Source organism: Lingula anatina, chromosome 7 (genome assembly GCF_051362555.1).
Source record: "Lingula anatina isolate TDL-2025a chromosome 7, LinAna3.0, whole genome shotgun sequence".
Lineage (NCBI taxonomy): Eukaryota > Metazoa > Brachiopoda > Lingulata > Lingulida > Lingulidae > Lingula > Lingula anatina.
In genome coordinates this window covers 1,830,369-1,931,816 of record NC_141773.1, presented here as the reverse complement: position 1 = coordinate 1,931,816, position 101,448 = coordinate 1,830,369, and the positions used below count along the sequence as shown (strand labels likewise).

The 101,448-nt window shown below is 36.9% G+C and overlaps 6 protein-coding genes and 1 long non-coding RNA gene across 11 annotated transcripts; 3 read left to right on the top strand and 4 right to left on the bottom strand.

Moving 5' to 3' along the window:
* Positions 1-11,862: 11,862 nt before the first annotated feature.
* LOC147760594 (uncharacterized) lies at positions 11,863-12,666 on the top strand. The gene is made up of 2 exons (XR_015335336.1): positions 11,863-11,963; positions 12,407-12,666. It is a non-coding gene; the product is annotated as an uncharacterized LOC147760594 (long non-coding RNA).
* Positions 12,667-14,293: 1,627 nt separating this feature from the next.
* Positions 14,294-19,087, bottom strand: LOC106177849 (uncharacterized). The gene is made up of 5 exons (XM_013560755.3): positions 18,870-19,087; positions 17,838-17,960; positions 15,442-15,536; positions 15,101-15,202; positions 14,294-14,546 (listed from the first exon to the last, which is right to left on the bottom strand). The coding sequence occupies exons 2-5, from the start codon at positions 17,955-17,957 to the stop codon at positions 14,525-14,527; spliced, it is 339 nt and encodes a 112-aa protein (XP_013416209.2). The 5' UTR covers positions 17,958-17,960; positions 18,870-19,087; the 3' UTR covers positions 14,294-14,524.
* A 17,924-nt stretch (positions 19,088-37,011) lies between these two features.
* On the bottom strand, positions 37,012-42,306 carry LOC106177848 (uncharacterized). The gene is made up of 5 exons (XM_013560754.2): positions 42,221-42,306; positions 40,749-40,871; positions 38,024-38,118; positions 37,538-37,651; positions 37,012-37,252 (listed from the first exon to the last, which is right to left on the bottom strand). The coding sequence occupies exons 2-5, from the start codon at positions 40,866-40,868 to the stop codon at positions 37,231-37,233; spliced, it is 351 nt and encodes a 116-aa protein (XP_013416208.2). The 5' UTR covers positions 40,869-40,871; positions 42,221-42,306; the 3' UTR covers positions 37,012-37,230.
* Positions 42,307-44,775: 2,469 nt separating this feature from the next.
* On the bottom strand, positions 44,776-50,636 carry LOC147760593 (monocarboxylate transporter 13-like). Its single transcript, XM_087018128.1, has 7 exons — positions 49,915-50,636; positions 48,571-48,882; positions 47,914-48,088; positions 47,008-47,125; positions 46,265-46,490; positions 45,850-45,993; positions 44,776-45,518 (listed from the first exon to the last, which is right to left on the bottom strand). Exons 1-7 carry the CDS (start codon positions 50,066-50,068, stop codon positions 45,358-45,360), a joined length of 1,290 nt encoding a protein of 429 aa, XP_086874254.1. The 5' UTR covers positions 50,069-50,636; the 3' UTR covers positions 44,776-45,357.
* A 3,300-nt stretch (positions 50,637-53,936) lies between these two features.
* Positions 53,937-59,716, bottom strand: LOC106173455 (monocarboxylate transporter 13-like). Its single transcript, XM_087018472.1, has 6 exons — positions 59,187-59,716; positions 58,514-58,691; positions 57,632-57,749; positions 56,868-57,093; positions 56,438-56,581; positions 53,937-56,091 (listed from the first exon to the last, which is right to left on the bottom strand). The coding sequence occupies exons 1-6, from the start codon at positions 59,440-59,442 to the stop codon at positions 55,931-55,933; spliced, it is 1,083 nt and encodes a 360-aa protein (XP_086874598.1). The 5' UTR covers positions 59,443-59,716; the 3' UTR covers positions 53,937-55,930.
* Positions 59,717-64,496: 4,780 nt separating this feature from the next.
* On the top strand, positions 64,497-81,234 carry LOC106173456 (YEATS domain-containing protein 2). Of its 5 annotated transcripts, none has more exons than XM_013554594.2 (20): positions 64,497-64,585; positions 65,585-65,703; positions 65,968-66,065; positions 66,688-66,771; positions 67,335-67,532; positions 67,908-67,999; positions 68,335-68,496; positions 68,961-69,072; positions 69,524-69,568; positions 69,999-72,018; positions 72,307-72,561; positions 72,761-72,929; positions 73,216-73,292; positions 73,566-73,678; positions 73,975-74,113; positions 74,479-74,631; positions 79,084-79,205; positions 79,516-79,590; positions 79,804-79,868; positions 80,162-81,234. In XM_013554594.2, the coding sequence occupies exons 2-20, from the start codon at positions 65,592-65,594 to the stop codon at positions 80,304-80,306; spliced, it is 4,236 nt and encodes a 1,411-aa protein (XP_013410048.2). In that variant the 5' UTR covers positions 64,497-64,585; positions 65,585-65,591; the 3' UTR covers positions 80,307-81,234. The 5 variants fall into 5 exon arrangements, with proteins under 5 accessions (XP_013410048.2, XP_013410047.2, XP_086873909.1 ...); XM_013554593.2 differs by having other exon boundaries at positions 73,563-73,678; XM_087017782.1 differs by lacking the exon at positions 64,497-64,585 and adding an exon at positions 64,602-65,262 and having other exon boundaries at positions 73,563-73,678.
* A 13,540-nt stretch (positions 81,235-94,774) lies between these two features.
* LOC106173457 (hemerythrin) lies at positions 94,775-97,973 on the top strand. Its single transcript, XM_013554595.2, has 4 exons — positions 94,775-94,948; positions 95,371-95,499; positions 96,335-96,465; positions 97,110-97,973. Exons 1-4 carry the CDS (start codon positions 94,895-94,897, stop codon positions 97,159-97,161), a joined length of 366 nt encoding a protein of 121 aa, XP_013410049.1. The 5' UTR covers positions 94,775-94,894; the 3' UTR covers positions 97,162-97,973.
* The last annotated feature ends 3,475 nt before the right edge of the window (positions 97,974-101,448 follow it).

Genomic DNA, 101,448 nt, shown 5'->3' with positions numbered 1-101,448 from the left:
CTGATTAAAAAATTTCATGGCAATTGAAGATTTTTTACCACTGTACAATGGAGTCCAAAAAGAGCACTTGGCACAAATGTAAAACTGCCCAGTGCAAGGCCAAGAATTCAATCAGTATTTTCAATCATATTATCAGATTCTACATAAATTGACTGACAATATCACTACTCAGTATTTAACTAATCTCTTAATCCAAAATTCCTATCATCATTTAATAATTATGCAAAATTCTTCTTTCAGATTGCTATTTATTAAAATTTTTATTGCTGCAACTGTTCCAAAATAATCTTGTAGTAAAGGAAAAATGCAAATAAGAAGTGGAAGACCAATTTTACACACAGTATTCAATTATTTCAATATAAAAAGAATAAGATCACGATTTAACAAATTAAAATAGTCTTTCATGAACTCTTTCATGAATAACATATTCAACAAAAATGAAAGTTATAAATCAGTGGTAATGGCTTATTCTGGAATATATGACCTCTGTACATCATCAGTACCTGACTTGGTACATTATAGTTACTACTTGGATACAGAGTTAGATTTAATAATGTAACAATAAGAACAATATATATTATAATAATAAACTTCTCTGCACATATCAGACGCTTGTTACCATGAACTAACACTACTTGGCAATGGGCTGATGCTGCACATTTCTGGCCATGATCCAGTCTTTTGTCCACTTTCACAGTGCTTTTCCATGTTTCGCTAGCATAAAGTACAGTTGGTAGTACTACTGCTTTATAAAGGCGTATCTTCAGCTGTGTGCTTATTGATGTCGATTTCCAGATATTGTTCATTCTTCTAAACACTGTGGCTCCTTTACCGACCCTGCTTTTGACATCCATTTCAGCATCACCATTCCTGTTTATCAGGCTTCGTAAGTATGTGAATTGCGTTACTTCCTCAACAGGTTTAGTCCCAACATTTATTGGTGTAATGTTTCTAGCTCCCACTTACATCATTTTGGTCTTTTCACTGCTAATTCTCAATCTAAATTTTCGAGCTGCTCTTTCCAGATTGGACGTTAGTTGTTGTAGGCCATTTTCATCCTTTGCCAGCAAGGCGATGTCGTCTGCGAAGTCTAGATCATTCAGTTCACTTCTGTTTACCCAATTAACACCGGTTCCATCTTCTTCTGTAGCCTTTCTCATCACAAAATCTACCACCATCAGGAATAAAAAAGGCGATAAAATGCACCCATGTCTGACACCCGTCATGATATTGAAGAACTCTGTTGTTCCCGTCTTTTTTCTAACATTCCTATTGCGGATTTTTAAAATCTTTAAATCACCATTACATTAAAATCATTATCAATTTCTTTAGAATTGAATATCACACTTAATCAATTGATTTTTATAACGTATATATAGTTAAATAGTGTTAACAATAACAAAATAAGTGTTATCAAAAGCAGATTGAAATAAATCAATGAATGGAAACCCATGGACTTGTACTTGTCATTGAAATTCGCTGCTTGACAGGTCAAAGCACGTTGTCGCCATGCATCGCTTTTCGAGTTCCTTTGTCTACTCAAAATTTATGTCCAATAATTTATTAAGATTGCCGTATAAGATAAGATAAGATAAGAGTTTATTTAGCCAATTATAAAAATCGGAAATCATTTTCCATTGGAGCAATATACAGAGTAAAATAATAAAATAATAAATAAATAAATTAAGAATTTAGCTTTGAGATCAAATTAAAATGCGTCACTGCACTTGGATAAAAGCTGTTTAAAAAGCGTTTACTGCCTTTAAAAGTTAAAAGTCTACTGTTGCTTGGTAAAAAAGTAAAAAGAGAGGATGCAGGATGGAAAGCGTCTTTCATGGTGTTGACAATTCTTTTCTCCATCCTGTCCTTAAAAATATCATCCAGCTTGGGGAGATCTTGTCCGATAATCCTGCTTGCAGTTTTTACAACGTTTGCTAATTTCTTCCTTTCCTCCCCAGCTGTTCCGCTATACCATATTATAATTCCGTACGCTAGAATGCTTTCAATTACACACCTATAAAAATTGACTAAAATAGGCACACTATCAGTAAAAGTTCTCAATGATCTTAAAAAATACAGTCTTTGCCGTGCCTTCTTTACACTCTTTACGGTGTTATCTTTCCAATTCAATTTACTGTTAAGGTGTATACCAAGTAGTTTAAATTCCTCTACCCTACTAACTTCATCATTACCAATGGTGAGTGGTACCTTTACATTCTGATTCCTTCTAAAATCCACTATCATTTCTTTGGTTTTAGCTACGTTCAAGATAAGGTCATAACTCTCGCACCAGCTTAACAACGACTCAACAGATTCTCTATATGTACTCTCGTCATTATCAGTGACTAGCCCCACCAGCGTAGTATCGTCCGCAAATTTCATGAGAAAAGTCCCATCGCTTACACTAGTGCAATCGTAAGTAAAAAGGGAGTAAAGACAAGGTGAAAGGACGCATCCCTGTGGTGCACCGGTATTTAAGACTGTTATTTTTGAGCTAAATGAGCCGACTTTAACAGATTGTCTTCTATCTAAAAGAAAGTCTAAAATCCAGTCACAAATAAAAACAGGTAGCTTAAGATGGTTTAAAAGTTTCAAATATAGTTTTTTTGGCACAATTGTGTTAAAAGCTGAACTGTAGTCAATAAATAAAATCCTTGCATAAGAGTTTTTGTTATCTAAGTGTTGTAGTACAGTGTGTAGGCACAGATTAACTGCATCTTCAACATTTCTGTTAGATCGATAAGCGAATTGCAGTGGGTCCAAGGTTTTTGGCACAATTTCTTTAATAAAATTTAAAACTAATTTTTCTAAAATTTTCATGGGCACCGGAGTCAGAGCCACGGGTCTGAGATCGTTTAAGCTGGTAACTCGGTTGGATTTTGGTACCGGGATGATAGACGCCGTCTTCCAGAGCAATGGTACTTTGATCATACCATAATCTGTTCTCTAAACCTTTGACTATGACATTATTTTTCGTTTTAAATTTCAGAAGATGGTAGGGACTTTGGCTGGATTTCTGGTGGCAATATTTTTAACATCCACTCTGATTGAAGAAACTGAATCTGTTTGTTGTAAAAAAGTGACCCATAAGTTCTGCGCAGACTGCGCCGAGGTAGGTATTTTAGTCTGACTTTATGTATTATTTTGTTTTTTTTAATCATTTGAATGAAAAAATTCTTGATTCATAATACAAGGTACACTATCTGTTATGAATGAATAGGGCTTTTACATGTGTAGAAGCGACCTGGTGGAATTTTTCACTTTAAATAAAGTAACAGTGTGCGTTTTAAAACCAGCTGTAACGATACTTCTTATCGAGCATAACGTGTCATATTAATTGGCAATTAAACCATAAACATTTGAGAAACCGTACATTAAATTTCTTAGTTAACTTTTGTAGTTTTTTCCGACAGAATGTGAAACTCAACTTTGCAACATTTTCTCCTTATTGTCAACATACAAGTACACAAGGCTTAAATACAACCCTACATTACTGACGTAGCCAAAAATTAAAAAAAAAATTAAAAAGGCCCTTACTTGCCAAAACGTCGATTTTTGGTTGCCCTCTACATGAGAAATAAAACGAATGCACTGCATTTTGCGCTGTATTGTTTAACATGTATATTGATGTGTGATTTTTGCCCTTAGGGGGACTCCATATTGCGGATACGGCGGATGTAATATTTTCGGCTGTGCCTGTGATGGAGGGTGCCGACGTGACTGCGGCAGACAATTAAGTGATTTTATGTACGTATTCTATGGACTTATGCTGTTTTATGCTGTTTTACACATTTTATGCTGCTCTCTCCCATCACTATTCTTTTCAATCGACAATCCAACTTCCACGTAAACATTGATTTTGCTTTTACATTTCAATGTTTTAACATTTTGAGCGCAACTCAATGGATATAAGCGCTGATTGACAACGGGGTAGCCCAGCGGGACCACGCCCTTCAATAGTTCCTTACTTCTTTTCTTTCTCCAAAACAACAAAGATTGAGACAAATCATTTATCCAAACCTGCGCCCCACAGATAATAGTAAATTGTCCTCAAATATGGTTTTGTTTTCCTGGCTTCACTCGACATTTTTGTCGTCCACTTAAATAAAACCCTGAAAGGGTAACTTACACATATAAATTTACATATTTCAGATATTGGTTTTTGTCAAATGCAAAGATAGCAAGAAAGTGCACGTGTACAAACACACGGTCAGTGAGGGACGCTGATCCAGAGATATAATCCAGAGATCTGGAGACAGGTAAGGAGGGACTGCAAGAATAATACGTGTCTCACCTTTGACATACTGAATTCTGCATTTCCTCATTTAACATTTGTATTTCGTATTACATCATATTTGTTAAATTCCCTGAATGAAACTCACAGCTTTATGGGAAATTGAAAAAAGGCAAACGGAATTTAGTAGGACATTGACAATTTGCGCTCTTGATCAAGACAAAAAGCAATGTTCTGTCTTAATTGTTAACTCCTAACATTATACATGTACGTCTTTTTAGCTTCCGTCCAATTGAACTACAATCAAATCATGGTAAACTGCAATTTCAGGTAAATTCAAAGTATCTTCCCCAGAGCCATGATTGTCAACCATTGCAAATTAAAATCAAAAATATCTAAGTATATTTTCGTCTATGATACCAATTCATTCCTGTTCATTTTCTAAACCAACTCTTTTTTTTCAGACACTAGAGCAATGCCCAAAGTAAGACGTATACGGGCATGGACGCAAATGCTTAAATTGATCTGGAATTGCTGACAACTAGATGTATCTAAGTAAAATCGTCATTATTTTGCTTGCAATGCATGATATTCAGAAACATTTACCTATTTTATTGTCACGAGTCTGTATTTCCCATATAGCTTCTCTCTAAGTGCTCTCCTGCCTTATTCTTTGAAACCATTTCTGTATGCAATAAAGATCTTGTCCGGAATTAAATTTTGCATAAGCGTCCTCACTATAAGATACAGGGCTAGTACCATCGGCATTCTGACTATTGAAAAGAAAAAATTGGAACTTTGCTGCAAAAATCCTTAAACTTTTTTGCCTAATGCAGAATTGTTATCATCGGTCTTACATGAAATATGGAAAAATGGAATTTCTCGAACTAATACTACTAGTTGACAGTACATTTATTTACCAAAAGCCAAAATAAAAGAAAGCATGATGCAAAAGGGCATTACTTTTTAAAAACGTACGAATGATTGAATGTTTTTTGCAACCACTATAATAATTAAGCGTCAAAGTTATCCCAAACAAAAGTCACTGAAACTTTCTAAAAACTGACAGCCATTAATTATTTGAAAAAAAAAAACTTTGTTTTTCTCCACATAATTAGAATATATGCATCACCAACACGTGTACCTGGATAAGCGCCTAACTTAAAAACATCACTGCACAAAACACTCGGTTTATTGGACGATAATGATCTCTCACTTCTTGAATGTTGCAGTTATATTAATCCACGCGCGTTTTCTATCAGTGTTTGAAACCGTTTTTGGCCCATTTGTTGTGCGTGTGCCTTACTGTTCTTGCGGTAAACTCCTTTTATTATTAAGTCCTGGCTCGGTTCGACTTTTCACAAAGCAAAGAGGTATATAACGAATCCTGATGACGGGTGCAAGATGAAAGTCACCAAGATGTCCACCAATCACTGAAGGCAAATAAATCTGCATGTACATTTGTTTTTATTTTACCAATACAAACATTCACACCGCCTTCTAAGAATAACAAGAGTGAAGCCAGCAATGGAACAATTTTCATGCTACACACAAAAGATCCAAAAAAAAAGATCTTCTACCTACAATAGGATGGACTCCTTAATACCTTTAAAACATCCTGAACAAATACTGCACTCCAAAGAGGAAAAGAACATTATCTAATGGAAAGACAGCCGCGTTTTATACCAAAGCATCTGTATTCAAGATAATGCTTTCAGCCACAGTGATAATTCAACAAACACACGCAAACACACACACACACACACACACACACACACAATCAGGTGAATGAATAAATGAATACATAAATATGAAATTAAACTTTCAGTCTAGAAACTGCAAGCTCCAGGAGTTTATGCTGGGTCGGCAGAGAAGAGACTTTCCTCCTCCTCCTACTTCTACTACTACTAATAGTAATGTGACTGAGATGAGATACATGTAACTTCAACGGATAATAATAATAATAATAATGTGACTGAGATGAGATACGTGTAACTTCAACGGATAATAATGATAATAATAATAATGTGACTGAGATGAGATACGTGTAACTTCAACGGATAATAATGATAATAATAATAATGTGACTGAGATGAGATGCGTGTAACTTCAACAGATAATAATAATAATTATTATAATATTAATAATAATAACACTTTGAAACTTATCAAGAAACGTGTCAATATATGCGGTTTGTTAACTCTGTATCTTTAAGGATTGAGAATGCTTTGAGAAAAAAATAATGATGTAAAGCCACCTAACTGTTCAAAGCTTCTAAATGATTGAATTGGTTTTTGCAACCGCTATAATAATTATGCATCAAAACTGACTCAAACAAAGAGCACTACCATCCTAAAAGCTGACTGTCATGGTTTGAAAGATACGTGGGTTTGTCTACCACAGAATGCGCGATCTGACAAAGCAATAATGCTCGTTAACCTACAGATCGCTTAAAAAGTATCATCATTTCCGGATGCTTGCAAAAACACTTAGTTTGTTGGGTAGAAGTGAATTTCATGTTAAATACTAGTAACTGCTTGCTTCATTCATTACAAGACTGAGACTGAAGACCGTAAACTACACTGTAAAAACAGTGTTTAGCATTTAAATACATACAACACACGTTAGGCACCTATACGCATTTACAAATCTGTGTAAATGCTTAACGCGTATAGCTTTTCAAACGTTTCACAGAAGAAAAAGCTAGACACGTTGGCATTGTTACACGTTTAGCTATGTGTTTAGCTTCACCGGCATATGATTCTATAACAAGTCTATCACAAGCTAAGCACATTGGCTAAGCACTTCCACTGCTAAGCGCGTAAGGCTGCTAAACATATGGAGCTGCTATAGGTGTGGAATTCCTTAACGCGTGGAGCTTCTAAACAACATGTTTAGCTTTTCAAGCTGGTCACAGAAAAAAAATGCTTCACAATCTTATATATACGATCCCATAACAAGTTTATTACAAGACTCAACATTTTTGCTTAACACTTCCCCTTGTAAACATATGGGGCTGTTGGAGGCGAGAAGCAGCCTGCTCGAAAGCGTTGTGTCCTTCCTTGCAGTAACGTGTGATTATTTAAAATAGGCCTATTAAGTAATAATCCAAATAACAAATAACGTTTTCACGACGTTATCAGCTGGTTACATGATGGTGATGGTATAGAATAACGTCATGGTAACGTTATGGGTGTTTTTAACTCCATGCAAAATGATGCCCTTGCAGTTTTATAAGTGTTTTATAACATTCTGGAAAAACATTATTTAATGTTTTGAAAACATTTTTTTATTAATCACCAAAACACGTCTTATGCTGTATGAACTACAGTTAGCGGTTAATTCCAAAATGGGCTTGGGTTAGTTGGCGACTAGAGCGGTGCGATTTGAAAAATATTCGGACTATCGTTACCAAAATAACCAGCATGTGATGAAAGCTTAAATAAACCATTATAATGAATACCCACCATCATCTTGATGTTCTATTGTTCATTGCTTCCGGAAAAAATAAATGAACATCAATACCTTAACGCATTTTATCAAAATATGAAAAAAATGTTTTAAAGTAAAAGTGGTAGTTGTTTCGTGTCTTTAGTAAACTAGGGAATTTTCCTAACTTGTTTTTCAGAAATATATTCCAATTAACTTCCTCGCAAGGTCAGCTAACACAAGGATGAATAAGTCCCGCTGTAAAGATGATGGTGTGAATCAACCATGTTGACAGTTCACGGTACCCTGTTATAGACAGAGATAGCTATAGCAGTTAAAGGTTACCGTGACTTCGCGCGCGCGCGCGTGTGTGTGAGAGAGAGAGTGACTGAAACAGTTGAAAACGTTATAACCTTAAAGTTAAACAAATACACCCTACATTTATTAGGCGTGAAGCGCGTCAAAGTGTGTAACATGTTTAATAGGCTAAACGTGCTTAGGTGCTAAACGCGTGGAAAAAATGAGACAAAACAGGCGCTTAGAAATGTGTCTCAGAGCTAAACACTGTTTTTACAGTGTACTGGTTATCCATTTCTATTATATCTACCAACTGTAAGTAGGCCTATCATTAATTATGTATGGACAGCGTAAACTACTATACAGCACCTATCAGATTTATTTCAACTTACGATAGAATTGTTACTGGAAATTTCTTGTTCATTTTAACAATTTGGTATTCAGAAATAGGCTTGCATAACGTAGGCGATAGTCTTTCGAAGTTGGTGCATGTTTTTTTTATTAGAGAGTTTTGGCAAGGCCTTCCGTACGACGTATAACGTGCGACGTCATCACTTTGTGCGTAGTTTTTCTCAAGGACAAGTTATAAGTCATACGGCACTACGTATGAATCGGTGATTACACGTAGGTAAGAAACGTATCGAATTTAATAGATTTACGCTTATTTCTTTCAAGTTTAACATACTGCAGAGGAATATATAGGGTGTTAAGATTCCACTGAATCACTTTTAGACGCTGTCGGTAGAAATGCTCTGTGAAAACAGCTGGAAAAATTGGCAAGGCCTTCCGTATGACGTGTAACGTATAGTTCAATACGTAATACGTTTTACGTACGCGAGAAAGCTAGCAGTGGTTTTGGCAGGTCTGACTCCGTATGCGGACATGGGGCTGCTTGTGGATTCTTTTTAGATAGATGAATAATTAAGATGATGAATGGAATGTGTTATTTACGTCAATTGATGCCGCAGATCCTGTTGTTTATGAAAAAAAATCAACTTAAATTGAATTTGATACTACTACGGACGACTGATTGACTGGCTATTTTTCCAGCTGTTTTCACAGAGTATTTCTACCGACAGCGTCTAAAAGTGATTCAGTGGAATCTTAACACCCTATATATTCCTCTGCAATATGTTAAACTTGAAAGAAATAAGCGTAAATCTATTAAATTCGATACGTTTCTTACCTACGTGTAATCACCGATTCATACGTAGTGCCGTATGACTTATGACTTGTCCTTGAGAAAAACTACGCACAAAGTGATGACGTCGCACGTTATACGTCGTACGGAAGGCCTTGCCAAAACTCTCTAGTATCAAATTCAATTTAAGTTGATTTTTTTTTCAGGATCTGCAGCATCAATTGACGTAAATAACACATTCCATTCAACATCTTCCATTATTCATCTATCTAAAAAGAATCCACAAGCAGCCCCATGTTCGTGTAATCCATATATATAGGCCTATAAAAAACCACATACGGAGTGAGACCTGCCAAAACCACTGCTAGCTTTCTCGCGTACGTAAAACGTATTACGTATTGAACTATACGTTACACGTCATACGGAAGGACTTACCAAAACTCTCTATTATTTTCTATACATCACTGGAGCACAATAGTAAGTAAATATCGCTTAAAACGTATTTCAATTATTATTTCACGAACCATAGGGTGGCTACGTGCCCGTTATTTTATTTTAGACGTTGAAATCAGAGTAGTAAGGTCAAAGGCTGCGTATAGAGTTAAAAGACATTATCTCAAAGTTGGAGAAGTACAGGTATCTGGGGAAAATTTTGTATCGTATATGGCAGGGAACTTGGATTGATCCTTATAAAATCTCAAACATAATTTTGCTGTCGGGCCAATTAATTTTCTTCCAGGATTTGTTTCACAAGGAATCTGTATTCAACTGTTTGTTCACAATAAAACTAATCAGAGGTTGATATGGTGGGGTCAACAGATTTCAGTCAGACATGATTTCATACCAATTTGGCATCGAAGACATATTAAAAGTTGATATTAGCATTGAAGGGGTTTAAGAAAAAAAAATTGATCTTTTAGGTGTTTGTGGTTTGATTTTCAATGTGGTTCAGTGAGTCTTCTTTATCACCAAATCTTATTTAGCTTAAGTTATCCTATTTCAAACCTATCCGGATAATTGTCTCCTAATTCAATCTATAACTTTTTGAGTTAGGCTTCTCAAAACAACAACAACAACAGTAGTTATAACAACAGTTATTCAGTGTTTTCGGCATATTTGGAAACACTTCTTGTATGTTTGCAGTGGATTTGCAGGAATAGTTCTTGTGAGTTTGCAGCAAATTCACTAGAACTCTTTTTGCAAACTGGATCAAATTCACATGATCGTAGATTTTTCAAACTGAAAGAATTAGCATTATTCAGAACTGTATCCATGATCCGGATTTATAAATCATCTAAATCATTATCAACATTTTATATATTGAATAACAAAGGGAATTTTTTTAAACACAGTTAAATTATATGGTGTTACCAATACCAATAACTAAATAAGTGTTACCAAAAGCAGATTGTAATCGATCAGTAAATAGAAATCCATGCACTTGTACTTGTCATTGAAACTTGCTGCTTTACAGATCAAAGCACGGTGTCGCCCTGCATCGCTTCTCGAGTTCCTTTGTCTACTCAATCTTTATGTACAATACAATATTTAAGATTACCGTATTGATCATACCAAAATCTTAGCTCTAAAGCTGTAACTATGACATTATTTTTCGTTTGAAATTTCAGAAGATGATAGGAACTTTGGCTGGCTTTCTGGTGGCAATATTTTTAACATCCACTCTGATTGAAGAAACTAAATCTGCTTGTTGCCACAAGAAGGCCCATCAATACTGCGCAGATTGCACCGTGGTGGGTATTTGCATCTATCTTAATGTGTTATTTTGTTTTCTTTTTATTATTTGAGTGAAAAAAATATACTCATAATGCAAGGTATACAATCTGTTGTGAATGTATAGGGCTATTACATGTATTGAAGCGACCAGTTGTATTTTTTTACTCCAAATATGGAGTGCATTTTAAAACCAGCCGTAACAATGCTTCCTTTCGAGCATATCGTGTCATATTAATTAGCAATTAAACCATAAACTTTTCAGAAATCGTACATTAAGAATTTTTAGTAAACTTCGGTATTTCTTTTCTGACAGAATATGAAACTCAACTTTGCAACAATCAATATTATTTTCACCTTACTGTCAACATACGCAAGGCTTGAGTTCAACATACGTTACCGAATTAGCCAAAAAATGAAAAGGCCCTTATACTTGCCAAAACATCGATGTTTGGTTGCCCTCTACAAAATAAATAAAACTAATGGACTGTATTGTGCACTGCATTGTTTAACATATAAATTGATGTGTCTTTTGCATTTAGGGGACTCCATATTGCGGATACGGCGGATGTAACATTTTCGGCTGTGCCTGTGATGGAGGGTGTCGACGTGACTGCGGTGGAACATATAGTGATTATACGTACGACTTATACTGTACACTTTATGCTGCTCTCTCCCATCACTATTTTTTTTCAAAATCCAACTTGCACGTAAACATTGATTTTCAATCTGTTGCATTCAATGTTTTGACATTTTGAGCGCAATCCAATGGATTGGGGTGGGCTCAGTGAGACCATGCCCCTCCAATAGATCCTCATTTTCTTTTCTTTCTCCAAAACACCAAAGATTAAAACAAGCATTTATCCAAACCTATGCCCCACATATAATAATTAAATTGTCTGCGAATATGGTTTTGTTTTCCTGTCTTCACTCGCCTTTTTCTTTCGCCCACTTTAATAAAACACTGAAAAAGTAACTTTTACATAGCATATAAATTTGCATATTTTAGGGATCATGGGTTTGTCAATTTAAGCGTACCAACCAAGTGTACATGTACAAATAAACGGTCAGTGAGGGACGCTGAAGACGCCGGAACTGATCCAGAGATATAATCCAGAGATCTGGAGACAGGTAAGGAGGGACTGCAAGAATAAAGCGTGTCTCAATTTTGACATACCGTATTTGGCATTTCCACTACTAAAATGTGTATTTCATATTACATCATATTTGTTTAATTCCCTGAATGAAACTTGTAGCTGTCATCAGCTTCATAGAAAATTGAAAAAAAAATGCAAACGCTACTTAATGGGACATTGACGATTTTCGCCTTTACTGTCTGAATTCTGTCTGAATTGTTAACTCCTAACATTATACATGTACGTCTTTTTAGCTTCCGTCCAATTTAATTATAATCAAATCACGCTAAACCGCAATTTCAGGTTAATTCAAATTTATCTTCCTCAGGGCCATTATTGTAAACCATTGCAAATTAAAAATTTATAGAATATCTAGGTATATGTTCGTATATGATACCCATTCTTTCCCGTCTATTTCATAAACCAACTCTGTTTCAGACACTAGAGCAATGCCAAAAGAAAGACGTGATATGGACATGGACGCAGATGCTTAAATTGGTCTGGAATTGCTGAGAACCAGATGTATTTAAGTACAATCGTCATTATTTTGCTTTTAAGGCATTATATTCAGATCTTCCGTAAAACCTTTTTCTATTTTATTGTAACGAGTCTGTATTTCCCATAGCTTCTCTCTATACGTGCTCTCCTGCCTCATGCTGTGAAACCATTTCTGTATGCAATAAAGATCTTGTCCGGAATTAAATATTGTATAAGCATTCTCACTTTAAGATTCAGGGCTAGTACCATAGTCAGTCGGACTACTGAAAAAATAGAACTTTGATGTGAAAGTGCTTAACCTTTTTTGCCTAATGCAGAATCGTTATCATAGATCTTACATGGAATATGGAAAAACGGTTCGTTGGATTTCTCGACACAAACTATTATTTGACAGAATATTTATTTACCAAAAGCCAAAATAAAAGAAAGCGTGATGCAAAACGGCATAGTTTTTTAAAACGTATGAATGACTGAATGGGTTTTTGCAACCACTATAATAATTAAGCGCCAAAGTTATCCTAAACAAAAGTCACAGAAGCTTTCTAAAAACTGACAGCCAGTAATTATTTGAAAAAAAGCTCTTTTTTTATTCTCCACATTATAAGGGCATATGCATTACCAACACGTGTACCTGGTTAACAGTTAACTTTAAAACATTACTTCACAAAACACTCGGTTTATTGGACGATAATGATCTGTCACTTCTTGAGGAACTATATCTATAAACTAAAGAAAGTACTATGAAAAGAGATCACGACTCTGTTTTGAAAGCTTCAGTTTCACGGGTCGAACACGATTTATAGGAAATAAATAGCTTTCATTGACGATTATGATTGCGTTGGCAAATTGCTTCGACAGAAATGTCAAACAAAAATATAGTTCAACAGTCGCAATAATATCAGTTGAGAAGTATACAGTGGTCCTACTGTGGCAGATAGAAGCATAATGCATTAGTGGTGTGTTGTCACTGCCATCTTGATTGTGTTCGTCTTGTCTTCGCCCGAAAATCTTTTCATTCGAAAGCATTACTGAATGCGTTAGTGGTGTGTAGATCTTGATTGTGTTCGCCCTGCAACTGTGTTTCGCTCTGATACCGAAATCCCTTTTCTCTCGTGCTCTCACCTATCCCTGAGATGAGTTGTACGCGTGTCACGCTTGTGAAAGGACGGATTTCTCAATGATGTCTTAAAATAATGTATTGAATTTTCCAGGTAGGCTTAGTTTCTTGTAGATGACAAATTCTATTCCTTTATAGGTTTGTTTACTCAACTGTTTCAATTATTATTTTCTTTAAACTTTTGGTATTTATTTCATTGTTTGCCCCCTTGTAATTGGCCCCGAGATATGCCGTGTTTGTGGCAGGGTGTGTCTGACGTATATTGTATATCTATTTTTCAGGTAGGCAAAGTTTCTTCTAGATTTTCATTTCAATTTCTTTGCAAGTTTTCTGTTTCTCTCTTAATATTTTTTCTTTGCCTTCCCCATGTATTTCACCGTTGTGATTTATTTCCGTTATATTTAGTTCTTATCAATTGAGGAAAGTCATTATTGGTTATTAACCGGTAGTAGTACAATGGCAGTCTGGCTTATGGAAGTACTTAGACTTTTTCTATGAAGTTCTCTAGATTTTTTTTTTAGGAAAAGTCGAATAGAAGTGCAGGATGCAAACGAAAAAAGCCCTGCCCTTTTGACCGGGTATCGCGGTGTATGGCTGCTCATTTCTTTTCTCCACAACCCAGTGGTATTAACATAACTTACCCGATTGATCTTCATATTCTTTTTTAACTTGCACTATACCTAAAGACCATCCCAAAATTTTGAATTTGAACTAGCGCTTTATTGCATAAAGAAAAAGTTTTACAGAAATAAGCAAAAGTAAACGAAAAGCAGCTATTCAACAATCGAAATTCAGTGACAAGATTAACCAATTACGTATTTTTTTTATTTAAAGCTGAAAATAAGATGTGTCGAACGAGAAAGCAATGCCCAGATTTCATCTAAAGGCTGTGACTACTGTCATTCAATTACTTTTTCAGACCCATGTCAACTCCTCCAAAATTAATTACGAATGTAATCATCTCTGAAAAAGAAGATATATACATATTCATCTTGGTAAATACGTAAATCACAGGATAAGAACATGTTCATATTCATGAAATCCATCCATGACGACAGAAACTAAATCTTTTACAAAACCTTAAGTCGATGTGAATAAAGTACGTTTTATCGACCAAGCACATGTATATTGATGTGTTCTTCTGATGTGGTTATAGACTACAACAACAACAACAGCGACAACAACAATAATAATTATAAATAAATAAGTAAATAAATAAATAACAAAGTGTCCATCGTGTTTTATACACACACTGGACAATAGAAGTGTCACCCCTACTGAACCAATACTTTTGGGGAGATAAATGACTGTGGAATGATATGCTCCTGGTATCATTTTATTAACATCAAATTTCACAAAAAGACCAACAATACAATCCCATGGTACAGCGGTTTTATACTCATTAGTTACATTATAAGTAGACCAGGCTTTATAACCTTGATTACTCTGATTCAGGGGGTGACACTTCTATTGTCCAGTGTGTGTAAATACACGTATTTGCAGTTACTACTCCATACCTGCCTGTGTCATGGTCACTGGCCACGTCCATAAGAACAGCCCCGTCTGACAATGAGCGTTTATTCGAACACCCGCACGCGAGCGGATAACCGAACATCATACTGAAAAAAATTTAAATGTATGTGTAAATGATTTGCTCCATGGCATGCTCCGTATCTTTTAAGATTACACATACCTTAAAATTATTAAAATAATTTTACCTCTAGACATCCATATGTTGCTGTTACCATCGCTGTTTTTATTTAGTCAAAATCCATTAAGAGGTGACTATTTTCTGACAAAAAAATCAATCGAGGAAGGAAAACAATATGACATGGGTTTTAATATCTTGAATACATACTCATAGTTGAATTTGGGATCGCAGCTCTTGCGACAACCGTTTTCGCAAGCGCAGCCAAAGATATTGCAGCCCCCATATCCGCAATACGGAGTCCCCTGGAAGAAAAGTTACAATATGCAGTCCGCCAACTACAGACTGTATTTGATATACATGTAGTGTTTAATTTAACATAAGCCTACTTTAAGGCTGTAAACCAATGAGGTGATGGCTGCAAAGTAGAATAGTTCTAATTGCAAACAAATTGGAACATGTATTACAAAGGATAGGCTGCAGGGGGGGTCAGGGGAATCATGGCACCGTTCGCCCTCTAAAATCCCAATTTTTGGGGGCCCTTCACTGGGCCCCGAACTCCACGCCAAGGGGGGGGGGGGGGAGGGTCTGCTTTGCATCCGTGGACCCCCTTTAAATAATACGGGATCCGCCCCTGGGCTGTAAATTGATACCAGTATAAGCTGAATCACGTTAGATAACAATGAAGTCCAAACAAAGCACTGCAATCAAGTGGGTTAATTTTACGAAGGTGGAATAAGTACTACGACAGTTCTTACGGTATTATGAAACATAAAAAATCTCAACCTTTGGTGAATTTATGTCTTTTTTAACATTAATTTTTTTTTTTGATTACTTTCAAACCTATCTTTGTAGTTTGCATTTTTGTATGAGGTGTGTGAGGTGTTTAAGAAATGAATAATTATCATTTTATTATATGTTATATAAACATAAAGATAAAAATTTACAATAGCTTTGGATATATATTCCTCTACCAAAGACGTATCACCTCGTACTAAAGTGTAAAATGACAAGACAAACAAAGTCTTTGACAAAAGATTTCATTCTACTTCTAAAATGATTTTTCACAAAAACTTAACTTTTTAACAACTAAGTTAAGTATTTGCACAGCAGCCCCTGGATTTAAGAAAGCAGTTAACGTGACATGGCATCGGATTAGAAAGTTCTGTCTGGTTTAAGTAGAGATGGCGAGAAATGTCAAATGGCTTGGAAAGAGGGCTCTTAAATCCTGCTAAGTCCGTGTTTGATTGAAAGAGTATCTTTTTTTTTTTTAGAATTCACATATTGGCCCGTATTCCAAGATGTTCCTTAAAATAGGCCTAAGGTCAAATTTTATAAAGGCTTCCTTTGATGAGGTGTTCCTTGGTAAAGGAAGGCCTAACGAAATGGTATTCTAAGACCACACTTTAGCCTCTCCTTTGATAAGGAATTACTTTGACAAAAGTCAGCCTTTAGGTAAGGGACACTGACATAAAGGAGCTCCTCGTTGGTTAGAGAAGGCCTTTGTGACACCCTCCTCGTTAAAAACGCCTCAGTAATGTTGTATAATTGGGGTCAACTGATCAACTTCAGTCATGCAACAGCGCATATGGACATTATCATTGCATGTGGATGTTTTGATCTAAGCCAAATTTAGCGAATAAAGCAAGTATGCCAAGAAGAGAAAAGAATGGAGGATGAGAAAACCAAAGTCGTAGACCCTTTTCTGATATAGAAAAGCTGCTACTAATGCAACTAGTCAACAGAGAAAAGCCTATCCTCGATCAAATGTATTACTTCTGCCAAAAAGGTTGTTTTCACCCCTGTTTGTTTGTCTATCTGTCTGTTTGTTTGTTTGTCATCATTATAACTCAAAAAGTTACGAGCCTATTTTGATGAAATTTTCAGGGTATGTCAGAAATGGGTTAACTTAGAAGTGGTTAGTTTTTGGCGGTCATCAAGATCAATAATCAATCAATAATCAAAAATCAAAAATAACTCAAAAAGTTATGGGCCGATTGTAATGAAATTTTCAGGAACTGTCACAAGTGGGCCAAGGAACAGAAGATTAGTTTTTGGTAGTGATCCAGATCAATGATCAATCAATAATCAAAAATCAAAAAACTAAATCATTATGGAATGAAAATTGGGTGGAGACTTTGCTGTCTTCGCAGAGGTCCCCGCTCTCGGAGTGCTTTTCTAGTTGAATTTAATGATTTTGAAATTAGGTAGGCATGCTGGTTTACATAGTACTCCATGGAGCTGATTTTCACAAGAGAACTGTACACGATGGCTGCTTAAGGAAGACTAAAAGTTACTCCAGACGAACCTTGCATTTTAAGGAATCCTCAGCCGAAAATACAGGAAATCTTTAAGCAAAGGCAGATTCTAGAAATGACCGATTCCTTTGCTAAGGATGATTGTTAAGTGATTCCTTTCAAGTGAGATAAAGAAAGGTCTTGGAATACAAATTTCGTATAAGGTCGACTTTATGTCTCCCTTAACGCTAAAGGGAGATTCTGGAATACGGGCCCTAGTCTTTCCACAGCTAGCAGCACTATCGAAGCAGCTGGCTACTAGTTCAACGGCGTTTGCAATTAACAGTGATCAAAAGTTGTTATGCCTACCTTTGTGCAGTCTTTGCAAAACGGACCCTTGTATCTACCACAGCAAACTGCTTGGGCTTCCTGTATGACAGTGGCTATTACACAGGCTACCACCAAAATGCCGACTAGAGATCCAGCCATTTCCTGAAATTTTAGAGGTAAATACATATGTATATTATTTATTAGATAGCATTGGTGCTATCGATGAAGGAATGTTATTTATTCCTGAAATACCTCTCAAATGGCTTTATATAATTTATATATTGTCATATAACGGATTTATATCAACTGAATAGATACCGTTTAAGGCCAATATAAGGACATTAAACAAAGAAACAAAACGACTGTTTTAATCATTGCAGGGGAAGATGTTCTATATAATAAATACATCAGCAAAATCACAGAATGTAAATGAGAGTGGTCTATCCTCTGATTTTAAACATAAGGGATATAATGGCTAAATTGCCAAACTAATAATGATTCAATGAGAAGGAATGCACGTACCCGCTATCAAAACTAAAGAAAACCCAAAAATTTGAATAAAAATGAGTTCCATTAACTAAAAACAAAATGGCATTCGATTTTTGATACAACTTTTGTATCGGTGCAATCCTCTACATTTTGAGCACCCATGTTGTCAGATTAAGGAAACGCACAACTTTAAATTCATGAAAGTGCATTATACTAAGGTTTAAACATATTTACCATTGTTATCCTAGCTAAACCTTAGGTGGAAGGGAAAGAGACCCAACACAGGTTCAATCATCATCATCATGACCACCTCAAATCCAATGTAAATGCCCGAAACACAACAGTGCCATGCGATCTACGATCCATGGGCTAAGCATTTTCAAAACTTGTAAAAAGTTTAAGCTTGACAAATAGTGGAGGCAACGGAGGCCGTGAATCCGTACAGTTTCGCACGGCCATCGCCTGCTTTCACATGGTCATCGCACGAATAGGGTGTTACGGGCAGCAAACGTGCACAATACGGACAATGTAGAGCAAATGTTACTTAGGCTTAAGTAATAATGCAAGAGGAGTTATACTTACACGTTCTCTGTTCAGTCAAACGCACCGCGATGCTCTCGTCTTTGCTCTAGGTGTTCTGGTGGAACAGAATGATGCAAGTGAGTAACAAGCATGCACTTATATTCCGTTTCAGAGACATTGGAAAATGCTGGTAGTGGCAAAATAAAGTTTTTACTCCGCATGAACGTAATTTAGGTAAAAAACTGCAGCCGTTATCATCATGAATGGCAGTGTTTCAGTGCAATAGATTTGGTGTGTCATTATGAGGGTGATTACAAAGAGTGCGTCGTTCAGTTTGTAAATATTCAAATGTACATATGAACATAAGATTTAGGAAACTATTGAAATTTACAAATCGTCTCTAATAATCGGTTTATGAGACAGTTACATGAAGCTTCTGTTCTGGCTGACAATGGTAGGTTCCTTTTCCTGCCCTTTAATTGTAATCTAAAGTGAACTTAGTATTTAGTATATACATGTATAGTGTAACTACTGACAACGGACAATCTATATATATTATGATTATATATATTATGCTTGCTTTGGATTCTCAGCTGTTTCATCGCAATAACTTCAGATCAAATACTTCATTACTGAGGTACTGTGACTGTTCTGATAAAACTTCAGAATTTTCTAAAAATAGCATTGAATATGCATGTAAACGCGAAAACGAATCCATTCGGGAACATGACACCAGCTTATCTGTCATTTATAGAACTTTTATAGATTGGCCCCCAAAACGCTTGATAAATTTGTGTCCCGGAAAGCCACTGAGAGGGTAAACCGAGGACTTACATTGGTTATAAGCTGAGGACAACGCTGCATAGAAAGAAAAAAGAATAGAAACAGAACTTCCAAACTGTCAAAACTTACATATAATGGATAGGTTTTTGGAACCACTATAATCATTATGCGTCAACTCTATCCTGAACAAAAGGCTCCAAAGCTTCCTAAAAACCAACTGCCATGTTTTGAAAGGTTTTGTTTCTTTTAACACCACAAAATGTTTTCACTAGAAAAACAAATACAACATATACACGTCAAATCTGCCACAAACAAAATACATCAAAGTTAATTCCTAAAAACCGACTGTCATTATATGAAAGTGCCCTTTTTTTCCAGCTCAGCGCTCGCTAATTGCCGATTCAAACACGTGCGGTTAAATAAACATAAACTATATTCATTGGATGATTATGAATTATATATAAAAGTTCTTTATTTTTTACATTATTCAATTCATTGAAATACTGAAGTCAACAGATTATCAATCAATTATCAGACTAGCGATTATCAATTCCGATAATATCTATCAAGTGCAAATATAATTTATTGGTCACATATTGGTGAGATGAGATTATCAATGTTATGTAAGCTTTCCAGGGAGCTTAGCTCTTATAAAATAAGTTCCAGGTGTTTCTTCCTTAATTTCAGTCAGCCTGATTGGACAGTGCCACTTGGCCTCTGTATGATCAGCCAATCACATTCATATGAGTACAGTCTCACAGAGGATAGGGAGACCCTTCTCCCACATCATTTATATTTGATTTAACCTCAGTGTATTGCTACCAGTGATATCCTATTACTTTAAACATTTTAACATACTTTTAACAATTGTTATTTTTCCACATACTTTTGATGAATTACTTGGTATATCCAACATGCGATCAGTGAATAAGTCAGAATATATGGAATATATTAACCTTTATAAGGTATATGCACATAAATGCACTATTAGAATGTGTGTACAGAATGTCCAAAAAAAAAAAAAAAAAAAAAAAATTCACGTACAATACGCGTTTCTTGCATTAACGTCCACAGCGTTGGCTGTACAGTCATCACTAAGAAAATGTAATCACACAGACCTATACGTGAACTTGCATTCAGGTACTTGTACGTTTCTAACAGAGGTGAGATGCGTGTGCACACACTGAACAACAGAAGTGTCACCCCCTGGATCAGAGTAATCAAAGTTATTAACCTGAAGAGGCGGAATATAAGCAATGTCAGAATATCGATGCAGTTGAATTGTTCAGTCAGAACCGTTTCTTTTGTGAAATTTGATGTTAATAAAATGATACCAGGAGCATATCATTCCACAGTCATTCATCTCCCCCAAAGTAGTGGTTCAGTAGGGGTGACACTTCTATTGTCCAGTGTGTGTAACTTCAAAAGACCATATTGCTACACACTGCGAGAATTCTACGCAAGTACTTGAGGTTTGAGTAGTCTTGTTGACACCAAACTTTAACACGTCTAACTATGTACCATCACATAATATGATGTGCAACTTCAATAATAATAATAATAATAATAATAAAAGCCAATGATAAGAATTATAATAATAATACTTTGAAACTTATCAATAAACCTATCAATATAATTTGTTAACTTTGTAGGATTGACTAAGCTTTGAGAAAAATAATGTAAAACCTCCTACCCGTTTAAAGCTTCCAAATGATTGAATTTATTATTGGAATCGCTTTAGTAATTATGTGTCAAAGCCGTCTCAAACAAAGAGCACTACCATCCTAAAAGCTGACTATCATGGTTTGAAAGAAACGTGGGTTTGTCTACCACAGAATGCGCGCACTGACAAAGCAATAAAGCTCTTTAACCTTCAGATCACTTAAAAAATATGATCATTCTCGGATGATTGGAAAAACACTCAGTTTGTTGGGTAGAAGTGAATTTCATGTTAAATACTAGTTACTGCTTGCTTCATTCATTACAAGGCTAAGACTGAAGACAGTAAACTACTGGTTATCGATTTCTATTATATCTGAAAGGACCGGACTCTACGGCACTCTTCACCGGCCATGGTACAAGGTTCATGCTACACACAAAAGATCCAAAAAAAGATCGTCTACATACAATAGGATGAACTCCTTAATACCTTTAAAACATCCTGAACAAACTACTGCACTACAAAGAGCAAAAGATCATTCTCTAATGGAAAGACAACCGCGTTTTATACCAAAGCATCTGTATTCAAGATAATGCTTTCAGCCACAGTGATAATTCAACACACACACACACACACACACACACACACACACAATCAGATGAATGAATAAATGAATACATAAATATGAAATTAAACTTTTAGTCCAGAAACTGCAAGCTCCAGGAGTTTATGTTGGGTCGGCAGAGAAGAGACTTTCCTCCTCCTCCTACTTCTACTACTAATAATAATAATAATGTGACTGAGATGAGATACGTGTTACTTCAACGGATAATAATAATAATAATAATAATAATAATAATAATAATAATAATAATAATAATGTGACTGAGATGAGATGCGTGTAAATTCAACAGATAATAATAATAATAATTATAATATTAATAATAATAACACTTCAAGAAACGTGTCAATATATGCGGTTTGTTAACTCTCTCTTGAGAATGCTTTGAGAAAAAAATAATGATGTAAAGCCACCTAACTGTTCAAAGCTTCTAAATGATTGAATTGGTTTTTGCAACCGCTATAATAATTATGCATCAAAACTGACTCAAACAAAGAGCGCTACCATCCTAAAAACTGACTGTCATAGTTTGAGAGAAACGTGTGTTTGTCTACCACAGAATGCGCGCACTGACAAAGCAATAATGCTTATTAACCAATCAGATGCTAACAACGCTTAAAAAGTACCATCATTCTTGGTTGATTGTAAAAACACTCAGTTTGTTGGGTAGAAGTGAATTTCATGTTAAATACTAGTCACTGCTTGCTTCCTTCATTAAAAGACTGAAGACTGAAGACCGTAAACTACTGGTTATCCATTTCTATTATATCTACCAACTGTAAGTATCATTCATTATGTATGGACGGTGTAAACTACTATACAACACCTTACATATTTAATTTAACCCCGTATAGAATTGATACTGGTGATATCCTGCTCATTTAAACAAATTGGTATTCAGAAATAGGCTAGCATAACGTAGTCGATAGTCTTTCGAAGTCGGTGCATGTTTTTATTTTCTATACATCACTAGAGCACAATAGTAAATAAATATCGCTTAATGCGTATTTCGATTATTATTGCTCGAACCATAGAGTGGTTACGTACCCGTTATTTTATTTAAGACGTTGTAATCAAAGTAGTTAGGTCTAAAGCTGCGTATAGAGTTAAAAGACATTATCTTAAAGTTGGAGAAGTACAGGTATCTTGGGACAATTTTGTATCGTATCTGCCAGGGAACTTGAATTGATCCTAATAAAATCCCAAACATAATTTTCATGTCGGGACCAAAATAGTTTCTTCCAGGATGTGTTCCACAAGGAATCTGTATTAAACTGTTTGTCCACGATAAAACTAGTCAGAGGTTGATAATGTCCCACATTGGGCGGCAAACTTTTTCTAACTTGTTCAGTCGGCAGCGGCCCTCTCCATCTCCTCCCACCTGATGTTCCCTCTTTGCAGATCATTCTGGAAGGTTCTCCTCCGGTATATATCCTCGGTCTACCTCGTTTGCGCTCCCGGTGGTACCTAAGTCATAGCAGTTTTTACATGCCCCTAAGCTGGTAGTCGAGTGGTGAGTCCTGCCAATTTTATCCGACAAATGGTGACTGTTTCATGGTTTTATGATCTTGACTTTGCCTTCCTAAGCACTTCTTCGTTGATGTATGATCTCTGTATGAGATCTTCATTACTCGACGTAGGCACCTCTGATGAATAACATCCGGTTTTGTCCACTTTCACAGTGCTTTTCCATGTTTCGCTAGCATAAAGTACAGTTGGTAGTACCACTGCTTTATAAAGGCGTATCTTCAGCTGTATGCTTATTGATGTCGATTTCCAGATATTGTTCATTCTTCTAAACACTGTAGCTCATTTACCGACTCTGCTTTTGAAATCCATTTCAGCATCACCATTCATGGTTATCAGGCTTCATAAGTATGTTAATTGCGTTACTTCCTCAACAGGTTCAGTCCCAACATTTATTGGTGTAATGTTTTTAGCTCCCACGTACATCACTTTGGTATTTTCGCTGCTAATTTTCAGTCCAAATTTGCGAGCTGCTATTTCCAGATTAGACGTTAGTTGTTGTAGGCCATTTTCATCCTTCGCCATCAAGGCGATGTCGTCTGCGAAGTCTAGATCATTCAGTTCACTTCCATTTACCCAATTCACACCGGTTCCATCTTCTTCTGTAGCCTTTCTCATTACAAAATCAACCACCATCAGGAATAAAAAAGGCGATAAAATGCACCCCTGTCTGACACCCGTCATGATGTAGAAGAACTATGTCGTTCCCGTCTCTGTTCTAACATTCCTATTGCGGATTTTTTAATCATTTAAATCACCATTGCATTAAAATCATTATCAAATTTTTGAGAATTATATACATCACACTTAATCAATTGATTTTTATAACGTATATATATATATATAGTTAAATAGTGTTACCAATAACAAAATAAGTGTTAACAAAAAGAAGAATGAAATAAATCAATGAATGGAAACCCAGGTCAAAGCACGTTGTCGCCATGCATCGCTTCTCGAGTTCCTTTGTCTACTAAAAGTTTATGTACAATAATTTTTTAAGATTACCGTATTGATCATACCATAATCTTTGTTCTAAAGCTTTGACTATGACATTATTTTTTCTTTTTAAATTTCAGAAGATGGTAGGCACTTTGGCTAGCTTTCTGGTGGCAATATTTTTAACATCCAGTCTGATTGAAGAAACTGAATCTGTTTGTTGTAAAAAAGTGACCAAACTGTTCTGCGCAGACTGCACCAAGGTAGGTATTTTAGTCTGACTTTATGTATTACTTTGTTTTTTTTATTCTTTGAGTGAAAAAATTCTTGATTAATTATACAGGTTACACTATCTGTTGTGAATGAATAGGCCTTTTACATGTGTAGAAGCGACCTGGTGTATATTTTCACTCTAAAGAAAGTAACAGTGTGCGTTTTCAAACCAGACGTGTCATATTAATTGGCAATTAAACCATAAACTTTTCAGAAATCGTACATAAAATTTCTGAGTAAACTTTTGTAGTTTTTTTCTGACAGAATGTGAAACTCAACTTTGCAACATTTTCAGCTCATTGTCAACATACACAAGGCTAAGTATAACCCTACGTTACTGACGTGGCCAAAAATAAAAAAAAATTAAAAGGCCCTTCCTTGCCAAAACATCGGTTTTTGATTGCAATCTACATGAAAAAAGGAATGGACTGCATTTTGCGCTGTATATGTTAAAATGTTTATGTAAATAGATGTGTTACTTTGTCTTTAGGGAACTCCATATTGTGGATACGGCCGATGTAACATTTTCGGCTGTGCCTGTGCTGGAGGGTGTCGACGTGACTGCGGCAGACAATTAAGTGGATTTGTGTACGTATTCTATGGACTTATGCTGTTTTATGCTATATTACATATTTTATGCTGCTCTCTCCCATCATTATCCTTTTCAATTGAAAATCCAACTTTGACGTAAACTTTGATTTTGCTTTTACATTTCAATGTTTTAACATTTTGAGCGTAACTCAATTGATATAAGCGCTGATTGACAACGGGGAGAAGGGGGGGGAGCCCAGCGGGACCCCTTAATAGATTCTTACTTCCTTTTCTTTCTCCAAAACAACAAAGATTAACACAAAGCATTTATCCAAACCTGTGCCCCACATATAATAGTAAATTGTACGCGAATTTGGTTTTGTTTTCCTGACTTTACTCGACATTGTTGTCGCCCACTTAGATAAAACCCTGAAATGATAACTTACATAAATTTGTATATTTCAGATCTTGGCTTATCACGGGGACAAGGGCAGCAACCAGGTGCACGTGTACAAACAAACGGTCAGTGTGGGACGCTTAAGACGCCGGTAACAGGTAAGGAGGGGCTGTTCAATTTTCACATACTGAATTTTGCATTTCCACTTCTAAAATTTATATTTCTTATTACATCTTATTTGTTATATTCCCTGAATGAAACTTGCAGCTGTTATCAGCTTCACAGAAAATTGAAAAAAAGGAAAACGCTTTTTATGGGACATTGGCAATTTTCGCATTGCTTAAGAAAAAAAAAGTGATCGGTCTTAATTGTTATCTCCTGACATTAAGCTTGTACGTCTTTTTAGTTTCCGTCCAACATAATTATAATCGAATTATGCTAAACCGCAATTCAGGTTAATTCAAGTTTATCTTCCTCAGGGCCATGGTTGTAAACCATTGCAAATTAAATGCATAAAATATCTAGAAAAATGTTCGTCTACGATACCCAGTCATTCCTGTTCATTTCATAAAACAACTCTGTTTCAGACACTACAGCAATCTCCAAAGTAAGACGTGATACGGGCATGGATACGGATGATTAAATTGGTCTGGAATTGCTGAAAACCAGATGCGTACAATCCTCATTATTTTGCTTTCAGTGCATTATATTCAGATTTTCCTTAAAACCTTGATCTAATTTATTGTAACGAGTCTGTATTTCCCATAGCTTCTCTCTACACGCTCTTCTGCCTTATTCTGTGAAACCATTTCTGTATGAAATAAAGATTTCGTCCGGATTAAAATTTTGTATAAGTATTCTCACAATGAGATTCAGGGCTAGAACCATCGTCAGTCGGATTACTGAAAAAATGGAACTTTGTTGTAAAAGTCCCTAACTTTTTTGCCTAGTGCAGAATTGTTATCATCAATCTTACATGAAATATAGCAATACGGTTTGTTGAATTTCTCTGCACAAACTATTAGTTAACAGTACATTTATTTGAAAAAAGCCAAAATGAAAGAAAGCATGATATACAACGGCATAACTTTTTAAAAATGTACGAATGATTGAATGGGTTTTTGCAACCACTATAATAATTAAGAATCAAAGTTATCCCAAACAAAAGTCACTGAAGCTTTCTAAAAACTGACAGCCATTAATTATTTGGAAAACTTTGTTTTTCTCCACATAATTAGAATACATACATACATTACCAAGACGTAATCGCTTAACTTAAAAAAACATACCTGCACAAAACAATCGGTTTATTGGACGATAATGATCTGTCACTTCTTCAATGTTGCAGTTCTTATAATCCACGCGCGTTTCCATCTGTGTTTGAAACCGTTTTTGGCTCATTTTTTGTGCGTGTGTCTTTCTCTTCTTGCTAAAACTCCATTTTGTAAAGTCCTTTTCTTTTCAAGTCCTGGCTCAGTTAGCCAATTGCGTGAACTCCGTCTTTTTCTGCTTTACAGAATGACGCGTAAAATTTCAGAATCGACCATGTAATTGTTGAGGCACGGTCTTGAGAAAAAGAGAGCAATTAAAAGAATAAATCCAATTGGATTTTCAATCTATTCCTAAGAAATCGTTGATATTTCAGTTACAGATACTAATCACAATAGAGTCCTACGTACAGTGTCCAACTACAATCCGCAAGAGTAAGAAATTCTAAAAAAAGTAAAATACACAGATGCTAGCGTGTAATGTAGCTTCAACTGCTTATCTTCTTTAGATGTATAGAGTTGTTGTGAATCAGATCATTATCTTTAAAGTACAAAAATGAACATTTTTTTTTACTTTGCTTTCGGATTATCAGTTGGTAAATATGCAAGTACTAAAGAAAACTACTACTGGCAAAGTTGAGTTTTCCAAGTACATCTCAGCTACGGCGCAAAATGCAACAGCCCGCCATGGCACGATTTTCATGCTACAGACAAGAGAACCGATTGAGAAGCTCTCGTGTGCATAAAATGAATATAGGATGAACTCCTTAATACCTTTTAAACACCCTGAAGAAACTGCTGCACCCCAAAGATGAAAAGATCATTCTCCAATGGAAATACAAACGCGTTTTATACCAGAGCATCTGTAACCAACGTAATGCCTCAAGCGACAGTGACAATTTAATGCACACACACACACACACACACATACACACACACACACACACAGAGATAAATGAACACATACTAACGTATGCATTTTCTGCTGGGTCGGCAGAGAAAACACTTCCATAAATATAATAATAATAATACGTATCAATAAACTTATCAATATAAGCGGTTTGTTAATTCTATATCTTTAAAGATTGACAATGTTTTGAGAAAAAAAATATGTAAAGCCACCTAACTGTTCAAAGCTTCTAAATGATTGAATTGGTTTTTTCAACCGCTATAATAATTATGCATCAAAGCTGTCTCATACAAAATGCGCTACCATCCTAAAAACTGCCTTTCATGGTTTGAAAGATACGTGTTTTTGTCTACCACAGAATGCACGCAATGACAAAGCAATAATGCTTTTTAACCTACAAATCGCTTAAAAAGTACCTTCATTCTCGGATGATTGCAAAAGCACTCAGTTTGTTTTTGTAACAGTGAATTTCATGTTAAATACTAGTCGCCGCTTGCTTCATTCATTACAAGACTGAAGACCGCAAACTACTGGTTATCACTTTGTAATATATCTACCAACAGTAAGTATCATTCATTATGTATGGACAGCGTAAACTACTATACAACACCTGTCAGATTTAATTTAACTTCGGATTGAATTGTTACTGGTCATATTCTGCTCATTTAAACAATTTGGTATTCAGATATATGTTAGCATTACATAGTCGATAGTCTTTCGAAGTCGGTGCATATTTTTATTTTCTATACATCACTAGAGCACAATAGTAAGTAAATATCACTTAATACATATTTCAATTATTATTACACGAACCATAGGGCGGTTACATACCCTGTATTTTGTTTGAGGCATTGTAATCAGAGTAGTTTGGACAGAATAAACTTTGTGGATGCTTACAGACTGGCGCAGGATAGAGTTTAGTGGAGGGCCACAGCGGTCCGAACCGAACCTAGCAGACAAACGACACTGATTCACCGTTGAATCAACGTTAATTTTGGTGAATCAACGTTGAATCAACGTGAAATCAATGTCGTTTGCCTGCTGGGGAACCTTCTGGCTGATGATAATGAATCAGAGTAGTAAGGTCATAAGCTGCGCAAGTGTTAAAGGGCACTATCTCAAAATTGGAGAATTATCTTCGGACAATTTTATTTCGTATATGCCAGCGACCTTGGCTTGATCCAAATAAAATCTCAAACATTTATTGCTGTCGGGACCAAAAAAGTTTCTTCCAGGATTTAAATTTCCGCAAGAAAACGCAGTAGATACTCCAGCGCAGTAGACTACTGCAATCATAATGCAAACCGCAGTAGACTACTGCAAACATACTGCAAACATGCTTCAAATCTGCTTCGATTTGGGAGCTAATTAGCATATTTGAAACATGCTTCTATCATGCTGCTAATCTACTGCATTAATGCTCCTCTCTGTACAAACCTATGTACTTTTTGGAGTAGAATTGCAGTAGGCTATGCTGCATTTCTACTGCAAATATGCTCCACACCATTACTGCGTTAATGCTTTTTTGCTACTTCGATACTACTGCATTTTCGTGCAGGAAATGTTTTACAAGGAATCGGTATTCAGCTGCATTCACAAAAAAAAAAAAGGGTATTCACAAAAAATAGTAAATGATTGATAATGTGGGGGTCAACAGATTCCGGTCAGACTAGATTTCATACCAAGTTAAAATTAACATTGAAGGTTGTAAGAAAAACAATATTTGATCTTTTGGGTGCTTGTGGTTTGATTTTCAGTGTAGTTCAATAAGGCATCTTCATGTTCATATACACCAAATCTGATGACCTCTGCAAAGACAAGTAATTAATAATTTACGATAAGTCATCACCAAAATCTAATCACGCATAGATTATCCTATTTCGGACCTATTCAGGTAACTAAAATACATCCATAACTTTTTGAGGTAGGCTTCTCAAAACAACAACAACAACAGTTAGTCAGAGGTTTCGGCATATTTTCAAGAACTTTTTGTAAATTTGCAGCATATTTGCAATAATTGTGAGATTGAATTTATAAGATTGTTCATTTCCAAACCCAAAAAAAATTGACATTATTCAGAACTATATGCCTATTTATAGTCTGAGGTCCTCCTGTTCAACGTAGGACATTGGGCGGCAAACTTTTTCCAACTTGTTCGGTCGGCAGCGGCCCTCTCTATCTCCTCCCACCCGATGTTCCCTCGTTGCAGATCATTCTGGAAGGTTCTCCTCCAGCATATATCCTCGGTCTACCTCGTTTGCGCTTGCCTCCCGGTGGTACCCAAGTCATAACAGTTTTTGCATGCCCCTCAGCTGGTAGTCGAATGAAGTGTCCTGCCAATTTTATCCGATGAATGGTGACTGTTTCATGCAATGGTCTTGACATTGCCTTCCTAAGCACTTCTTCGTTGGTGATATGGTCTCTCATTATTCGACGTAGGCACCTCTGATAAAAAACATCCAGTCTTCTGTCCACATTCACAGTGCTTTTTCATGCGTTATAAAGGCATATCTTCAACTGTGTGCTCATTGATGTCGATTTCCAGATATTGTTCATTCTTCTAAACACTCTAGCTCCTTTACCGACTCTGCTTTTGACATCCATTTCAGCATCACCATTCATGGTTATCAGGCTTCCTAAGCATGTGAATCGCGTTACTTCCTCAACTGGTTCAGTCCCAGCATTTATTGGTGTAATGTTTCTAGCTCCCACGTACATCACTTTGGTCTTTTCACTGCTAATTTTCAGTCCAAATTTGCGAGCTGCTATTTCCATATTAGACGTTAGTTGTTGTAGGCCATTTTCATCCTTCGCCAGCAAGGCGATGTCATCTGCAAAGTCTAGATCATTCAGTTCACTACCATTTACCCAATTCTCACCGGTTCCATCTTCTTCTGTAGCCTCTCTCATCACAAAATCAACCACCATCAGGAATAAAAAAGGCGATAAAATGCACCCCTGTCTGACACCCGTCATGATGTTGAAGAACTCTATTGTTCCCGTGTCTTTTCTAAGACCCCATTTTCACAGATTTTAGATCGATCTATCCCTGTGGGCAGGCTCACTAGAATACTGACAGCTTAGCCGGCTTAAATGTCTGCCCCGCCTACTAAAAGCTGTAAGGAGGTAATTAACTACCGTGCACGTTTGGCTGACCGCTATTAAGCGTGAACCCCCGTTGAGTTAGGTCGATCTAGATGGATCGATTTGAATCTATGGGAATGCAGTCTTACATTCACATTGCGGATTTTTAAATCATTTAAATTACCATTACATTAAAATCATTATCGAATTTTTAGAATTGAATATCACACTTAATCAATTGACTTTTTTATAACGTGTATACATTTAAATAGTGTTACCAATAACAACATAAATGTTAAGAAAAGCAGATTGAAATAAATCAATGAATAGAAACCCATGGACTTGCACTCGTCATTGAAAGGGTGAGTGCTGATAACCATTGGCAAAGTGCCCATCGTCAAAATTTTAAAATAATTTGCTATTATAAAGTTTATGCATATATTTGTTGCATGGAAAAATATTATTTGGTTTGAGGCATCGTAACTTAGTATTTTTAATGAGTTATATGTGGGGGGGGGGGGGTATTAGCCGGATTTACCTGTTGTATGCAGTCTATCAGAGTATGAATCATATATATAGTATGAATCAGAGCAACTTGTTTCAGCATATATATTACATAAATGATTTTTTTCTAATGAAACTTGTCTTGTGGTGTAGAAAAGAGTTCCATGTTAAACATTTGTGGTGTGGCACAAGCAAATATGAAAGAAATGTTTTTTTTTAATCCTAGAGAAGAGAGGGAGGGGTGGTGGTGTATTAAGGTATTTTCTCACAGAAGCCATCACTGATTTCACTTTATTGTATAAAAGTCTTGTAACTAGGAAAACTTGTTTCAGTGTATTTATTAATTTTATATACCTTTTCTCACAGACCAGCATTTGTTGGTCTAAATAATTGCATTGTTAACCAATACACATTTTGTACAAGGCTCTAAGGAATAGTAAAAAATGCTAAAAGAAAAAGGCTGTTATAGTAACAACAAAAAATCATGTGTAAAAGCACTCTAAACAGCTATTTGGAATGTTTCCATTAACCATAAAATAAACAAGGTATAAAGAGTACCAAAATAACGATAAGATGAAAGTAAAAACTGAATGAAAATACACTGCAAGTACCAGCCACTGATAGGTCTAGTTTTTCTATGGAAGGTCTGAATCCATAATGTGTACTGGTGGCTAGATTATGAATAGTGCTGGTGTAGAAAATTAGGTCATAAGTAACAAAACTAGGGTGTGTGTGATGGAGCCTTTTATTTGACTTTTTATGCAAAATAGACGTAAAAGGGGATATTTACACAACAATTTTGGTTGTACAAAATGTACTTTCATGCCCATTACAGAGGGTTGGGTCAAGCCACCCTTATGTGCAGAGGTCTATTACAGCATGGGTCTCTATATAAAGTAGGAGCCACCATTTGCACATCTGCTATTATGATAATTAATATCACTTTGAATGTCTGAACCACATTTTCCATTTAATCTTTCTTAATCCTAAGAAATAAGAATGGAAATAAGATATACTTACTGTATTTGGACTCTATTTCCTATCCACATTTTCCTTTTTTTATATAGCATGCATTACATGTACATCCTATGTAAGCATATAGCAGCTAAATCATGGCAGGAATAAACATGGCCAACTGCTAGCAGATGGACTGAAAATGTCCCTATTTAGTTTGAGTACATATCAAGCCCAACCCTCAGACAAGCTGATTTTCACATATGTCTCACCTTATATTCATGTCTTTTCAACCGTGAAAAATTAGCTTGTGTGAGGCAGGGGCTCATATAAAAAATGAACATCTTTTATCCTCAAGTCACTGTGAGATTCTCCTTTCAATCAGCACTACATGTAAGAATAAAGCAATCAAAATATTGATCACAAACAATGATTGGCCACTTATTGTCTTTCTTTTTTACATGGGCACCTTCTGTACCCAATTGCAAAATTTCACAGTTGTCACCTTACTATTACTATAGATATGTAGCATTGTTCTTCAGAACCCCCCTAAAACACATTTTCATGAAGATATGACAAGGTCATTTTGACCTTAATTTTTTAGTTTCAAAATTCCAAAAAAATTTTTTTAATTGGATCATATAAGTATAAGACCCAAACTACAATTTGGCATCATTTTTTCCCATTTATTCACGATTTATTTTTCATGTACAAAGGTGGGCACTTTTACCCCCTTATTCGCACTCATCCTTTGCTGCTTGACAGGTCAAAGCACGTTGTCGCCATGCACCACTTCTCGAGTTCCTTTGTCTACTCAAAGTTTATGTCCAAATTTTTTTTTAAGATTACCGTAGTGATCATACCATAATCTGTGCTCTAAAGCTCTGACTATGACATTATTTTTCGTTTTAAATTTCAGAAGATGGTAGGAGCTTTGGCTGGCTTTCTATTGGGAATGTTTTTAACATCCACTCTGATTGAAGAAACTGAATCTGTTTGTTGTAGAAAAGTGGTCCATACGTTCTGCGCAGACTGCACCGAGGTGGGTAATTTAGTCTGACTTTATGTATTACTTAGTTTTTTTATCATTTGAATGAAAATTATTGATTAATAATACAGGTTACACTATCTGTTGTGAATGAATAGGCCTTTTACATGTGTAGAAGCGACCTGGTGTATATTTTCACTCTAAAGAAAGTAACTGTTGCATATACAAAAACAACAACACAAACAACACAAACAACACAAACAAATGAAACAAAAATTGCCGACGACACTGTCGGCAACAGTAACAGTGTGCGTTTTCAAACCAGACGTAACAATACTTCTTATCGAGCATAACGTGTCATACTAATAGGCAATTAAACCATAAACTTTTCAGAAATTAAATTTACATTAAATTTTTAAGTAAACTTTTGCATTTTTTTTCTGACAGAATGTGAAACTCAACTTTGTAACATATTCAGCTCCTTGTCAACATACACAAGGCTAAAGTACAACGCTACGTTACTGACGTGGCCAAAAAATAAATTAATTAATTAATAAAAAGGCCTTTACTTGCAAAAACATCGATTTTTGATTGCTCTCTACATGAGAAATAAAACGAATGGACTTCATTTTGCGCTGTTTAGTTTAACATGTTTATGTAAATAGATGTGTTACTTTTGTCTTTAGGGAACTCCATATTGCGGATACGGCGGATGTAACATTTTCGGCTGTGCCTGTGCTGGAGGGTGTCGACGTGACTGCGGCAGACAATTAAGTAATTTTATGTACGTATTCTATGGACTTATGCTGTTTTATGCTGTTTTCCAAATTTCATGCTGCTCTCTTCCATCACTATTCTTTTCAATCGACAATCCAACTTTCACGTTAACATTGATTTTGCTCTTGCATTTCAATGTTTTAACATTTTGAGCATAACTCAATTGATATAAGCGTTGATTGACAACGGGGGGAGCCCAGCAAGACCCCGCACTTCAATAGATTCTTACTTCCTTTTCTTTCTCCAAAACAACAAAGATTGAGACAAATTATTTATCCAAACCTGCGCCCCACATATAATAGTAAATTGTACGCGAATTTTGTTTTGTTTTCCTGGGCTCCGTATCTCGAAAGGTTCGCTATGTTGCGCACGTGCGCAAGCGTCTCGATTCCATGGCCCGTATCTCGAAATAGAATCGGTTATGGAATCGAGACACTTGCGCACGTTCGCAACATAGCGAACATTTCGAGATACGAAGCCCTGACTTCACTCGACATTGTTGTCGCCGACTCAAATAAAACCCTGGAATGATAACTTACACACATAAATTTGCATATTTCAGACCTTTTCTCCTCACGGGGGTAGGGGTACCAACCAAGTGCACGTGTACAAACAAACGGTCAGTGTGGGACGCTGAAGACGCCGGTACTGATCCAGAGATATGATGCAAAGATCTGGATACAGGTAAGGAGGGAATGTAAGAATAAAGCGTGTCTCATTTTTGACATACTGAATTTTGCATTTCTACTTCTAAAATTTGTATTTCATATTACATCTTATTTGTTATATTCCCTGAATGAAACTTGCAGCTGTTATCAGCTTCATAGAAAATTGAAAAAAAAGGAAAACGCTATTTATGGGACATTGGCAATTTTCGCATTGCTCAAGAAAAAAAAACATGATCGGTCTTAATTGTTATCTCCTAACATTATGCTTGTACGTCTTTTTAGCTTCCGTCCAATTTAATTATAATCAAATTATGCTAAACCGCAATTCAGGTTAATTCAAGTTTATCTTCCTCAGGGCCATGATTGTAAACCATTGCAAATTAAATTCATAAAATATCTAGGTAAATGTTCGTCTACGATACCCAGGCATTCATGTTCATTTCATAAATCAACTCTGTTTCAGACACTAGAGCAATCTCCAAAGTAAGACGTGATGCGGGCATGGATACGGATGATTAAATTGGTCTGGAATTGCTGAAAACCAGATGCGTACAATCCTCATTATTTTGCATTATATTCAGATTTTCCTTAAAACCTTGATCTAATTTATTGTAACGAGTCTGTATTTCCCATAGCTTCTCTCTACGCGCTCTTCTGCCTTATTCTGTGAAACCATTTCTGTATGCAATAAAGATCTTGTCCGGATTTGAATTTTGTATAATTAATCTCACAAAATGATTCAGGGCTAGTACCATAGTCAGTCGGACTACTGAAAAAATAGAACTTTGATGTGAAAGTCCTTAACCTTTTTTGCCTAATGCAGAATCGTTATCATCGATCTGACATGAAATATGGAAAAACGGTTCGTTTGACAGAATATTTATTTACCAAAAGCCAAAATAAAAGAAAGCGTGATGCAAAACGGCATGGTTTTTTAAAAACGTATGAATGACTGAATGGGTTTTTGCAACCACTATAATAATTAAGCGCCAAAGTTATCCTAAACAAAAGTCACAGAAGCTTTCTAAAAACTGACAGCCAGTAATTATTTGAAAAAAAAATCTTTTTTATTCTCCACATAATTAGGACATATGCATTACCAACACGTGCACCTGGTTAACAGTTAACTTTAAAACATTACTTCACAAAACCCTCGGTTTATTGGACGATAATGATCTGTCACTTCTTGAGGAACTATATCTATAAACTAAAGAAAGTAATATGAAAAGAGATCACGACTCTGTTTTGAAAGCTTCAGTTTCACGGGTCGAAGACGATTTAAAGGAAATAAATAGCTTTCACTGACGATTATGATTGCGTTGGCAAATTGCCTCAGCAGAAATGTCAAACAAAAATAGAGTTCAACAGTCGCAATAATATCATTTTAGAAGTGTGTAGTCAGTACTACTGTAGCAAATAGAAGCATAATACATTAGTGGTGTGTTGTCACTGTCATCTTATCTTATTCGACTTGTCTTCGCCTGAAATCTTTTCACTCGAAAGCATTACTGAATGCGTTAGTGGTGTGTAGATCTTGACTGTATTTGCCGTGCAACTGTGTTTCGTTCATGTGATTCCGAAATCTCTTTTTCTCTCGTGCGCTCGATCAACTGGCCCGGAGATGAGTTGTACGTGTGCCACGTTTGTACTGGGACTGGTTTCTCACTGCTGTCTTGAAATAATACATCGTATTTTAGTTTCTTCTAGATGAAAAATTCTATTCCTTTATAGTTTTTTACTCAGTTGTTTCACTCTTTTTATTTTCTTTAAACTTTCCGTATTTATTTCATTGTTTGCTCTCTTAGTCCCGAGATAAACCATGTTTGTGGCAGGGTGTGTCTCACCTATATTGTATATGTCTTTTTCAGGTAGGCAAAGTTTCTTCTAGATTTTCATTTCAATTTCTTTTCTGTTTTTCTCTTGATATATTTCCGTTGCCTTTCCGCATGTATTTCACCGTTGCATTTATTGAAATTTATTTATATTTAGTTCTTATCAACTGAGGAAATTTAATCTTTAATAATGATTTTTAATTCACCAGTAGTTGTACAATGGCAGTCTCTGTTATGGAAGTAGGTGTTTTTTTTTTTCATGCAGTTCTCTAGATTTAGTAGTTTGTTTTTACTACTTAAAGTTAATCGAATATGCAGGATGCAAACAAAATACCCTTTGACTGCGCCTGGTGTCGCAGTGTATAGATGCTCATTTTGTCCCACAAAACAGTGGCATTAACATCACTTACCCGATCGATCTTCATATTCCTTTTTAAATTGCACTATACTAAAGCCCATTCCAAAATTTGAGCTAGCGCTTTATTCCATAAGGAAATAGTTTTACAGAAATGAGCAAAAGAGAAGAAAGCAGTTATTCAACAATCGAAATTTAGCGACAATGGCAGATTAACCAATTGCATATTTTTTTTTATTTAAAGCTGATAATAAGATGTGTCGTACGAGCAAGCTATAGCCAGATTTCATCTAAATGCTGTGACTACTGTCATTCAATTGCTTTTTTCAGATCCAGGTCAAATTCTCCAAAATCAATTATGCATGTAATCACCTCTGAAAAATAATTTATATACATATTCATTTTGGTAATAACGTAAACCGCAGGATAAGAACATGTTCATATTCATGAAATTAACCATGACAACAGAAACAAAATCTTTTACAATATGAATAAAATACTTTTTAATGACCACGCACATGCATATTGATGTGTACTTCTGCTGTGGTTATAGCCAACAGCAACAACAACAACAACAATAAATAAATAAATAAATAAATAAATAACAAAGTGTCTAATGTGTCTTATATATACATGTATTTACAGTTTCTACTTCATACTTGTCTGTATTAAAATCACTGACTGCGTCCATAAGATCAATAACGCCACCGCCTCCATCCGACATTGAGCGTTTCTTCGAACACTTACATCCGACCGGATCAAGGAGAAACCGTCTGAAAGGATTTAAATATTTGCGTAAATTATTTAGTCCATTACATGCACCGTATCTTGATTATATTACCTCTAGACATCCATATGTTGCTGTTACCATCGCTGTTTTTATTAATTCAAAATTCATTAAACCCCCCTTTACACTGGACGGCGTCCTTTCTGCGTCTATTGTGTGACCATGAACTGGCATCGCTGTGGTGGAGGAAAGGAAGCACAAGCATCGCTTTCGTTTCAGAATGAATGCTCAGTGATCGGCCAGTTGTCGGCACGGAAAGTATTACTTTTTGTTTTACTCTCAAACGGGGCCGTACTACAATAAACCAACCGAGGAAAGAGAAGAATATAACACGGACTTTGATATCTTGAATACATACTCATACTGGTATGTGGGATTGCAGCTCTTGCGACAACCGTCTTTGCAAGCGCAGCCAAAAATATTGCAACTCCCATATCCGCAATATGGAGTCGCCTGGAAGAAAAATTACAATATTCAATCAGTCAGTATCAATCATATCGGTCGCAGTCGACCGTCAACTTCATTAATTAACCAACAGCATAAATAGATTTCTACCCTACGGTTCTCCATGACACTGGCAAGCTCATGTATGCTCTCAAAGCCAGTGTCCTCAAGGAGAACCTGGACTTAAGTTTTGTTTGTACAATATTTTTACCTCCGCCAAGGAGGTTATGTTTTCACCTCTGTTTGTCTTTCTGCCTGTCTGTCATCAACATAACTCAAAAAGTTATGGATCGATTTTGATGAAATTTTCAGGAACTGTCAGAAGTGGGCCAAGGAACAGATGAGTAGTTTTTGGTGATGATCCAGATCAATAATCAATCAATAATCAATAATAAAATATCGAAAATTAGGGGTGAAACGGCATTGGATGAAGACTTTGCTGCCTTGGCGGAGGTGTGCGCTCTCTGAGAGCTTTTCTAGTTAAATATTGTAAACCAGTGAAGTGATGGCTGTAAAGTATAGGAGTACTTAATGCGAACAAGTTGGAATCCGTATTACAAAGGATAGGTTGTAAAATGATGCTCTTATTACATGTAGCTGAATAACGTGAAACAACAAGGAAGTCCCAATACATTACTATGACAAAGTGGGTAAATTCAACGAAGGCGGAAAGAAAAACAACAATTCTGAAGGCATAATGAGAAATTAAAAAACCTCTGCTTCTTATTTAAAAGATCACTTTGGTAAATTTATGTCTCTTTTAATTTCTATTTTCTTTTTATTAGTTTCAATCCCATCTTCATATAAACATAAAAATAAATGTTTAAAATAGCTTTGAATATATAAACATCCCTACCAAAAAAGTGTCACCCCATACTTCAAAGTGTGAAATGACAAAGAAAAACAGTCATTAACGAATGATTTCATTCTACTTCTAAAGGAATTTTTTCACAAAGACTTAATTGTTGAACAACTAATGGAGAAAATGACAACATTAAAAAAATCAAAGTTAAGTATTTTGCATAGCATCCTCTGGATTGGAGAACGCGGCTCACGTGACATGTATTGGGATTAGAATGTTCTGTACTGTTTAAGGAGAGATGATGAGAAAGTGGAGGGGCTCTTAAATCCTGTTTAGTCCGTGTCTGATGGAAAGCTTACTTTTTTCACATTATTTCTGTAATTTTGATTAACACAAAATCAACACAATTTTACAGTGCAGTATTGCCGTATTGCTGATGTGGGTTATGTGATAGATACAATAGCAAGCCTACCCAACTACCAGACTCGGCACCGAATGATCCAGAATTCACCGGTAAATTGGACCACACTACCCGTTTTCAAGGTGTGTATCAGTACGCATTTCACAGTATCAGACGCGACACCGCTCTTGCCTAGTACGCGATGTGATAGTGACGATCCTCAGCGGGGTTGAAAATTATTGCATCACCACTCAAAATTTGTTCAGGGTATGATACTGTGTAATGCGATCTGACACACACCTTGAAAACGGGTAGTGTGGTCTGATCTACCGGTGAATTCAGGATCATACGGTGCCGAGTCTGGTAGTTGGGTAGGCCTGAATAGGAGTGGCCGAGCTGTACGTGAAATATTACGAGTGTATTGTCGAGCCGCAGGCTGCTACACTAGTGAGTGACGGGAGTGCAACAGACCGTGGAACGCACTCGAACATGACGTGTTTGTATATCGAATACAGCACGGCCGAGTATTTTGTTCTACGCACTAGCCGTGGTTTCAAGATCGAGCTGGCAATACCGAGATCTAGAACCTAAGGTATAGCCTCAAAGATATCTTAAAATACTGCAGTTATACTTGATCTGCTCTTTGGTACGAATCTTGACCATGGAGGTTACTTTTGACAAATTCGCCAGTACTCGGAAAAACACTCTCAAGTGCAGCCATTTCGTTTACAGTATTCTCTCATCTGCTAAATATAATAAATATTCATAATGATGCCTCTTTGCATAGATATTATCAACAATACACACTAAGCAAAAAAACTAAATAATTATCTTGGAAATTTCCTTTGACAGTGTAAAATGAATCAGGGCCATTGAAGCTTTAACGGTATGTTGTTTTAAAATATGCACTTTTATTAAAATATGCACTGAAGTAAAGCACAGGAGTGACATATATAATAAAACATTAATTGCTACTGGTCAAACAAAAAACGAGAATTTCACAAGAGGTATAACATATTGATTTTTTATTGCGCTGTGTGTAAGGGACGGGGCAAATTTTACACCTCGTTCAGTAGTACAAGCCACGCTTATATGTTAAGAATTATCTTGCTCGTTTTGCAGTTTGCGGGCTGCTTCAAAGTAAATCTTTCCACGGCTTTGCCTTTCAGGCCTTTGAATACTCTTTTAAACGAACCGATTAACCGTAACGTGGTGCAAAGATGTGCCTATAGAACCAAAATGTAAAAAATATGTGGACAGACAGGTGATATTTGGCATGAAACAATTTGGTAGCCTGACAGTGTATCATTAGTCAATTTTTAACCTAAGGTACAGTCCTGTACATCAAGACCTTACATCCACATTACTATCTGAAGTAACGCACAATAAGTTCAACGGTGGTAACAATAAAAAGCAAACAAAAAACTATATGCCCACCTTCGTGCAGTCTGCGCAATACCATCCTCTATCTTTACGACAACAGGCTGCCTCGGCTTCCTGTATGATAGCAGCCATAACACAGGCTACCACCAATATGGCAGCTAGAGTTCCAGTCATTTTCTGAAATTTTTAAGGTAAATATAATCTGCATTATTTATAAGATAGCATTGCATGCTTATTGTCGCGATAATTGCAGGGCACTTGTTTTTTACACTTGACATACCTCTCGCATGGTTACGAATACTGGGCACAATGAGGGACCATGGACTTATAACAGATTTATATTGCAACTTAATACGTACGTAGGTGCCGTTTAAGGCCAATATAGACACATTAAACAAAGAAACTGTTGCAAAAACAACTGCTTCAATTTTATCAGGAACAGATATTCTATACAAGAAATACATCAGTAAAATAACAGAATGGAAATGAGGCCTGTCCTCTGGTTTTAAATATAACGGACATAATGAGCATATTACCAAACTAATGACTCCATCAGAAGGATAGCACGTATACGGTAGCAATTAAAAGACTAAATTGTTCAAAAAAAAAAAAAAAAAAAAAAAAAAGAATACCTTTAACAGAAAACAAAATAACTTTTTTTAATTTTGATACAACTTTTATATGTTACAACTGCTTACATAAAAGCCTTTAGGATAAATATATTTAACGACACAGAATAGCAAAACACCACATACGCTTATGAAAATTAGACAAAAATAAGTCTACCAGTTAAAAATAAGCCGGACATGCTGATTTTCGAAGTGAGCAAGCCGTTGTGCCAAATAATACATCTCCTCGCAAATCATAAGTAGAAAATCTTATTAGTATAGTGCGAACAAATGTGTCGAACGGTTATGGCCACTGGCGAGGTGACCACAATGACAGACACGTGTAATCTGAAACATACAAACTTAGGGTGCTTTCCCAGAGATTTAGATCGATCTAAAGATTAAGTTTTAGATCGACCTAACTCCCTGGGGGTTCACGCTAAATTGCAGTCAGCCGAGCGGACACCATAGTTAATTATCCCTTTACAGCTTTTAGTAGGCGGGACAGACGCTTAAGCAGGCCAAGATGACAGTAATCTAGTGAGACTCCCCACAGGGATAGATCGATCTAAAAATCTATGGAAATGGGGTGTAAGTTTCTATAAATATAACTGTAATGGTTAAAATCATTCTGCACTAAAAAGCTGATATGACAGGTGCAAGGAAACTCTGCAATGCCATCTGCGACCGATATTGCCACAGTCTTCGGGCTTAGGTTTTTCAAAATTTGTCAAAAGTTTAAGCTTGAAAATCGTAGAAGCCACGGAGGTCGTGAATCAGCACAATTTCGCATGGAGATCACCTGCTTCAGCACTGTCATCGTGCTGAAAGAGTGTCACCGACAGCAAACATGTACCGTAAGGACGATGGCAAATGTTACCTAGGCTTAAGCTATAATGCAAGAGGAATGATACTTACACGTTCACTCAAATGCACTGCAATGGTCTCGTCTTTGCTCTACGTGTTCCGAGGAACAGAATGATGGAAGCGAGTAACAAGCATTCACTTATATCCATAACAGAACCCTTGCCAAAGAAACAATTCAAAGAGATTTGAAAATGCTGGTAGTAGCAAAATGAAGCTGTTTCCACCATCACGTGAACGTGATATCGGTGGAAAACTAAGCAGTCCTTTTACATCATGAAAGGCAGCCTTTGGGCTCTTTATTGATTGTTTGTTGTGCGCAATAGCTTTGATGTGGCTGTATGAAAATGATGGCAAAGTTTGCGTCTTTCAGTTTGTGAGTTTTTTTAAATATATGCACGTAAAGTTCTGTTTTTTTAGTTAGGAAACTATTGGAAATTAGAAACCGTGCTTGATAATCGGTTTATGAGACTGTCACATCAAGTTTCTTTTCAAGCTGACAAAGGTAGGATCCTTTTTAGTGTAAAAAGCAATCAAATCTTTCGGTTGTAATCTGATATGAACTCAGTATTTGGTCAATATTTGGTTAATTAATTCACTTATAGTGTAACTGCTGACAATGGACAATCTACAACGATAATGGTACGTCATTTGCTTCGTGTCCAAAGTAGCCGCGATCCTCAGTCAAAAAAACTCTTTGCTTCGAAAGTGGTCTTAAACCACGGTGGCCGTTTTGGTAATATTAAAGTTGCATATGGCGACTGCTGTAGGGAAATTAATTGTTAGACTGCCACGGTTGGATAATGCTGCTTTGGATCCTCAGCTGATTCGCCACAATAACTTCGGATCAAATGCATAATTACTGATGTACTGTGACTGTTCTGATGCTGCAATTGCTTTAGACATATCTAAAAAGTTACTAATGAACGTAGTGAACCAAGTTTTACCTAACAGCCTCGTTAAAAATATATTGATAAATATACATATATTGTATATACATTTTGCATAGGCTATTCGGGGACATGACAACGGCTTATCTGGCATTTGCAGAATTTTTATAGAAACAAACCCCAAAAATGCTTTATAAATTTGTGTCTCGGTAAGCCGATGAGATAATAGACGGAAGATGTAGGTAGCAAGCACTTTAATGAATGCGTAAATGATTGCTCACTCTCTGTCGACATCAAGAGATGCCCTTATGTCTGATGCGGCTTTGTGAAGCAAAGGATCAAAACTTCCAAACGTTTTCATCAAATACAAAACAGGGCGCCAATGTTTTATAAGACGGCTTTTAACTTTTTTGTCATCTCACATTTAGTAAGTACAATTATATATGTATCTCATGGACAAAATGATAATTTGTTCCGGTGTGAATTTTTTTCTGGCGATGGATGCTGGGATGAGAAATAAACATCCTCGAAGCCTTTTGAAATGTACACGATAAAGACATATTTGATGAGTATCAGTGAAATCAGCATTCCAGCAAGACAGTTGTCTGCGATCAGATAAATGAGACAAGAAAATGGCCACAAAATAAAATTACCAATATAAATCTCTGCAGGTAGGGATGCTGTGTGTGTGTGTGTATGTGTGTGTGTGTGTGTGTGTCCAATTTAATGAATATTATTTGAATAATGAAAAAGAACTGCCAAAAGAATGAATTAGAATAATAGAATAATTATCAGAATAAATATGGAGAGTTAAAAGGAAATAAAAAGAATGAAAATAGTATCATATCACATATATATATATCAATTTTAAGGTCACAAATAGATTGCTAATATATGACTTCTTATTCAAGTTCAATAGTAACTATGGGCGTATTTCTATTAATTTTGGAGTTATTTCACATTCTATTTTCACCACTGAACGTTGCATCGTTGTACTCTTTGACACAGTGCAACTCGTAAACCGTTGGGAAAACGTGTTGTGCTTGACAAGCTCTATAAAATGCAAAAATCAATAGGTCTCTAGCATTTACGGTTGCAGAATTAGAGTTTTCAGGTTCAGCATCTAATGGCTGCTTCTCCCGAGAAAATGCACTGATTGACCCCAAACTCAAAAAGATGAAAGAATACCCTAAGTGGAACACCTGCCGATAATATCATAGGCTAGACATGTGTAGTTTCTGAAAATCAGAACAAATGATTTTTTGGCAAAAAAATTCCATTTTTAGAAAATTTTGGCCCGTTTGACCTTGAAATAAAGGTCAAAGGTCAAATCTAAGGACATCTACAGAAAGTATTCCCATAATACTTTTGGTTCGGGAGATATTTAGCATATAATTTTGCTAATTTTGGACAAGGGTGCATTGCTACAAGTGCCACACCTAGACCCGTGCACCGACAAAGCCCAACATTTACATTAAATAACTGTCTGTCTCATCTAAAGAAAAAGCTCCAATCTAAGAAAAAGAAGTTCGCAGAAGTAAAGCAGGAAATTGATGCCTGAATACAAAGAGAGCAACAGATGGCCACTTTTTATACCAAACTTAATAAACAAATACTTTGTATACAAAATAATATTTAATTTATACAAAAATGTTTTTGGTAAGAGTATAGGCGCTAATATAATAATAATAATAATAATAATAATAATAATTATAATAATAATAATAATAATCCTTTATCTTGAACAAAGAAGACAAGTAACGGTAGTAACATATGTCTTGGCTTTAACATATCACATGTGAAATAATATAAAAGATAAACCGTCTTAAAAGAACAACGTTTTAACATATTAGATGTAAAAGTTCTCTAAATAATGGCGGATTAACAGATTTAATGTCAAGATTTTAATTGACAAAATCTGACTAATAACATCTCTTCTAGTCACCCAAGATTTACCAATGCCCCACATTGTCATTGCGATCAGTCAAAGCGTACGTGTCAGGGCCTAGTAGCATTATTGAGATAATTTTCACGCTAACAATTTCAAACTATAAATCTCATCTTGGCTGCACTGGAAATAGATCGTCAAATCTACTGCAACATTCTATGATCTTAAGCCGTTCATGTCCTTTCAACTATCATGTTGTTCTGAATATCCCAGCTTGTAGGGTGACATACGAGATCTTAAATTTGTGTAGATATATAATATGGGGCGGAAATGCCAAAGTAATAAAGTTCGGACCATCTTTAAGGGTTTATTTGTAAAAAGTAATCCACCGCGTAAAATCGTGGGCAAATTATTCAATTAAACGCATTGACGTCCCTCATCCCTTCCAAACTTTTCAAACTCCTCCACTTCCTGATGAATATAAGCAAAGAAACTGCAAAAACGAACACGGCAAAACATGATGCAATGGACAGGAACACTGCAAAGTAGCTACCTGTGACGCCACGAATGTGTCCTGAAAAATAGTATGGGCATAAATGGCAAATACCAGTAGCAACCAACAGCAGAGCATTGGTAGCATCAAATCTCCCTGTTTCTAGGCACTGCGAGTAAATAAATCCATATCGCAATGTTTTCATTAGTGATAAATACAAATTTGTCATTTAACATGTAAATTATTTTCAAAATCATATTTTCAATATATTAATGACCGTGAAATAAAAACTATTTGCTCTTTACAATATTATATATATCACTGTGGCATTAGTTCTTTAAATGAATTCTTCATTTCGGAAATTAACCTGGCAGTTCACGGGGAATTGTAAATCTTTAACAACTGGACCTACCCGCCAAGTAGGGTCCCACAGTTCCTCCAACACCTTTGCTGAAACGCATCGTCATGAATAACGTATCGACATATTCTCCGTCCATGATTTCATTGTTGACTGGATAATATCCGGCAAGGTATGGGCCAAGTACAAACCCAGTGACTAGAAAAATTATTTAAAGCTTTGTTTAGAATAATTGCCACGTAAAATTCTATAATGTGACTATTATCTGATCCTGTTCTGTCTGTAAGAATGGTAGCCATGGCACGTGAATGCGCAGTTAAATTCTAGCGTACCTTTTTACTAAAAAAAATGCACATGCGAGTAAAAATATTTTGCTTGAATCTTGACACATTAAAAGCACTGTGCCCAAAATGACGTTAGAAAAAATTTATCACAAAGGTCATAATTCAGTTACTAAAAACGTACCCACCAGCACAATACACATATGAAGCAGTCAAAGATGTCGAAAAAGCTGCAATAATATTATTCACAATGAGCACCGTAGCTGCCACAGAGTTTGCAACCATAATATATCCCTTCACATAATCCCCAACCAATGAGGCAAACGTCTGTCCAATCATGCCCATCATTCCGAATACTGTTAAAACCTTCACTGCGTCGTCTTCTGTATAGCCAAGGTCAATCAAATGTTTTGGCTGAAGAAACGAAACCCGTGGAAAACAATGGGCATACTATATCAAACTCAAAATCCAACTGCAAATAAATTTCAGCATCATAATCAACCGGGAATTATTTGAAAACCTATTATCACACGCTGTAAGCTGTTTGGTAGAGATTGGGAAGCACACTCTATCTCTCTTTGTACTACGTCCAAGCGCTTCTTACCCGTTGCCAATCCCTCTGTTTAACAAAGGGGTCTTTAAAAGCAAGAAGTATAGATCTTCAGACGGCAAAAATGGGTTTTCGTTAAACGTCTTTACTGTTTCGAAAACTGCTGAGAAAATCATTTAAATCGGTTAACCTGTTTTCGTGTCCTAAGTTTCAAAACTGTCAGTCACAGTAGTGATGGGGTAATTCAATTTTTGGAATTAAAGAAAATAAAATCGCATCAGCTCTTTGCCATTGATTAAAAGGGACGATTAATCGAATGCTATTAAAACTATTAAACATGTGAAACATACCATTGTCATTATGTTTACTTTAAATACTTACTAATATGACCACTGGTAAGAAATAACCAAATCCTTTGCAGCACATTGCCACAGCCCAGATTCCATGAATGAAAACTTTAGAACGCACAGACCATGGCGGTTTCTGAATGAATGTCGACCTGAAAGATCGTGTTTTTGTATTCTTGAAGCAAAAACAAATTACATATATATCTTCAGAAAAAGTAAAGTTTGTTTTTTTTTCTGTATATCGCACTCCAATTGCGTCTCATTGTGGATTACACAGGTGAAAATATAACTTCAAGATATTCAGATATGGCTGGAGGCATGCTCGACTTCATGGGGGAAAATACCGCCCAGCTGCCGTATTAGACTTGAGAGCTAGCAAACAAACAATTTATCTTTCACTGCCAGACCAGGAACTTCACTGCCAGCAGCAGCTTCCTTTTATGACAGTGTGGTATGTCCCCGAACGGTGTCGACTAGCCAAACTTCTTCAATTTGTAGATGGCTTGGAATTTTCCGCATATTACATTTTTAAAAAGATATATTTGGTGGTAAATGAACTTGCTGGGGCATGTGACATCCATGATGGTTCCATCAAATCATCGAAATTAGCAGTGATTGGCAATGCAGTTATTTTTAACATTGTAAGGATTGTATACTGGTAAATTTCTTGGGTTTAAAATGTGGTATGGTTCAAGATCAAAGGCATTTTATGTGCGTCTGTTTATTTCTGTGTTAAATGGCGGCCATTTTGGATATTTCGTGATCCCCATTCAAAGGTTTTTGGTACTTTTAGAATGTTTATTATCAATTTATGCTACCTTGAGAAAATACACTAGGTGATGCATATTATTTTGCATTTTTTGCGGGTGAAACTGCATATTTCCTGGGCTATAAGGAGTAAAATTCTTACTTCTACTTGCAGATATGAAAAGAAACATACTTTTCATTTTTTCCATCCTCCTGTTGTTCTGTGGATGCTACTGGAGGACTGCCGAACACCACAAGAAGAAAACCAAAGGATCCCAAAACAGCAGCATAAAGTCTAAATGCCCAGCGCCATCCCAGTAATGGGTCGGCGCACATTTTGGCATTGACAGCATTTAGGACTGATGCACCTGAAGTAATAGTTAAGAGTACGAGGATAACTTTACGTGTATTATTGTGAAATGGAAGCACACCCACACACACACACACACACACACAGAGAGAGAGAGAGAGAGAGAGAGAGAGATGTTTAAAAAGATAACAATTGTCCGTGTGAGATTCATATTTCACGAGAAATACATCGTAAACAGCCCATAGAAATATAATAATTCCGTTTTACCACCAAAACAGCGGTTATTGTATTTATTCTGGAACATGTGCTTGCCATCAGACCATAGATGGCGATACCTTCGAAATAATCTCTTCAGGAATAATAACACAAAATCAAACTTTTTGTAAAAAACCTTGAATAACTTTGAATGTCGGAATGAATTAGGTAACCATTGGTTAATATGGGAAACTCGTCTTTTACCGCAGGGAAAAAACGTTGTTTTCGAAAAAGAACAGTTGTTATCCCTTTAAGGTGCTGTGTGGTGTGTGGCGACATACTTACCAAGGAAATCCATTGCACCCAACATACTATTTGAGAAAACATGAAACCGGTGAGTCCATGGGAACCAAAGTGCCATCACTAAATGTGTGCATAGCACAAATAATCCACCGCCAGTTCCAAACAGAATTCCAACAGATACAGCCACAAACTGTGGACTATTCGCAAAAGACGTCAGTATCAGCCCCAGTCCCATAAGAGATGTTCCAAGAGCTGTAAATTGCCGAAGACTGAACTCTCCAACTTTAGACAATGCCATGTAGATAAGGTTACTGAGGGATGTTTTGATTGCTAAGTACACCGAGAGCGGGGCCCCTATGAAAAATAAATATAATTTTTTGAATTTGCGTTGGCGATAATTACATTGCGATTTTTTAAATTAGCACCATTAATACATAGCACGGTGACAGGCGCCGAGACTTAGGCCGCATTCAGAATAGATGATCCGCGGACTAACTGATCTGCGGACTAAACATGGCGGACCTCTCATCAAAATAAATTGCTTAATCCCTTGATGGTCTCACCACCTCCACACGCGCCATTAAACGGATTAAATCTCGGCTCCGAGGTTTACCCAGCAGGCAAACGACATTGATTCTACGTTGATTCAACGTTGATCCACCAAAATTAACGTTGATTCAACGGTGAGTCAATGTCGTTTGTCTGCTGGGTAATTGCTAAGCCCTTGGAGGGATTGCGTGTAAGGAGGCGAGGAGTGGTTGAGAACATCCTCTTGTCGAATATCAAGGGCGAGACACCCTTCTAATATGAACCACTGAATAGGCCTACTAGGAAATATTTAAATACTCTTATCTTCCTCCACTGAAACTCATTGTTTCCCACCATTCGAAGGCGAGACGCCTAAAAGGGTAACAATAAGTAAAGAGAAAAACAAAGAAAAACAGTATACTCTTCATGCCTGTCTGAACAAGACATGGCTCATTACAGAAAACGAAAACGCCTAACCGTCCACTTACCCGTCTATCTTAAACTTTGCTAAAACCTGAAAATACCAAAGCCATTGGACAAAAAAGCACCTCTACAGCATATCGACTGAGCTCAAACCACAATCGCCCCAAATCTAAGTGCTAAAATGACTCCCTTCGAGGGGGGCGAGGGTCGGCGAGGGTCGGCTTCATATCTTCGGCCTGTCATTCCTAAAAAACTGACCCCTCCCCCCTTCAAATAATCCTGGATCCGCCCCTGCTCCTGCCCTTACTTCCATGCTACTTTGAATCCACCATATTTGGTCAATTCCTCCATTTAAAAGGATCTCAAATTTCTTGCAACAAACTGCAATGTACCAGTACTAATGCTATGTACCAAAAGCAAAAGAAAAAGCCTTACCCAGCAGTGCAAGAGACGACTCTGGAAATGTTTCATCCTGTTGGAAACACAAGATTACCGTTCCCCACGAACCTTCAATTCCAATTTCAACCAACAATAGAAGAATACAAATCCCCAGTACAATCCAACCTCTGTAAATACCAGGGGATATCATTGTCGTTTGTCTTTGCTGTCGTGTGTTTATCCCCAGTGTCCTCTCAGCACGCGTCTCCTCAGTTTTTTCTTACTTAATATTGAACAGAAATGACATGTCCTTGATAGGAATAAGAACCCACCGAGACAGTGACAACCGACGCTTCATTTACTTGTATGTGCGCCTGAAACTTGTTTTTTTCTTTCATGCGTAATCAGGCGCGAATCCACACCGCCTTGACCGGCGTCTGTAAGCCGGTGGGAATTTTTCAAGAGTGTGGTATGAAGACAGCATTCCGTTCTGCGTTTTTAAATTGAGATGTATATGTACCTTCATTATTAGTGAGTGTTTAGCCAAATCTTATGTTAATCATGATCCCCATTAATGTTTAAGTAAAGATAAAGTAACAGGCGCTGAGCTTTACGCGAAATAGAGCAGATAATTGGTGAGGTAAAATGTCCATGTCAGGTATTTCTAAATATTGTAATTTAAATGCACGAAGTGTAAATTACCATAACAAGGGTGCATGCATTGCATAGATATATGTTAATTCATTCTACAACTGCTTCTGTTAATTCAGTTAATCATTATGATTACGTTTATATATCGTTTCTATATTCATCTTAAATTCAGGTACTTTTACAAGTTTAACTGCTGGTCTACAGAGACATCTCCGCAATGAGTGCGATCGGAGGGACGCGTGGCTTCTCAAGGAGGACGATCCCTATTTCAAAGGTTTTCGTGAGGCCTTAGACCCCATTTCCATAGATTTTAGATAGAGTTATCCCTGTGGGGAGTCTCACTAGATTACTGTCAGCTTAGCCGGCTTAAGAGTCTGTCCCGCCTACTAAAAGCTGTAAGGGGGTAATTAACTATGGTGCGCGCACGGCTGACGGCAATTTAGCGTGAACCCCCAGTGAGTTAGGTCGATCTAAATCTTAATCTATAGATCGATCTAAATCTCTGGGAATACACCCTTAGACTCTAGAAGGAAAACGTTGTTCAAGGAAGGGGTCAGAGTCGTACCAAAACGTGCAGATCCCGTGACGTCGGACGACGAATTACAACTGTGGGAGAGCGGCGTGTTAAATACCACAACTAGCACTGAACTCTCTTACTGTGTTTATTTTTATAATATGAAAATTTTCGGTTTTAGAGCTCGAGATGAACATGACGGCCTCATGGCCGAGCAATTTTCCTTTGGAGTGGAGGGGGTAGGAAATATGATAATGTACGAGGCGCTGAACTTTACGAGAAAAAAAGCAGAAAATTGGCGATGCGAAGCCGTGCAAATAATATGCTCTATTTCTCGTAAAGCTCAGCTCCGAGTGCTTTATCTGGCTTAAAGGTATACCCCTGTAGATAAAGTACGAGGGGCTGAGCTTTACGCTAAACAGAGCAGATTATTGGCGAGGCGAAGCCGAGACAATTATCTGCTCTTTTTCGCGTGAAGCTCAGCGTCGAGTGCTTTATCTGGCTTAAAGCACGGTTCATGAGCGGTGACACCTATTGCGTCTGTGTCATGCAGTAGGTGACAACGCAGAAGTAACAACAGAAAACGACACCTCTCTTACTCAACTGATGGAAATTCCAACACAAACTCTCTTTAAAGCTGACATTAAAGATGAGCAGCCGGAGAGGTTCGAGAAGCCGTTGACTAGTTCTGAATTTTCTCAGAATTTGGCAGCCAGAATACCAAACAAAACTCAAACAAGTACTAAATGGGCCATAAATCTGTTTAGTGACGGCGGACGTTAAGTCCCTCACCACGAAACATCCCCACTGGCTCATCCCTTGTTTAAAGGATGGGCCGCTCGAAGCTGGGTATCACTCTGATGAAGAATCTGAAAGTTGCTCGACCGTGGAGGAGAAGACCCAATACCTCGAACTTAAGTTATTCAGATTCTTTCAGAAATTGTCAAAGTTGTATTGGTCAAAAATTCAAGGAAAATCACTCTAGAGGTGAAGGAAATGTAAACTATGAAAGCTAACTTATGTTGCAGTAAGCTATTAATTATCATTTCTGCAAGTATGAAATGAAACTTGAAATGTTTATTTCTACTAATTTCTTTTCATCTTCTTTTCTGCGTGATTACTAAAGAAAGCATGCTATAAAACTTGAAAATATTTAATTCTACCGATACGTGTCCATCTTTTCCCTGCGTGATTACTGAAACTCGTAAGTTGATTAGTGCATAAAGTCCAGCTACCGTCCTATTACCTCGTTAGTTCTGTGCACTGGTCTTTTCAATATCTTTTTATCTCATAAACAAAGGGTTCTGTTGATGATACAGTCAGTGACGGGACAAGTATAAGCGCCCAGCGATCGGAATTTTCCTGCCTAGGTGTGTTACTTAAACACTGGTAAGATCTATAAAGTTTACACCGGTAAAGCTTAGATTACACAAATCTGACATAGTCACAGTTATCCATCTTATTAGTTTCAAGTGAAAAATGTACGCAAAACGGTTTCTTTTATACACAAAGTTTTCTTCTAGCGCTGATCGCTAACACGCCCTCTGATGAGTTAATTGGCACTATTCTATAACGTGCAGTGGGATGATCCCAAAGATTCCCGCCGCAAAAAGCTTATGGTACTTCAGAAAGATGAGTTGAAATCTCTAAAAATGTAATGCTGTTTTAAATAAATATGACGTAAAAAACAAAACATTTACCAGCCATTTCAATTGCTAATTGGTCGATTCTTTGTATAAATTTGTTTATTACATTCTTAAAGTTCGATCTATATATTTTAGATAAAAATGAAACAAGAAGGAAAATAAAGCAAGAAACGACGGCTGTCTATCTGCCTCATCTAAAGAAAAAGCTCCAATCTAAGAAAGATAAGTTCCCAGAATTAAAGCAGGAAATTGATGTGTGAATACAAAAAGAGCAACCGATGGCCACTTTTTATATCATATTTAATAAACAAATAAATGTACGGAGTTAACATTTTGTATACAAAATAATAATAAAATTAAGTTTATACGAACATATTTTGGTAGGAGTATAGGCGCTAATAAAATAATAATAATAATTCTTTATCTTGAATGAAAAAGACAAATAATGGTAGTTACGTATATCTTGGCTTTAAGGTATCACATGTGAAACAATACAAAAGATAAACCGTCCTAAATGAACAACGTTTTAACATATTAAATGTAAAGGTTCTCTAAAGACTGACGGATTAACAGGTTTAAAGGACAATAATCATATAAAAATCCATTTCTCGAATTCTGAAGATCCAGCACTTAATCTATACACTACAGTTATGTTTTAATCGATCCCCGTCATTTAAAAATTATAAAAACAATCTATTAGTAGACAAAAAGCGTTTTAGTAAACCTCACCTCAATATGCATAAACGAAGCAACAGATCTGGGTCACGTGGTACTGTGACGACAATCACGATAAAGGTCTATGAGACTCAACTGAGCTGCATGGTGCATACAGACGGAGAAGTTAAGGAAAGTTGTGTTGAACGGAGTTAAGGAATTTTCGTTATGCCTCGGTGTGTTGCCGTGGGATTCACCAAAATTGCAGCTCTCGTTGACAATCTTTCTTTGTCTGTGACGGTCTTCCGTGACTTACTAACTTCGGTGACAATAGTTGCGATGCTCTAGATCATGGTCACCTCAGGTGGTTTAGATCATATCAAGAGCTGGTAGTCTTTCAGATTAACTGTCATCAGTTGGCAAACTTACTGATTGCTGATGCATTTTAAATGCATTGTAGTTGACCAAAAGCTCGTTTACAACTAACCTGTTAATTATGCACCGCTGCACTTCCCAACCCAGGTAATAACAGGTATCAAAATCGTATTGGTGGGCTTTCATATTTTTCAAAATATCTCATTTATTTCAAGGGGTGATTTTATTGGTATTTGTAAATGACGTTTAATATCAATATTTAAACAATTGAGTTCAAACACCGTCGCGAACATTAATAAAAGTAATTGCTCTCAGGGTAACTTGAAGCATGCGTATGCCCAGGCATTACTTCCGTGGAAGAAAACGTGTTGATGAACAAACAGAAAAAAGAGCGGTATATTAAAGAAAAAAATAGGAACTTATGTACTAAAATGGTTCGTAATCCTAATTCGTTTATGCTTTGAGGATTTGTTTCTGAATGTTATTTCATCTGAAGTATAAAATAATTTAAAAGACTTATCATTTTATACCTTGAAATACAAGTTCTGCGTCTGTACACAAAACTTTTTGCAAATTTGTATGCTTTGTCAAACCCAAAAACATGTAGCAGATCAAGGTAAAAGAGCATTGTTTGCTATAAGTAGCATGGGAAAAATCATTACTTGAATGTTTACTAAATGTGCAGTTTTACATACGTGAGTATAAAAAATTTAAAAATTCCAAGCACGCACAGCAAAATGTAGACTAACGCAAAACATCAAGAACAGCGTAATCTCAGCAAATGTGCCCCATATAGTAGCTTAATTTCCATTAATAGTAAAATCATCATTTAAGTCAAACATTTTCTGTCGATTTAATAAATGTTCTAATTTATCCAGAACGGTATATTTATTTAAGAGGAGGCTAACTGAAATATAGTTTCATTATTTGTTTATTTTGTATTTGAAAATTGCCCATGTCACCCTGTTAATTAGAAGGTCTAAGCTGGATCAAGTCCGTGCTAAAATTCCTATGAAGCTGTGCAGGAAAAATTCTTCCTTTGTTTCTCTAGCTCCTCAATAAACCCTGTGTTCAGATTTTATCTAGTACCCCCAGGTCTGCGGGAGCTGCTCTTTGAAACTAAAGCACAGGTAGATTTTTACCTGAGATAAATATCGCCAGCCATTTAACCCTCTAATTAAGAGGTAAAGGAAGTTCCAGTTAGATGGATGATTAAGATTATTATTATTAAGATGGGACTTGTAAAGGTAACGGGCATCGTTTACCTCAGTTTAAGAAAAGTATCCACATCGGAGTGTCAGCGGTTTAATAAAATTAATTGAATTTCACAAATAACATGGCCCTCATATGCAATAATCCACAGTACCCTTTACTCATTCAAATGCAGTGTTTTATACAACTTGGGATAACCATAATTAAATGCTCGTTAAAGAATTGACTAGACGGGAATAGTTTTACACAGCTTCATGAGGATTTAGATCCCTCGGGTAAGAGATTTGAATGAGTATTAACTTTTATCAGAAGCCAGAGAAGTCATCTTACAGGTAGACAATGCAGCTCAGTTTGACAGCTAAGCACGCTCTGTTCTCCAGTGGCTCGATTGTCGTCATCGGACCACGTGACCACGTAGCTCATTAACTCCCAGGCCGAGCAAATAGGACGTTTTTTAAAGCCAAAAATTTACAAAATGAGCTTTTAATTTGTGTTTTTGGATAAAGATATCGTTAGTTGGGCATGTTTTCTGAAGAATATGTTCCGTTGAGGCCATTCTGACGGTATGAAGCAAATTCTTTAATGTCAAGATTTTCATTGACAAAATCTGACTACAGGTAGATATAATAACAACTCTTCTAGTCACCCAAGATTTACCAATGCCCCACATTGTCATCGCGACCAGTCAAAGCATACATGTCAAGGCCTAGTAGCATTATTGAAATAATTTTCACGCTAACAATTTTAAACTATAAATCTCAGCTTGGCTGCACTGGAAATAGGACGTCAAATCTACTGCTACATTCTATCAGAATCGACTGGGAATATTTACATTAAGCCGTCCATGTCCTTCCAACTATCATGTTGTTCTGAATTTCCCAGCTTGTGGGGTGACATACGAGGTCTTAAATTTGTGTAGGTATATAATATGGGGCGGAAATGCCAAAGTAATAAAGCTCGAACCATATTTAAGGGTTTATTTGAAAAGGTAAGCCATCGCATAAAACGGTGGACTAAATATTCAATTAAACGCATGGATGTCCTTCATTCTTTTTAGACTTTTCAAACCCCTCCACTTCCTGATGAATATGAGCAAAGACACTGCAAATACGAATACGCTAAAACATGACGCCATGGACAGGAACACTGCGTAGTAGCTGCCTGTGACGCCACGAATGTAGCCTGAAAAATAGTATGGGCATAAGTGACAAATACTGATATGAAAGATTCCAACAGCAGAGCATTAGTACCATCAAATTTCACTCTTTCTAGGCACTGCGAGTAAATAAATCCATGTCGCAATGTTTACCTTAGTCATAAATACAAACTTGTCATTTAACATGTAAATATTTTTCAAAATCATATTTTTCATATATTAATGACTGTGAAATGAAAACAAAATGCTCTTCAAGGTCTCTTAAATATCAGTGTGGTATTTAAAATTCTTTAAATGATTCCCTTATTTCTGGCAATTAACCTGGCAGTTCACGGGGAATTGTAAATCAGTAACAACTAGACCTACATGTACCTGCCAAGTAGGGTCCCACAGTTCCTCCAACACCTTTGCTGAAACGCATCGTCATGAATAACGTATCGATATTTTCTCCGTCCATGATTTCATTGTTGACTGGATAATATCCGGCAAGGTATGGGCCAAGTACAAACCCAGTGACTAGAAAAATTATTTAAAGCTTTGTTTAGAATAATTGCCACGTAAAGTTTTTATAATGTGACTATTATCCAATCCTGGTCTTCCTGTAAAAATGGTAGCCATGACATGCGCATGGGCCGTTAAATTCAAGCATTCGTATATAGTTAAAAAATCCCCATACGTGTTTAGCTAGATTCTTGCCAAATTAACAGCACTGTAACTAAAATAACGTTAGAGAATATATTCGCAAAAACCTAGACGGAAGCTAATCACATAGGTCATAATCCAATAATTAAAAAGCACTCACTAGCACAATACACATATGAAGCAGTCAAAGATGTCGAATATGCTGCTATAATATTATTCACACTGAGCACCGTAGCCGCCACAGAGTTCGCTACCATGATATTCCCCTTCACATGATCTCCAACAAATGAGGCAAACGTCTGTCCAATCATGCCCATGATCCCGAATACTGTTAAAACCTTCACTGCGTCATTTTCTTTATAACCAAGGTCTATCAAATGTTTTGGCTAAAGAAACGAAATCCGTGGAAAATAATAGATATACTATGTATCAAACTTAAAATCCAACTGCAGATAAATTTAAGAATCATAATCAACCAAGAATTATGTAAAAACCTACTATCACACGCTGTAAGCTGTTTGGTAGAGATTGGAAAGCACACTCTAACTCACTTTCTACTACGTCCAATCGCTTCTTATCAGCAGCCTATATCCCAATACGCTGTTTAATACTTTTATTTAACAAAGTGGCCTTTTAATGACAAGAAATATAGATCTTCAGGCGGCAAAAATGGGTTTCAAAAAAGTCTATACTGTTTTGAAAACTGCTGAGAAAATCCTTTTGATCGGCTAATCTGTTTTCGTTTCCTAAGTTTCAAAATTGTTTGCCACACTCGTGATGTTTTTTTCGGCGTAATGCTATTTAATCAGCTCTTTACCATTGATTTCTAGGGCTGTTTAATTGGATGCTATTTAAATTGCATTTAAAAAACTATTTAAACAAGTGAAACATACAATAGCCATGAGGTTTACTTTACATACTTACTAATATAACCACTGGTAAGAAATAAGCAAATCCTTTACAACACATTGCCACAGCCCAGATTCCATGAATGAAAACTTTAGAACGCCCAGACCATGGCGGTTTCCGAATAAACGTTGACCTGAAAGACCATTTTTGTACTCTTAAAGCAAAAACAAATTACATTTACATCTTTAGAAAAAGTAAAGTTTGCTTTTTGCATATCTCACTCCACTTGCGTCTCATTGTGGATTACACAGGTGAAAATATAACTTCAAAATATTCAGATATGGCTGGAGGCATGCTCGACTTCATGGGGGAAAATACCGCCCAGCTGCCGCATTAGGCTTGAGAGCCAGCAAACAAACAATTTATCTTTCACTGCCAGACCAGGAACTTCACTGCCAGCAGCAGGTACCCGGACGGGGTCGACTAGCAAAACCTCTTCAATTTGTATTGGCTTGGAATTTTCTCCGCAAATGAATTTTTTTGAAGTAATATTTATTTATTTATTTATTTATTTATTTATTTATTTTTCTTGGATATTTGACACCTATGATGGCTTTATCAAATCATCGAAATTAGCAGTGATTGCTATCGAAGTTATTTTTAACATTGTAAGGATTGTATACTGGTAAATTTCTTGGTTTTAAAATGTGGTATGGTTCAATGTCAAAGGCATTTTATATGCGTCTGTTTATTTCAGTGTTAATTGGCGGAGCTTTTGGAAATTCCATGATGCCCATGCAAAGGTTTTTGGTACTTTTAGAATGCCTTTTATGCGACTTAGAGAAATATACCAGATGATGCTTATTATATTGCCTTTTTTGTGGGTGAAACTGCATATTTTCTGGGCCATAAGGAAAAAATTCTTACTTCTGACAGCAGATATCAAAATTAACATACTTTTCATTTGCTCCATCTTCCTGTTGTTCTGTGCATGCTACTGGAGGACTGCCGAACACCACAAGTAGAAGAAAACCAAAGGATCCAAAAACAGCAGCATAAAGTCTAAATGCCCAGCGCCATCCCAGGGACGGGTCGGAGCACATTTTGGCATTGACAGCATTTAAAATTGATGGACCTGAAGTAATAGTTAAGAGTATGTGGATAACTTTACGTGCATCATTGAGAAATGGAAGCACACACACACACACACACACACACACTCAGAGAGAGAGAGAGAGAAAGAGAGAGAGAGAGAGACAGAGAGAGAGAGATGTTTAAAAAGATAACAATTGTCCGCGAAATTCATATTTCACGAGAAATACATTGTAAACAGCCCATAGATATATAATAAATTCTGTTTTACCACCAAAACAGCGGTTATTTTATTTATTCTGGAATGTGTGCTTGCCTTCAGAACATAGATGGCGATACCTCCGTAATAATCTCTTCAAAAATTATAACACAAAATCAAACATTTCAGAAAAAAAAACTTGAATAACTTTGAATTTCAGAATGGATTCATTAACCATTGGTAAATATGGGAAAATAGTCTTTTACCGCATGAAAAACCGTTTTCTTCGAACAGTTGTTATCCCTGTAAGGAGTTGTGTGGGTGTGGCCCCATACTTACCAAGAAAATCCATTGAACCCAACATACTGTTTGAGAAAACATGAAACCGGTGGGTCCATGGGAACCAAAGTGCCATCACTAAATGTGTGCATAGCACAAATAATCCACCGCCAGTTCCGAACAGAATTCCAAAAGATACAGCCACAAACTGTGGACTATTCGCAAAAGACGTCAGAAGCAATCCCAGCACCATGAGAGATGCTCCAAGAGCTGTGAATTGCCGAAGACTGAACTCTCCAACTTTAGACAATGCCATGTAGATAAGGTTACTGAGGGATGTTTTGAACGCTATGTACACCGAAAGCGGGGCCCCTGTAAAAAATAAATACAATTTTTAAACTTTGCGTTGGTAATAATAACATTGCGATTTTTTTAAAATTTAACCCCATTCATACACAGCACGGTGACAGGCGCCACCAGCAAGCCCGGGCATTCTAAATCGAGACTTCAAGCTTCAGAACGGTAATCCGCTGACATACTGATCCGCGGACGAAATATGGCTGACCTCTCTTCAAAGGATTGCTTAATCCTTTGATGGTCTCACTACCTCCACACGCGCCATTAAACGGATTAAATCTCGGCTCCGAGGTTTGATTGCTAGGCCCTTGCAGGGATTGCGTGTAAGAAGGCGGGGAGATTTAATCCGTTTAATGGCGCGTGTGGAAGGGGTGAGAACATCCTCTTGTCGAATACCAAGGGCGAGACACCCTTCTAATATGAACCACTGAATAGTAGGGAATATTTAAATATTCTTATCTACCTCCACTAAAACTCATCCCAGCATTCGAAGGCGAGACGCCTAAAAGGGTAACAATAACTAAAGAGAAAAACAAAGAAAAACAGAATACTCTTCATGTCTGTCTGAACAAGACATGGCTCATTACAGAAAACGAAAACGCCTAACCGTCCACTGTCACCCGTCTATCTTAAACTTTGCTAAAACCTGCGAGTTTACAGCTGAAAATACCAAAGCCATTGGACAAAAATCAAAGCAGTTCTACAGCATATCGACTGAGCTCAAACCACAATCGCCCCAAATCTAAGTGCTCAAATGACTCCCTTCGAATTAGAAAGCGCCTTTCTTCCTGAGCATATTCCACGGAGGCTAAGGGCTTTCATTGATCATGTCGACCCCCTGCCGATGTTACATGACAGAGAGTCTCCCATGATAGACAGTCCGCTTCCCATTCATTTGTACAGGTAAGCCTCGCCCTAGATTTTGACCCACTTAGGTCAGGCTAACCCTAACCATTATAACTAAATGGAGGGCGGGCTTTCTGTTACACGGGCCCTCAGTTTCATTACACTGGGAACCAAACACTTCAGTACAGGCGAGGAGATGAGAGGTACATTAATTGTCTTGACAGGACTGGTATAAATACCGACAAACCGGAAAGCCACAGGATATAGCCGTCCACTTCTAACATCTCAAGCGTGAAGGCATACACCAAATACAATGTCTGGGCGATCAAGAGGCTACTACAAATGGGGGCAAATGTCCAAATGTAGGTGCATCAAACCATGGAACTATTACTTCCATATTAGTCCATTAACCAGACGCCTGATTTTCAGCCACTGGTACCAAAAAGGGACGAATTCTCATAGTGATTTTTAGTAAGGCCTATGTCTCTAGTGTCCAAATATGTGTGATAGCCTTCTCATACTGCCATACTGGTAGCTTTTTGTGTGCTATCACACTTATGACACCACCGAGATTAGGCCATGAGCCAAAGAAAGACTACGTCGTAGATATGAATGCAGATTTAGAAAGGACCAGTGCCCATCTATACAGCTTTCTTATTCTTTTATTCATATTCAGCACACCATGTAAGGCGCGACAGGTTCAACTTTAATCCACGATCCTTCCCAAAGCTGCTGACAAAGCTAGCTTTTCAGTGGCGGATTTAGGGGAGGGGGTGTCTGAAAAAATTACGCCAATGGTCCACTTATAAAATAAGAATTTAACTAGCTGAATCATAGTTCTAAACTGTACCAAATGACACCTTTCGCTCTTTAAAATGCCAAAAAATCTTGGGGCCCTTCAGCAGGCCCCGAACCCCATGCCATGGGAGAGGAGGGCGTGGGTCGGCTTCACATCCGCAGCCTGTTATTCCTAAAAACCGGACACCCCCTTAAAATAACCCTGTAACCTCCCTGGCTCCTGTCCTTACTTCCATGCTACTATGAAACCACCACAACATATTTCGTCAATTCCTCCATTTAAAAGGATTTCAAATTTCTTGCAACAAACTGCAATGTACCAGTACTAATGCTACAGGGTTACCACTTAATATGGAATATTATTTTTTGGCGAGTAAATTTTCCACAAAATATTTATTTTCTCTCTAACTACTTTACATCCAAATCTGAGGTGTCACTCCCTGAGTAGCCAGGTGTGTTTCCTAATTACCATACAACTCTCGAAACAATTGATGCGTGCAGTTGCATTTTCTGTGGTCAGAAATGTGAGGGGTGGTCTTTTCGGCAATTTCTGCCCTTGTATAAAAACGCATGGGTTTGGTCAATCTTTGGAGTGTGTTTAGAGAAGCAACAAAGGGATCGCACTGAAACTTGACAGGTACCTTATTGAAGATATGGTTCGACAGCTAAGCAAAGCAGCTTACTATGGGACTCTTGCTCTCAGAGAAAATGTCCAGAAACGGACAGCCATTGCCAGGTAATTCAATATTTATCAAGAACCGTTTGTAAAGTCCTCCAAAGAAATGCTGCAACAGGGGCACCTGCTCCAATACCTCGACCAGGGTGTCCGCGTATCACACCAAGAAGACAGGATCGCCTTCTCCTTAGAGGACGCCGTGCTGGTCGTACAAATGCAACCAGTGTCCTCAGAAAAGAGAGGCAGAATGTCATTCAAACGCCCGTTTCAAGGTCAATCGTGAACAAGAGATTACTGCAAGCCGGTTATTTTGCACGAAGGGCAGTAGGGAAACCACTGTTAACAGCAGGTCATATACAGCGACGCCTGCAATGGGCTGGGGACCACGTGCGTTTGGAGCCAAAACACTGGAATCACGTCGTTTTCAGTAATGAGGCCACATATGGATCTTTTAGGGTTGATGGTCGAATCCGTGTCCACCGACGTGTACGAGGGACATAAAACGATGGTTGTGTACTACCTAGGGTGCAAGCAGGGGGTTGTAACGTCTCTGTTTGAGGAGAATTTCATGTCGGTGCCCAGAACCAGTTGGTTTTTGTAAGAGGCAACCTCAGCCAGGATTCCTACAGAGACATTCTACAGCAAACGATGCTTCGATTGGTAAGAGCCATCTTCAAGAACAACTTTGTGTACCAAGACGACTGCACAACCCCACATCGAGGCCGCAGAATCACTGTTTTTCTTCAAAACCAATGGGTTCAGCAACTGCCCTGGCCTGCAAACTCTCCAGATATGAACCTAATTGAAAATCTTTGGGCAAAAGTAACTCACAGAATTAATAGCTATGGTCATTGGCCGGTAAATAGTGATGAACTGCGACAGGCAAATATCACTGCGTGGAATGATATCCCCATCCAAACTCTAAAAAACGTGTTACAGGGTATGCCATGTAGGAAGAGGGAGCTGCAAGCGGCTGCTGGAGGTCATACCCGCAATTACTGGCTTTTCATGATTTACTGTAGTGAGTTCTTTGACTGTGTAACATATCACTGTCCGGAGTTAATCATTTACTTAAATATCTTAGCTTAAAGTTAATACTGACATTAAACTGTTGATGTGGTTTTCTGGGGGTGTTCCTTTCTTTTGAATGGCATCTTATGTCAGATTTGATATCATTGACCAAAATATCTCACAACAGAAGATTGGATGTTTTTATTACTCAGTGGCATACTTTTTTAATGACTCAAGCCAAAAAAATTTAATCAGTACTCAAAAATAACAATGATAAAAAATATTCCATATTAAGTAGCAACCCTGTATGTACCAAAAGCAAAAGAAAAAGCCTTACCCAGCAGTGCAAGAGACGACTCTGGAAATGTTTCATCCTGTTGGTAACACAAGATTACCGTTCCCCACGAACCTTTAATTCCACCTTCAATAAATAATAGAAGAATAGCAATCCCTAGTACAACCCAACCTCTGTAAATAACGGGAGACAACATTGTCGTGTGCATGTGATGTCGTGTGTTCATCCCCAGTGTCCTCTCAGCACGTGTCTTCTCAGTTCTGTCTAACTTAATTGAACAGAAATGACATGTCCTTGATAGGAATAAGAACCCGCCAAGACTGACAGCCGACTCTTCATTTAGGCCTACTTGTATGTGCGACTGAAACGTTTTTCTTTCATGTATAATCAGGCGTGGATTCACACCGTCTTGATCCGCGTCCGTAAGCCGGCGGGAATTTTTCAAGAGTAAAGAATGATGACAGCCTTCTGAGTTTTGAAATGGAGATGTACCTTCATTATTAGCACGTGTTAGAAAAATCTTCTATTAATTATGATCTCCATTAATGTTAAGTAATGAATATTTATTTTGTCATGATCCAAATCATGGTGGTAGTGTTTTAATAGTTGACAAACAGGGGAGAAAGCATGCACTCTCCTTTCATCTTAAATCTCCCCTGCAACCTCATTCAATGATTTAATAGAGTCCGAGATGCTTTGTGAAATAAACTGTACCATATAGTACTTTCAAGCTGCAATATATATTCAATCATTTGGTCTAACGAGCTTCAGGTAGCTGAACTTGACTTTTAAATATAGTAGTAGTATCGGGGAGGGGGGGGGGGATAGGGCGGGGGGGGGGGGTTAAGTGTCACATTGTGCACGATTTATTAACAGTGGTTTTGTGCATGGTAGTAAGTTAATGTTAAAGGGATAACAACTGTTCGTATGAGATTCACATTTCACCATAAATAGGCCTACCCCCATTGTTAACAACTAATAGAAATATAATCAATTATCGTAGCTAGGCCTATGTGTTAACATTATTGTTAAACTTGGACATTATTACGATATTTTAACACCTGAGCAAATAACACTGCATGTACTCACATAAACATAAAGGTAACACATGTGAATACAATTAGGGGCTTAGGGCCTACATGTTTTTATATATATAGGGCCTATATTTAGGCCTACTGGAAATATTATCGATCGTTAGGGGCCTATAAAAAATATTTTTAAACCCCTGTTAAAAGGCATATTTTAAAAAATTCAAATCTACAACATCATATTTGAACATTATAATAAACATTAAGATAACATTTGTGAAAAAACATTTACATGATGGTTTTAAAACATTGTTGTGTTCGGTGGATTAACCCGATCAATAGGGATTTGTGGCGCGTGGAAACTCTAAAAACTTTGACCTAATTTTCTCGACTGAAATCGAGGTCTATTTCCCAAAATGGCGGCGTCCATGAACATGAATCTTGATTGGTAAGTCCCGTCATTCACTTCAGTTCTATACGTCCCGATGACAGCCAACAGTAACCAGAATTCTCAGAAAACAGGGATATTAATAATCACATTTATTTGAATCCGCAGAGAACATTAAATGGACAAAATGCCGATGCATTCCTTTGTTTGGTTGTACGTTTCCCACCCTTTAACTCTTTCTTTGACCTACTTTCCACAGTCGGGTTTTGCGTTGAAAAAGACGAAGGTTTTAATCTGTGTTGTCTCGTTATTGTCTGTGGAATTAGACATCATATCACTGATATCAAGCTGTCACTTTAATCCAAGTGTCAGGAATATCTCCTAGGGGGTTGGGATCGGGATTTTGTCAGTTTTCGGCCTTGCATACTACTCTAGGTACTTGAGTCTCATGTGTTAGCACTCCTAGACAAGTTGTTTTAAGATATGCACAATGTCATATATGTAGACGCATGAAAGGTGTAAGTGCATAAAACTAAAAAGTGACCCCAGATAGCTCGTCCACAGCAATTTGGGGGTACTCACATCTCATCCTCGCTCACCTCCACCGCCTCAAAGTGGCCACTCCTGAAAAGGAAGCGGGTCTTGCCATCAACAGTGCTCTGAACACTTCATCCGGTCAGATCAAGGCAAAATAGTTTGCAGTTTGGTAGATATGCTACTTGTCTATAATTTTACAGGTATATACACCTGTATTTTTCATGTGTTTACACATCCTTCCGATCACAAACCATAAATAGGTGTGCTAATTAATAAAGACATGAAACTTCATACCAATGTCCCAAGCAGTAGTAGTAATGACATGAAAGTTTCAGTTTGTATTATTGTAACACATTTTATATAAGGATACTGGCTTTAACATTTACATTACCTCCAAGGCATTTATATCTAACTAAATTTTATGCACAAGTTTGTATATTGCTTAATTCCTATTGACACTTGATTATTAAAAAAATTCTTATTATGATAATATATGCTGTTCTTGACTTCTTTTTTCCTCAGGTAGAACATGGCAGCAACTATGAGCTCGAATTTAAAGAGGACACTGGTAGACCAAGATCCCGATTATGATGAAATTGTTGATTCTCAAAGCAAGAGGAGGAGGGTGATAGAAAAAGATGGTAGTTATATCTGATGCTCTGGATTGATCCAGTTCTGATTCTTTTCAAATCTTTTTGGCAGCATGGAATACATTTTTGGTTTCAAGTTTAAACAAGTCTTTTTTTTATGACACAGTACGGGGTGATGAAGTTTTTCCCCACTTTTTGCCATTGTCGGACAAAGAATGGTTTTCTGGGTAAGTACCTAATAAATAAATTAAAAAAAGACTGAAATTGTCAGAAAAGCAGCATCTCATAATTTTTATTAATTTTCTCCATTTTCAGCAAAAGATGCAACAGTCCACAGAATTGAGGCTATAATTCAGAGTCAATTTTCCCAGGAGTTTAAAAACAAGGAGGCTGAGGCTGAAGAAATTGACAGGGTAAGCACACCATGGGGTCCATTTGTTAATTAGTATTGGTAGTTTTTCAGTCTTACATATAACATATGGTTTTATTAGTATATAGAAATATCATGTTTAATACAATTTTAGTATTTACTGTAATTAAATTTAAGATTAACACTGCTATGTTATTAATGCACAGACCCCTCCATTCATTCATTAGTATTGGTTATTTTCAGTCTTACATATAACAAATGGTTTTATAAAATACCTTGGTTAATATGTTTAGAATTATATAGATACGTATTGTAATTGGAATTTACTTTAACTATACTTTTTTGGTCAGATTAACTTGCTTTGTTGTAAAGTATTGTTTGTTTTAGTTTGAATTGTTTCATAGTTTGATCTAAGGGTGCTTTCCCAGAGATTTAGATCGATCTAAAGATTAAGATTTAGATCGACCTAACTCCTTGGGTTCAGGCTAAATTGCAGTCAGCCGAGCGGGCACCATAGTTAATTACCCCCTTACAGCTTTTAGTAAGCGGGACAGACGCTTAATCCGGCCAAGCTGACAGTAATCTAGTGAGACTCCCCACAGGGATAGATCGATCTAAAAATCTATGGAAATGGGGTGTAATTTGTTCTGGTCTTTAACTTCCAGAGGCTTCAACAGACACGGACAATGTTGGATAGACTGAGAGCATGCATAGTGGCCAGTTACTATAGCAACGCTGGGTCGTCACAGGTAAAGAGGCTGTGTTAATGGTAAACGTAATGGTCCTTTTAAAGTAAAAGAGTTGGTGTTTATACAGGACTCTGATTTGTCCCCTGCTGATGACTTGAAGTTGAAGGTCGTCAATACGTAGGTCACATTTTGTACCACTGAGGGTAATATGGGTTGCCATAAATTTAGTTTGTAAGCTGGGGATATAAGTTTGGCTTGAGATCCCATAATCCTGTGCTCTCTCATTTATTACATTAAATGTCATCTTAGTTCTTGTGAAAGATGAAATGAAGTTTAGAAAATGTTGACAAAGAAAAAGATGAGATTTATCACACCATTGACTTATTTTAAGGAATCTTATTTTTCTGGGCTAAGCATTTCATTACTTGTCATTATACAAGAAGATTAAGCCCAATATTTATTATTGGTGTGCGTCATTAGACCAAAATTTATGCTTAATTATTATTATTTACATACCATTATTGTATATCATTAAATCAAATCACAGTCCTCATGTTAACAAGTTTGGTAAACAAAATCCAATACTTCACCATTACATCTAACTATCCATTACATACTTACAGTCCAAGTCAGAGCCAGCAATGCCTTCTATCCATCCTACTGTGAAAAAGCATTTGGGGAAAACGGTGAAGAATACAGAGGTGATTGGTCAGTCAGAACTAGGTCCAGGTCAGGGGTCACATGCTCAAGAAAGGGGTCAAGTTGGATTGAAGGAGCAGAGTTCTGGGAGCAGTGTGTCTGGGAAGAGTGAGAGAAGAGAGGTACAGGTCATCACAACTTGTTTAAAGAAGAACAAATGTTTAAAGGATAATATTTGTTAGCAGGAAACATGTCATGTATTTTGATCGTTTTATATTTTAAGATGGTGTCTGCATTGCAATTTTTCAAGCGTTTCAGAATACTTAGAATGAACAAGGTTTCAAGATCTACATTTTTACTTGATATGGGCTGATATGGAATTGATATGGAATGCTTCTGTTGTTAGAACAGTGATGTTTTGAAGATGCAAAAAATGTAAATGTTTACAAAGTTGTGCTGAACAAAACACTGCCTGTGTAGTGTATGTGATTTTTGTCTCTGATACTGACTTGTTCTTGTAGAATCATTTTCATTTGTCTGATATTATTTTCACCCAGACACAGTGTTCTCAAGCAGCCCCTGCTGTTTCACCCTCCAGGGGAGGAAGATTTAAGATAAAAAAGAGAATCGTTGTGGGAAATGTGTCCAAGTACGTGGTTACTGTAGTCATGGCAACCTAAGTCTTACAGGCAGATATTTTGCCTTAGTCATATGATATGGCTTTCATCAAATTTATAATTAAATAAATTTGCTTCAGCCATAGTATAATATTTTTAATATTTGATGAAAAGTTTGTATGCAAGCATTTTCTTCTTGCTTTATTGTTTTTTCAAAAAATGCAGAATAATTTTATTGCCTTACAAATTCAAAATATTGCACTGGGTTATATGATAAATTTTTTGTCCCTTTTTTCTTCAGCAGAAAGTTAAATATTTGACAATAATCTTGAAGATACATATAAACCTATTTTACAATTATTTTCAGATATATTCCTTTTGAAAAGCGAGATGAGAATGACCACGCGACGCACAAATGGATGGTATACGTCAGAGGGTCTAAGGAGGAGCCGCACATTGATGGTTTTGTAAAGAAAGTGCGCTTTTTTCTTCACCCCAGTTACAGACCTAATGACTTGGTGGAAGTTAGGTGAGATGAAGTCTCAGTGATCAAAACACCTTACTGATCTATTCCAGAATTCTGTATTTAATGTCCATGACCCTTGGATTTAATGAAGTTCCCCAGGGGTCCAGAGTGTAATCAATAAACTAATTTAAATTAAATCACATCATACACGCCCAGGCACGCAATAGCTAGCACATATCATCCCTGGGCTCCGTATCTCGAAAGGTTCGCTATGTTGCGCACGTGCGCAAGTGTCTCGATTCCATAACCGATTCTATTTCGAGATACGGGGCCATGGAATTGAGACACTTGCGCACGTGCACAACATAGCGAACCTTTCAAGATACGGAGCCCTGATCTATTTATATCTTCTTTATTGCTAGCAACGCCAACTGCAAGTTTAGTGATTAATACTTGGCCAATTAATACAGTCTTTATTCACACACACACACACACTATTCCTGGCATATTTTTTTATTTTCTTCTAGTCAGCCTCCATTTCACCTGACGCGGAGGGGGTGGGGGGAGTTCCCCATCAGAGTCCAGCTTCACTTTAGGGATCAGCGCAATAAAAGCGTGGACATCATTCATCAGTTGAAGGTGAGTGACTGGGTCAGTTCTGTCTTTACGGATAAGTTATGCCTTGTTGGTGGAGGGGAATCACAGAAAAAACAGATTTTTTTTTTTTTTTTGCAATATTAAGGTCTGACATGCAGTGTATGCCTTTAATATCTGTGAAATTTGCTTCAAAACAAAGAAAAAAGGTTTATTTACTTTCGTCACAGTTCTTAATACAAAGAAAGATAAAATGTGTATTATTGGTAGCATGTATCTGAATTGAAATTTTACTTAAAGGCCCATATGAATTTCACATTCCCAAACTTTTCCAAATTGTGGATTTTATGTGTTTAAGCACTATAAAGTGATGACCAGTGAGTACTTGATACTTGTTGAGGACCCTGGAAATTTTTTCATCAAAAATTGTATTGAGTCCCTTAAAGCTCTATTTGAAGCCTGTTGGAAGATAACGACTGCCTCTGTTTACTTCTAGCTGGACAGGACTTACACTGGCTTGCAGACTTTGGGAGCTGAAACAGTAAGTTGTTTTTACATATTATAAGTGATCTTCTTTGTTTAAGTCTGAAAGCATTATTAGAAATCTGTGCCTTTTTTGTACAGACTCTTTCATCTCCCCTTTCTATTATCAGGAAAAAAGTAGATTGTTGCATGTTGGAAAAGCATTTATTTGATGAAAAGTATACTATCTGAGTATGAAAATATCCCAAAGTCATAGTGTTTATAAACTGCAAAGCCACTGAAGTTTCAGAATTAAAAACAATTCAATTCCTCAAATAAAAGGACATGATGTTTAGTCTAGTATTTTTTTTCTGAGGTGTACAGGAAGACATAAAGATCTAAACATTACAGGAATTATATCAAAACCAATTAATTAGGTCTTGGTATAAAACCTCAAATTCTATGAAAATCGACTAATAGCATAATAAACATATCATCTTAACTTTAAGGTTGTAGATGTCGATCTAGAAAAAGCAGAGAGTATAGTCCCTGTTGCAAAAACAGCTGCTGCGACATTGACAACATCAGCATCACCAGTAGCAGAAAGCGTAACAAACCATACAGAATTCCAGATGAAAAGAACAGAAGAAAGTACTTCTAAGCTAAAATCTAGCTCAGACACTGCTAAAGTGAAAACTGCTGGAGATAAATTTAATCAAGTTGTCACTCCAGTGAAAAAGAATGGTTTGGTTCAGAATGCCATGAGTAGTACTGAAAGCAATACGCCCACTAAAAACTTTTCTGACCCTGTTTGCCAATTACAGATGAAGAAAATAGACAACTCTCATTCAGGTCATCAGGAGAAGCTTGGGGTCGGCACAGCCCCTCGCGATAACTCTAAAAGTCCTGTGGGAAAAACAAAATGTGATTCACTTAAAACTGACAATTTGGGAGGAAGCAATTCTCCAGGACTAAAAGCTGCAGCTGCATTACCTTTGATGGGATCAGCCCCAATAGACACCAAAGCTAAAAACACCTTGGCATCTGTGGTAACACAGGAGAATTTACCAGTGATAAATAGCAATACAGATCAAATACTAATGACTAAATTGCCACCAGGTAAACAAACTCCAGTGAAAGTGAAACTCCCTGCAGCAGACAGCAAAGTGTCGGCAGCTGGCTCAAGTAATGTCTACGTCAGGTGTGTTGATGCCCAGGGCAAAGTCTACCTCATTCCGCAACATTTATTGGTCAAAAGCACACCAGGGGGCGCCACAGCCCCACAGGGTGCAGCCATACCTCAGGGGAAAGTCCTACAATTGAATTCAGGTTCGGATGTCTTGTTGGGAGGCAGACTGAGTCCCAAAGGTCAAGGTCAGATGCTGTCACTTGGCCAAGGTCAAGGCTCCCAGCCAATTGTATTTTTGCAAAACAGTGCACTTGTGCAGGGGAATCCATCTCCTGTACTGCAACAATCTCCTACAAAATTAGGTCGATCTGTTTCAGGGCAGAATACTGGAGTGGCGAAAACGGCATCCAGTGGTGCTGTAAACTCAGCCACAAGCCTTTTAGGAAAAAGCTTCACAATCTCAGGGACAAGAATAGGTGGACTGAATAACTCCTCAAACCAAGCTGTCACTGCTGCCGTTACATCTCTTCTTAGGTCGCCTCAGAAAGTAGGTCAAGGTCAGCAGGCACAAGTGGGAATTCAAGTTCAGGGTCAGATTATAAATTCAGGTCAAGGTCAGGTGTCAATATTGAAGCCTGGGTCTGTGCTGAAAGGCATTGTGAAAGGCACCCCCTCACCCAGTTTCTCCCCTGGGAGAGCTGTGTTGATACAAGGGGGCACTCCACAGACACAGAGATCAGGGAGTACCACCCCAGGGGCATCACCCCAGAGACCCACCTCAGCCCAGGGGGTGTATATCAAGTCAGAACCCGGCAGTCCCAGGGGTGGCACTCCAGTTAATTTAGTCTCTCTTCCTGGGTCATCTCGTAGCAGTCCTGCCAGGTCACATCCAGGAACTCCCGTTCACCTCCTGGGGAGGGCTGGAACCCCTGTTAACACCCCTGGATCAATAATCCCCGGGCATGGTAGCCCCACTGGAGGGATAAGTGTGACCATAAAGCAGGAACCAGGGGCCCTCTCTGCTGCACAGCTGGGCATAAGTGCCCTCACTGGGTCAAACCCCCCTCAGATGGAGCCTGTGCAGTTTGTGGACCCAGGGGTGGCACCCCAGAATCTAGCAGGAGGCCAGAAGGTCCACCACCTTGTATTATCTCAGGGGATAAAGCAAGAGAGTGCTGTTGGTCAGGTGCTCAGTAATTCTGCTCAGTTGACTGTCGTCCAGAATGCCTCGAGTTCTGACTCAGAACCCCGTGCCAGTGACTTGGGCATCCCCACACAAAAGGTCACTTTGGGGACATCGGTTTCTGGTAATTCTGGTGGTCAGGTAGGACATTGGACAGTGGTCAAGAGTTCAGTTGGGAGGAAAGAAAACCCTGCAGCTTCTGCTCTGTCTCAACCAGGTATGTTTATTGTCAATCCCCCCCTTGCCCCTATGTGTGTGTGTGTGTGTGTGTGTTTTTTAAGTTCAATGTTATTTTCTTTTTTGTTATTTTAACATGTGTTAATTAGTGAAGTGAGAAAAAAATGTTTGCCTGCTGTTTTCATCACTTCTTAAATTGAAATGTTTTATTAAGTTGCTGATTTTTAAGAATTAAAAAATAAGAAAAACAAGTTTAATCATAAGTCACCAACTGTTAAAATTGTTATTTGTTAATACCAGAGCCTTAAGGTGCTTATTCTTTTTGCAGCCCAGAACACCATGATTAAAGATATCAATGTGGCAGTTACCTCACCTACTGTGGCAGTGACTGCCTCCTCTCCAGCTGTGTCATCTGCCTCAACTTCAACAGTCTCTCAAAATATAGTCACCATGATTGGAGGACAGCCATTTTTGGTGATCAACCAACAGGGCGGCGCCACCAGCACCTCTGGCACCAGTGCGCCACTTATGTTGGTGCCGGCGGTGCTGGGGAAAAATGTGCAGCAGTTTAATGTTGCCACAGGTAAGGTGAAGGATAAAAGGCTGAGAGAAGAATCTGACAGATTGTAGCTGTCAAATGTGGTTTGATATTTTATATTTATTTTAAAAAAGAGAGAGAAAATAAAATTTTCAATGTCAAAATGGGTTTGAATTAGCTTAAGTTCCACTCTGAAGTCCAACCAGTCTAAACCGTCTGTTTAAAATTAGAACAATTATTTTAGGGAATAGTAAGCAACCATCTGCAAAGTTGACACATGGCGCCACCTATGTGGTTGGATCAGCCAATGAAAAACATTTGTCAGAATCCAAGAGCATTATGTCCAAGAAAAACTCATTGGTAGCTGAGGACTCGAGGACAACGGAAAATGTAGACATTGAGAGAGTAATCAGGTATAAATATTTATAATACAGCCTAGGCTAGTACTCAAGTAGTTAAAATTTACCTGTGGCTGTGAATGTGGATGTTTTACTTTGTACAGTGGCAACATGGAAGTTTGTTGACAGGGCCTCAATGTAAAATGCATAAGTCTCTCACTCTGTCCTCTCTCTCTCTCTCATGCTCTTTACTTAAAACACACACACACACAAACACACACACACACCTTATTCTCTTTCTCTCTCTCTCAACCTTCACTTAACCAATATGACAATTGATTATTTGATTTTTCTTTGCCAGTTTATCGGATATGGAGGACATGGAGTGTCTTGTGAAAACCTTGGTGAAACAACACCCCCTGGTGGCAACATACACAGGTAAAACACATTAAAAATATTCAGCATGACTATTAGATTGCAGAAGAAATGCAGATTTACTCCTAATAGTGTCAGCTCTTGAAATTGCCCAAGCCAAAATTATTGTTTGTTTTGTCACTCTGGAATGGGTCTTTCTCAAAAGGTTGGCTTTGTCTGAAATGTTAAGCCAGTTCTGTGAAAGATATTAAGTATATATTTGAAAATGATGTAGGAATTAAATTTGTGATGTGATGTAAGGGTGCTGTCTTAGAGGAGTTTGTCTTGTTTCAGCAGCCTCTGGTGAGGAGAATGATTCTCCACCCATTCACAGGCACTTGCATCCTTACTGTGCAAAGACAAAGGAAGATTTCTTCAAGTGGAATATCGGAAAAAGGAGGGCAGCTGAGGTGAGAAATTTTCTGCAGTGGTTGACATAAAATGAATGAATAAGATAAGAATCATGTTTGGTTTTTAACATATTACAAATTAAATATGTGTAGTATTAGTACTCAGTGGTTTACCTCTCTCTCTCTCACACACATAATCTATAGATAAAAACCAATAGTTTTGTGACTAGTAAGGATCATAATTGCTATAGCGTATGAGTATTGTGTACTTAAATATTCTTCTTCAGTATATGACATTAGATGAATGAATAACTTGTATTTTATTATTGTGTATTTTAATATTTTCACATCTCCAGTGGCAGAGAGCCTGCTGGGTAAGAAGAAAGATGAAAACACTGCTAGTGTGGAAAGAAGAGTTTAAAGGAGAGAAACTGTGGAGTACCAAGCAGATTATGTTGTGGTGCAGATATCATTGTTATACTCCAATTCTTCAAGGTCAGTATTAAAATTACTAAGTGTTTAAGTGTGCTAAAAGTTTAACAATTGATACCCAACTTTTGAAAACAAAGCACCCGTTCAGATTATTAAGAAAAGTAGATGAAAAGTAAAAGGACAAAAAAAAAAAAAATTATGCATCCTTTTGTTAAGATAAAAATTATGAATGAAATAGTAAATCTCCTGTTATAGTTTAAAGTACAAGTTGAAAAGATATAGATTAAATATATACTCTCTCTCACACACACACACACACACAGAGAGAGAGGGAGAGAGAGAGAGAGAGAGAGAGAGAGAGAGACAGACAGACACATTTGTAACAAAGAGTGACATGGATGAAACATTTTCTGTTATAATTGCTTCAGAATCAAGACAGTTGGTATTTCCCAGTCTCTACCACTCCGGACAGAAGTTTAGCAGTTACACAGGTTCCAAAGATATGATGGAAAAAATAGACACCCTCATTGCCAAGAGAGGAACACAGGAAGAGGAAGATGTAGTTATAGATGTTCTTCATGGTGAGATTTTCTGGCAAGAAATAAGATATCATTCTCACAAATGGTTGTAGGAGCTATCAGTTTTGTTACAGATTTTTATCATATTGAGAAAGATTGATTGTCAAAAATGAATTTGTAACCAAAAAATTAAAGATAGGACATGGTTTGTAAAAATGACCAAGAGTTTTTAAGTCAGTTATACAGATAATGTAAAAGATCTAAGTTTTCTTTAAAAAAAAAACAGTGTCAAAGGTGATTCATGATCATATTAGCTTTAACTGAGAACTTACACATAATATGTTTGAATATTTGAATACCAGTTTAACACCCTTCGTGTACTTTAGTTTTAAGGACTTTCTAATTGTACCACCAGCGTTAGCGCTGGCGGTACACATGGTTTCGGTCCCGTCCGGATCGTTCTGCCGTTAGCGCTGGCGGTACACATGGTTTCGGTCCCGTCCGGATCGTTCTGCCGGCTCCGCCGGCTCCGTTGGCTCCGCCGGCTCCGCCGGACGGCTACCGTTACCGCTTCTCCTCCTAGACGGTAAGGGCCCCCATACCCATCTCATGTATTTAGGTCACCTATAATCTCAACTCGTTCCATGTAAAATTTGGGCTTTGTCGATATTGGGGTCTGGGTGTGGCACTCATTGCAATGCACCCTTGTCTAAAAATGGCAAAATTAAATGCTAGTTATCTGCCCTACGGAAGGAGTTATGGGAAAAATTTCTATAGACGGCTTTCCAAAAGTCATATGTGTAGATTTCAAATATACCCTTGGATTTGACCTTTGACCTCTACTTCAAGTTCAAATGGGCCAAAATTTTCAAAAAAATGAATTTTTTTACGAAAAAAATTTTTTTTGCCCTGTTATTCAGACACCACACAGACTTAACCAATAATATTATTGGAAAGTGTTACCCTTCAGGTCATCTTTCTTCTCCATGAATTTGGGGTCAATCGGTGCATCTTCACGGGAGTAGCGGCCATAAGATACCGAAACTGAAAACTGTCTCTAATTCGGGAACCGTTAATGCTAGAGACCCATTCTTTTTTGCATTTTGTAGAGCATGTAAAGCCCAACACTGAAGGTGGTCTCGGTTTTTTTGTATTCCATACGGTTTTCGAGTTACGCTCTATCAAAAAGTACATATAGAGTCTTTTCCACGAAATCGTGAGCATGCGCAGTTCGCGCCATTTTGTGCGGGACTGTTTCTCAGGGGGAAAGGGTAGAAGGCACTGAGCAGAAGGGGCCTTCGGTACTTTTGTAGTATACCCCTCACCCTGTAACTTTCTGTAACTTTCACTTTTCAAACAGTTTTTTACATTTTATTGTTTATCTATGTCAAAGCTGTTGAAATAAAATGCTTTTGTAATTACCTGTGGACTTTTTATTAGTGTTAATCACGTTTAATCCAGCCCATTGAAATACAAAGTTAGAATCTTCAATTTACACCCGAAGTCAATAACTTGCCGCATTTTCGTTGGCTAACTCTAAGGTAATTTTATGTGAACAAGTAGCTCATAATAATTTCACAGAGGAAACCCAAGTATACAATGTATCAATCCTATGTTCACATAAAATAAGGTAGAGTTAGCCAACAAAAACGCAGCAAGTTATTAACTGCGGTTACATTGTAAATTTTCACATTGTATTTCAATGGGGTGGATTAAACGTGATTAAAACTAATAAAAAGACCACAGGTAATTACAAAAACATTTTATTTCAACAGCTTTGACATAGGTGCAAAAGACACTGTAAAAAATGTTTGAAAAATGAAGGTTTCAGGAAGTTACAGGGTGGGGGGGTATACTTCAAAAGTACCGAATGTCCTATCTTTGCTGTCGATGAGGTAAGTTTTTAGTTCTTTCATTGAAAAGTCATCAGGTACTTCTGCTTAATTTCTATTCCAACTGCTCCCATGAATGTGTTTTCGAAAAAATCAAGTGATAACATGTTACGAAACTTTGAAAATTCAGATCGAAATGAGCACTCCTCGATATGGCGTCCGTCGTGTACACTCCACACTTTCCCCCTGAAACTTCAAATCCCGCAAAATCTCGCGTTCCCACGGATAATTTAGCGGAAGACACGTGACCGTGGAAAAGACTCTATTGGTGGTAAAAGCAAAATGTGCAGTACGGTAATGGATAATAAATTTTGAACTCTGGAAAAATAAAACATAAGGCTTGGCAAAGCAGACAACTTGTGTTCAAAAATGACATTATTTCATCAAATTTGAACTTCTGAAACTTCAGAGCACCTCCTATTTCAAGAATTTTGACCAAAATGACATTTTCTTTATTTTAATTAATTTTTTCTATACGAAATTTAAGGCACATTATGGTAACTCCAAAATTATAACATCTAGTCCCTTATATCTCCAAAACTGGCAGAGATAGGTCCATAGTTACTATTGAAGTTGAATAGGAAGTCATATACTGGCAATCTTACTATTACCTTGAAATTGACCTTTGACCTACTTTTCACCATGAACTGAACTTTGCAAATTTTTCTTCCCTTTTATCTCCAAAACTGGCAGAGATAGGTCCATAGTTACTATTGAACTTGAAAAGGAAGTCATATACTGGCAATCTAAATGTGACCTTAAAATTGACCTTTGACCTACTTTACACCATGAACTGAATTTTGCAAATTTTGCTTTCCTTTTATCTCCAAAACTGGCAGAGATAGGCCCGTAGTTACTATTGAACTTGAATAGGAAGTCATATACTGGCAATCTATATGTGACATTAAAATTGACCTTTGACCTACTTTTCACCATGAACTGAATTTTGCAAATTTTGCTTTCCTTTTATCTCCAAAACTGGCAGAGATAGGTCCATAGTTACTATTGAAGTTGAATAGGAAGTCATATACTGGCAATCTAAATGTGACCTTAAAATTGACCTTTGACCTACTTTTCACCATAAACTGAACTTTGCAAAATTTGCTTCCCTTTTATCTCCAAAACTGGCAGAGATAGGTCCATAGTTACTATTGAACTTGAATAGGAAGTCATATACTGGCAATCTATATGTGACCTTAAAATTGACCTTTGACCTACTTTTCACCATGAACTGAACTTTGCAAATTTTTCTTCCCTTTTATCTCCAAAACTGGCAGAGATAGGTCCATAGTTACTATTGAACTTGAATAGGAAGTCATATACTGGCAATCTAAATGTGACCTTAAAATTGACCTTTGACCTACTTTACACCATGAACTGAATTTTGCAAATTTTGCTTTCCTTTTATCTCCAAAACTGGCTGAGATAGGTCCGTAGTTACTATTGAACTTGAATAGGAAGTCATATACTGGCAATCTAAATGTGACCTTAAAATTGACCTTTGACCTACTTTTCACCATGAACTGAACTTTGCAAACTTTTCTTCCCTTTAATCTCCAAAACTGGCAGAGATAGGTCCATAGTTACTATTGAACTTGAAAAGGAAGTCATATACTGGCAATCTAAATGTGACCTTAAAATTGACCTTTGACCTACTTTACACCATGAACTGAATTTTGCAAATTTTGCTTCCCTTTTATCTCCAAAACTGGATGAGATAGGTCCATAGTTACTATTGAACTTGAATAGGAAGTCATATACTGGCAATCTAAATGTGACCTTAAAATTGACCTTTGACCTACTTTACACCATGAACTGAATTTTGCAAATTTTGCTTTCCTTTTATCTCCAAAACTGGCTGAGATAGGTCCGTAGTTACTATTGAACTTGAATAGGAAGTCATATACTGGCATTATAAATGTGACATTAAAATTGACCTTTGTCCTACTTTTCACCATAAACTGAACTTTGCAAATTTTGCTTCCCTTTTATCTCCAAAACTGGCAGAGATAGGTCCATAGTTACTATTGAACTTGAATAGAAAGTCATATACTGGCAATCTAAATGTGACCTTGAAATTGACCTTTGACCTACTTTTCACCATGAACTGAATTTTGCAAATTTTGCTTCCCTTTTATCTCCAAAACTGGCTGAGATAGGTCCATAGTTACTATTGAAGTTGAATAGGAAGTCCTATACTGGCAATCTAAGTGTGACCTTGAAAATGACCTTTGACCTACTTATTATCATGAACTGAACTCTGCTAATTTCTTTCTCTTTTAACTTCAAACTTGACAGAGATAGGTCCATAGTTACTCTTGACCTTGAATAGGAAGTCATATACTGGCAATTTACTGTGACCTTGAAATTGACCCTTGACCTACCTTACGAAGAACTTAAATTTGATTGTACCATATATATATTTTGCAATAGTTTAAAAATTCTTGTTGATTGCATTTTTACAGCTTGTCAAGCACAAAACTGGTGGCTGTGTCCCTTATTTTGTGTATGTGGGGGTCTATACGAATGCGCTTGCTCCAGCTGGTGGTACAATATTTGGAGGCGGTATCGCCTCTCTGATCCTCTAGTTCTAATTATCTTCCTCCGCCTTAAACACTTACAGATGTGTACACCTGTTCCAACAAATCCGATGTCAAGGAGGAGTCTCCAGTGAAAAAAGATCCATTACTACATACCCTTCCCATCAGTCCAGCTGCTGAGTTTGTGCACGAGACAGCGCGGGAAGTAAGTTTAAATCTACGAGCAGTTGCTACTCGTACTTGAAGTAAGACATGCATAGAATTTTGTACATGATTGAAGAAATGTTAGTATTGTTATTGCTCAAACATTTCCATTGCCACTAATTTCTGAACAAATATTTAAAATTATTTTTTCAAGGTGTAACATATTTAGTTACAAAATATTTTCTGAAATGCACCTAACTCACCTTTTGTGAACTTGTTGGGAGTTGGAAATTTGAAAATACTGTGACATTTTTTTGGTTATCCAACATGGCAATTTTGACAGTGGTGTGACATGGCTACTGTTATTCCAGATTGGCATATGTTATCAGCCAGTTGAAGTTTGGCGTGACACTCAAGCTAACGTTCTGGAGGATATGATTCTCTCTGTGAGTTTTCTAGAGATGAATGTCAAAAATTTGATAATGATTTGTTTATCAGCAAAGAATTGGATATAAATTGAAGGACACTGGAGTTATCTTAAAGATAATTATTTTGAGAAATCTACACTTAAAAGCTGTCTACTTCTTAAAAAGTTTTTAAAAAAATACAGAAATGGTAATTTATTACCAGTTACTCATATAATTTCCTTTCCTTACCAGGCAGTAAAATGTTTAGCAGACGACATAATCAGAGGAGCATTTTCATTGGCTAGTCAAAGTAGGGGGTGAGTTTCAGTTTGGGGTATTTTCAAATAATGAAAACTTTTTTCTTCCATTGTTAACAGGTTTCATTTTATAAATAGTAAAATATGAATTAAAAGAAACTTTTCAATAATGTAGAAATATTTTTTTATTTTTATAATGTTAACATGGCAACCAGTTCAGAACTCAGAGAGATATCATTACTAATTTTTGTAGAGTTTTCTTTGATATAAAGTACAGGAAGGAGTGTGTAGAAATTAACTTGATACTGATGTAGTATTATATGATGATAATACTTATATTATTATATTTACAGATTCCCAGAAGAACTTACTCCTATAGACATTTACAGGTCAATTGAAGCACAAAAGAAATGTGATTTCCTCACCAATAAACATCTTGGAATTGATAGAAATGAAGCACTTGGATTGTCCAACATGTCTGACTCAGTGTCAAGATGACTTGGTCAGTTGCAGAAGCAGAGGAGAGGAAGTTTATTCTCAGGGACTTTATTATTTATTTGTTTCTTTTGTCACATCCTAATATAGATCTAAGACCAGTAGTTGCTCTTTTGTTAATGTTTGGATTTTTCTCTGAATTATTTTACACTTGAGGAATTGCGAGATCTGTAAGATAGTGACTGCTCTTTCAAATCAAGATCAGATTAAGAGGCTCCACTCTGCATGCCTTGAGGACTGTTTCACAAAGGAAAAATAAGTGGAATTATATCCATATTTGGCATTTATTGTATTCAGTGAGATTTGTATTTCAAGGCAAATACAGCGGTGTTTGACTTGGAGCAAGGTGGTTATATTTCTGAAAAAAAAAAGGAAATATGTATTTTTGTATTTGTTCATGGTACTAAAACATGCTGTAAAAAAAACTAAAACTAGAATGAACTGAATTAGGTATATGTATTTTAAAAAGGGTCGTATGGTTTGATTTAAATTGAAGAGTGCAGGAATGTTTAAGAACGTGCACACGTGTGCCTATGAAAGTGCATGCCCACATCTGTCTTACATGAGGAGCTTCAGATAAAATATGGAAAGTACTACCTGATGCTAAAGGGTTAGGTCAAGGAATTTTAAAAGCACCTGAACTGTGGCCTTAGAGGGTGAATTTATAACATTTGCATACACCAAATATCTGTTTGGTCTAATTTATTACACTTAATAATCGAAATATGTCCTAAGGATGAACTATTTGATATTTATTATGTTTGTTTATAATTATTGTTGTTTTTTTGCTGTGTGAGATGGTTTTGCATATTGAAACTGTCATTGTAAATGACAGCACTAGATGTTTGTTTCTGAAAGGTGGTCAAACGTAATGATTGGTTTAAAATGATAGACTTTGTTAATGTTAAAAATAATAAACTATTTAAATACATAGGTGAAATGTCTCGCTTGTTCTCTGATTGTTCGACTGTTCTTAAATACTGACATACTGATCATACTGAAATACTGATTTTGTTATTTGAAGGTTCCGTTAAAACCTGCTGCCCTAGGCAAGCCATTACAGAAAAAGACATTTTTGCGTATTTTAAAAAGTATCATTTCTTGAAATGCGCCAACAAACAGTGTGCCAATTTCACCCCCCCCCCCCCCCCCCCCCCATCCAAATTTTTTAAAGAATCGTGTGCTGTAACTTGGGAGTTACCTCCCCCATCTCCCTCCCTCTCTCTCTCTCTCTCTCTCTCTCTCTCTCACACACACACACACACACACACACAGAGAGAGAGAGAGAAAGAGAGAGTTCACGTTGACATTTCGACCGGAGTGACGTGGATCAGAATGATTCTAAAACGCCCCATAACCTGGGTGTTTCAAATTATTCGTCTCTGACGCAAGTAAACTGTCAACTTGCGGCGGACTCCGAGAAAAAAAACATCTTGTACATACACATATATTTGTCAATAGCTTTAACACACGAAACTCATCTGGTTCATTCTGGAGATTGTTTCCGTATTGGCTGCATAACGCTAGTGATAGCGGCAACGAAGGTTTTCTAGCAAAAACGTGATTCACTGGAATTGGGACAGGGGCACCCTGAGCTTCAGAGATAACTTGCCACTAACCTCTTCACTATAGCCTATCTTCATCGTGTCAAGTTACCTCTGACCACATTCGATAGCCCCCGCCGCCCGCCAATCAAATTTAAAGCCCGCACTCAATGACTCATTGAACGATCTAGCCAATGAACGCGAACGAGTCAAAGCGCGCTTTGTTCAAATCCGGACCAATCAAAGATAAGGCTGAATATCAGGGACTTGCCGTAACCTGTGGGCAGCACGCAAAATACATCATCCCTCAGTAGATAATGATGTAGGGTCTTAAACTGCTCTGGTTTCAATTCCGATATCCTCATATTTTGCAAATAATCAAGAGATAACTTAACACATTATTTTACGTAGTGACTCGTAGGAGACGCCATGCTTTCTTTGTGTACGGTTTTGCACTCGGAACTACTCGGATGTCTCCGCACTCGACAATAACTTTGTTGTTAGTATGGAGCTTGCGGAATCAGCCGAGGATTGCCGATTGACGGTCAACCAATCAGCGTTTTCACCAAACTTTGGTGAAAAATTTTGAATCATGGATTCGATTGGCTTATCTAAACTAGGTCAAACTATTTTCGTCAGAGGTAACTTGACACGATGAAGATAGGCTATAGTGAAGAGGTTAGTGGCAAGTTATCTCTGAAGCTCAGGGTGGACAGGGGGCGCCACTGCACGAACAGCTATGCAACAATTCTCGTGTATCTGGAATTGGTTCAAAAATGTTGTATTAAACAGACGGAAAAGACAGAATGTTTGTGCCTGTAGCAGAGGTTTTTTCTAAAAATGGATGGGGAATCTGTTTACCACTGAAATGACAGATGCAGCATACTTGGACTTGGTCCAAATTAAATTGAGCTGAAGAGAAAGACGAGAAGCGGGTTCATTTAACCGGAGGGAAATGCAAGCATTCTTCTCATAATCCAAAAAAAAAAATATACTTATGATGTTAACGATTACACGAGAAAACAAAACCCCGAAAATTCCAGTAATACATACGTTGACTCCTATCTAGTATATGTACCTGATTGTTAGAAAAGAAAATGGAAATGAACTCAGAATCTGTGACCCAGTATCGTGCGCCGTCAGCCAAGGAACCTCTGACACGATCAAATCATCTCACCTACTGCAATCTACTGCTAATATTTACACGTTTTCCGCTGTTCGTTAACCTGTGGGTTTACAGTCTATATAAATTGTGCCAGAGATGAACGTCGTTTCAAAGCTGAAATGTATTCACTGATTGTGCTATCTCAACTACCACATCGGGATGTCGTAATGGCTTTAGGTCTGTTCAGATTAGGTCCAATTTGGACAGGAGTTAAAACTAATTGTTTGAAACAAACAGACATTTGTATTTCCGCAGTAGAGTAGATCATCTTGGGGAGTTAGAACAAGGAGACTCAGATGTTCGTCTGATTTTGTATTCCGGTTAACATTTTTATAGGTCGAGAACGAGAATGTGAGGGAAATTTTAGGAGCGACAAAACTTGGTGACACAGCAAAGAAGTATGGATTGCTCTGGTACGGGTATGTTAGACGGCGGAAAGAAACACGTGGGACAAAAATGCTGTCGAGGAAACCTCCAGGAAAGAGAAAACGCGGGAGGCCGAGGAAAGGTACATGGATGCGATCAAGGAGGATATGAAGGAGTATGGAGTGGAAGATGACCATACGCAGGACCGGTGTGGGTGGAGACGGATAATCCGCAGTAGGGACCCCTGAGACGAGACAGGTCCGAAAGAAGAAGAATTCAAATGGGACCAAAGTGTGGTTTTATAGGTTTCTGTCTAAACTGCCACTTGTTAAACTTACAACTCTAAGCACTTATCATTGTCATCTTTCAATAATATTCTTCGCTTCCCCGTCATTAATGGTTTTGAAACTTTTGGTTCGTTAGGAATTCACCGCTTATGAAATATGTGCATATATCAGATACTTATCATAAAATATTTCATATTTTATTTTGTAAAATAATTTTTCATGTAAATTAACTTTTGTGGACATCAAATGGTAGTAAAATGTGGGAAGAGAATATATAACTCCTTTATAATTTCAACTGCACCATAGCTTTTTCTTTCTCAAATAAATAAATAAATAAACCTACATGCACACTTTCTCTTTACTTACAGAAGTTATACTGGATTTTTCACAACCTTAAGTGCAGCCGGTAAACCGCGCAACGAAAGCAAAGGTCAATTTATCTAAGCGTTAGAAACATTTAAACTTGTAGCTAACAAACAGCTGTAACCACCATAGACCTGAGCTGAACCTTGAGTTTTTATCATTTTTCATCCATTGGCAGCCTGTGAAACTTTCATGCCTGTGCCACAACAAATTCACACACACCAAACAAACAAAAAAAGTTTTAACGGATCTTTTCTTTTAAACATGCGGCTAACCGAGCTTTTAATGTATTGTGCAGCTGAAGAAATAAACCGTTTTAGTGCAGTCGCTCTTGACGTCATTGTACATCAGATTTGTTAAAACAAAAGATGTTTAAAGTTTGGAAATATTTATAATACACCCTAGTACTCAAGGAGTTAAAATTTTCCACTGGCTGTGAATGCTGTCCTTTTACTTTGTACATCGGCAACATCGGATTGTACTCTTAGGGCCTTTATGAAATATGTATAATTCCTCTCTCTCTCCCTCTCTCTCTCTCTCTCTCAAACACACACATAACAAACACGCGCGCGCGCACCTAGAGCGTGTTAATTTTCACTGTGTGTGTGCGAGGAATGACACACAACAAACATCTTAATTACTTGTAATTCAACTCGCCCTTTTTCCTTCTACAACCATTGTTCGGGACCTACGTGCAGAGCTTGACTGAATGATATTTATGAGTCCATAAAAGACCCTTTTTGATTAATTGTTTCCGTTTTTTTTCTTGATAAATTGTTATCAATTTTTTTCTGAGAGAAATGCCAACTATGCCTCATTGTATTTTACGTTTCAAGATACCAATATGTAAATCATGAATTTCATATTAATATTTTGTAACTGTGACCATTTTAGGGACACGAAAAAGCAACGAAGCCAGTTAGATCTCAACAGGACCTTTGTTTTTTTCCTGTTTAGAAGTTTTACACTTAACCAGAATATCCGGCAGCTATGGTAAACAGCCAAGAAGCTGGAACCTGGAAAGATAGTTCCGTTCACAATGGGTTATTTGAGACCGGAATCTCTGTTTTTAACTTCCCAATTACAGTAAAATAAACCTTTTGCCCCCTTCAACATGCTCTAGTAGTGACGCGATTTAGACTTGTTTTCGGTTCAGTGTAGTCTGTGTCTTGACAAAGGTTAAAAAAAGGTGCAAACTAATTTGTTTGATCGATGACTCATAAAACTATTATATTTTTACCTTGATACCACCATATATACTCACTCTCGTTTGGTAAATTATTGAAATGAAAGGAACAAATTGGTGTGTAAATCTTCTCGAATATCAATATCATTGGAAAATGGCGCGTTAAAAAGAGGCGTCACGAACTGAAAATATAACCTTCTGTTAAAATCTCTACTGAATAAAGATGTGTGAAAGTTTAAGAGGCCTCAGAAGATGAAAAAAAGCAATATTACCTAATTATGAGCTTAATAAAAACACCCACTAACTATTCCCCATGTATACGTCTGCATGGAGAGGTCTAGAAGCCAACTTAAGTTAATTGTTGGATGTTGGATTTTAGGAGTGGTTGATACTAATTTTTTTTTTTTGCCTTTTTTTAAATTTTATTTTGAAATTTGAACTTAAGATATTTGGTACTGTGCAAAATAAGATGGTATTGCAGAGCTATCAAAGTACTCTCATTTTGTTCTTATATATATATATATAAGCAACAATTGAAGAAGACCTGAGAAGTGGGGAAAAGAAAAAAAGAAAGAAGCTGGAGGAAAAAAAAGCAAATGATTATTCTTGTATGGGCAATTGAACAAATTTTATTTATGTCGGAAGCAGGTTCTCTGCGCAGAGGGTCATAATATTTCTTGATACGTATCGCTATTAGGGGTAACCTGATACCACGTATTTTGCTGCCTGGGATAATTTACTTGTCTGGGGGTTGTTGGCTGACAAAGATATATAGGAAGAACCTGATGAATGGAAATACACTTATGTTTGTGCGTGCGAGGGTGTGTATGTGTGTGTTTTTGTGTGCGTGTGTGAGAGAGAATGAGAAAGAGAGAGACTGAAAGTGAAAGAGGAAGATGAGTAAATTGGCTTCTGAATTTGGCTTCTGAATTTGAAACAGAAATATCCAAATTATAAGAAATGAAGTCAAAGAAGGGACAGAATAAATGAGCAGAAATTAATCCACGTAGTCGCTTAACCTTGGTTGATCGTCCTTCCTTTATACTCTTTATACTGCATCACGTTTTGGTTGATTTGCTACAGTATACATGCACTAAGCTTATTAATATTCTCTACTTCTATGTTCATACATGTACACATGCATGGCATTAAAAACAAACTACCTAGAAACCTGGGCTGTGAAGCTTTTCCAAACGTTTAGTTTTGTAACTTTAAATGTAAATGTTTTAACATTCTTAAAAGAACTAAACAAAAGAAGAGAAGCTTATTCCTAAATGTTGAAGCCTAACAAAGTTTTTTTTAAACTATAAAACGTATAATAATATTCTTCTCATCAATATATACAGAGTTCACAATACTGCTGTCTCGAAGTTTTTAACGCAAATCTTGTTTAACATAAAAAACTTTAGTAAACGTTATGATCTAACTGAAAAGAACCGTGTGACTGAAAACTGCATTCGTCACTTGGAATATACATATTTCACACGTACTCACGATTGACTGAACAGAAAAAAATAAGAAATATAATTATTTTATAATTTTCACAAATCCACCCACAGTCATTCTTACTCTCGAAGATTTTGGCCCGTGGTTGGCGTATGTCGGAGGCATTTATCCCCCCCCCCCCCCAAAAAAAAAGACAATTTTTGACAAAATTTGTAGGATACCTAAATGTAAAGAGAAATCTCAAATATAAATATATATTCATATATTTTTCATGTATTTTGAAATCACGATTGAAGCCCCGACTACACTTAAGAGTAGAAAGAATGGATAGTTACAGTGCAGAGAGATTTATCAATTAACTTATCAAGGTGGCGCTACTGTGATGTGCTTTCTAGAAATAAAGCTTCTGTGTTTTAAATTTAATCTGAGCAATTGCAGCCTATATAGTCTCCAGTCATTATACAGGTAGTTTAATACAGAACGTTTAATATGTGATATAACAGACGGACCCAATCTTTCCTGCTAATTGGACTTCACTCGCAAATTGCAAATGGCTTTCCACACGCAGTGGCCGAAACCACTTCAAATAGAAACTTTTAGTTGATAAACAGTGGAAATTTCCGACGAAACCTCGAAATGTGACCCCACAATTACTTGACGCAATATCAATCAGTGCTTTGACAGCAGTTTAGGTGTCGATTGAAAAAGTCCTTTTTTTTGGCAACGTTTCTTCAAATTTGTTTTTAACCTGAGAGTTGTCAACCTGCTTAGCATCACGGAGTAGGGTTATGACTCATTTTGTGTAAGACTCGTGTTTTTGTCTGATCGAAATATCGAGTCACGTAGACTAACGCGTCACAGAATAAAGAGAGAAAGAGTGAAAGGGTTATTGGTTCTGATTTTTGATACATTTCGGCGTTTTAACCACTGCGTTAAAAGGATACCCTAATGTGGATATCGGCTTAATTCGCATCATCAGACGACTGGACATATCTGGACGATCTGAATGGCCGTCCATTTTTTCGACTTCCCCTTTTAGTGAAAATTAAAAATTCCGTGCAGTGGGTCCTGTATTGAGTTAATTGACTCGCCTCTCTGGTGATATGAAATTCAGGACATGACATTTGACCTGGTAGAAATCTGTGGTATTTTACTGAAAAAACTCAATGCATATAATGTAGACCAGATATTTAACATCATCCAATCAAAAGGAAAAAACAGTGTATGCGGATTGGGGTCCTTTTGCTAGATCCTACTGGAATCCGTCGGTTAAGTTAATTAGCTCATTGCCTAAATTAACGCGGAAGCAGGGACTTGCAACAAAAAGATGTGTCCCTGTGTTGGGTGTCAGGCCCGTAGCCAGCACTTTCAAAGGGGGGTTCGTTTTCTGAAAAGTGGACCTTTTTCCATAAAAACATCTTGTACCTACATCAAATTTTACCCAGAGTGGACCTTTTCTTCAGCAAAAAGGGGCGGTTCTTTCGAACCCCCGACCCCCCCCCCTGGCTACGGGCCTGGGTGGGGTGGGGAGGGTGAGTGGGCTAGGGATCGAAAGATCCTCAGCTCTGAATCAAAATTTTGACCTAAGTTCTACACCATTTCTCAAGTTAGCTCAACTTAGGGGGTTAAATAATGTTCATATTCATAAAAATTTCCCTTTGAAATTGCTGCATATACAAGCCTGTTGTTTCAACACATTTTAAGGCAGTATTTAGAGAAGGACGCTTTCACCATGCCTCAAGTTGTCAACTCTACTAGACTAGGTGAAACCATTGTAACACTTTTAAGTTAAAACATATTCGATTATTGGTTTTTAATTATCTAACCATAAAAGTGAATGGTGCTCGTAGTTTGTGATTATCAGAGAGGAATTTCTCTATACGCGCCCCATTACTTTATATATATATATATATATATATATATATATATATATATATATATATATATATATATATATATATATATATATATATATATATATATATATATAGTAACCAAAAATCCTTCATCATGCACAAGAGATTTAACCAACCAGTTAGCGGCTTGCGGGGAGGGGATGGGGGGGGGGGAGGAGTGTAATCTGTTCATTAATTAAGGGGCAGTAATGTGTTCTCATCTTTTGATAAGGGATGGAGATTGAATCCTCCATTTTGTTTTGTAAAAGCCCCCCCTCCCACTCCCCTCAATTATATGCTCTACCACAGGCTCTACGAATAGAGGTTATTGGCAAATAGAAGGTTTAAGAAATTACAGGTGCGCTTTCCAATGACCCCTAAAGCTGTTGGCTATCAAGTCGCACGCCTTCTTAATGCAAAGTCGTGTTTTTCTGCACGTAGACGGGGAGGAGGGGGGGGGGAGGAAACACCAGTCGATCTCTGATTTTGCATAGACTAAAAATTGGGTTTACAAAGATGGTTATTGCTCAGCGAAGCAAATCAGAAATTTGAAAAAAAAAGCAGACAAAGATTATTTTGCTATAATATGTAGGAAACGGGAATGAAAAAATAGAATGGTTGTGCCTTGTTTCGCATGTTCTACTGTTTTGGAAAATGAGAAACATACTTCTGAAGCAAGCGTTGGTTCTGACTCACTACGCCCCCCCCCCCCCCCCCCCGATCTCCCCAGTCTGTTATTAAACACCGTCTGTAAGCAAGTCTAAATTTAGATTTCTCTCAGTTCTCCAGGTTTTTAGTTCGAAAAGGTCTGTTTATGCCCATGTCCTCCATGCAGGGGCGGACCCAGAGATATTTTCTGACAGTTTTCCAAATTATCTTTGTTGATCCATCCTCCAATTTTGCCTCCAATTTTGACCGTCTTCCAACAGAAAAAAATTAAGATACCTATCAATGTAAACTTGAAAATCTGACCGTCTGCTGGAAGACCTAGACGATGGCCTAAATCCGCCCCTGCCCTCCTCAGGTGATGGCGATAGTGCAGACATAGAGGGGATTACTGGCACGTGGATTTTGCTCATTATAAAACCAATATAATCTTAATGTAAAACAAGCGATTGATAAGTGGGAAAAACCTCACCAATATGAACTGACTTCAGAATGGTTTCTTTGATGACTGCTTCTTCTTTATTTTATTCTTTCAATTATTTTTTAACTAGTTGAGTCTACTTGATCATGAAATGACGTGACTCATCACGTGAATCATACCGTCTAAGATTACGACACTTACCTTGATATATCCCGTCAACGTGCACCGCGTCACTTCAGCTGTCCACGTTGTACATGTACATGTTTGCATATTTAAATTGCACACCTTAACCCCCTGCCCCCCTCCCCCTTCCATCTACTCTGAGTACCAAAGCCCCCAATTTCGAACACGTGCACGGTATACTTTATAGTTTGAAATTGCTTATGTTTATCTTTTGAATTACATATTTTAATGTATTTATAAAGATATTCAAAACGTTAAGTTATATTGACTCCTACTTCATCAGAATTAGTCATACAATAATAATCAAACATAAGGAACCCCTTTAATCCTTTTAATCTTTCATCATGACTCATATCAGCAAGCCACGAATAAAAGAAAAATGGCTAGATATCCCGTGCTCTGTCTCTTTATTTTTACCTTTTCTCAGCGGCTTCTTCCTCAATAGACAGATAAAAAAACAAGCTTGAGGGTGTCTAGACGATCTCTTTGTATCCCGTTTTTAAAAGTCGGTATCATGAAAAGAAATTATCACTGTGAGATCGAAACAGAAAAAAAGTGCCTGCGTGTGGAAGTGCATATAAATGAATTTGAATTTGTTCACACAGATTTTATTTTTCAAATATTTTACATATCCTATTTCCGAGTTTCTCTAGCCGTTTCAATTAACACCTGCCCCGAACACGAAATAAAAAACTAAGGTAATTAGTCCGATAAGAGCTATAATGTATATATTTGCCTTTCAATCAAAAACACTTTAAACCAGTTGTAAGGCACAATATAATCTGTATACAATACCGAAGATAAGTTGACCGCGAGCTTAATTTTAATTGCTCTCTTTCAAAAAATAAACTTATATCAATCAGTCTGTGTATACACTGCGTTTCAAAAGTTTTGCAGTGCCAGGCTACATGTGCACCTAATGATTTAAAAGCGTGCATAGAGGCACGTGCATAGGCATTACGTTACTTTATCCGGCCGTGCAACCGGTGCAACTGATAGCGTGAGTTGCAGACATAAAAGGCTATGTGAAAGCGTTATTCATTCTATGAATATTATGCTTTGTAGACTTTCGGTGCACACACGCACACGCCCCCCCCCCCCCCCACACACACACACATTCACACACAAACTTACATATGCACACAAACGTGCGTGCACACACACGCGTGCGCGCGCACGCACACACACACACACTAGCAGACACACGAAATCAAGTAGTTTCCAGACCTGTGCCCCCATATAACAGTAAAACTGTTCTCATTTATCATTTTTATATTTGCTTCTCGAAAAAAATCCTTCTGCCCCACCTCCTTTAGCCATATGTTGCATCCGCCGGGGTCTAGCCTAGGGCTGCTGGGTAGACAGTTTTATTATAACCAGTCCATCACGGCATTCCTTAGAGATATACAGTATTGCCCATCTTACCTTATACCACGTATGTAATATTTCCTGCAATAACTTATATTTTCGTTTGCCGTCTAACTTCTGTTTCACTGTCTGTTTATCTTCATTTCTTTTTTATCTTTTTTTCCTCGTTTTAATTTATATCATCATGTCATCCTTTTTCAATTACATTATGTCATTGTCAGGCTTTATGTCAGTCTTTTTTAATTTCGAATTTCATTACGTGTTTTCTTCCCTCTCAACTTCATGGAATTCTATTTGAATTATTGTAGGCTTGGGTCAGTCTTTTTCTTTTTTCTATGCTTGTTTTTGTCTGTTTATTATGAGTTAGCTTCTTTTTTTAATTTAGTTCCTCCATTTAGTTTTTCTAACGTATCTTTTCCTGTGCGTACGTGAGAATGAAAATCAAATATCCATTAAACTGCCAGCGTCACGGCATTTCAAGTTATCTTATTAAAGAGAATGGCATATACAGTACTTATATTGGCAGTAAGCAAAGTTTTGTCACGCAGGGTTTGGGGGGGGGGGGGGGAGGGGGAAGCAACTGTTTTTACACCGGATATTTTGATCCTTGCAGGCTGCCAACTGATAGGAATTGCGTTTCCTGAAAAGGGTGTATTATTTCAATCTACATTTTACATTGCATTAAAATGTTGTCGGAAACCCCACTTAATTAGTGCATACTTATAGTTATCAGAATAACGCTCGGATTTTATAACAATTATGAACGGATAAGGTCGAAATGAGCCGATCTGCAAGTATGTACACGAAACATAATCCCTCTAAATTTCATTTTCCTAGTAACCTGTTTGTTGTAGCTGTCAGTGTAAAAATATCACACATGATCGACTGACCAGTGGTATATGTATATGCCAGATGTAAAACCCGATATCCTACGAGGTGAGGTGTGATTTAGGTGATTTATGGAAGGGTAAAAAGGCATTGCGTTTTTGCACTGGTTCTTTGCAATCTGATGTGTCAAATACCGCCGCATAGTAGACCTATCCCTTTTCAACTTCCGCGTTTGATTTTGATTTGATTTTTCTTTCTCGTTTTGCACTTTTGTGACTTTTTGTCTTGTCCCTATGTATGCCCTTGAAAAGCATCTCCTTTTTATTTGTGTTGTTGGTTTTTTGTTTTTCTTTCTATCCTCTTTTTATTTCTTTCTTTTCTTTGTACCCTTTTTTTATCTCTCTTTCTTTTTGCTATGGTATGCCCACTCTTCTGATACAGGAGGAATGTTAAGTCAAACATGTTAAAAAGATCTGCAACCTTTTCTTGCAACAAGGGGTGTACAACTAAGGGAATCATTACATATATAGCGCCATATACACCTATAATAATACCCAAATAGATATATATATATATATATATATATATATATATATATATATATATATATATATAAATAGAAGACGTGACGTGTGAGGAATCAACACACAGCTAATTAACAAACATCCAACTTGTGTGGCTAGGTGGTATTGATGAAGGGCAAGTCGTCCTGATGGCATGAAGGTTATTAGACATGTTTTTACTCTTCTCTCGCAGAGAAAATACAGGGGTTTTAGTTTGAAATGTTAGCTGCGTCTTTAACTTGGCACTTACTCAGTTAGTGAAGTTACTGATATTTTGAGGTCGGCAATTACTTAAATTTTGTTTTAATGGAGAAATTATAGTGCCTGAATTACTCTTTGGCTTAATGAACTCTCTTTTCTAAAACTTCCCCGTCTATCGCACCACTTTCGTCTATTACGCGGTGGGCGCGTTTATTTTAAGACAACCCTTGTAAGTCGACCTTATTAACCCACACCCCTGCACTAGCTTGTGTAGGCCACTTGCACCCATTACAATTTGAACCAATTTGTCATTGTTTTGCAGTCGAAATATAATACGTTATCTTCCCAGGTATTCCTAATAGAAAATGACACAATTAAGACGCACTGAATGTGTATTTCCAGATCTTAGAAATACAAAATAGAACAGAATAAAATAAAAGCGTTTGCCTTAATAGCGACCTTTACAGCTAAAAAGGTGATCTATTGAATCAAACAAGGTTAGCCACTGAATCGGTAGAAGTGCAAGGGACCCGAGTTCAGAGATTATTTGAAACTAAAATTTGTCAAAAAAAAAAAAAAAAAACAGCAAGTTTCTACTGGATCTAAATCTAGCAGTTAGTTTTCATTTATCTCCATCTCTAAATGGAATGGAGGTGAAGAAAGATTTTCTTCGACTTAAGAAATTTTCAAGCACGAGTTTATAGATAGCAAATTTCGCTAATGTTTTTTTTTTGTTGATGATTAAGTGAAAAGTGTCGAAAATCACTAGACAAATTTTAAGCTTTATATATATAAAGGTCTAACGTTCACTATGTGCCTTTAAATTGCCACACAGTGTATATTTACGTCAATTTAAAACGCTGTAGTGGAGAACTTGCGTGAATTCCTGAATCAGATGTGTTTACATTTTAATGACGCTCCGTGCGCACTGGTTAATGTAACATTACAGCCAGAGATCAGGCCAATTCTTAAAATAAAAAAGACACGAAGAAAGAGACAACTATTGTTAAGCTTATTGGTTTGGTGGAGCATAAGTTGTGACAATCTGAGTTAGCAATCTGCTCAATGACAAAACTATAAGAACCCTGTTTGGTTCCGCTAGAAAACTGTAAATACGCAATTCGATGACTCAGCAAAGGAGTTCTACTTATAATGCATAAATCTGTGATATTCGTAAGAAAATAAATTGGCATTCATTCAATACATTAAAAAACTCCAATCCCAGCTCTGCCAGTACTACAATATATTCAATGCCCAAAACGAATAGGTATGTAATTCTCCATGTCGATAGAATCAATACCTGAAAACAATTTGAATTCGCAGTAAAATTGGTGGGTGAAATAAGCTGGTAAACAAAATCAGTAATAGATCGCTTTAAGGCTCTTTGGTTATCTTGCTTTTAATTCCAGCACGGAAAAGGGTCCTAGAAAAAGAGGCGCTAAAATTTTCCACAAGCATACGTGTGCCTACATGACTATTGCGAGTCTTTTCCCGCTTTAGAATTGCTTCTGTTTAAAACGTGGCTCCCGAGGATAAAAAACATTTTCCGCCGTTGTAAAACTTTCTTGAGGAAATAAGCATACAGTAATTATAGCCCGAATGCAATGCTTTATGTTTTGTGGCGTTTTGCCGGTTCCTTACAACAATTTCTTATAGTATGTTATTCATATGTTGAACTCGATATGATATATGGTATCTGTTATTCAATCTTTTCATCAAAGCTCAAAATGTTCTAATGTGTTGTTGAGAAGAAATTTCAGCACAAATTAAGCCTGACTTATCATGATTGCTGACATCTCTTTAGCGAATACTCTTGTGCACTTACTCAAAGTCAACTACGTCCTTTTCTTACGGAAGAGAAAATTCATGAAAACAAAGGCGGATAGCCGACGTCTTTCAAACGACCTTGATCCTGGAGAGCCTCAATGCGTACGTGCTTCGACTACGCGAGCCACAGCTTCAACACAAGGGCCCAGACAGTATAAAAACCGGCCACAAGAACTTTTTAGTCTAAATTTCATTTCAGTGCTCGGGTTCAGCGAAACTCAGTGCTTTCGTAAGGCTTTTGTAACTTCTCAGAGATATTTTTCTCTATCCCTTACCTAAATCATGGGTTTCGATATTCCTGAACCATACAAATGGGACGAGTCCTTCAGGGTTTTCGTGAGTATTTTTTTAAATCATCTTTAAAAAATAATTTAGCATTATGGAATTTTAAGACATCTTAGATAATTTCCATATATTTGTAGTAAAACGAGTAAGATTTAAGGAATTACCGTTTTTTCGAATAATGTAAGAAAACGCCCTTTTTATAATGATGTATTGAATGTTTGGCGGATCTTGATAAAACATTTTTTCGTGCTAGATAAGATCTATATTGAAAATGACGCAATGATCATTAACTTATGCGTCCATTTATGATATGTAGTATATGCATTATTAAGTGAAGAGAAAATAATTACTACACGAAAGTTGGGATATGTTATACCTTTCTTTTATTATATAATGAATATTTACATTTGATGTCTGCATGCAAACAATAATTGACTTCTTTTTGATGAATTTATCGATTATATTGCTTTCAGTATGAAAACTTGGACGCGGAACACAGGGCTATCTTTGATGGGATCTTTGCGTGTGATAAAAACAGGGGAGACGCTGCCGCGCTGCAAAGTCTCATTAAAGTTTGCAAGGATCATTTCGCTGATGAAGAGGTACGTCTTTCTCTCTCTCTCTCCCTCATTTTTACCTCTTGCCCTTCCTTCAAGCTATATGTGCTCTGAAATCAAAATGCACTCGACTTTTTTTAAATATAAAATATGCATTTAACATAAAAGAAGCACTTCTGTATGCACAACAGTTTTTCATTATATTTTGATCTATCACTGGCTCTTATTATCAGCCAAAACTGTGTAGCAGGGCTCATTTCACAAAAAGGTGAACATTCGAGTCTGTCAATGACACGCACATTTTGCACAATGTATTTGTATAATTTGAACCTGCCACTTGTTAACGCTATTTTACCCTACAATGTGGAAAGAAATCAACGAAAATTAAATAGTGATATAAAACAGCTGATGTGATTCAAATGTTGACTTTTTTGGTGGAAGGACCCCCATGTACATGTACAAGTACACATTCTTGTTTCTATAAAGGACTCCCAAAGATACATGCACCACTTCTACTAGTTTCTTATACCACTAAAATAAAGGCAATATGCCTTTCTTTCAGCCAATATAGATTTAAAACTATGGATGTATATTTGCTCGCGCAAATGCATACTTATTCAAATCAAACCTCCGAGGGATATTTATAGCACAGAAAGAAAGCTGAAAAATTTATTCATATTTCATCCGGAAAATGTGAAACCATGCACTTTTGGACTTCTCTAATTATTATATAAGTTACCTTTTTTGAAATATACAATAATATTTGGTCGTGCTTTGTGGCAAAAAATGATTTTAAATGCATCTTGAAGGGTAACAGTGGCGTTATCATTACTGTATCTGTACCGTAAATGACCGTCACTTTTACACTATTCACTTTCAGGGCATGATGGCGAAATCAACAAAATATGGCGACTTGGCTGCACATAAGCAAAAACACGACAAGTTTATTGCAGATATATCTAAGCTCTCATGTCCTCTCAACGATGACCAGATTCACTTCGCCAAAGACTGGTAAGTTTTTTCTTGATCGTCTTGCATTCATAAGCACGTGTAAAATGAACCATTTTATAACCGAACTACACTGTATGACGTCATCAGGCGACCATCTTATATTTAAGGAATTCAAGCTCGAACTAGATTTGTTACGTCATGTGTTGAGCGTTAAGAACAACGTGTCAACTCATTAAGACCATTTACAATCCAAGATAGGTATAAAAATGGTTTTCTACTCTGTTAGACCGCCGACCGTGGTTCAGTTTTATCACTTTTAAAGTTATCCCTCAAGTCTGGTTGTTGGGAAGGAACCATTTCATAAAATTCGACTAAATGTACTAGAAAAGAAATTCAGGCAAGAAAGCGCAACATTAAAAGAAATCCGGATGAACGATCTATTTCTCACGTGCTTTTAAATAAGCAGATCTATTTCTGGTTTAGATATAAAAAAATGGGGGAGTGGTTTATCCTTTATATGAAGACGTAGGTTTATGTTTCAATATTTTATCGTAGAAGATATTTTTCTAACTGAAACGGTGATTGAAAGTGCAAGATCGAATAGAACGAACGAGGTATGAAGTAGAGAGAAAAAAATGTTCGAAATGATTATATTTTTATGTAATTTATCACAGTGATACAATTTTGTTTTTCATTTTTAATAGGTTAGTTCAGCACATCAAGGGAACCGATTTCGAATACAAAGAAAAGCTGTAAGAAAACTGCCTTTGGACAGACTCCAAATGTGTGCCTCCTTTTCGGGTCGATGAACGAAAGTCAATTCTACAAGTTGCGCACTGAAATGAGACTTTTCTGTGGAGATTTCAATAGATACTGGGGAATTGTTAACTAGTTTTGGTGTTTTTGTGAAACAAAGGGATGCGGTGCCATCGTTGCTTTTTGCTTTGTTATTCAATGAAGCACGTTCTTATTCCCAAATTATCATCTGTGGGATATCGCCTATTTCTTTTGTTTTTCATACGCTAATCTATGGTTTTGTTAACTATCCTATATAGGAAATCTCAGATGTATTTACTTTTGTATTAACATAAATGAAGACAAATCTGATGTGTATTATACAATATTTGGGCCAAATCTGTTGTTAGAATTAAGGTGCTCTAAATATTTACCCGAATCCGAATCTTCAAAACATACGGGCATCGGGACAGCTTTTAATATGACTATCAACGTTTTATCTTTTTATTTCAAAAAATGAATCTCTCGTGTATTTCTTAAAGTATTAATCATTTCAGCACGTGAATTTACTTCACTTAGATGCACATTTTCGGATGCACATCTTTGTCTTTCATAACATTTAGTTAAAATTATCACTTTTAATTATGCACAGTAATTCACTCTACCCTGGCACTCAAAAGTAAGCTTGACAAAGTGTAACGCCAGCTGCAGCAAATGCTACATAATCAGTTGTTAAAACCATAGTCATTCAACTTAGCATTTAAAAGGCACACAGTGTAGTACTTCTTGTATTTTTTCATGAATAATTAAGAAATAAAAAGAAAATAAAACGAGCTACTTTTTCTTCCGTTTTCGTTTTTTATCGCCTGTTTCTGGTCAACTGTTTGTTTATCACGTGACTCAGACATGTCAATACAGTGAAATGGTTGAGAGAGCTCTCGTTCGAAATTTAGTTTAAATTTGCATGTTCAAGCGTCTCTCATTTTTGCGAGTCTCATTTTTATACATTCATTCATTATAAAGAGTCATTTAGTGTACTCTTTTGCTTGTCTATAAAGATTAACCAATTGTGGTTACATTTTTCTCTCTCAGATACAAGGGTCACGTTAGGCTACTTAAAATATATTATTTGACTGCAAGCCAAATGAACTCGTGCAAGCGCATTACTAAAGTAACTTTTGAGAAAAACACGTGCGCCTTATAATGAGCAAGTGTTAATTTGTTCAGGACTCGGAAAAGAGCACAAAAACGAAACATCGGCGCAAAAAAAGTTTAGACAGCAGACATTGGGTTGGAAGACGCTTTCCGCCTCGCCACCAGTACCGAGCACACTAGATTGTCTGTTTCCCACCAATGTGTCGCAACTCTCGTCCTAGGGTCCAAAATGGATTTACATGTAGAATATTCCGTTGTCACATTCTACATGTATGGAGAATATTCTTCATTGCGGTAGATGTGCCAGCGCAATCATTGCGATAGATGTGCCAGAACATTGCGCTGGCACATCTACCGCAATGATTGCTCAGCAGCCACAGCATTAGTAGGGAGAGTTGAGATTGCCACTTCAATTTACTGATTACTCTTTACCTGCCTGTTCAAGCAAAACAAAAGTCAAAAACCCAGCAAATATTGTTATCTCTGCGCTTTACATGTCATAACAAAATTGCCTTCATCTTTGATGAATGAAACGATTTTATTTTCCTAAGCCGTATTATATATTTGCCAAGTGAAGCCGTTTTGTTTTGACAATCAATTCAACTTAGCAATTAGAAACACTAAGAAGGCTTTGAGGCATGACACCAAATATTTATTGACATTTCTATTCATTCAGAGTCTGAATATAAAGCAAAAAATAATAATCAGAAAAACAAATAAGTACTAATTAACTTTTTGATTGAAAAACAAACAAGGCAGCAAAGCTGTCAAATGTACAGACAAAAAGCAGACAATAACAATGCACAAAACAGGCTACTGTCAATTCTGATGCAAAAGTACATTATGCTTAACTGCAAATTCAACATCAAATTTTAATTATGCTCAACAGGTAATACCAATGTAAGTGAAATGTGTAACAAGCGTAAGGCTTCAGGCCCACGGGAGTTTAAGTTCACACTTTAAAAATGCCAGAATGAGAAAAATGAAAATTTCACATAAAACTGCTTAAATTCAATAATAAATGATAACCCATTTGAGCTGGCTTTCTAATTTGAACTGCATGCCAATCCTACAAATCATACTTGTAAGTTGAAAATAATAATAAGTAACATAGTTTTCTTTTCATAATGTTTGTAGTAGTAGTGCAAAAAGATTTTTGTCAATTTTGATGTAACATTACAAAATAAATTACAGAATAATTATCACCAATTTTTGATTATTGACTATAAATAGCATGGACATGTAGAAAATTTGATTACCATTTGGCTTCATGTCCATGGGAGCTTCGAGTCCCACAATGAATATGCCAACATGATAAAAATGAATATTTCACTAAAATGTATAACTTCCAGAAAAAGAAGCCAATTAGACTGCTTTTCCAACTCAGGCTGCATTTTAGTCCTTTGTTTCTTTTCTGAAAGTTTGACAATCATAAGTAACATGGTTTTCCCATAATGGTCATCATGGCAGCAGCACCCAAAATTGTGTTTTCTTCTTTCTTCTTGTGTTTTCTTGCTTAACAGCATAATGACCATCAGTTTTTAATAATAAAAGATCCGTATCGTGGATTTTCAGAAAATGTGACTAGCATGGGTCTTCAAGCCCGTGGAGGTTCTAAGTCACACCTTGAAAATGCCAATATGTGAAAAATTAAATTTTCACAAAAAACTGATTAACTGCCAAAAAAATTTACCAAATAGTCTGCATTGCCCACTGAAGCTTTATTTAAGTCCCATGTTTCTTCCTGTAAGTTTGAGAACAATAAGTGACATGGTTTTCCTGAAATGGTCATCATGGGAGCAGTGTCCAAAATAGGGGTGTCTTCAAATTTTGATGCACTATTACATAATGTTTAACAGGATAATTACCATCAATTTTTAATAATAAAATATCAGTATCATGGATATTCAGAAAATGTGACTAGCAAAGGTCTTCAGGCCAAAGGAACTTCAAAGTCACACCTTGAAAATGCCAAAATGTAGACAAGACAGCACTGTCTTGAAATGTTTTTTTTTCCATTTTTAACAATTTTTTAACATATAACAAAATTAACAATTTACTGCCATTTATATATGATCAACTAAGAAAATTGATGAGATGGGAAAAATATCAATAGAACAGTGTTTAATGTCCAATTTCCTCCATTCTGAGTTTCTGAACATAGTGAATGAATGAATCTGACAAACTGCAATGATATGAGTTTATTTCCATTTTTGAAACTCTATTATACAATACATGATAACAAGTTTACCATCATTTTTACATAATCAACTAACAATGTTGTAAAGATGCAGGAAATGTCAAACAAACACTTTTACGAATCTTATTAGTTAAATAATGAGACTGTTAACATGCCTAAGAATTGAATCTGAGGAAATGTTTTAAAACAGCATAACTTATAAAATAATGGCCCGATTATGCTGATTTTCGAACTTGACCTGCATTTTAGTAAGATTAATTACTCCTGTGAGTTTCATGACAACAGGTCTATCGGTTTTCCTTGAAATGTGTTAACAGTGTTGCACATATGCTGAAAAGTGAAAAAAACAGCATAACTACTAAAATAGTGGCCCGATCATGCCGATTTTCGAACTTGATCTGCGTTTTAGTAAGATTGATTACTCCTGTGAGTTTCATGACAACAGGCCTATCGGTTTTCCTTGAAATGTGTTAACAGTGTTGCATATATGCTAAAAAGTGAAAACACAGCATAAATACTACAATAATTGCCCAAACATGCTGATTTTCGAACTTGACCTGCGTTTTATGAATATTCATCAGCTCTGTAAATATAAAGCCAAAAAGTAAAACTGTCTTCCACTTATTGTGTTAACGATGAAAGTGCACGGCGACGGCGACGGCGACAGCGACATCGACGGCGACAGGGACGGCGACAGGGACGGCGACGGCGACGACAGACGCAGGTGATGGCAATATGTACAGACACATCTGTGTCTGTACATAAAAATAACAATATCACATTTCAATATAATCTCTTACTATAACATTATCTAAGTAACTCTGTCGAATCTCTGATTGCAACTGCAAAGTGAATTTATAATTTATACAAATGAAAAGAAAAATAATTACCATGCGATCAACATTACAGAAGCCCTGACCAGTTATGGTTAATAAAAATATATTTTACAACAA

Bases quoted from the DNA above. Each gene is read 5' to 3' on its own strand.
- LOC106173457 (XM_013554595.2), top strand. From the start codon at position 94,895: ATGGGTTTCGATATTCCTGAACCATACAAATGGGACGAGTCCTTCAGG. The intron at 94,949-95,370 runs GTGAGTATTTTT...TATTGCTTTCAG, and splicing joins ACGAGTCCTTCAGGGTTTTC to TATGAAAACTTGGACGCGGA. The intron at 95,500-96,334 runs GTACGTCTTTCT...ATTCACTTTCAG, and splicing joins ATCATTTCGCTGATGAAGAG to GGCATGATGGCGAAATCAAC.
- LOC106177848 (XM_013560754.2), bottom strand. From the start codon at position 40,868: ATGACTGGAACTCTAGCTGCCATATTGGTGGTAGCCTGTGTTATGGCT. The intron at 37,652-38,023 runs GTATGTATTCAA...AAATCCTTTCAG, and splicing joins AATCCCACATACCAGTATGA to ACGGTTTCTCCTTGATCCGG. The intron at 37,253-37,537 runs GTATGAAGTAGA...ATTATTTTTCAG, and splicing joins AGTGATTTTAATACAGACAA to AGGTGATTACATGCATAATT.
- LOC147760593 (XM_087018128.1), bottom strand. From the start codon at position 50,068: ATGATATCCCCTGGTATTTACAGAGGTTGGATTGTACTGGGGATTTGT. The intron at 48,883-49,914 runs GTAAGGCTTTTT...TATTTTTCATAG, and splicing joins GTCGTCTCTTGCACTGCTGG to GGGCCCCGCTCTCGGTGTAC. The intron at 46,491-47,007 runs GTAAGTATTTAA...TCGTTTCTTCAG, and splicing joins TCTTACCAGTGGTCATATTA to CCAAAACATTTGATTGACCT.
- LOC106173455 (XM_087018472.1), bottom strand. From the start codon at position 59,442: ATGGCATTGTCTAAAGTTGGAGAGTTCAGTCTTCGGCAATTCACAGCT. The intron at 57,094-57,631 runs GTAAGTATGTAA...TCGTTTCTTTAG, and splicing joins TCTTACCAGTGGTTATATTA to CCAAAACATTTGATAGACCT. The intron at 56,582-56,867 runs GTGAGTGCTTTT...TAATTTTTCTAG, and splicing joins TTCATATGTGTATTGTGCTA to TCACTGGGTTTGTACTTGGC.
- LOC106177849 (XM_013560755.3), bottom strand. From the start codon at position 17,957: ATGGCTGGATCTCTAGTCGGCATTTTGGTGGTAGCCTGTGTAATAGCC. The intron at 15,203-15,441 runs GTATGTATTCAA...AATTTTTTTCAG, and splicing joins GATCCCAAATTCAACTATGA to TATGATGTTCGGTTATCCGC. The intron at 14,547-15,100 runs GTATGGAGTAGT...CTTCTTTTTCAG, and splicing joins AGTGACCATGACACAGGCAG to AGATGATTACATTCGTAATT.
- LOC106173456 (XM_013554593.2), top strand. From the start codon at position 65,592: ATGGCAGCAACTATGAGCTCGAATTTAAAGAGGACACTGGTAGACCAA. The intron at 67,533-67,907 runs GTACAGGTCATC...ATTTTCACCCAG, and splicing joins GGAAGAGTGAGAGAAGAGAG to ACACAGTGTTCTCAAGCAGC. The intron at 69,073-69,523 runs GTGAGTGACTGG...GTTTACTTCTAG, and splicing joins ACATCATTCATCAGTTGAAG to CTGGACAGGACTTACACTGG.